Source organism: Oncorhynchus masou, chromosome 22, assembly GCF_036934945.1.
Source record: "Oncorhynchus masou masou isolate Uvic2021 chromosome 22, UVic_Omas_1.1, whole genome shotgun sequence".
NCBI classification, from domain to species: domain Eukaryota; kingdom Metazoa; phylum Chordata; class Actinopteri; order Salmoniformes; family Salmonidae; genus Oncorhynchus; species Oncorhynchus masou.
The window spans coordinates 6,320,822-6,446,869 of record NC_088233.1 but is presented as its reverse complement, the minus strand read 5'-3'; the positions used below and the strand labels follow the sequence as shown (position 1 = coordinate 6,446,869).

Genomic DNA, 126,048 nt, shown 5'->3' with positions numbered 1-126,048 from the left:
CAACGACCTGGGGATTAGTTACAAGGGAGAGTGGGAGGGGGGGGAGTGGGAGCCACTGGAAGCTGGGCATGATGATTGGGTGGCCATGATGGAAGGAGGGTCTTATTGGGAATTTAGCCAGGACACCAGGGTTAACACCTATTCTTATGATAAATGCCATGGGATCTTTAGTGACCACAGTGAGTCTACTAGTAATTGCCAGCAGATGGAGACAGAGCTAACATACAATCATTATGCATCAGCCTCACACACTAATATAGGATTTTCACGGTCCATACATATACTCACATTAAAGAAAGAAAGAGATACACTTTACAGTACATTGTAACGGAATACTGTTAGGAGCGATACCCAAACAATTCTGCACATCACCGCCTACTTTCCACGGTTTCCGGTAGCCAGGGTTGTTTCTCTGTGGGGCCTCAGGTGGAGATGAGCTGTGTGTGTTGTGGTCGGTGAGGTTGGCTGCTGTGGCCTTTTGCTGCTCCTGTGTCTCTGTGGCAGGAGGATCTGTAGTATATGTGCCCCGACAGATAAAGACCTGCAGGCTGTGAAACCAATCCCACATTGTTGAACAACACACAGAACTGATACAGATCATCACATGCTATTTTGGTGTGGTCAACCCTTGTGTTTTTGAGAGAGAGAGAGAGAGAGAGAGAGAGAGAGAGAGAGAGAGAGAGAGAGAGAGAGAGAGAGAGAGAGAGAGAGAGAGAGAGAGAGAGAGAGAGAGAAAGACAGAGAGAGAGAGAGAGAGAGAGAGATAGAGAGATAGATAGATAGATAGATAGATAGATAGATAGATAGATAGATAGATAGATAGATGGGCGTGTGTGTGTGTGTACCCATGTAACTTCTTGGATTTCCCTTTATATTCTTAAATAAATTATAGAACTCTGAAACATATTTCTTTTTTCTAACAGACCTCATCCTGTATTTTTCCATAACTTTAGGTTTGTATATCTGAGACAGACGATTTGTCTCAAATGGCACCATTCCCTATGTAATGCAGTACTTTAACCAGAGCCCTATGGGCCCTCCTGAGCCCTGGTCTAAGTAGTGCACTCTAAAAGGGAATAGTGTGCTTTTGGGGGGGGGACGACTAAGAATGACAGTTAATGTGAAGACGCTCTCTGAGCAGTTGCGCAAGAGAGAGACGATGTTTCTTCAGATCCAACAGACGTCCTGTGGTGAAGCCCACTCCAACGTGTCAGGAAAACACAAGAAACTTCACGCATTGACAGTAATAAGATATATGTTAGTGATGATACTAGCCTCTTGTTATAAAGCAGATTTATACAAAATTGAGTGTTTTTTAATAGAGATTATAATTTGGAGTCCACAAACAACCTGTATACCCGAAGGCCTGAGGCCAGCAATGTGATGCAACTGTCCACAACAACAACAAAAACACTGTCTCCACCAATCATGAGAATAATTATGTCTTTCTGTACCATCACATACGCAAAACTATACAATTCAATCCATGCATCTTGATTCCTAGGCATGTTTGTGCTGGGGTGGCTTGCAGTTGTTTTTCTCATTGTCATTGTATCTAATAAGGAATTGAATGTGATAGTTCAATCTTAGTTCCTCATTTAGGAGCGCGTGTGTGTGTGTGTGTGTGTGTGTGTGTGGCCGTCGTTGTAAAATAAGAATTTGCTCTAAACTGACTTGTCTAGTAAAATAAAGGTGAAATAAAAATAACACAAAACCATACATGTAATTTACACTCTTAGAAAAAAAGGTTCTATCTAGAACCTTAAAAGGTTCTTCGGCTCTCCCTATAGGAGAACCCTTGAACAACTCTTTTTTGGTTCTATATAGAACCCTTTTGGTTCCAGGTAGAACCCTATTGAGATCCACGTAGAACCCTTTACACAGAGGTTCTACCAGGAACCAAAAAGGGTTCTCCTATGGGGACAGCCGAAGAACCCGTGTGGAAACCCCCCTTTCCCCCTAAGGGTATAATAACCGAATCATAACAAAGAGACCTACCTCGGATGGCTAGGCTATTACTCTGTCACTGTGTATCTCTGTATATCACTGTGAATCGCTGTATCACTGCATATAACTGTGTATCACTGTGAATCGCTGTATCACTGCATATCACTGTGTATCACTGTGAATCGCTGTATCACTGCATATCACTGCGTATCACTGCATCTCTTCCTCCAATGTATTATATATTACTGAAGCTTGAATAAAAAGGGAAAATGATTTTTTCCCAACTTTGGTTGAGATATCTTTCAATCCTCTTCAACAATAACCTATAATCTGGTTGAGATGTCTCTCAATCCTCTTAAACTATAACCTATAATCTGGTTGAGATATCTCTCAATCCTCTTCAACAATAACCTATAATCTGGTTGAGATATCTCTCAATCCTCTTCAACAATAACCTATAATCTGGTTGAGATATCTCTCAATCCTCTTCAACAATAACCTATAATCTGGCTTGAGATGTCTCTCAATCCTCTTCAACAATAACCTATAATCTGGTTGAGATGTCTCTCAATCCTCTTCAACAATAACCTATAATCTGGTTGAGATATCTCTCAATCCTCTTCAACAATAACCTATAATCTGGTTGAGATATCTCTCAATCCTCTTCAACAATAACCTATAATCTGGTTGAGATATCTCTCAATCCTCTTCAACAATAACCTATAATCTGGTTGAGATATCTCTCAATCCTCTTCAACAATAACCTCAAATATGGACAATACAGTTACAAGAAAATCACTGTGTTGTAACTATATACAGTAGGTCTGTTATAACTACGTACAGTAGGTCTGTTATAACTACGTACAGTAGGTCTGTTATAACTATGTACAGTAGGTCTGTTATAACTATATACAGTAGGTCTGTTATAACTATATAGAGTAGGTCTGTTATAACTATGTACAGTAGGTCTGTTATAACTATATACAGTAGGTCTGTTATAACTACGTACAGTAGGTCTGTTATAACTATGTACAGTAGGTCTGTTATAACTATGTACAGTAGGTCTGTTATAACTATGTACAGTAGGTCTGTTATAACTATGTACAGTAGGTCTGTTATAACTATGTACAGTAGGTCTGTTATAACTATATACAGTAGGTCTGTTATAACTATGTACAGTAGGTCTGTTATAACTATATACAGTAGGTCTGTTATAACTATGTACAGTAGGTCTGTTATAACTACGTACAGTAGGTCTGTTATAACTATGTACAGTAGATCTGTTATAACTATATACAGTAGGTCTGTTATAACTATGTACAGTAGGTCTGTTATAACTATATACAGTAGGTCTGTTGTAACTACGTACAGTAGGTCTGTTATAACTACGTACAGTAGGTCTGTTATAACTATGTACAGTAGGTCTGTTATAACTATGTACAGTAGGTCTGTTATAACTATATACAGTAGGTCTGTTATAACTACGTACAGTAGGTCTGTTATAACTACGTACAGTAGGTCTGTTATAACTATGTACAGTAGGTCTGTTATAACTACGTACAGTAGGTCTGTTATAACTACGTACAGTAGGTCTGTTATAACTATGTACAGTAGGTCTGTTATAACTATGTACAGTAGGTCTGTTATAACTACGTACAGTAGGTCTGTTATAACTACGTACAGTAGGTCTGTTGTAACTACGTACAGTAGGTCTGTTATAACTACGTACAGTAGGTCTGTTATAACTACGTACAGTAGGTCTGTTATAACTACGTACAGTAGGTCTGTTATAACTACGTACAGTAGGTCTGTTATAACTATGTACAGTAGGTCTGTTATAACTATGTACAGTAGGTCTGTTATAACTATGTACAGTAGGTCTGTTATAACTATGTACAGTAGGTCTGTTATAACTATGTACAGTAGGTCTGTTATAACTATGTACAGTAGGTCTGTTATAACTATGTACAGTAGGTCTGTTATAACTATGTACAGTAGGTCTGTTATAACTATGTACAGTAGGTCTGTTATAACTATATACAGTAGGTCTGTTATAACTATATACAGTAGGTCTGTTATAACTATATACAGTAGGTCTGTTATAACTATGTACAGTAGGTCTGTTATAACTACGTACAGTAGGTCTGTTATAACTACGTACAGTAGGTCTGTTATAACTACGTACAGTAGGTCTGTTATAACTATGTACAGTAGGTCTGTTATAACTACGTACAGTAGGTCTGTTATAACTATATACAGTAGGTCTGTTATAACTATGTACAGTAGGTCTGTTATAACTACGTACAGTAGGTCTGTTATAACTACGTACAGTAGGTCTGTTATAACTATATACAGTAGGTCTGTTATAACTCTCCCACAAGTAAAAACATGTACAAAAAAATATTCCTTTCACCCTGGACTACATATCAATAATATTTTATAGAACGCTTTAAATAGTTTTTAGGGTTAGCAATGAAAGAGACCATGGAACATTTGGTGACAAATATGAGCGTAATATCAGTCAATACAAATAAATACAGTGAAATAAAACCCAGTGACATATCTTGGTGAAATAAAACCCAGTGACATATCTTGGTGAAATAAAACCCAGTGACATATCTTGGTGAAATAAAACCCAGTGACATATCTTGGTGAAATAAAACCCAGTGACATATCTTGGGAATTGCTTATTCATCTTTCACAGGCTTGAAAGACAATTATTTTAGTGCTTTTAAAACAAATATGATAGTTAAAATCCGGAAAGATAGGTTGACCCATTGTTAAAACCAGAGGCAGAAAACAGTGAGACCAAACTCACGAATGTGAATATGATTGGTTCACATCCTCTGACAAATCAACAACTTTCAGGAACTCAGGAACTGAGTGACAATCAGACCGAAGATGAAAAAAAGTGAAAGTATATTATGATCTTGGTTTAATACTCTGCGTAGTTTTGTTCTGATAGTGGTCAACTGTAATATTCGACTCAACGACTTCCATCGGAAATTCAATCAAAATTAATGGGAATTAAGTCAAAAGGATATTTCTCCATTTTTTAGGATTATAACTGTGTGTTCTTGAAAGTCATCATGTCCTTTGTGAGTATTGTATGATCTCTTGTTTTTTACTAATGTGGCTGGGAGATTAGTACATATGAAAGTTAAATGTGCTACATTGTATATAAATCGGAGGGAAAAGTAGCAAATTGTCATACTTGAGTAAAAGTAAAGATACCTTAACAGAACATGACTAAAGTAAAAGTCACCCAGTAAAATACTACTTGAGAAAAAGTCTAAAATTATTTGATTTTCAATATACTGAAGTATCAAAAGTAACAAGTATAAATAATTTCAAATTCCTTACATCAGGCAAACCAGACGGTAAGATGTTCATGTTTTTAGTGTACGGATAGCCAGGGTCACACTCCAACACTCAGACATAATTTACAAATGAAGCATTTGTGTTTAGGGAGTCCAGATCCGAGTACTGCTGGGTGTCAGGGGAAAATGTATGGAGTTGAAAGTACATTATTTTCTTTTGGAATGTAGTGAAGTAAAAGTCAAAGTTGTCAAAAATATAAATAGTAACGTACAGATACCCGATTAAAAAGTACTTAATTAGTAGTTTCAAGTATTTTTACTTAAGTACTTTACACCACTGATCAAATGTGAGTACATTTTCCAGATTTACAAAATGTTCATTATGAATTTGTAAAATATATGATGAACTCTGTATTTATATCTAATGAGATGTGTATTACAGTATATCTCACGAGTAAGATATGTACTTGGCCTAGTATATGCGGATACCTATTCTTTGAAACACATTAGGCAAACTTTGTATATCTACCTTCATTTTTTTTGGCGTGTATAAAACGTTCTGCTCTTTCTTTTACAAAAGGCATCTGAAGAAATAATCCCATATGATCCTGAGATTTATCGATCACCAGCGGAGTTATACTCATATCTCACCAATGTCGGAGAACTTCACGATGGTGAGTGGCAAATACACCCGATGAGTAATAGTGGTAACGTTTCACGTGTTAAAGATTGAAAAGCTGTCCAACGGGGTTGGGGTCAATTCAATTTCAATTCAGTCAATTCAAGAAGTATGCAATAAAAAAAATTAAGGTTACATGCAAGCGGTCATGACTGAATTCAAACGTGAGTTGGTTTCGGGGTGTGGTTTGATGTGGGTGTCTCGTTTGTGTGTTCGCAGGTGGGAAGAGTAAGCCAAATAATTTTTTGCCAATTAGCTTCAGCCCGGCTGGTGTGCGACCATGGCAAAATTGGTTTCACTTTGGAAAACCTATCTCTGGGGATCGTTAGGGACCATCAATAAATTACACAATATAAATGGGACAATGTTATGGGTAGCATAGAAATACACCCTTCATTTCATGATATATCATTTACCGAACATCTCGCAAATCTCCGTTTTAGACTGATTTTATAGGGGAAATGATCCTATTTACACTTTGTAGTTATTTTGACACTGGAATGAATGTTTCTGCCACATAGATGTTTTTCAAAATGAGAAGTTGTTTTTATGAGCAGTCTCTCTATAAAGTCTGCAGGTATAATTCTTTATAACTCATTATTAGCATGTAGCATGTATGAGCCTTTATAATGTTTATAACAAGGCTTATTGATGTCTCTTATGGTTCAGAGCATGGCTGGGAGTACCACTCTGACAGGGGCATGCATCAGAGTGACATGTTGGAAATCTCCTCACAAGGGAATCACCTGACAGAGCTCCAGAGTGTCCATTCCCAACACCTCCTCCACACCTATCGCTACCCTGATACCGACACCCTCCACCTGCCACTAGCAGACCCAGGACTGGGACCCCTAACCCTAACCTCACAGGTTAGTTCAACTCTAGTTGACCCAGGACTGGAACCCCTAACCCTAACCTCACAGGTCAGTCCAACTCTAGTAGACCCAGGACTGGGACCCCTAACCCCACAGGTTAGTCCAACTAGTTGACCCAGGACTGGGAACCCTAACCCCACAGGTTAGTCCAACTCTAGTAGACCCAGGACTGGGACCCCTAACCCCACAGGTTAGTCCAACTCTAGTAGACCCAGGACTGGAACCCCTAACCCCACAGGCTAGTCCAACTCTAGTAGACCCAGGACTGGAACCCCTAACCCTAACCTCACAGGTTAGTTCAACTCTAGTTGACCCAGGACTGGAACCCATAACCCTAACCTCACAGGTTAGTCCAACTCTAGTAGACCCAGGACTGGAACCCTAACCCCACAGGTTAGTCCAACTCTAGTAGACCCAGGACTGGGACCCCTCCCCACAGGTTAGTCCAACTCTAGTAGACCCACTGGAACCCCTAACCCTAATCTCACAGGTTAGTTCAACTCCCCAGGACTGAAACCCCTAACCCTAACCTCACAGGTTAGTCCAACTCTAGTAGACGCAGGACTGGGACCCCTAACCCCACAGGTTAGTCCAACTCTAGTTGACCCAGGACTGGAACCCCTAACCCTAACCTCACAGGTTAGTTCAACTCTAGTTGACCCAGGATTGAGACCCCTAACCCTAACCTCACAGGTTAGTTCAACTCTAGTAGACCCAGGACTGGAACCCCTAACCCTAACCTCACAGGTTAGTTCAACTCTAGTTGACCCAGGACTGGAACCCCTAACCCTAACCTCACAGGTTAGTCCAACTCTAGTAGACCCAGGACTGGGACCCCTAACCCCACAGGCTAGTCCAACTCTAGTAGACCCAGGACTGGGACCCCTAACCCCACAGGCTAGTCCAACTCTAGTAGACCCAGGACTGGGACCCCTAACCCCACAGGTTAGTCCAACTCTAGTAGACACAGGACTGGGACCCCTAACCCCACAGGCTAGTCCAACTCTAGTAGACCCGGGACTGGGACCCCTAACCTCACAGGCTAGTCCAACTCTAGTAGACCCAGGACTGGGACCCCTAACCCCACAGGCTAGTCCAACTATAGTAGACCCAGGACTGGGACCCCTAACCCCACAGGTTAGTCCAACTCTAGTAGACACAGGACTGGGACTCCTAACCCCACAGGCTAGTCCAACTCTAGTAGACCCGGGACTGGGACCCCTAACCCCACAGGCTAGTCCAACTCTAGTAGACCCAGGACTGGGACCCCTAACCCCACAGGCTAGTCCAACTATAGTAGACACAGGACTGGGACCCCTAACCCCACAGGCTAGTCCAACTCTAGTAGACCCAGGACTGGGACCCCTAACCCCACAGGCTAGTCCAACTATAGTAGACCCAGGACTGGGACCCCTAACCCCACAGGTTAGTCCAACTCTAGTAGACACAGGACTGGGACTCCTAACCCCACAGGCTAGTCCAACTCTAGTAGACCCGGGACTGGGACCCCTAACCCCACAGGCTAGTCCAACTCTAGTAGACCGAGGACTGGGACCCCTAACCCCACAGGCTAGTCCAACTCTAGTAGACCCAGGACTGGGACCCTAACCCTAACCTCACAGGTTAGTTCAACTCTAGTAGACCCAGGACTGGGACCCCTAACCCCACAGGCTAGTCCAACTCTAGTAGACCCAGGACTGGGACCCCTAACCCCACAGGTTAGTCCAACTCTGTCTCTGATCATTTTGACAAGTAAAATGTATAATGAAATCAGTATTTCTGATGAGAACAGTGTGGTAGCTGTGAAAAATATTAAATAAATAAAAGAAACGTAATGGGCATAATGCAAATGTTTAACAGCGGTCCTAACACATGGCACACACAGTGCAACAATTCACAGGGCATTTATACTATAGTGGTATACAATACCAATATCAACAATATACATCATCTAGAGATAATACTCTTTTGTCTTTGAGAGGGAGGACACAGAGGTGACTGGATGTTATGTAATAGCCTACACTGTTGTCTACAGAAAGCAGCTACAGGATTGCTCAACAATGTGCTTTTCCTGAGTGAGGAACCATTTTAGCCACAACCAATCGCCTTGAGAGTAGAGCGCAGTACAATAGAGTACACTCACCACCAACCGCTGGGCTGTGGATAGCCTAGGCTACACCTCATTTACTCAACCTTGCTATTGACACATAATCTGAGGCACAGCAGTGTGTGTGGGGTGGGGGTGGGGGGGGGTGATGGGGGTGATTCTCACAGCAGGAAAAAAATAGCTGCAACCAGCAATGAACGGGGTTCACAGGATGACAGAAAGGACACGAGATCAGTTGGATGAACAAAGCAAAGCACTCTATCATGTCGGGAACGATCTTCCTTTATGTTCAATCAGTGAAAGCATTGCCATGTTTATCTCTCGGTACCTCAAGGAAGACGCAAGGTACGTTTGGTCTGGTGCTTTCAGTTGGTTATCTTTGAATGCAGCAGGTAATCATTCCTATAGTTATTACTTAAAGGAAAAAAATCCAACCTCAAAAAACAAATCAAGTTTTCAAGTTATTAGACTTTTCAAGAGGCAAAGTGTCACCCATTTTTGCATCATCGTGATGATGTGACAAGTGACACTTCTGCTTCTTAAAAGTCCAATATCTTGAAAACGACTGCTGACATGCAAAGCATTTTGGGACTCTATCAACAGTGGACTACTGGGGGGGGGGTACCAAAATATCCTATTTGATTGAAGTTTTCCTTTAAATTATTGAGTTTATAAACCAATTCGGGGGTCAATTTGACAAATGGTTTATGTTAAGATTTGTGGAATATTTTCAACATTTGTGTACTGATATATTGTGGTCATCTTTGAATTCTGTAAATTATTTAAATATCAGTAGGTACACTCCAAATTAGCATTCCAAAATATTTCAATAGACTCTTTTAACAAGGCACACCTGTTGATTGAAATGCATTCCAGGTGACTACTATGAAGCTGGTTGAGAGAAAAGCTGTGCAAAGCTGTCAACAAGGCAAAGGGTGACTACTTTGAAAAAACACTTTTTTAGGGGTTACTACATGATTCCATATGTGTTATTTCATTGTTTTGATGTCTTCACTATTATTCTACAATGTAGAAAATAGTAAAAATAAAGAAAACCCTTTGAATGAGTAGATGTGTACAAACTTTTGACTGGTACTGTATACAAAAGGTTTACATACCAAATTTCATGGGCTCATGTTCATCGGTTCAGTTATTTTAGCTCTGGTGTGACATTACATTTACATTTACATTTAAGTCATTTAGCAGACGCTCTTATCCAGAGCGACTTACAAATTGGTGAATTCACCTTCTGACATCCAGTGGAACAGCCACTTTACAATAGTGCATCTAAATCATTTAAGGGGGGGGGGGGGTGAGAAGGATTACTTTATCCTATCCTAGGTATTCCTTGAAGAGGTGGGGTTTCAGGTGTCTCCGGAAGGTGGTGATTGACTCCGCTGTCCTGGCGTCGTGAGGGAGTTTGTTCCACCATTGGGGGCCAGAGCAGCGAACAGTTTTGACTGGGCTGAGCGGGAACTGTACGTCCTCAGTGGTAGGGAGGCGAGCAGGCCAGAGGTGGATGAACATGGTGTAGCGTGGCCGACTTTGCATACAGCAACTCATCATTTTCAAATTCATTAGAGGCTAATTCATTGAGTCTATTTAGCATTTTATTAGGATCCCCCAAAGCAGTTCGACACATACAACAACACAGAGTTACACATGGAGTAAAACATACAGTAGAAAAATAAGTCTATATATGATGTGAGCAAATGAAAGGCCATGGTGGCGAAGTAAATACAATATAGCAAGTAAAACACTGGAATGGTAGATACTGTACCAAGGGCCCTACATACTGTACCAAGGGCCTACATACTGTACCAAGGGCCCTACATACTGTACCAAGGGCCCTACATACTGTACCAAGGGCCCTACATACTGTACCAAGGGCCCTACATACTGTACCAAGGGCCTACATACTGTACCAAGGGCCCTACATACTGTACCAAGGGCCCTACATACTGTACCAAGGGCCTACATACTGTACCAAGGGCCTACATACTGTACCAAGGGCCCTACATACTGTACCAAGGGCCCTACATACTGTACCAAGGGCCCTACATACTGTACCAAGGGCCCTACATACTGTACCAAGGGCCTACATACTGTACCAAGGGCCTACATACTGTACCAATGGCCCTACATACTGTACCAAGGGCCCTACATACTGTACCAAGGGCCTACATACTGTACCAAGGGCCTACATACTGTACCAATGGCCTACATACTGTACCAAGGGCCCTACATACTGTACCAAGGGCCCTACATACTGTACCAAGGGCCCTACATACTGTACCAAGGGCCCTACATACTGTACCAAGGGCCCTACATACTGTACCAAGGGCCTACATACTGTACCAAGGGCCCTACATACTGTACCAAGGGCCCTACATACTGTACCAAGGGCCCTACATACTGTACCAAGGGCCCTACATACTGTACCAAGGGCCCTACATACTGTACCAAGGGCCCTACATACTGTACCAAGGGCCTACATACTGTACCAAGGGCCCTACATACTGTACCAAGGGCCCTACATACTGTACCAAGGGCCTACATACTGTACCAAGGGCCCTACATACTGTACCAAGGGCCTACATACTGTACCAAGGGCCCTACATACTGTACCAAGGGCCCTACATACTGTACCAAGGGCCTACATACTGTACCAAGGGCCCTACATACTGTACCAAGGGCCCTACATACTGTACCAAGGGCCCTACATACTGTACCAAGGGCCCTACATACTGTACCAAGGGCCCTACATACTGTACCAAAGGCCCTACATACTGTACCAAGGGCCTACATACTGTACCAAGGGCCCTACATACTGTACCAAGGGCCTACATACTGTACCAAGGGCCCTACATACTGTACCAAGGGCCTACATACTGTACCAAGGGCCCTACATACTGTACCAAGGGCCTACATACTGTACCAAGGGCCTACATACTGTACCAAGGGCCCTACATACTGTACCAAGGGCCCCACATACTGTACCAAGGGCCTACATACTGTACCAAGGGCCCTACATACTGTACCAAGGGCCTACATACTGTACCAAGGGCCCTACATACTGTACCAAGGGCCCTACATACTGTACCAAGGGCCTACATACTGTACCAAGGGCCTACATACTGTACCAAGGGCCCTACATACTGTACCAAGGGCCTACATACTGTACCAAGGGCCCTACATACTGTACCAAGGGCCTACATACTGTACCAAAGGCCCTACATACTGTACCAAGGGCCCTACATACTGTACCAAGGGCCTACATACTGTACCAATGGCCTACATACTGTACCAAGGGCCCTACATACTGTACCAAGGGCCTACATACTGTACCAAAGGCCCTACATACTGTACCAAGGGCCCTACATACTGTACCAAGGGCCTACATACTGTACCAAGGGCCCTACATACTGTACCAAGGGCCTACATACTGTACCAAGGGCCTTACATACTGAACCAAGAGCCTTACATACTGAACCAAGAGCCTACATAGTGAACCAAGAGCCTTACATACTGAACCAAGAGCCTACATAGTGAACCAAGAGCCTTACATACTGAACCAAGAGCCTACATACTGAACCAAGAGCCTACATACTGAACCAAGAGCCTACATGGTGTTATTTGGATTTATGGTTCATGAGAATGTTTTTTTTAAATGTCCAAGATGGAAGAAAATATATCCTGACAGACCCTATGGGTCCTTGAGGAAAATGTGTCCAGTATGCGGAAAGACACCTAGAATACAAAGTTTAATGTCTCTAGATGAATCATGGTGGTAGATATGAGAGATGACTTATTTAACTAGGCAAGTCAGTTAAGAACAAATTCTTTTTTGATGACGCCTGGGAACAGTGGGTTAACTGCCTGTTCAGGGGCAGAACGACAGATTTGTACCTTGTCAGCTCGGGGATTTGAACTTGCAACCTTTCGGTTACTAGTCCAACGCTCTAACCACTAGGCTACCCTGCCGCAGTGACACCTATAAACCAATCATTCTTTTTGACCAAGTTACTCATGGGCTCGAGTTTCTGTGTGCCAAATTAGAAAATAAGTTGGCAATCTATGCACGAGTTATTTGACCATGTCAAGGGAAAAAAACAGATCTAAGATAGGTTTAACAGCTTTGCTGTGAACCCTTCACTACTGTATGGATTATAATTAATGGAAATGTTTTTGTAGTTGTTGAAACTTGCTGCAAAAAAAACAGGTGATCAAATTAAGATCCTACATCTGTAAATGTAAAAATCAACAACTGAATCAAAGATGTATCAAAGAATGCATTGAGAGCTATAGGACAATGACTTTGTACAAAGTCAGAGAGACAACTGATCAAGCATAATTCTCTTATGGCCAGACAGGGCTCCTTTAGTGAAATAAGTGATTTGTTCTCAATGGGACTACCTGGATGAAGAGGCTATGTGTAGGTTTCGCATACTTTCTGCAGGAAGTTGTGCAACAAATGGGTCGTGAAATGTGTGTACTATGTCATATAAATGCTAAACAAAACATACAGTACAACAATACATCATGACAACAAATTACATTGATTTTCCTCTCTACAGATGCCGTACTACAACCACACAGTGTATTACCAGCAACAGGCCCCTGTGTCCCCTAGTTACTACTGCTCCGAGGAGGAGGAACCTGTGGGCCACAGTCCCCCACTGGAGGTATCTGAGGGTGAAGAAGAAGACCATGGAGACCATGTCCCTTTTGGGGGAGACTCCAGTGAGTGCTGACTGACTTAATTTAATTAAGAGATTTAGTTACTGATTGACTTAATCCTTTTCATTCGTTTGTGAAACATAAGTCTTCCATGTGAGACTGAGTACAGTAGCATTACAGGGGAGAAATGTGTTGGGTGGCTATTACATACAGGGATCACACACTTGCTAATAGCCTTTAACATGATCCAACAATAGCCATAGAAATGAATTCATTCTGCCATTATGAAATTCATGTAAAACATCTTTCATATCTCTATCCAGGTAACAAGAGGAAGATCCGGCTGTACCAGTTCCTCCTGGACATGCTGAAGAACGGAGACATGAAGGACAGTATGTGGTGGGTGGACAGAGAGAAAGGAATCTTCCAGTTCTCCTCTAAAAACAAGGAGACTCTGGCCAATCGCTGGGGCACGCAGAAAGGGAACAGGAAGAGGATGACATATCAGAAGATGGCCAGGGCCCTGCGGAACTACGGCAAGACGGGAGAAATCAGAAAGGTCAAGAAGAAACTGACCTACCAGTTCAGTCCGGAGGTACTGAGGAAAGTCTTAACTACAGAGAGGAGGCACTACCCTCACTAGGAGTACCAGAGATTGTTAATGTAATGCCACTGTATACCTGCTTTGGGAGTAGGCCTAACCTCACTGCTATGTCTTGAAAATAGGACAATAATGACTGTCTACTGTAATTGTATTTCATTACATTTAAAATGATTCCCCAGAATCAATCAGGTAACATTAAACATGTTGATGTTTAGATTTTTGTTATTGGTGTTTGCATATTCCATGTTTATTTATTTACTTAACAAGTCGTTGTGTGTTACGTGTTACATAATCTTACTCTTGACTCCATCTTTGTGTCTGTGATGGAAAACAATAAATAAAGTATATTTTTTACATATGCTCTTAGTTGCCAGAAAATGTGTTCGTGGGAATGGAAGAAAGATCAAAACCTCAAACAATTGCAACATCAGTCGATCATGACTGAGTAAAGAAGAGGCACATCGTTACAGCAATCATTCTGTTTCTCTGTTGTGTTGTTATCTGACTCATCATCTATCTGATCACGTCAGTTGTTGATGAAAAGGAAAGCCATCACAGGTCAGTTTTGAAGTGTAGTTCTGAAACACGTCTCAATACCTTTTAGTTTCAGTAAATTACAGTAGTTAGTGCCTCAACAGTAACGTTGTAATTAAGTTGATTAATTCCTGTATAAAATGGGCATTATGCCATCTCCTGGTAGGTCAGTGTGTTTACATTGTCTATGGTACTCCCGATCACGGCCAATTGTGAGACAACCTTACTCAAAAATACATCTTCTTTAGGAGTGCTATTTATATCCCTTTGACTACTGCACATTCGTTCATACTGTGTGTGTGTCCCATCGTTGCAGGTAATTTATGACAAATGTATATGTTTTATAAACTCCAGGAAAGCGTATTAGCCTGGTTTAGTTAGTTTAGGAAAATATGTAGGTACATTCTAGGTGTATTAAATTTCTTCGCCACAAGAGTGTGACATTAAGTAATTTTTCAGGCGAATTCGCTGGCTGGTGCTCATGAGTTTATAAAACATATACTTTATAGATTTGTCATAAATCATCTGCAATGATGGGACACACAGTATGGATGAATATGATAAATATATTATATTTTTAAACCTTGAATGAGTAGGTGTGTCAACTTTTGACTGGTATTGTATATATATGATTTAATCATGGTAAATATTAATCTATTCTGATCCACTTAATCCCCTGTACAAAAAGTGACCTCTTGATTCATTAAGGACTTCCGCCCATAGAAACCTGTTTTTGTGACGTTTTCTCTGTGTCGGCCAATGGGGAAGAAGAGCAGAGTTTCGGTGAAGAATTTGAACCGAGTCGCGGAAGCAGCGGACAGACAGAGTACGCTTCGATATAGCTAGAAACTACCATATTTATGTGGTTTCAGTGTATTTTAATTAAAGAAACCTATTTTAGCCAACACATTTTTTATTTTATTTAACCTGTGTTGTCTTTTTTCGGTGGACCGTGACCATGAGGAGGAGGTTGGTCAAAAAATATTTCTGTGTTTGGGATGATATCTTCGTATGTTGTTGCTATGTTACGTCGGTAGCTAGCTACAGTTAGCTGGGTCGCTAATTACAGTAAAGTAGCTCACTCGTCAATTTAACCAACAAGGGTAATATCTTTAGTTAGTTAGCAAAGACTAACCAAGGTCACATATTGGCTCAATATGCTGCTGTAAAGTTAACTGTCGTAACTTATCGGTAATAGCTAAGTTTACTTGCCATGCTACCTAGTAGTTTTGTTGTTTTCCACCATTTGTTTGGTTTGATATCAAAATAATACAGTAACGAGTTCCATCACCAACGTTACTGTATATTATCACAAGTAGCTATGTAAATATGAACTGGCGAGACATGTATTTTAAATGCAGTCGCTAGTTTAGCTAACTAACGTTAGTTGGGCTGTTTTGGCAAACCAATACCTAGTCAAATCAACCGGTTTAACGTTATGTAGATAAGTTTGCCAACTTCCCACATAGTTAGCTACTTGCCATTTTGAAACCTTCGACAAAAACCTACTCAGCTCATTAGTTATTTTGCACACAAAATGAGCCGTAATAATCCACGGACAGCGTGAACCTAATCTGTACTCTTTCCCGTAGTTACAGGCTGCAACATTCATATTTAAGTGACATGCTGTCACCTGCTTTTAACGTTCTCTCCCTGTACAGTGAAATCCATGCTGCGGAGTCGGTAGAATGTCTGAATCGAGCCCTTAACCGGTTGAAGGACATCTGGGAGGAAATAGGAATTCCAGAGGATCAGAGACTACAAAGGACTGATGTGGTTAGGAAACATATCAAAGTGAGTTCTGCTTCTTTTGCAAAGCATATTTGTTGGCATCCTTTGTCATTTATGAACGCATACAAAGTAGCATGATTCATTCACCGAGCTAACTAGCTTCCGAATAGGCATCAACTCACCACGTGTCTCATTCTTAATGTTTGCCCATAGGCTACCCAAGTGAGGACAGACATTTTTCTGAATAAATGTCCCTATGCAACTTTTATTTACAACGTTTTTGGAAACAGATTCCTGTTGGAACGTACCACGAATTATACCCACCCGGGCGCTTGACTAGAGAAACGGGGCTTTCGTAATCTCATTTCAGACCAAGGTGCATGAGCAGACTGAAGATGGATGTATTTATTCAACGACTCTTTTTAGGTTTAAATAAATGGGGGTTGCTTTTTTAAAAAAAAATTTAAAAAATCCATTGTCCTGCCAAGAGTTGCTGAATGTCTTTTTTTTACTGGTGGGTCTGTCTTTCTAACCTGTGTTTTTCTTTTGTACCCAGGGCTTGCTGGACATGATGATTGCAGAGGAGGACAGTCTAAGGAAGAGATTGATGAGCAGCATAGAATCCTGTCGTAAAGAGCTGGATGTTCTGTGTACTGAGCTTCAACTATCCCCGTTTGAGGTATATTTCTGATTTATTTATTTAAGCAGGTAGGCCAGTCGAGAAGAAGTTGTCATTTACAACTGCGATCTGGCCGAGACAAAGCAAAGCAGTACGATGACAAATAGACACTGGGGGGGAAAAAAATGTTTTACCTTTAGAAATGAAATGGGGGGGGGCACAATAAGATGCTCACCGTTACCCTAATGTTGCATTTCTTTTTCAGGGCTCACTTCAAAAATATGTACATCTTAATGTTACTTTCCTGGTTAAATAAAGGAATTACAAATATTGCTAGCGTTCCTCTCAACCCATCTTGATGTGTTTTATAGGAGGACCATGCTGCAGCTTGCTAACGTTCCTCTCAACCCATCTTGATGTGTTTTATAGGAGGACCATGCTGCAGCTTGCTAACGTTCCTCTCAACCCATCTTGATGTGTTTTATAGGAGGACCATGCTGCAGCTTGCTAACGTTCTTCTCAACCCATCTTGATGTGTTTTATAGGAGGACCATGCTGCAGCTTGCTAACGTTCCTCTCAACCCATCTTGATGTGTTTTATAGGAGGACCATGCTGCAGCTTGCTAGCGTTCCTCTCAACCCATCTTGATGTGTTTTATAGGAGGACCATGCTGCAGCTTGCTAGCATTCTTCTCAACCCATCTTGAAGTGTTTTTATAGAAAGACCATGCTGCAGCTTGCTAGCATTCTTCTCAACCCATCTTGATGTGTTTTATAGGAGGACCATGCTGCAGCTTGCTAACGTTCCTCTCAACCCATCTTGATGTGTTTTATAGGAGGACGAGGGGAGGACGATGCTACAGCTGGAGAAGGACATCAGGTCACGCCTGGAGGTGATGATGAAACAGAAGAGTCAGAGGGTTAAGGAGCTGAAGAGACTGTCCAAGCAGGACCGGGAGCTGTGTGACCTCATGTGTTCAGTCCCCTTCTGTATCGACATGGACACGGTCCCTTCCCTGGAGCAACTGGACAGCTATCGCTCTTACCTCAACGATCTCACTAAAGAGAAGGCATGTAAATGCTTCATTGTTCTTCATTTTCCTAGAATGTAGCCAGTATTTTTACCACCAGGGGTTTTCCTTGGTCTGTTTGTGGCTCTGAAATGGGGAAATTCGGGGCCATAAAATTGTACTCGCAGACTCCTGAAATGAAATACGGATCACAAGTTGCCTAATAGAAAATCAGAAATTCTCAGTGAATAATGGCTGTAACTTAACCCTATCAGTCCTGAGACCACAGACAACAATGGTCCTTTCATTTTGTCCAGCCTTTATATTGAGTCTCACAATGAGGTGTTTTACCATGTTCTTTAAAGGACAACCAGGGCTACAAGTAGAACACAAAACTATTGGACATAAACTGTTTCATTCATGAGTTTAATTGGAAAATGTCTACAAAAAACCAAAAGGTCAACCAAAGGTCAACCAAAGGTCAACCAAAGCAAAAACCGGATAAAAATCATTTCTATGACTCCTGTAAATACAGAAATGGTTTGTTCAGAGGGAAATGAATATCCAACTGGTATGTGACAACTGTTTGGAGTTTGTCATGGCAACTGTGAGCTAATTACAGTATTATAGACACTATGACCTGGGATTTACTATGATCTATGGAGAAGAACCCCTTACAGTATTATAGACACTATGACCTGGGATTTACTATGATCTACTATGTAGAAGAACCCCTTACAGTATTATAGACACTATGACCTGGGATTTACTATGATCTATGGAGAAGAACCCCTTACAGTATTATAGACACTATGACCTGGGATTTACTATGATCTTCTATGTAGTAGAACCCCTTACACTATTATAGACATATGACCTGGGATTTCCGATGATCCATGTAGAAGAACCCCTTACAGTATAGACACTGTCATAGAGAAAAGCATGTTAGGTGTTTTGTGAGTCTCAGCTTGTCATTCTCTATCCACCCATCTGAATAGATTGTAGCTCAAACCGTTTGGACTCTACATACTGTTTTGTATAAATTACCCGGGGCCCCTTTGGGATCTGCCCTTGTCTCACAAACACCGCTCTAACTCAGCCCCCCCCGTTCATCACACGTCTGTTGATTATCTACGGAACTAGTTGAATCCCAATGGTGCAACCCAGAAGTCTTTAACTCAGACACGTTTTTTTAAAAAGGGGGTTAAAGTTCAAAACGCTCCGGTTTTACGGTGGGACTCGTTGGGTTTAAAGCACAAGACTCTTAACTAAGTTGAGGCTTATTTTTTCTCTTTCTTTCTTTCTTTCTCTCTCTCTTTCTTTCTCTCTCTTTCTCTCTCCTCTCCTTTTTCTCTCTCTCTCTTTCTCTCCTTTTTCTCTCTTCTTTCTCTCTCCTCTCTTTCTCCTTTCTTTCTCTCTCCTCTCTCTTTCTTTCTCTCTCTTTCTCTCTCCTCTCCTTTTTCTCTCTTTCTCTCCTTTTTCTCTCTTCTTTCTCTCTCCTCTCTCTTTCTTTCTCTCTCTTTCTCTCTCCTCTCCTTTTTCTCTCCTTTTTCTCTCTTTCTTTCTCTCTCCTCTCTCTTTCTTTCTCTCTCTTTCTTTCTCTCTCTTTCTCTCTCCTCTCCTTTTTCTCTCCTTTTTCTCTCTTTCTTTCTTTCTCTCTCTTTCTTTCTCTCTCTTTCTTTCTCTCTTCTCTCCTCTCCTTTTTCTCTCTCTCTCCTTTTTCTCTCTTTCTCTCTCCTCTTTCTTTTTCTCTCTCCTCTCTTTTTCTTTCTTTTTCTCTCTCCCTCTCCATTGTATGTTCCAGGATCGTCGCCACGGTGAGTTTGTGGGTATCAAGCGTCGGATCATTGTGTGTATGGAGGAGCTGGACCAGCTGCCAGACACCAGCTTTGAGAGGGACGTGGTGTGTGAGGACGAGGAGGCCTTCTGTCTGTCCGGCGACAACATCACAGCTCTCCGACTGCTGCTGGGACAGGTCAGAAACCAAGTCTGTTCCGTTACGTCGTGAATAGAGTCCGTCGTGATTCTTTATTCTACGTTGGAGAGGAATGTTTGTTCTACGTAACGTCTTTCTACGTCGGAGAGGAATGTTTGTTCTACGTAACGTCTTTCTACGTCGGAGAGGAATGTTTGTTCTCCGTAACATTTTTCTTTCTGAACGTTATATACATTTGATACTCCTAGTGTCCTAATGATGTAACTACGGTATGCGTACATTTTATATGAATGGTATTTCCTCGACTGTCTTGTTGTGTAATTCTCAGCTGGAGGATCGTAAGACCGAGAATGAGTTGGTGTGTAACTCCTACCGCAGTAAGATCCAGGAGCTGTGGGAGAGACTGCAGGTCCTCCCGGAGCAACGAGAGAGCATGTCTGATCACATGGTCCAGTCCAGGAAGAGAAACATGGATGCTGTGAGCATTTTTTTTTTTTTTTTTTTTTTTTTTTTACATTTATTTTGTATTTCTCACAGCTATGGCACTCTTCTCGTAATTATGTACCTAACCTGTCAAGCTGATCAGATATGGACATACTTGCAGTGAAATTTAGAGGCCTAAAAGTCTTTAGTATAGTGGAAGATGCAGGGGCTCGATACAGTTATATTCAGGAAAATGTTGACTTACATTAATTTACCTTGTTACCATACATGTTTTACTGTGGCAGGGGGATGCTTTCAGAAAGCCTATAACCAATCATAGTGACAACATACTATTCAGGCTAAGGTTTGAATGGAATGTCAGAACCCTAATTGATTGGTTTTTACTGACTGACGTTTGCGAGTTCCTTCCTGCAGTTGGAAGCAGAGTGCCGGCGCCTGGATGAGCTGAAAATGAAGAACATGAAGAATGTGATAGAAGCCATCAGGGCCGAGGTGGCTTTGTTCTGGGAGAGGTGTTTCTACAGCCTGGCGCAGAGACGGGCCTTCACACCCTACTATGATGGTCAGTTGTTGTTTGGCCTCTTCTATTGCCGTGTCTATTTATTAGTGGATCATTTTTAAAGTACTGTCTTATAGTTTGACCTTTTGGCCGTAATGTACTGGGTTGTGTCGTTCGTTAGGGTACACGGTAGCAACACATTTTGCGACGGACTGCTAAAATTCACGTTTCTAATTGGACGGTAGTACAGATTGATCCACCTTGTTTCAGCCAGATTTCTTCCATTTGGTGACTAATGAACGTGTGAACACAACCCTGGTTGTCCTAGTGAGATTTGGTACAATGAATGTCTCCCCTCAGTTGACTTCACCGTGGAGCTGCTCAACCTACATGAGGCGGAGCTGCTGAGTCTGAAGAAGCATTACGAAGACCACAGGGAGCTGTTTGAAGGAGTAACCAGGTGGCAAGACAGCTGGACTCTGTTCCTACAACTGGAGGTTGTTGCATTTTACTGATGAATATGAGACGTGTTCTTGTTTACAGATATTAGGCAACAACAACAAAAATTGCAGTGCAAACGAAATAACACATATTGTCGAAAAGTTTCATAGTAAATCACACTGCATGATTACATTGTTTCCTGTATCTTTTGTGCCATTTGAGCCAACTGTTTGGTCCTGGCCTTCATGTGTTGTCAAGTGGCGGTATTATAAACACAAGGTTCAACTCTCCGCAGAGAAAGGTGACGGATCCTACTAGATTCAACAACCGAGGAGGGAACCTACTCAAAGAGGAGAAGCAGAGGGCCGACCTGCAGAAAAGCCTGCCAAAGGTGAGGATAAGTTGTGATTTGAATCTTCATTGGTTAGTTCCTCTACCCCAACAGTCTGTCCGAATACTGGCTTGTTTTAGTTCTATATTTCTTGCTGTTTTATTTATTTGCGGGCATATTAACTTGAAGCATGTTCTCTCGTGCGTTCCAGTTGGAGAAGAGCCTGAAGACCCAGGTAGCTCTATGGGAAGAGGAGCAGTACAGAGAGTTCCTGGTTAACGGACAGCGGTTTCTCCAGTACGTTGAGGCGCAGTGGGAACTACTGCGTCTGGAGAAGGAGAGAGGGAAGAATGAGAGGGTACGATTTTTTCCAAGGCCTTGTTTCAATGCTCTTAATGTGCTTCCTTCCTTGAGCTAATCATTGATCAGACGCGATTAAATAAACGTTGACTTAGATTGCAATCACTGTCTTTACACGGCTTTCCTCAATCATGTCGTAATCGGATCAGTGGGGGGGGGGTCAAAAATATTCAAACAGAGACCTCTGAACGACCTCCCCAGTAGTGAATCTGGTTCAGACGATAATATTGACTGTGATCTGTGAAACAAACAGAATCTGGTTCGGATGAGAATAATGACTGTGATCTGTGAAACAAACAGAATCTGGTTCGGATGAGAATAATGACTGTGATCTGTGAAACAAACAGAATCTGGTTCGGATGAGAATAATGACTGTGATCTGTGAAACAGCAACTGAAGAAGAACCAGCAGATTGAACATGACCTGCTGTATGGTACTGCTCAACGAACCCCCTCCAAAAGACGCCTTGCAGGGACCCCTACTCCTGGCAAAGCAAGAAAGGTCAAATCTCCTGTTTTTTTTGTTTGTTTTCATTTTATTTTATTAGTCACTATTGTGGTTGTTTTTTGGGATCAAATTCAAGCTGTTTTTAAATTTTAGAAATATATTACCATTGTCAGTTTTTAGTTTATTCATAATTCAGCATTTATTTATTTTTTTAAATTAAAAACGGGAGCACTGAAGTACTTTACTGTTTTCTACAATAAATTCATTGTGACTTTTTAATGTGTTCGTTTTTATTTTCGTTCTCTTAGCTCAATGCCACTAGCGGTATCTACGTCTCTACTCCTAACGGCACCTTACACTCTGCCTTCGGAGGAATCTTGTGTCAGTCTCCGGTCCTCAGACTACCCATGTCTGTCAGCAAGGTGAGTAGTGCACTTAAGCGTCTGTGTTCAAGCACAGAGAATTATGTTGTTTTTTTTAAATTAGTTTTTAATGGCTTTAAGAAATGAACTCTCTCTCCTCTATCACCACCCTGATAGCTTCCTCTGAGGACCCCGGGTTGTGTTGGAAGAACCCTCCGTACGGTGGAGAGGAACAAAGAGAACATCTCCCACCTGAACGGCACGGCTCTGAGCGGTGTGTTAAGAAACCCGGCCCAAAGCCCCGCCTCACACCGTAACATCAGCGTTAACTCTGTCGCCAGCACCTATACTGAATTTTCGGTAATTTCCAACCCCATTTCCTAGGTTATCACCTACCCAACCTGTCATCGACCCAGCAACACACAAGCCAATCAAAGATGAGTGGCGACGTCTTTCTGTGTGTCCAGTGAGAGAATAGCACCAGGTTTTCTATTCAACAGTCTGTGACAGAGTGGTAATATGTTTAAGTGAAAGCATGCTATCGTGGACACCTGGACTAGACTGTTCCTTTTCTCTGCGACCATTTTAAGTCCGTTTTAAGAACAAATTCTTATTTACAATGGTGGCCTCTGGGACTCCCAATCACAGCCGGTTGTGATACAGCCTGGAATCAAACCAGGGTCTGTAGTGACGCCTCTAGCACTGCGATGCAGTGCCTTAGACCGCTGCGCCACTCAGGGGACCCCCATCTAACTCTACATTCTATTTTAGAAGGATTTTTGTTAACATTGAATCCACCTCTATTGCCAGTTCTTAATGAAGAAACGTCTGATTTAAACCCCATAACAGTGAGGCTCAACATGCTAACTGGCTAACCAAGAGTGCAACTGAGAGCCTGGTCTGGTTCGGTTGGCCTAACCATCTTGTGAGGGGCAATTTTTACAATTTATTGAAGACCAAACAAACACTTTTGTTGAACTGGACTGTGTGTTGCTGTGTTGCTCACATTTATTTATTAAATTCCCCCCCCCCCCCCCCACACTTCACCAAATGTGATCCGTTGATAGACCAATAAGAGTGTTCCAAACCTCTCAGCCAATAACAGCTAGTTTTCAGATTCCCCTCCCCACTCAGACCACTCTCAGACAGGCCTAGCAAAGTTCTTTCTTGTGAAATTGCTCTTTGTGAAAAAGCCATTTTTGTTTTCTTTTTGACAATTTTTAGTTGAAAAACAATCACAGTAAGGGACTTAATTGTTAACTAGAAATTATTTGATATCGAGGTGAAACGGCTGCAATAGACATGTTTAAACCATTGTCACCCATCCATGTTTGTTCAATGTCTTCTATCCTCTGACATTAATCTGCTGGCTTTTGTTCTACACTCTTTATGGGAAGTTTCATTTAAAAAAAACTTTTTTTTATCACTTTGGTGTAATTTTCACAACTCAAAAGCACATTAAAACGGCTCGTGTTTAACGCTACGCACATTTTTCAAACAAATAATCGCTTTGTTCACTGCACCAAATCACTTTCAGGTTGGCTACATAGTCAAAGATTGAATATCTGCTTTTCAAAATGCAATATTCACTCTACATTTTGTTCTTATCGTTGTCATAATCAAACTGCTCAACTGATTATGAAGTGCCTAATTTTTAAGTTTAACATTTATATAGTTTGATAACTGCTTGAACACTAAAAGTCAATATTTTTACCTTTTTTATGTATCAATTTGACAAATTTGTTGGAGGGTAAAAAGTCATATGATATGGATGTGGCTGTAAATTCTACATCCTCCTCAACCAACCAGTGTGCTTCGTTAGGACTCAGTGGGCAGTCAACACTATGCTACCATTTTAGAATTGGTTTACACTGTACTGGTGAAACACACCTGGGTTGTACGTAATAATATATTACAACTCGCCTGAATGTCACTGAAAGCGGATGCGTTTTCAAGCAGAGGTTATGTGATTACCGTATCGGTTGACAAAGTCATGTTGGAAAGGTGATCTTGTACAGTGTTGCATGGGGCAGAAATGGCGTGACGCCAGGCTGTTTATTATTATTTTTACAGTAGCCCAACTGCTTTACAATACCCCTTATGATGATTTGTCCTACATACAGCATGTACTATAAAACGGCAATGAAACGAAGACTGAAATATTCCTTAACGTGCTCACAACCTGCCATTTGGATACATATTTATTAAGAAAAAAATTTGAGTGTCAAGTTCTAGTCAAATACTGTATGGGGTAAAAAATATATATATACCATCTATTCTTCAGCATGTCAAAATAACATTTCTGAAATGTGTATCTTGTATTTTGTTTGCTATTGGATTAAATGGTAGTTTTAAAATGACTGAAAATGGTGAGCCTGTCATTATCTGTTGTGTTGGGGACTAAACTAAACGTTCTCATGGTGTTTCACAGAACTTCGATTATTTTTTTATTTTTTTTGTGAATGACTGGTGAAATGCAAATGGTTGTGCAAATACTCTGAACCTAAGACGGGGGGGGGGGGGGCATTACAAGTGTTATCAGTTTAGAATGTATACACAAGAGTTTTGAAAATGTGCCAATTGCATCTGAAAAAATGTGCACGTGATGGGGGGGGGGGAAACTAAAAGGGATGTTCTACTTAATTCTACATTATTCCCCCCCACTTATCTCCAAGACAGACTTGACTTTATTGAATTCTCGTATTTTGATCTTCTATTTGTGCGGTTCCAGTTTTTAATCTCTCTATTCTCCTCCACAGCGATTTCTCTCAAAAGCTTCCAAATCTGTCAAGACAGGACATCTAATCTCTACTGTCACTAATCTCTGAGCTGAGGGATCAGACCGAACCTGTCCCTGATTCATCCAGCTGAGACTCCTTTCTGGCTTGAGTTTGACGGTTTCTGTAACCTGGCCATTTTTGTACGTGTCTAGATGAAGGAAATGTTTTTAACACCTGAATATAATGTAACAGAACCCAGCGTCTCTCGGTGCAACTGTGTTCTAGCTCCTGAGGTTTTCCAGAACTACATTTACATTACATTTACATTATTTAGCAGACGCTCTTATCCAGAGCGACTTACAAATTGGTGAATTCACCTTCTGACATCCAGTGGAACAGCCACTTTACATTTTACAACTACTGCATCGATCCTGAATCACTCTAGCCCGCGAGGTCTTTGTTTGTTTTTCTTCTGTCGTCTGTGTCTAGATTGTGTCAACACCTACAGAACTTTTTAAATACTGTCAGATTTGTAATGTTTTTCTTAGATCAAAGCTTTAACAAAAATCTGAGATTAATGAAATGTCGGGAGGACTTGATCGGTCAAGTTTCAAACTGTTTTACGTAGGTCTATGTTCATAACACTCCAATACTTTTATTTGTTTTATTATCCATGTTGTTGCTAGAGTAAATTGTTGTACTTCATATAATTATGGGATGGGGGGGGGGTTGCAAATGATGACCATTTCTGTAAAATAAACATTGGCTTTACACTACATTTACACAAGGGGATCTTCAGTCATCTTTTTTCACAGTCGTGTTCACATTAGGGATTTCGTGAACAGCCCAAAGCGGGAGGTTTAGAAAACACTTTAGTCACCAAAGTTCCCGCAGCATGTCTTGGATGCTACAGTATGATTGTGGAAAATTTCAAGAAGGCGCAATCTGTTGAACATACGTTCACTCTCAAATTAATCCAGCACAAATCAAGCTTTTCTCTTTTGAATACATCGGAAACCTATATTCTAATGTGTTAAAACCATGGCTGTGTGTTCATAAATGGACTGAAACATGGAACTGCCTGCACTTTAAAAATGTTCTGCTACGTTGTGCCCTACTGAACATGACCCTTGAAAAGTGTTACTATGCTGCTACACATGTATCTCATGTAACTACAGTACTAAGCAGAAAAACAAACCCTACAAGTTCATATTTAGCTGTGGCGTGTCATGAGTTCCCTCAGGGCCCTCTCCCTGTGGCGTGTCATGAGTTCCTCCAGGGCCCTCTCCCTGTGGCGTGTCATGAGTTCCCTCAGGGCCCTCTCCCTGTGGCGTGTCATGAGTTCCTCCAGGGCCCTCTCCCTGTGGCGTGTCATGAGTTCCCTCAGGGCCCTCTCCCTGTGGCGTGTCATGAGTTCCCTCGGCCCTCTCCCTGTGAAGTGTCATGAGTTCCTCCAGGGCCCTCTCCCTGTGGTGTGTCATGAGTTCCCTCAGGGCCCTTTCCCTGTGGCGTGTCATGAGTTCCCTCAGGGCCCTCTCCCTGTGGCGTGTCATGAGTTCCCTCAGGGCCCTCTCCCTGTGGCGTGTCATGAGTTCCTCCAGGGCCCTCTCCCTGTGGCGTGTCATGAGTTCCCTCAGGGCCCTCTCCCTGTGGCGTGTCATGAGTTCCCTCAGGGCCCTCTCCCTGTGGCGTGTCATGAGTTCCCTCAGGGCCCTCTCCCTGTGGCGTGTCATGAGTTCCTCCAGGGCCCTCTCCCTGTGGCGTGTCATGAGTTCCCTCAGGGCCCTCTCCCTGTGGCGTGTCATGAGTTCCCTCAGGGCCCTCTCCCTGTGGTGTGTCATGAGTTCCTCCAGGGCCCTCTCCCTGTGGCGTGTCATGAGTTCCCTCAGGGCCCTCTCCCTGTGGCGTGTCATGAGTTCCCTCAGGGCCCTCTCCCTGTGGCGTGTCATGAGTTCCCTCAGGGCCCTCTCCCTGTGAAGTGTCATGAGTTCCTCCAGGGCCCTCTCCCTGTGGCGTGTCATGAGTTCCCTCAGGGCCTTCTCCCTGTGGCGTGTCATGAGTTCCCTCAGGGCCCTCTCCCTGTGGCGTGTCATGAGTTCCTCCAGGGCCCTCTCCCTGTGGCGTGTCATGAGTTCCCTCAGGGCCCTCTCCCTGTGGCGTGTCATGAGTTCCCTCAGGGCCCTCTCCCTGTGAAGTGTCATGAGTTCCTCCAGGGCCCTCTCCCTGTGAAGTGTCATGAGTTCCTCCAGGGCCCTCTCCCTGTGGCGTGTCATGAGTTCCCTCAGGGCCCTCTCCCTGTGGCGTGTCATGAGTTCCCTCGGCCCTCTCCCTGTGGCGTGTCATGAGTTCCTCCAGGGCCCTCTCCCTGTGAAGTGTCATGAGTTCCTCCAGGGCCCTCTCCCTGTGGCGTGTCATGAGTTCCCTCAGGGCCCTTTCCCTGTGGCGTGTCATGAGTTTCCTCAGGGCCCTCTCCCTGTGGCGTGTCATGAGTTCCTCCAGGGCCCTCTCCCTGTGAAGTGTCATGAGTTCCCTCAGGGCCCTCTCCCTGTGAAGTGTCATGAGTTCCCTCAGGGCCCTCTCCCTGTGGCGTGTCATGAGTTCCTCCAGGGCCCTCTCCCTGTGGCGTGTCATGAGTTCCTCCAGGGCCCTCTCCCTGTGGCGTGTCATGAGTTCCCTCGGCCCTCTCCCTGTGAAGTGTCATGAGTTCCTCCAGGGCCCTCTCCCTGTGGTGTGTCATGAGTTCCCTCAGGGCCCTTTCCCTGTGGCGTGTCATGAGTTCCTCAGGGCCCTCTCCCTGTGGCGTGTCATGAGTTCCCTCAGGGCCCTCTCCCTGTGGCGTGTCATGAGTTCCTCCAGGGCCCTCTCCCTGTGGCGTGTCATGAGTTCCCTCAGGGCCCTCTCCCTGTGGCGTGTCATGAGTTCCCTCAGGGCCCTCTCCCTGTGGCGTGTCATGAGTTCCCTCAGGGCCCTCTCCCTGTGGCGTGTCATGAGATCCTCCAGGGCCCTCTCCCTGTGGCGTGTCATGAGTTCCCTCAGGGCCCTCTCCCTGTGGCGTATCATGAGTTCCCTCAGGGCCCTCTCCCTGTGGCGTGTCATGAGATCCTCCAGGGCCCTCTCCCTGTGAAGTGTCATGAGTTCCTCCAGGGCCCTCTCCCTGTGGCGTGTCATGAGTTCCTCCAGGGCCCTCTCCCTGTGGCGTGTCATGAGTTTCCTCAGGGCCCTCTCCCTGTGGCGTGTCATGAGTTCCTCCAGGGCCCTCTCCCTGTGGTGTGTCATGAGTTCCCTCAGGGCCCTCTCCCTGTGGCGTGTCATGAGTTCCCTCAGGGCCCTCTCCCTGTGGCGTGTCATGAGTTCCTCCAGGGCCCTCTCCCTGTGGCGTGTCATGAGTTCCCTCAGGGCCCTCTCCCTGTGGCGTGTCATGAGTTCCCTCAGGGCCCTCTCCCTGTGAAGTGTCATGAGTTCCTCCAGGGCCCTCTACCTGTGGCGTGTCATGAGTTCCCTCAGGGCCCTCTCCCTGTGGCGTGTCATGAGTTCCTCCAGGGCCCTCTCCCTGTGGCGTGTCATGAGTTCCCTCAGGGCCCTCTCCCTGTGAAGTGTCATGAGTTCCTCCAGGGCCCTCTCCCTGTGAAGTGTCATGAGTTCCTCCAGGGCCCTCTCTCTGTGGCGTGTCATGAGTTCCCTCAGGGCCCTCTCCCTGTGGCGTGTCATGAGTTCCCTCGGCCCTCTCCCTGTGGCGTGTCATGAGTTCCTCCAGGGCCCTCTCCCTGTGGTGTGTCATGAGTTCCCTCAGGGCCCTTTCCCTGTGGCGTGTCATGAGTTTCCTCAGGGCCCTCTCCCTGTGGCGTGTCATGAGTTCCCTCAGGGCCCTCTCCCTGTGGCGTGTCATGAGTTCCCTCAGGGCCCTCTCCCTGTGGTGTGTCATGAGTTCCCTCAGGGCCCTCTCCCTGTGGCGTGTCATGAGTTCCCCAGGGCCCTCTCCCTGTGGCGTGTCATGAGTTCCCTCAGGGCCCTCTCCCTGTGGCGTGTCATGAGTTCCCTCAGGGCCCTCTCCCTGTGGCGTGTCATGAGATCCTCCAGGGCCCTCTCCCTGTGAAGTGTCATGAGTTCCCTCAGGGCCCTCTCCCTGTGGCGTATCATGAGTTCCCTCAGGGCCCTCTCCCTGTGGCGTGTCATGAGATCCTCCAGGGCCCTCTCCCTGTGAAGTGTCATGAGTTCCTCCAGGGCCCTCTCCCTGTGGCGTGTCATGAGTTCCTCCAGGGCCCTCTCCCTGTGGCGTGTCATGAGTTTCTTCAGGGCCCTCTCCCTGTGGCGTGTCATGAGTTCCTCCAGGGCCCTCTCCCTGTGGTGTGTCATGAGTTCCCTCAGGGCCCTCTCCCTGTGGCGTGTCATGAGTTCCCTCAGGGCCCTCTCCCTGTGAAGTGTCATGAGTTCCTCCAGGGCCCTCTCCCTGTGGCGTGTCATGAGTTCCCTCAGGGCCCTCTCCCTGTGGCGTGTCATGAGTTCCCTCAGGGCCCTCTCCCTGTGGCGTGTCATGAGTTCCTCCAGGGCCCTCTCCCTGTGGCGTGTCATGAGTTCCCTCAGGGCCCTCTCCCTGTGGCGTGTCATGAGTTCCCTCAGGGCCCTCTCCCTGTGGCGTGTCATGAGTTCCTCCAGGGCCCTCTCCCTGTGGCGTGTCATGAGTTCCCTCAGGGCCCTCTCCCTGTGGCGTGTCATGAGTTCCTCCAGGGCCCTCTCCCTGTGGCGTGTCATGAGTTCCCTCAGGGCCCTCTCCCTGTGAAGTGTCATGAGTTCCTCCAGGGCCCTCTCCCTGTGAAGTGTCATGAGTTCCTCCAGGGCCCTCTCTCTGTGGCGTGTCATGAGTTCCCTCAGGGCCCTCTCCCTGTGGCGTGTCATGAGTTCCCTCGGCCCTCTCCCTGTGGCGTGTCATGAGTTCCTCCAGGGCCCTCTCCCTGTGGTGTGTCATGAGTTCCCTCAGGGCCCTATCCCTGTGGCGTGTCATGAGTTTCCTCAGGGCCCTCTCCTGTGGCGTGTCATGAGTTCCCTCAGGGCCCTCTCCCTGTGGCGTGTCATGAGTTCCTCGGCCCTCTCCCTGTGAAGTGTCATGAGTTCCTCCAGGGCCCTCTCCCTGTGGCGTGTCATGAGTTCCCTCAGGGCCCTCTCCCTGTGGTGTGTCATGAGTTCCCTCAGGGCCCTCTCCCTGTGGTGTGTCATGAGTTCCCTCAGGGCCCTCTCCCTGTGAAGTGTCATGAGTTCCTCCAGGGCCCTCTCCCTGTGGCGTGTCATGAGTTCCCTCAGGGCCCTCTCCCTGTGGCGTGTCATGAGTTCCTCCAGGGCCCTCTCCCTGTGGCGTGTCATGAGTTCCCTCAGGGCCCTCTCCCTGTGAAGTGTCATGAGTTCCTCCAGGGCCCTCTCCCTGTGGCGTGTCATGAGTTCCCTCAGGGCCCTCTCCCTGTGGCGTGTCATGAGTTCCCTCGGCCCTCTCCCTGTGGCGTGTCATGAGTTCCTCCAGGGCCCTCTCCCTGTGGTGTGTCATGAGTTCCCTCAGGGCCCTTTCCCTGTGGCGTGTCATGAGTTTCCTCAGGGCCCTCTCCCTGTGGCGTGTCATGAGTTCCCTCAGGGCCCTCTCCCTGTGGCGTGTCATGAGTTCCCTCGGCCCTCTCCCTGTGGCGTGTCATGAGTTCCTCCAGGGCCCTCTCCCTGTGGTGTGTCATGAGTTCCTCAGGGCCCTTTCCCTGTGGCGTGTCATGAGTTTCCTCAGGGCCCTCTCCCTGTGGCGTGTCATGAGTTCCTCCAGGGCCCTCTCCCTGTGAAGTGTCATGAGTTCCCTCAGGGCCCTCTCCCTGTGGCGTGTCATGAGTTCCTCCAGGGCCCTCTCCCTGTGGCGTGTCATGAGTTCCTCCAGGGCCCTCTCCCTGTGAAGTGTTATGAGTTCCTCCAGGGCCCTCTCCCTGTGAAGTGTCATGAGTTCCCTCAGGGCCCTCTCCCTGTGAAGTGTCATGAGTTCCCTCAGGGCCCTCTCCCTGTGGCGTGTCATGAGTTCCTCCAGGGCCCTCTCCCTGTGGCGTGTCATGAGTTCCCTCAGGGCCCTCTCCCTGTGGCGTGTCATGAGTTCCCTCGGCCCTCTCCCTGTGAAGTGTCATGAGTTCCTCCAGGGCCCTCTCCCTGTGGTGTGTCATGAGTTCCCTCAGGGCCCTTTCCCTGTGGCGTGTCATGAGTTCCCTCAGGGCCCTCTCCCTGTGGCGTGTCATGAGTTCCCTCAGGGCCCTCTCCCTGTGGCGTGTCATGAGTTCCTCCAGGGCCCTCTCCCTGTGGCGTGTCATGAGTTCCCTCAGGGCCCTCTCCCTGTGGCGTGTCATGAGTTCCCTCAGGGCCCTCTCCCTGTGGCGTGTCATGAGTTCCCTCAGGGCCCTCTCCCTGTGGCGTGTCATGAGATCCTCCAGGGCCCTCTCCCTGTGGCGTGTCATGAGTTCCCTCAGGGCCCTCTCCCTGTGGCGTATCATGAGTTCCCTCAGGGCCCTCTCCCTGTGGCGTGTCATGAGATCCTCCAGGGCCCTCTCCCTGTGAAGTGTCATGAGTTCCTCCAGGGCCCTCTCCCTGTGGCGTGTCATGAGTTCCTCCAGGGCCCTCTCCCTGTGGCGTGTCATGAGTTTCCTCAGGGCCCTCTCCCTGTGGCGTGTCATGAGTTCCTCCAGGGCCCCCTCCCTGTGGTGTGTCATGAGTTCCCTCAGGGCCCTCTCCCTGTGGCGTGTCATGAGTTCCCCCAGGGCCCTCTCCCTGTGAAGTGTCATGAGTTCCTCCAGGGCCCTCTCCCTGTGGCGTGTCATGAGTTCCCTCAGGGCCCTCTCCCTGTGGCGTGTCATGAGTTCCCTCAGGGCCCTCTCCCTGTGGCGTGTCATGAGTTCCTCCAGGGCCCTCTCCCTGTGGCGTGTCATGAGTTCCCTCAGGGCCCTCTCCCTGTGGCGTGTCATGAGTTCCCTCAGGGCCCTCTCCCTGTGGCGTGTCATGAGTTCCTCCAGGGCCCTCTCCCTGTGGCGTGTCATGAGTTCCCTCAGGGCCCTCTCCCTGTGGCGTGTCATGAGTTCCTCCAGGGCCCTCTCCCTGTGGCGTGTCATGAGTTCCCTCAGGGCCCTCTCCCTGTGAAGTGTCATGAGTTCCTCCAGGGCCCTCTCCCTGTGAAGTGTCATGAGTTCCTCCAGGGCCCTCTCTCTGTGGCGTGTCATGAGTTCCCTCAGGGCCCTCTCCCTGTGGCGTGTCATGAGTTCCCTCGGCCCACTCCCTGTGGCGTGTCATGAGTTCCTCCAGGGCCCTCTCCCTGTGGTGTGTCATGAGTTCCCTCAGGGCCCTTTCCCTGTGGCGTGTCATGAGTTTCCTCAGGGCCCTCTCCCTGTGGCGTGTCATGAGTTCCTCCAGGGCCCTCTCCCTGTGGCGTGTCATGAGTTCCTCCAGGGCCCTCTCCCTGTGGCGTGTCATGAGTTCCCTCAGGGCCCTCTCCCTGTGGCGTGTCATGAGTTCCCTCAGGGCCCTCTCCCTGTGGCGTGTCATGAGATCCTCCAGGGCCCTCTCCCTGTGAAGTGTCATGAGTTCCTCCAGGGCCCTCTCCCTGTGGCGTGTCATGAGTTCCTCCAGGGCCCTCTCCCTGTGGCGTGTCATGAGTTTCCTCAGGGCCCTCTCCCTGTGGCGTGTCATGAGTTCCTCCAGGGCCCTCTCCCTGTGGTGTGTCATGAGTTCCCTCAGGGCCCTCTCCCTGTGACGTGTCATGAGTTCCCTCAGGGCCCTCTCCCTGTGAAGTGTCATGAGTTCCTCCAGGGCCCTCTCCCTGTGGCGTGTCATGAGTTCCCTCAGGGCCCTCTCCCTGTGGCGTGTCATGAGTTCCTCCAGGGCCCTCTCCCTGTGGCGTGTCATGAGTTCCCTCAGGGCCCTCTCCCTGTGGTGTGTCATGAGTTCCCTCAGGGCCCTCTCCCTGTGGTGTGTCATGAGTTCCCTCAGGGCCCTCTCCCTGTGAAGTGTCATGAGTTCCTCCAGGGCCCTCTCCCTGTGGCGTGTCATGAGTTCCCTCAGGGCCCTCTCCCTGTGGCGTGTCATGAGTTCCTCCAGGGCCCTCTCCCTGTGGCGTGTCATGAGTTCCCTCAGGGCCCTCTCCCTGTGAAGTGTCATGAGTTCCTCCAGGGCCCTCTCCCTGTGGCGTGTCATGAGTTCCCTCAGGGCCCTCTCCCTGTGGCGTGTCATGAGTTCCCTCGGCCCTCTCCCTGTGGCGTGTCATGAGTTCCTCCAGGGCCCTCTCCCTGTGGTGTGTCATGAGTTCCCTCAGGGCCCTTTCCCTGTGGCGTGTCATGAGTTTCCTCAGGGCCCTCTCCCTGTGGCGTGTCATGAGTTCCTCCAGGGCCCTCTCCCTGTGAAGTGTCATGAGTTCCCTCAGGGCCCTCTCCCTGTGAAGTGTCATGAGTTCCCTCAGGGCCCTCTCCCTGTGGCGTGTCATGAGTTCCTCCAGGGCCCTCTCCCTGTGGCGTGTCATGAGTTCCTCCAGGGCCCTCTCCCTGTGGCGTGTCATGAGTTCCCTCAGGGCCCTCTCCCTGTGGCGTGTCATGAGTTCCCTCGGCCCTCTCCCTGTGAAGTGTCATGAGTTCCTCCAGGGCCCTCTCCCTGTGGTGTGTCATGAGTTCCCTCAGGGCCCTTTCCCTGTGGCGTGTCATGAGTTTCCTCAGGGCCCTCTCCCTGTGGCGTGTCATGAGTTCCTCCAGGGCCCTCTCCCTGTGAAGTGTCATGAGTTCCCTCAGGGCCCTCTCCCTGTGAAGTGTCATGAGTTCCCTCAGGGCCCTCTCCCTGTGGCGTGTCATGAGTTCCTCCAGGGCCCTCTCCCTGTGGCGTGTCATGAGTTCCTCCAGGGCCCTCTCCCTGTGAAGTGTCATGAGTTCCTCCAGGGCCCTCTCCCTGTGGCGTGTCATGAGTTCCCTCAGGGCCCTCTCCCTGTGGCGTGTCATGAGTTCCTCCAGGGCCCTCTCCCTGTGGCGTGTCATGAGTTCCCTCAGGGCCCTCTCCCTGTGGCGTGTCATGAGTTCCCTCAGGGCCCTCTCCCTGTGGCGTGTCATGAGTTCCCTCAGGGCCCTCTCCCTGTGGCGTGTCATGAGTTCCTCCAGGGCCCTTTCCCTGTGGCGTGTCATGAGTTCCCTCAGGGCCCTCTCCCTGTGGCGTGTCATGAGTTCCCTCAGGGCCCTCTCCCTGTGGCGTATCATGAGTTCCCTCAGGGCCCTCTCCCTGTGGCGTGTCATGAGATCCTCCAGGGCCCTCTCCCTGTGAAGTGTCATGAGTTCCTCCAGGGCCCTCTCCCTGTGGCGTGTCATGAGTTTCCTCAGGGCCCTCTCCCTGTGGCGTGTCATGAGTTCCTCCAGGGCCCTCTCCCTGTGGCGTGTCATGAGTTCCCTCAGGGCCCTCTCCCTGTGGCGTGTCATGAGTTCCTCCAGGGCCCTCTCCCTGTGGCGTGTCATGAGTTCCCTCAGGGCCCTCTCCCTGTGAAGTGTCATGAGTTCCTCCAGGGCCCTCTCCCTGTGAAGTGTCATGAGTTCCTCCAGGGCCCTCTCCCTGTGGCGTGTCATGAGTTCCCTCAGGGCCCTCTCCCTGTGGCGTGTCATGAGTTCCCTCAGGGCCCTCTCCCTGTGGCGTGTCATGAGTTCCCTCAGGGCCCTCTCCCTGTGGCGTGTCATGAGTTCCCTCAGGGCCCTCTCCCTGTGGCGTGTCATGAGTTCCTCCAGGGCCCTCTCCCTGTGGCGTGTCATGAGTTCCTCCAGGGCCCTCTCCCTGTGGCGTGTCATGAGTTCCCTCAGGGCCCTCTCCCTGTGGCGTGTCATGAGTTCCCTCGGCCCTCTCACTGTGGCGTGTCATGAGTTCCTCCAGGGCCCTCTCCCTGTGGTGTGTCATGAGTTCCCTCAGGGCCCTCTCCCTGTGGCGTGTCATGAGTTCCCTCAGGGCCCTCTCCCTGTGGCGTGTCATGAGTTCCTCCAGGGCCCTCTCCCTGTGGCGTGTCATGAGTTCCCTCAGGGCCCTCTCCCTGTGGCGTGTCATGAGTTCCCTCAGGGCCCTCTCCCTGTGGCGTGTCATGAGATCCTCCAGGGCCCTCTCCCTGTGGCGTGTCATGAGTTCCTCCAGGGCCCTCTCCCTGTGGCGTGTCATGAGTTTCCTCAGGGCCCTCTCCCTGTGAAGTGTCATGAGTTCCTCCAGGGCCCTCTCCCTGTGGCGTGTCATGAGTTCCCTCAGGGCCCTCTCCCTGTGGCGTGTCATGAGTTCCCTCAGGGCCCTCTCCCTGTGGCGTGTCATGAGTTCCTCCAGGGCCCTCTCCCTGTGGCGTGTCATGAGTTCCCTCAGGGCCCTCTCCCTGTGGCGTGTCATGAGTTCCCTCAGGGCCCTCTCCCTGTGGTGTGTCATGAGTTCCCTCAGGGCCCTCTCCCTGTGAAGTGTCATGAGTTCCTCCAGGGCCCTCTCCCTGTGGCGTGTCATGAGTTCCTCCAGGGCCCTCTCCCTGTGGCGTGTCATGAGTTCCCTCAGGGCCCTCTCCCTGTGAAGTGTCATGAGTTCCTCCAGGGCCCTCTCCCTGTGGCGTGTCATGAGCTCCCAATTTCACTTATAATTGACTGTATCACAATTCCAGTGGGTCAGAAGTTTACATAAACTAAGTTGACTGTGCCTTTAAACAGCTTGGAAAATTCCACAAAATGATGTCATGGCTTTAGAAGCTTCTGATAGGCTAATAGACATCATTTGAGTCAATTGGAGGTGTACCTGTGGATGTATTTCAAGGCCTACCTTCAAATCAAAACGGCATCAGCCAAGACCTCCACTATTCTGGTTCATCCTTGGGAGCAATTTCCAAATGCCTGAAGGTACCACGTTCATCTGTACAAACAATAGTACGCAAGTATAAACACCATGGGACCATGCAGCCGTCATACCGCTCAGGAAAGAGACAAGTTCTGTCTCCGAGAGATGAACGTACTTTGGTGAGAAAAGTGCAAATCAATCCCAGAACAACAGCAAATGACATTGTAAAGATGCTGGAGGAAACGGGTACAAAAGTATCTATATCCACAGTAAAACGAGACCTATATCGACATAACCTGAAAAGCCGCTCAGCAAGGAAGAAGCCACTGCTCCAAAACTGCCATACAAAAGCCAGACTACGTTTTGCAACTGCACATGGGGACAAAGATCGTACTTTTTGCAGAAATGTCCTCTGGTCTGATGAAACAAAAATCGAACTGTTGGCCATAATGACCATCGTTATGTTTGAAGGAAAAAGGGGGAGGCTTGCAAGCCGAAGAACACCATCCCAACTGTGAAGCACGGGGGTGGCAGCATCATGTTGTGGCTGTGCTTTGCTGCAGGAGGGACTGATGCACTTCTCAAAATAGATGGCATCATGAGGGAGGAAAATTATGTGGATATATTGAAGGAACAATGGCTTAAGGACAACAAAGTCCAGGTATTGGAGTGGCCATCACAAAGCCCTGACCTCAATCCTATAGAACATTTGTGGGCAGAACTGGAAAAAGCGTGTGCGAGCAAGGAGGCCTACAAACCTGACTCAGTTACACCAGCTCTGTCAGGAGAAATGGGCCAAAATTCACCCAACTTATTGTGGGAAGCTTGTGGAAGGCTCCCCAAAACGTTTGACCCAAGTTAAACCATTTAAAGGCAATGCTACAAAATACTAATTGAGTGTATGTAGACTTCTGACCCACTGGGAATGTGATGAAATAAATCACTCTACTATTATTCTGACATTTCACATTCTTAAAATAAAGTGGTGATCCTAACTGACCTAAGACGGATTTTTTTACTATGATTAAATGTCAGAAATTGTGAAAAACTGAGTTTAAATGCATTTGGCTGAGGTGTATGTAAACGCAAGTTGTCCTTTAAAGTTCATGTGGATAATAATTGAAATTGGGTTTTTATTTTCGTTATAAGGCTTCCCGCTTATGGCTAGAAAGAAGCTTGTTCAGGCCACTTTTCTTTGTGTTATTGATTATGGTGACTTGTTGTATATGACTGGACTCTGTTTGTCATGCAGCCTCCTCTGTCTAACAGAGACTCTGTTTATCATGCAGCCTCCTCTGTCTGACAGAGACTGGACTCTGTTTATCATGCAGCCTCCTCTGTCTGACAGAGACTGGACTCTGTTTATCATACAGCCTCCTCTGTCTGACAGAGACTGGACTCTGTTTATCATGCAGCCTCCTCTGTCTGACAGAGACTGGACTCTGTTTATCATACAGCCTCCTCTGTCTAACAGAGACTCTGTTTATCATGCAGCCTCCTCTGTCTGACAGAGACTGGACTCTGTTTATCATACAGCCTCCTCTGTCTAACAGAGACTGGACTCTGTTTATCATGCAGCCTCCTCTGTCTAACAGAGACTCTGTTTATCATGCAGCCTCCTCTGTCTTACAGAGACTGGACTCTGTTTATCATGCAGCCTCCTCTGTCTCACAGAGACTGGACTCTGTTTATCATGCAGCCTCCTCTGTCTAACAGAGACTCTGTTTATCATGCAGCCTCCTCTGTCTAACAGAGACTGGACTCTGTTTATCATGCAGCCTCCTCTGTCTAACAGAGACTGGACTCTGTTTATCATGCAGCCTCCTCTGTCTAACAGAGACTGGACTCTGTTTATCATACAGCCTCCTCTGTCTTACAGAGACTGGACTCTGTTTATCATGCAGCCTCCTCTGTCTTACAGAGACTGGACTCTGTTTATCATACAGCCTCCTCTGTCTGACAGAGACTGGACTCTGTTTATCATGCAGCCTCCTCTGTCTAACAGAGACTGGACTCTGTTTATCATGCAGCCTCCTCTGTCTTACAGAGACTGGACTCTGTTTATCATGCAGCCTCCTCTGTCTGACAGAGACTGGACTCTGTTTATCATGCAGCCTCCTCTGTCTAACAGAGACTGGACTCTGTTTATCATGCAGCCTCCTCTGTCTTACAGAGACTCTGTTTATCATGCAGCCTCCTCTGTCTGACAGAGACTGGACTCTGTTTATCATGCAGCCTCCTCTGTCTGACAGAGACTGGACTCTGTTTATCATGCAGCCTCCTCTGTCTAACAGAGACTGGACTCTGTTTATCATGCAGCCTCCTCTGTCTCACAGAGACTGGACTCTGTTTATCATGCAGCCTCCTCTGTTTATCATGCAACCTCCTCTGTCTTACAGAGACTGGACTCTGTTTATCATACAGAGACTGGACTCTGTTTATCATGCAGCCTCCTCTGTCTGACAGAGACTGGACTCTGTTTATCATGCAGCCTCCTCTGTCTTACAGAGACTGGACTCTGTTTATCATGCAGCCTCCTCTGTCTGACAGAGACTGGACTCTGTTTATCATACAGCCTCCTCTGTCTAACAGAGACTCTGTTTATCATGCAGCCTCCTCTGTCTGACAGAGACTGGACTCTGTTTATCATGCAGCCTCCTCTGTCTTACAGAGACTGGACTCTGTTTATCATGCAGCCTCCTCTGTCTGACAGAGACTCTGTTTATCATGCAGCCTCCTCTGTCTGACAGAGACTGGACTCTGTTTATCATGCAGCCTCCTCTGTCTTACAGAGACTGGACTCTGTTTATCATGCAGCCTCCTCTGCCTGACAGAGACTGGACTCTGTTTATCATGCAGCCTCCTCTGTCTAACAGAGACTGGACTCTGTTTATCATGCAGCCTCCTCTGTCTAACAGAGACTGGACTCTGTTTATCATACAGCCTCCTCTGTCTGACAGAGACTGGACTCTGTTTATCATGCAGCCTCAGCCTCCTCTGTCTAACAGAGACTCTGTTTATCATGCAGCCTCCTCTGTCTAACAGAGACTGGACTCTGTTTATCATGCAGCCTCCTCTGTCTGACAGAGACTGGACTCTGTTTATCATGCAGCCTCAGCCTCCTCTGTCTAACAGAGACTGGACTCTGTTTATCATACAGCCTCCTCTGTCTAACAGAGACTCTGTTTATCATACAGCCTCCTCTGTCTAACAGAGACTGGACTCTGTTTATCATACAGCCTCCTCTGTCTGACAGAGACTGGACTCTGTTTATCATGCAGCCTCAGCCTCCTCTGTCTAACAGAGACTCTGTTTATCATGCAGCCTCCTCTGTCTAACAGAGACTGGACTCTGTTTATCATGCAGCCTCCTCTGTCTGACAGAGACTGGACTCTGTTTATCATGCAGCCTCAGCCTCCTCTGCCTGACAGAGACTGGACTCTGTTTATCATGCAGCCTCCTCTGTCTAACAGAGACTGGACTCTGTTTATCATGCAGCCTCCTCTGTCTAACAGAGACTGGACTCTGTTTATCATACAGCCTCCTCTGTCTTACAGAGACTCTGTTTATCATGCAGCCTCCTCTGTCTAACAGAGACTGGACTCTGTTTATCATGCAGCCTCCTCTGTCTAACAGAGACTGGACTCTGTTTATCATGCAGCCTCCTCTGTCAGACAGAGACTGGACTCTGTTTATCATGCAGCCTCCTCTGTCTAACAGAGACTGGACTCTGTTTATCATGCAGCCTCCTCTGTCTAACAGAGACTCTGTTTATCATGTATCCTCCTCTGTCTAACAGAGACTGGACTCTGTTTATCATGCAGCCTCCTCTGTCTAACAGAGACTGGACTCTGTTTATCATGCAGCCTCCTCTGTCCAACAGAGACTGGACTCTGTTTATCATGCAGCCTCCTCTGTCTGACAGAGACTGGACTCTGTTTGTCATACAGCCTCCTCTGTCTAACAGAGACTGGACTCTGTTTATCATGCAGCCTCCTCTGTCTAACAGAGACTGGACTCTGTTTATCATGCAGCCTCCTCTGTCTGACAGAGACTGGACTCTGTTTATCATGCAGCCTCGTCTGTCTAACAGAGACTGGACTCTGTTTATCATGCAGCCTCCTCTGTCAGACAGAGACTGGACTCTGTTTATCATGCAGCCTCCTCTGTCTAACAGAGACTGGACTCTGTTTATCATGCAGCCTCCTCTGTCTAACAGAGACGGGACTCTGTTTATCATGCAGCCTCCTCTGTCTAACAGAGACTCTGTTTATCATGCAGCCTCCTCTGTCTGACAGAGACTGGACTCTGTTTATCATGCAGCCTCCTCTGTCTGACAGAGACTGGACTCTGTTTATCATGCAGCCTCCTCTGTCTAACAGAGACTGGACTCTGTTTATCATGCAGCCTCCTCTGCCTGACAGAGACTGGACTCTGTTTATCATACAGCCTCCTCTGTCCAACAGAGACTGGACTCTGTTTATCATGCAGCCTCCTCTGTCCAACAGAGACTGGACTCTGTTTATCATACAGCCTCCTCTGTCCAACAGAGACTGGACTCTGTTTATCATGCAGCCTCCTCTGTCCAACAGAGACTGGACTCTGTTTATCATGCAGCCTCCTCTGTCTTACAGAGACTGGACTCTGTTTATCATACAGCCTCCTCTGTCTGACAGAGACTCTGTTTATCATACAGCCTCCTCTGTCTGACAGAGACTGGACTCTGTTTATCATGCAGCCTCCTCTGTCTGACAGAGACTGGACTCTGTTTATCATGCAACCTCCTCTGTCTGACAGAGACTCTGTTTATCATGCAGCCTCCTCTGTCTAACAGAGACTGGACTCTGTTTATCATACAGCCTCCTCTGTCTAACAGAGACTGGACTCTGTTTATCATACAGCCTCCTCTGTCTGACAGAGACTCTGTTTATCATGCAGCCTCCTCTGTCTGACAGAGACTCTGTTTATCATGCAGCCTCCTCTGTCTAACAGAGACTGGACTCTGTTTATCATGCAGCCTCCTCTGTCTAACAGAGACTGGACTCTGTTTATCATGCAGCCTCCTCTGTCTAACAGAGACGGGACTCTGTTTATCATGCAGCCTCCTCTGTCTAACAGAGACTCTGTTTATCATGCAGCCTCCTCTGTCTGACAGAGACTGGACTCTGTTTGTCATACAGCCTCCTCTGTCTAACAGAGACTGGACTCTGTTTATCATGCAGCCTCCTCTGTCTAACAGAGACTGGACTCTGTTTATCATGCAGCCTCCTCTGTCTGACAGAGACTGGACTCTGTTTATCATGCAGCCTCCTCTGTCTAACAGAGACTGGACTCTGTTTATCATGCAGCCTCCTCTGTCTAACAGAGACTGGACTCTGTTTATCATGCAGCCTCCTCTGCCTGACAGAGACTGGACTCTGTTTATCATACAGCCTCCTCTGTCCAACAGAGACTGGACTCTGTTTATCATGCAGCCTCCTCTGTCCAACAGAGACTGGACTCTGTTTATCATGCAGCCTCCTCTGTCCAACAGAGACTGGACTCTGTTTATCATACAGCTTCCTCTGTTTATCATACAGCCTCCTCTGTTTATCATGCAGCCTCCTCTGTCTAACAGAGACTGGACTCTGTTTATCATACAGCCTCCTCTGTCCAACAGAGACTGGACTCTGTTTATCATGCAGCCTCCTCTGTCCAACAGAGACTGGACTCTGTTTATCATGCAGCCTCCTCTGTCTTACAGAGACTGGACTCTGTTTATCATACAGCCTCCTCTGTCTGACAGAGACTCTGTTTATCATACAGCCTCCTCTGTCTGACAGAGACTGGACTCTGTTTATCATGCAGCCTCCTCTGTCTTACAGAGACTGGACTCTGTTTATCATACAGCCTCCTCTGTCTGACAGAGACTCTGTTTATCATGCAGCCTCCTCTGTCTGACAGAGACTCTGTTTATCATGCAGCCTCCTCTGTCTAACAGAGACTGGACTCTGTTTATCATGCAGCCTCCTCTGTCTAACAGAGACTGGACTCTGTTTATCATGCAGCCTCCTCTGTCTAACAGAGACTGGACTCTGTTTATCATGCAGCCTCCTCTGTCTAACAGAGACTGGACTCTGTTTATCATGCAGCCTCCTCTGTCTAACAGAGACTGGACTCTGTTTATCATGCAGCCTCCTCTGTCTAACAGAGACTGGACTCTGTTTATCATGCAGCCTCCTCTGTCTAACAGAGACTGGACTCTGTTTATCATGCAGCCTCCTCTGTCTAACAGAGACTGGACTCTGTTTATCATACAGCCTCCTCTGTCTAACAGAGACTCTGTTTATCATGCAGCCTCCTCTGTCTAACAGAGACTGGACTCTGTTTATCATGCAGCCTCCTCTGTCTGACAGAGACTGGACTCTGTTTATCATGCAGCCTCCTCTGTCTAACAGAGACTGGACTCTGTTTATCACACAGCCTCCTCTGTCTAACAGAGACTGGACTCTGTTTATCATACAGCCTCCTCTGTCTGACAGAGACTGGACTCTGTTTATCATGCAGCCTCCTCTGTCTAACAGAGACTGGACTCTGTTTATCATGCAGCCTCCTCTGTCTAACAGAGACTGGACTCTGTTTATCATGCAGCCTCCTCTGTCTAACAGAGACTGGACTCTGTTTATCATGCAGCCTCCTCTGTCTTACAGACTGGACTCTGTTTATCATGCAGCCTCCTCTAACAGAGACTGGACTCTGTTTATCATGCAGCCTCCTCTGTCTAACAGAGACTGGACTCTGTTTATCATGCAGCCTCCTCTGTCTGACAGAGACTGGACTCTGTTTATCATGCAGCCTCCTCTGTCTAACAGAGACTGGACTCTGTTTATCATGCAGCCTCCTCTGTCTGACAGAGACTCTGTTTATCATGCAGCCTCCTCTGTCTAACAGAGACTGGACTCTGTTTATCATGCAGCCTCCTCTGTCTGACAGAGACTGGACTCTGTTTATCATGCAGCCTCCTCTGTCTAACAGAGACTGGACTCTGTTTATCATACAGCCTCCTCTGTTTATCATGCAGCCTCCTCTGTCTAACAGAGACTCTGTTTATCATGCAGCCTCCTCTGTCTAACAGAGACTGGACTCTGTTTATCATGCAGCCTCCTCTGTCTAACAGAGACTGGACTCTGTTTATCATGCAGCCTCCTCTGTCTGACAGAGACTGGACTCTGTTTATCATGCAGCCTCCTCTGTCTAACAGAGACTGGACTCTGTTTATCATGCAGCCTCCTCTGTCTAACAGAGACTGGACTCTGTTTATCATGCAGCCTCCTCTGCCTGACAGAGACTGGACTCTGTTTATCATACAGCCTCCTCTGTCCAACAGAGACTGGACTCTGTTTATCATGCAGCCTCCTCTGTCCAACAGAGACTGGACTCTGTTTATCATACAGCCTCCTCTGTCCAACAGAGACTGGACTCTGTTTATCATGCAGCCTCCTCTGTCCAACAGAGACTGGACTCTGTTTATCATGCAGCCTCCTCTGTCTTACAGAGACTGGACTCTGTTTATCATACAGCCTCCTCTGTCTGACAGAGACTCTGTTTATCATACAGCCTCCTCTGTCTGACAGAGACTGGACTCTGTTTATCATACAGCCTCCTCTGTCTGACAGAGACTCTGTTTATCATGCAGCCTCCTCTGTCTGACAGAGACTCTGTTTATCATGCAGCCTCCTCTGTCTGACAGAGACTCTGTTTATCATGCAGCCTCCTCTGTCTAACAGAGACTGGACTCTGTTTATCATGCAGCCTCCTCTGTCTAACAGAGACTGGACTCTGTTTATCATGCAGCCTCCTCTGTCTAACAGAGACTGGACTCTGTTTATCATGCAGCCTCCTCTGTCTAACAGAGACTGGACTCTGTTTATCATGCAGCCTCCTCTGTCTAACAGAGACTGGACTCTGTTTATCATACAGCCTCCTCTATTTATCATGCAGCCTCCTCTGTCTAACAGAGACTCTGTTTATCATGCAGCCTCCTCTGTCTAACAGAGACTGGACTCTGTTTATCATGCAGCCTCCTCTGTCTGACAGAGACTGGACTCTGTTTATCATGCAGCCTCCTCTGTCTAACAGAGACTGGACTCTGTTTATCACACAGCCTCCTCTGTCTAACAGAGACTGGACTCTGTTTATCATGCAGCCTCCTCTGTCTAACAGAGACTGGACTCTGTTTATCATGCAGCCTCCTCTGTCTAACAGAGACTGGACTCTGTTTATCATGCAGCCTCCTCTGTCTTACAGACTGGACTCTGTTTATCATGCAGCCTCCTCTAACAGAGACTGGACTCTGTTTATCATGCAGCCTCCTCTGTCTAACAGAGACTGGACTCTGTTTATCATGCAGCCTCCTCTGTCTGACAGAGACTGGACTCTGTTTATCATGCAGCCTCCTCTGTCTAACAGAGACTGGACTCTGTTTATCATGCAGCCCCCTCTGTCTGACAGAGACTCTGTTTATCATGCAGCCTCCTCTGTCTAACAGAGACTGGACTCTGTTTATCATGCAGCCTCCTCTGTCTGACAGAGACTGGACTCTGTTTATCATGCAGCCTCCTCTGTCTTACAGAGACTCTGTTTATCATGCTGCCTCCTCTGTCTGACAGAGACTGGACTCTGTTTATCATACAGCTTCCTCTGTTTATCATACAGCCTCCTCTGTTTATCATGCAGCCTCCTCTGTCTAACAGAGACTGGACTCTGTTTATCATGCAGCCTCCTCTGTCTAACAGAGACTGGACTCTGTTTATCATGCAGCCTCCTCTGTCTAACAGAGACTGGACTCTGTTTATCATGCAGCCTCCTCTGTCTTACAGAGACTGGACTCTGTTTATCATGCAGCCTCCTCTGTCTAACAGAGACTGGACTCTGTTTATCATACAGCCTCCTCTGTCTGACAGAGACTGGACTCTGTTTATCATGCAGCCTCCTCTGTCTAACAGAGACTGGACTCTGTTTATCATGCAGCCTCCTCTGTCTAACAGAGACTGGACTCTGTTTATCATGCAGCCTCCTCTGTCTGACAGAGACTGGACTCTGTTTATCATGTATCCTCCTCTGTCTAACAGAGACTGGACTCTGTTTATCATGCTGCCTCCTCTGTCTGACAGAGACTGGACTCTGTTTATCATGCAACCTCCTCTGTCTTACAGAGACTGGACTCTGTTTATCATGCAGCCTCCTCTGTCTTACAGAGACTGGACTCTGTTTATCATACAGCTTCCTCTGTTTATCATACAGCCTCCTCTGTTTATCATGCAGCCTCCTCTGTCTAACAGAGACTGGACTCTGTTTATCATGCAGCCTCCTCTGTCTTACAGAGACTGGACTCTGTTTATCATGCAGCCTCCTCTGTCTAACAGAGACTGGACTCTGTTTATCATACAGCCTCCTCTGTCTGACAGAGACTGGACTCTGTTTATCATGCAGCCTCCTCTGTCTAACAGAGACTGGACTCTGTTTATCATGCAGCCTCCTCTGTCTAACAGAGACTGGACTCTGTTTATCATGCAGCCTCCTCTGTCTGACAGAGACTGGACTCTGTTTATCATGTATCCTCCTCTGTCTAACAGAGACTGGACTCTGTTTATCATGCTGCCTCCTCTGTCTGACAGAGACTGGACTCTGTTTATCATGCAACCTCCTCTGTCTTACAGAGACTGGACTCTGTTTATCATGCAGCCTCCTCTGTCTTACAGAGACTGGACTCTGTTTATCATACAGCTTCCTCTGTTTATCATACAGCCTCCTCTGTTTATCATGCAGCCTCCTCTGTCTAACAGAGACTGGACTCTGTTTATCATGCAGCCTCCTCTGTCTGACAGAGACTGGACTCTGTTTATCATGCAGCCTCCTCTGTCTGACAGAGACTGGACTCTGTTTATCATGCAGCCTCCTCTGTCTTACAGAGACTGGACTCTGTTTATCATACAGCTTCCTCTGTTTATCATACAGCCTCCTCTGTTTATCATGTATCCTCCTCTGTCTTACAGAGACTGGACTCTGTTTATCATGCAGCCTCCTCTGTCTTACAGAGACTGGACTCTGTTTATCATACAGCTTCCTCTGTTTATCATACAGCCTCCTCTGTTTATCATGCAGCCTCCTCTGTCTAACAGAGACTGGACTCTGTTTATCATGCAGCCTCCTCTGTCTGACAGAGACTGGACTCTGTTTATCATGCAGCCTCCTCTGTTTATCATGCAGCCTCCTCTGTTTATCATACAGCCTCCTCTGTTTATCATACAGCCTCCTCTGTTTATCATACAGCCTCCTCTGTTTATCATGCAGCCTCCTCTGTTTATCATACAGCCTCCTCTGTTTATCATGCAGGCTCCTCTCTTGTGCTTCATAACAGATGCCAAGTCACTCACCCACCATTGCACCTTGTACCAAATGGGCATTTGGGCCTCACTTTATCTGCGTAGAAAGATACATTTGTAAGTGTTCATCTACAAAGGCCTTTTGGGTAAACTCCCTCTTTACCTCTGTAGTCTGGTCTCCTTCACCACCAGCAGGTAAACTCCCTCTTTACCTCTGTAGTCTGGTCTCCTTCACCACCAGCAGGTAAACTCCCTCTTTACCTCTGTAGTCTGGTCTCCTTCACCACCAGCAGTTAAACTCCCTCTTTACCTCTGTAGTCTGGTCTCCTTCACCACCAGCAGGTAAACTCCCTCTTTACCTCTGTAGTCTGGTCTCCTTCACCACCAGCAGGTAAACTCCCTCTTTACCTCTGTAGTCTGGTCTCCTTCACCACCAGCAGTTAAACTCCCTCTTTACCTCTGTAGTCTGGTCTCCTTCACCACCAGCAGGTAAACTCCCTCTGTAGTCTGGTCTCCTTCAGCACCAGCAGGTAAACTCCCTCTGTAGTCTGGTCTCCTTCACCACCAGCAGGTAAATTCCCTCTGTAGTCTGGTCTCCTTCACCACCAGCAGGTAAACTCCCTCTTTACCTCTGTAGTCTTGTCTCCTTCCCCACAAGCAGGTAAACTCCCTCTTTACCTCTGTAGTCTGGTCTCCTTCACCACCAGCAGGTAAACTCCCTCTTTACCTCTGTAGTCTGGTCTCCTTCACCACCAGCAGGTAAACTCCCTCTTTACCTCTGTAGTCTTGTCTCCTTCCCCACAAGCAGGTAAACTCCCTCTGTAGTATGTTCTCCTTCATCACCAGCAGGTAAACTCCCTCTTTACCTCTGTAGTCTTGTCTCCTTCCCCACAAGCAGGTAAACTCCCTCTGTAGTATGTTCTCCTTCATCACCAGCAGGTAAACTCCCTCTTTACCTCTGTAGTCTGGTCTCCTTCACCACCAGCAGGTAAACTCCCTCTGTAGTCTGGTCTCCTTCACCACCAGCAGGTAAACTCCCTCTTTACCTCTGTAGTCTGGTCTCCTTCCCCACCAGCAGGTAAACTCCCTCTGTAGTCTGGTCTCCTTCACCACCAGCAGGTAAACTCCCTCTTTACCTCTGTAGTCTGGTCTCCTTCACCACCAGCAGGTAAACTCCCTCTTTACCTCTGTAGTCTTGTCTCCTTCACCACCAGCAGGTAAACTCCCTCTTTACCTCTGTAGTCTGGTCTCCTTCACCACCAGCAGGTAAACTCCCTCTGTAGTCTGGTCTCCTTCACCACCAGCAGGTAAACTCCCTCTGTAGTCTGGTCTCCTTCCCCACCAGCAGGTAAACTCCCTCTGTAGTCTGGTCTCCTTCACCACCAGCAGGTAAACTCCCTCTATAGTCTGGTCTCCTTCACCACCAGCAGGTAAACTCCCTCTGTAGTCTGGTCTCCTTCACCACCAGCAGGTAAACTCCCTCTGTAGTCTGGTCTCCTTCACCACCAGCAGGTAAACTCCCTCTGTAGTCTGGTCTCCTTCACCACCAGCAGGTCAACTCCCTCTTTTCCCTCTGTAGTCTGGTTGCTATGTTACCATACCCAGTCTGCTTGGTGGTTGATATGTTACCATACCCGGTCTGCTAGGTGGTTGCTATGTTACCATACCCGGTCTGCTCGTTGGTTGCTATGTTACCATACCCGGTCTGCTAGGTGGTTGCTATGTTACCATACCCGGTCTGCTAGTTGGTTGCTATGTTACCATACCCGGTCTGCTAGGTGGTTGCTATGTTACCATACCCGGTCTGCTAGGTGGTTGCTATGTTACCATACCCGGTCTGCTAGGTGGTTGCTATGTTACCATACCCGGTCTGCTAGGTGGTTGCTATGTTACCATACCCGGTCTGCTCGCTGGTTGCTATGTTACCATACCCGGTCTGTTAGGTGGTTGCTATGTTACCATACCCGGTCTGCTTGGTGGTTGCTATGTTACCATACCCGGTCTGCTTCGTGGTTGCTATGTTACCATACCCGGTCTGCTAGGTGGTTGCTATGTTACCATACCCGGTCTGCTAGGTGGTTGCTATGTTACCATACCCGGTCTGCTTGGTGGTTGCTATGTTACCATACCCGGTCTGCTTGGTGGTTGCTATGTTACCATACCCGGTCTGCTAGGTGGTTGCTATGTTACCATACCCGGTCTGCTAGGTGGTTGCTATGTTACCATACCCGGTCTGCTCGCTGGTTGCTATGTTACCATACCCGGTCTGCTAGGTGGTTGCTATGTTACCATACCCGGTCTGCTAGGTGGTTGCTATGTTACCATACCCGGTCTGCTCGCTGGTTGCTATGTTACCATACCCGGTCTGCTAGGTGGTTGCTATGTTACCATACCCAGTCTGCTAGGTGGTTGCTATGTTACCATACCTGGTCTGTTAGGTGGTTGCTATGTTACCATACCCAGTCTGCTAGGTGGTTGATCTGTTACCATACCCAGTCTGCTAGGTGGTTGCTATGTTACCATACTCAGTCTGCTTGGTGGTTGCTATGGTACCATACCCAGTCTGCTAGGTGGTTGCTATGTTACCATACCCAGTCTGCTAGGTGGTTGCTATGTTACCATACCCAGTCTGCTAGGTGGTTGCTATGTTACCATACCCAGTCTGTTAGGTGGTTGCTATGTTACCATACCCAGTCTGCTAGGTGGTTGCTATGTTACCATACCCAGTCTGCTAGGTGGTTGCTATGTTACCATACCCAGTCTGCTAGGTGGTTGATCTGTTACCATACCCAGTCTGCTAGGTGGTTGCTATGTTACCATACTCAGTCTGCTTGGTGGTTGCTATGTTACCATACCCAGTCTGCTAGGTGGTTGCTATGTTACCATACCCAGTCTGCTAGGTGGTTGCTATGTTACCATACCCAGTCTGCTAGGTGGTTGCTATGTTACCATACCCAGTCTGCTAGGTGGTTGCTATGTTACCATACCCGGTCTGCTAGGTGGTTGCTATGTTACCATACCCAGTCTGCTAGGTGGTTGCTATGTTACCATACCCAGTCTGCTAGGTGGTTGCTATGTTACCATACCCGGTCTGCTAGGTGGTTGCTATGTTACCATACCCAGTCTGCTAGGTGGTTGCTATGTTACCATACCCAGTCTGCTAGGTGGTTGCTATGTTACCATACTCAGTCTGCTTGGTGGTTGCTATGTTACCATACCCAGTCTGCTAGGTGGTTGCTATGTTACCATACCCAGTCTGCTAGGTGGTTGCTATGTTACCATACCCAGTCTGCTAGGTGGTTGCTATGTTACCATACCCAGTCTGTTAGGTGGTTGCTATGTTACCATACCCAGTCTGCTAGGTGGTTGCTATGTTACCATACCCAGTCTGCTAGGTGGTTGCTATGTTACCATACCCAGTCTGCTAGGTGGTTGATCTGTTACCATACCCAGTCTGCTAGGTGGTTGCTATGTTACCATACTCAGTCTGCTTGGTGGTTGCTATGTTACCATACCCAGTCTGCTAGGTGGTTGCTATGTTACCATACCCAGTCTGCTAGGTGGTTGCTATGTTACCATACCCAGTCTGCTAGGTGGTTGCTATGTTACCATACCCAGTCTGCTAGGTGGTTGCTATGTTACCATACCCAGTCTGCTAGGTGGTTGCTATGTTACCATACCCAGTCTGCTAGGTGGTTGCTATGGTACCATACCCAGTCTGCTAGGTGGTTGCTATGTTACCATACCCAGTCTGCTAGGTGGTTGCTATGTTACCATACCCAGTCTGCTAGGTGGTTGCTATGGTACCATACCCAGTCTGCTAGGTGGTTGCTATGTTACCATACCCAGTCTGCTAGGTGGTTGCTATGTTACCATACCCAGTCTGCTAGGTGGTTGCTATGTTACCATACCCAGTCTGCTAGGTGGTTGCTATGTTACCATACCCAGTCTGCTTGGTGGTTGCTACTTAAAGTCCCCAGGACATTCACAGTATTAGGCAACACTGCCTTCTCTTCTTGTGCACCAGACTCATGGAATAGTCTAGAATCCCTGCTTCATCTAGATATGTTAGTGCCTCTGAATGGAATAGTCTAGAATCCCTGCTTCATCTAGTTATGTTAGTGCTACTGAATGGAATAGTCTAGAATCCCTGCTTCATCTAGATATGTTAGTGCCTCTGAATGGAATAGTTTACAATCCCTGCTTCATCTAGATATGTTAGTGCCTCTGAATGGAATAGTCTACAATCCCTGCTTAATCTAGATATGTTAGTCCCACTGAATGGAATAGTCTACAATCCCTGCTTCATCTAGATATGTTAGTGCCTCTGAATGGAATAGTCTACAATCCCTGCTTCATCTAGATATGTTAGTCCCACTGAATGGAATAGTCTACAATCCCTGCTTCATCTAGATATGTTAGTGCTACTGAATGAAGTAGTCTACAATCCCTGCTTCATCTAGATATGTTAGTGACCCTGAATGGAATAGTCTACAATCCCTGCTTCATCTAGATATGTTAGTGACCCTGAATGGAATAGTCTACAATCCCTGCTTCATCTAGATATGTTAGTGACCCTGAATGGATTAGTCTACAATCCCTGCTTCATCTAGATATGTTAGTGATGCTTCATCTAGATATGTTAGTGATGCTTCATCTAGATATGTTAGTGATGCTTCATCTAGATGTGTTAGTGACCCTGAATGGAATAGTCTAGAATCCCTGCTTCATCTAGATATGTTAGTGATGCTTCATCTAGATATGTTAGTGATGCTTCATCTAGATATGTTAGTGATGCTTCATCTAGATATGTTAGTGATGCTTCATCTAGATATGTTAGTGATGCTTCATCTAGATGTGTTAGTGCTACTGAATGGAATAGTCTAGAATCCCTGCTTCATCTAGATATGTTAGTGATGCTTCATCTAGATATGTTAGTGATGCTTCATCTAGATATGTTAGTGACCCTGAATGGAATAGTCTACAATCCCTGCTTCATCTAGATATGTTAGTCCCACTGACTGGAATAGTCTACAATCCCTGCTTCATCTAGATATGTTAGTGACCCTGAATGGAATAGTCTACAATCCCTGCTTCATCTAGATATGTTAGTCCCACTGAATGGATTAGTCTACAATCCCTGCTTCATCTAGATATGTTAGTGACCCTGAATGGATTAGTCTACAATCCCTGCTTCATCTAGATATGTTAGTGATGCTTCATCTAGATATGTTAGTGATGCTTCATCTAGATATGTTAGTGATGCTTCATCTAGATGTGTTAGTGACCCTGAATGGAATAGTCTAGAATCCCTGCTTCATCTAGATATGTTAGTGATGCTTCATCTAGATATGTTAGTGATGCTTCATCTAGATATGTTAGTGATGCTTCATCTAGATATGTTAGTGATGCTTCATCTAGATGTGTTAGTGACCCTGAATGGAATAGTCTACAATCCCTGCTTCATCTAGATATGTTAGTGATGCTTCATCTAGATATGTTAGTGATGCTTCATCTAGATATGTTAGTGATGCTTCATCTAGATGTGTTAGTGCTACTGAATGGAATAGTCTAGAATCCCTGCTTCATCTAGATATGTTAGTGATGCTTCATCTAGATATGTTAGTGATGCTTCATCTAGATATGTTAGTGATGCTTCATCTAGATATGTTAGTGATGCTTCATCTAGATATGTTAGTGATGCTTCATCTAGATGTGTTAGTGACCCTGAATGGAATAGTCTACAATCCCTGCTTCATCTAGATATGTTAGTGATGCTTCATCTAGATATGTTAGTGATGCTTCATCTAGATATGTTAGTTCTACTGAATGGAATAGTCTAGAATCCCTGCGTCATCTAGATATGTTAGTGATTCTTCATCTAGATATGTTAGTTCTACTGAATGGAATAGTCTACAATCCCTGCTTCATCTAGATATGTTAGTGATGCTTCATCTAGATATGTTAGTGATGCTTCATCTAGATATGTTAGTGCTACTGAATGGAATAGTCTACAATCCCTGCTTCATCTAGATATGTTAGTGCCACTGAATGGAATAGTCTACAATCCCTGCTTCATCTAGATATGTTAGTCCCACTGAATGGATTAGTCTACAATCCCTGCTTCATCTAGATATGTTAGTGCCTCTGAATGGAATAATCTACAATCCCTGCTTCATCTAGATATGTTAGTGCCTCTGAATGGAATAGTCTACAATCCCTGCTTCATCTAGATATGTTAGTGACCCTGAATGGAATAGTCTAGAATCCCTGCTTCATCTAGATATGTTAGTGACCCTGAATGGAATAGTCTAGGATCCCTGCTTCATCTAGATATGTTAGTGCCTCTGAATGGAATAGTCTACAATCCCTGCTTCATCTAGATATGTTAGTGCCTCTGAATGGAATAGTCTACAATCCCTGCTTCATCTAGATATGTTAGTGCTACTGAATGGAATAGTCTAGAATCCCTGCTTCATCTAGATATGTTAGTGATGCTTCATCTAGATATGTTAGTGATGCTTCATCATTCCCTATATAGTGCACTACTTTAGACCAGAGCCCTATGGAACCCTATTCCCTATATAGTACACTACTTTAGACCAGAGCCCTATAGAACCCTATTCCCTATATAGTGCACTACTTTAGACCAGAGCCCTATAGAACCCTATTCCCTATATAGTGCACTACTTTAGACCAGAGCCCGAGAGAACCCTATTCCCTATATAGTGCACTACTTTAGACCAGAGCCCTGTAGAACCCTATTCCCTATATAGTGCACTACTTTAGACCAGAGCCCTATAGAACCCTATTCCCTATATAGTGCACTACTTTAGACCAGAGCCCTATAGAACCCTATTCCCTATATAGTGCACTACTTTAGACCAGAACACCATAGAACCCTATTCCCTATATAGTGCACTACTTTTGACCAGAGGCCTATAGAACCCTATTCCCTATATAGTGTACTACTTTTGACCAAAAGCCTATAGATCCCTATTCAGTGCAATACTTTAGACCAGAGCCCTAGAGAACCCTATTCCCTATATAGTGCACTACTTTAGACCAGAGCCCTATAGAACCCTATTCCCTATATAGTGCACTACTTTAGACCAGAGCCCGAGAGAACCCTATTCCCTATATAGTGCACTACTTTAGACCAGGACCCTATAGAACCCTATTCCCTATATATAGTGCACTACTTTAGACCAGAGCCCTATAGAACCCTATTCCCTATATAGTGCACTACTTTAGACCAGAGGCCCTAGTTGAATAGGGTACCATTTTGGACCCGTACTGTTCAGTGTGCTGGTGTAGTGTGTAGTAGAGTGTGCTAGCGTGTAGTAGAGTGTTGTAGCGTGTAGTAGAGTGTGGTAGCGTGTAGTAGAGTGTTGTAGTAGTGTTGTAGCGTGTAGTAGTGTGGTAGCGTGTAGTAGCGTGTAGTAGAGTGTTGTTTTACATTTACATTTAAGTCATTTAGCAGACGCTCTTATCCAGAGCGACTTACTTAGCGTGTAGTAGAGTGTGGTAGCGTGTAGTAGAGTGTTGTAGCGTGTAGTAGAGTGTGGTAGCGTGTAGTAGAGTGTTGTAGCGTGTAGTAGTGTGGTAGCAGAGTGTGGTAGCGTGTAGTAGAGTGTGGTAGCGTGTAGTAGAGTGTGGTAGCGTGTAGTAGTGTGTAGTAAAGTGTAGTAGAGTGTGGTAGCGTGTTGTAGCGTGTAGTAGCGTGTAGTACGCTGATATGTGTTTTCCTAATCACTTTACAGGCGTGTTCCTGTAATACACTATCATTAACATTAACTCAGCAGCCCTGATGTTTAAACATCTCCAGCTCAGTTATGTTCATTATGACACCGTTAGTACCCATGGTGGATACGAGGAGATGTGGAGTTAAATTAGTGCCAGAATGTGTTTTTTTTTGTTGTTGCAGTAATTTAACGCCATAGAAAAACAATCATGATGTGCTCATTTCAGTTGAAGACAGTCAGTAACTGACTCGGTATCCCCCTTTCTCTCACATGGCACTTCAAGCAGGGTAAAGAAAGTGGCAAAGTATTTCAAATAGTATTTGAACTCTGGTCTGTTGGTGACAGTCAGGGATTTCTTTTTTTTTTACCTTTATTTAACTAGGCAAGTCAATTCAGAACATGTGTGTTTCCCTGGCTGATCCCATTCATGTTATGTGTGTTTCCCTGGCTGATCCCATTCATGTTATGTGTGTTTCCCTGGCCGATCCCATTCATGTTATATGTGTTTCCCTGGCCGATCCCATTCATGTTATATGTGTTTCCCTGGCCGATCCCATTCATGTTATATGTGTTTCCCTGGCTGATCCCATTCATGTTATGTGTTTCCCTGGCCGATCCCATTCATGTTATATGTGTTTCCCTGGCCGATCCCATTCATGTTATATGTGTTTCCCTGGCCGATCCCATTCATGTTATGTGTGTTTCCCTGGCTGATCCCATTCATGTTATGTGTGTTTCCCTGGCTGATCCCATTCATGTTATGTGTGTTTCCCTGGCTGATCCCATTCATGTTATGTGTGTTTCCCTGGCTGATCCCATTCATGTTATGTGTGTTTCCCTGGCTGATCCCATTCATGTTATGTGTGTTTCCCTGGCTGATCCCATTCATGTTATGTGTGTTTCCCTGGCTGATCCCATTCATGTTATGTGTGTTTCCCTGGCTGATCCCATTCATGTTATATGTGTTTCCTTTGCCACGTCAACCTGCCATCATCACAACACAATAGGAAAGAACACAATCACCTATTTAAAATCATTTAGAATAAAAATTGCATTCTCTTAAGATGGAAAATATATATAATACTATATATAAAAAAAATTAAAAAAAGGTCCACGTTGTTAGTGGCCCTTCATTCATAACTAAACAACTACCATTTGATTCACACGATCAACAGGTATTTACAGATCTCACATCCTAGTTGTTCCTTATGAAAACACAGACAGAGAAAAAGGTCAAGAAACACTTTCATCAAGCTGTAGTTTCAGTAGTGGGCTCCACGGGGTCTCAGGGTCTGGAATTCAAGGAACCCACAACTGGCTTCCAAAAAGATTCTAGAAGGTGTTCTAATGATTCTAGATTCCACTGTGTGTAGATAATGTAGCGGTTCTTGAAGATGAGTGTCAGTAAAAGGTCAAGGTGGATCAGATCAGTTGTTAGTTGCTGCGTCCATCTGTCTGGGCCAGTTCTCCTCTTCAATACCAGAGTCATACTCCTCCTCTGCCGCCTCATTCGCTGGAGTCCTGGAAATATATTTACATTTTTAGGCATTTAGCAAAACACTCTTTGGCAGAGAGAGGAGGGTCAGTAATTAGTGGTAAGGTTAGTTATGCAGAGAGAGACAGGGCGAGCGAGAGAGAGAGCGAGAGAGAGAGAGGAGGGTCAGTATTAGTGGTTCTAGGGCCATGGTACGGTCTGTGGAGATGTTGGGAACATTACATGGAAACTTCAGGTCAGGTTTCAGTGTTCTGTTCTTAACAGAGTAGCAGTCAACAGTTTGGACACACCTACTCATTCAAGGGTATTTCTTTATTTTTATAATTAACTATGTTATACACTAGAATAATAACGAAGACATCAAAACTATGAAATAACACATGGAATCATGTAGTAACCAAATAAATAAAAAGTGTTAAACAAATCAAAATATATTTTATATTTGAGATTGTTCAAAGTAGCCACCCTTTGCCTTGACAGCTTGGCATTCTCTCAACCAGCTTCTTTAGGTAGTCACCTGGAATGCATTTCAATTAACAGGTGTTAATTAATTTGTGGAATGTAACAGGTGTGCCTTGTAAAAAAGTACATTTGTGGAAATTCTTTCCTCCTTAATGCATTTGAGCCAATCAGTTGTGTCGTGACAAGTTAGGGGTGGTATACAGAAGATGGTCTTTTACCAAATAGGGTTAAGTCCATATTATGGCAAGAACAGCTCAAATAAGCAAAGACAAACGACAGCCCATTATTACTTGAAGGTCAGCCAATACGGAAAATTTCAAGAACTTTGAACGTTTCTTCAAGTGCAGTCGCAAAAACCATCAAGCACTATGATGAAACTAGCGCTCATGAGGTCAACGACAAGAAGGGAAGACCCAGAGTTACGAGACTCAGAAATTAATAAACGCTTCAGAGTTCAAGTAACAGACACATCGCAACATCAACTGTTCAGAGGAGACTGTGTGAATCAGGCCTTCATGATCGAATTGCTGCAAAGAAACCACTACTAAAAGGACCCCAATAATAAGAAGAGATTTGCTTGTGCCAAAAACACGAGCAATGGACATTAGACTGGTAGAAATCTGTCCTTTTGGTCTGATGAGTCCAAATGTGATATTCTTTGCTCCAACCGCCGTGTCTTTGTGAGACACAGAGTAGGTGAACCGATGATCTCTGCATGTGTGGTTCCCACCGTGAAGCATGGAGGAGGAGGTGTGATGGTGCTTTGCTGGTGACACTGTCAGTGATTTATTAGGAATTCATTTGTTTTTCAACAGGACAATGACCCAACACACCTCCAGGCTGTGTAAGGGCTATTTGAACAATAAGGAGAGTGATGTAGTGCTGCATCAGATGACCTGGCCTCCACAATCACCTGACCACAACCCAATATATTTTCATTTGTTTCACACTTGTTTTTTGGTTACAACATGATTCCATATGTGTTATTTCATAGTTTTGATGTCTTCACTATTATTCTACAATGGTGAAAAATAGTAAAAATAAAGAAAAAAAAAGACTTGAATTTGTAAATGTTCTAAAACATTTGCCTGGCACTATACCTCTGGCATGACGAAACCAACAAACTGATATGGTTGTTATTCATCTATTAAAATAACTTTTACTTAACTAGGCAAGTCATTTAAATCCTGGCAAGAGATAAGTACAGCAATAAACAAAAAGACACTACGAAGCCAATAAGAACCAAACAGGTGCTGACGAACCTGACGTAGTGTGGTTCTGATTTGCCCAGGACGACGTCCTCGGTTAACTCCACAGACACGATGTCTGAACATGGCACTCGAACATGGGCTCCAGAAGAAGCTTCTCCTGTATGTAAAAACAAAAAAGGAGATTTCACACAGTAGTGTCAGAAAACTGAAACAAGACATGGTGTAGGAATTAATTTCACAAGCAGTCACTCACCACATTAGAAATATCACTTAGATTTACCATCAGCAACTGAATCCTCTGTTTGTATATTGTTACTGCTGATAAGACTCAAATACATACCCTACTTCTAGGAATTGAGCACATTGTATTGACTGACCATGATGGACCTCAGGCCTCGGGCTCCTGTCTTCCTCTCCAGAGCCAGCTTGGCGATGGCCCTCAGAGCATCTGTGGTTACATTCAGTTCACACTGGAACAATCAGAGAGAGAGAGCGAGAGAGAGACACAGGAGAATAAACAGGAACCGAGACACTGAGGCAGAGCGAATGCGATCTGCACAGACAAAGACTTGGGCTAGACTAAACCTTGATAATGACAATATTATGTCTACTTTGTGTCTGCTAAGTAGCCAGCAGTCCTGTGAGCAGCTGGGGGGAGAAAGAGAAGAGAGAGGAGAGAGAAAGAGAGAGAGAGAGAAAGAGAAAGAGCTTGTGGATTCTCAGCAGTAGAAATGTTCTTCCAGTCCTGAGAAAGGACTTTCCTTCCTCACCTTGTCCTGAACAGGGCCTGGTACCGAGTCTACTACTACTACTACTACTAACCTTGTCCATGCTGAACAGGGCCTGGTACCGAGTCTACTACTACTACTACTACTACTACTAACCTTGTCCATGCTGAACAGGGCCTGGTACCGAGTCTACTACTACTACTACTACTACTACTACTAACCTTGTCCATGCTGAACAGGGCCTGGTACCGAGTCTACTACTACTAACCTTGTCCATGCTGAACAGGGCCTGGTACCGAGTCTACTACTACTACTACTACTACTACTAACCTTGTCCATGCTGAACAGGGCCTGGTACCGAGTCTACTACTACTAACCTTGTCCATGCTGAACAGGGCCTGGTACCGAGTCTACTACTACTACTACCCTTGTCCATGCTGAACAGGGCCTGGTACCGAGTCTACTACAACTACCCTTGTCCATGCTGAACAGGGCCTGGTACCGAGTCTACTACAACTACCCTTGTCCATGCTGAACAGGGCCTGGTACCGAGTCTACTACAACTACTACTAACCTTGTCCATGCTGAACAGGGCCTGGTACCGAGTCTACTACTACTACTAACCTTGTCCATGCTGAACAGGGCCTGGTACTGGGGTATGACGGCGTTGCGTGGTTCAGTCAGGATGCGGACCAGCGTCTCTTCATCCAGACTGTGTAGAGGCACCACCACAGGCAGACGCCCGACAAACTCCGGGATCATCCCAAACTCAATGAGGTCCCGGGCCTCCACGAGCTTCAGCAGCCGGTCCTTCTCCTCCATCTCTGTCACCATGTCCGTCTGTTCACTGCTGTTAGCCAGGTCGGCTGCTGCCGCCGCACGGCGACCCTTACCCATGTTGGAGGGCGTGCCAAAGCCCAGGTACTAGAGGAAGAAGAAGAAGAGAGGTAACAACAGGTACTACATAGGCGGAGGGGGACCAGGGAGGAGAGGGTTAAGGAAAACGCAAGTGGTCTAAAACACTGAAGAAATGAGACGTCATCTGGAGAGGCCTCAACGTTCATGTTCCATTGATGAAAATACTACGTTATCAAAGCGGTAGATCGGAAATTGAAACAATAACAAATTTGTTTTACATCCCTGTTAGTCAGCATTTCTCCTTGGCCAAGATAATTCATCCATCTGACAAATTTGTGGCATATCAACAAGCTGATTAAACGTCATGATCATTGCACAAGTGCACCTTGTGCTGGGGACAATAAAAGGCCACTTTAAAAAAAATGTGACGTTTTGTCACACAACACAATGCAACAGATGTCTCAAGTTGAGTGCAGGAATATCCACCAGAGCTGTTGCCAGAGAATTTAATGTTAATTTCTTTACCATAAGCCACCTCCAACATAATTTTATAGAAATGTAACCATTTTTAAATTATTTTTTTTAACCTTTATTTAACCAGGCAAGTCAGTTAAGAACAAATTCTTATTTTCAATGACGGCCTAGGAACAGTGGGTTAACTGCCTGTTCAGGGGCAGAATGACAGATTTGGACCTTGTCAGCTCGGGGATTTGAACTTGCAACCTTCCGGTTACTAGTCCAACGTTCTGACCACTAGGCTACCCTGCCGCCCCATGCCAGCCCAGGACCTCCACATCCGGCTTCTTCACCTGGGGGATGGTCTGAGACCAGCCACCTGGGTTGGCTAATGAAACTGTGGGTTTGCACAATCAAAGAATTTCTGCACAAACTGTCAGAAACCGTCTCAGGGAAGCTCATCTTTGTGCTCGTCGTCCTCACTAGGGGTCTTGAACTGACTGCAGTTCGTTGTAGTAACTGACTTCAGTGGGCAAATGCTCACCTTCGACGGCCACCGGCACGCTGGAGAAGTGTGCTCTTCATGGATGAATCCCAGTTTCAACTATACCAGGCAGATGGCAAACAACGTGTATGGCGTTGTGTGGGCGAGCGGTTTGCTGATGTCAATGTTGTGAACACAGTGCCCCATGGTGGCGGTGGGGTTATGGTATGGTGAGGCATAAGCTACGGACAACGAACACCATTGCATTTTATCAAAGGCAATTTGAATACACAGAGACACCGTGACGAGATCCGTGACGAGATCCTGAAGCCTATTGTGGTGCCATTCATCCACCGCCATCACCTCATGTTTCAGCATGATAATGTTTGGCCCCATGTCACAAGGATCTGGACACAATTCCCGGAAGCTGAAAATGTCCCAGTTCTTCCATGGCCTGCGTACTCCCCAGACATGTCACCCACTGAGCATGTTCGGGATGCTCTGGATCGATGTATATGACAACGTGTTCCAGTTCCCACCAATATCCAGCAACTTCACACAGCCATTGAAGAGGAGTGGGGACAACATTCCACATGCCACAATCAACAGCCTGATCAATTCTATGCGGAGGAGATTTTCTATTTCATTTTGTCCTTTATTTAACTTGGCAAGTCAGTTAAGAACAAATTCTTATTTACAATGATGGCCGACCAGGGAAGAGTGGGTTAACTGCCTTGTTCAGGGGCAAAACAACAGATTTTTACCTTGTCAGCTCGGGGGATTCGATCCAGCAACCTTCCAGTTACTGGCCCAACGCTCTAACCACTAGGCTACATGCCGCCCCAGATGTGTCTCATGAGATCACACCAGATACTGACTGGGTTTCTGATCCACGTCACTACTTTTCTTTTTTTTCTGTGACTAACAGATGCACATCTGTATTCCCAGTTAAGTTAAATCCATAGATGAGGGTCAAATTCATTTATTTCAATGGACTGATTTCCTTATATGAACTGTAACTCAGTAAAAACGTTGAAATTGTTGCATGTTGGGTTTATATTTTTGTTCAGAGTAGGTTCTGATGGGATATGACTGTTGAACTCATGAGGTATTTATTTAGTTATATTTTTCAAGAATCAACGGGTACATGATGACTGGAACGAACTACAGTTTCAGAGATTTTTGGAAACACTTATCTCCCAAACAACTACCTCTTTCCCTACTGTATTTATTTATTTAGCTCCTTTGCACCCCATTATTTCTATCTCTACTTTGCACATTCTTCCACTGCAAATCTACCATTCCAGTGTTTTACTTGCTATATTGTATTTACTTTGCCACCATGGCCTTTTTTTTGCCTTTACCTCCCTTATCTCACCTCATTTGCTCACATCGTATATAGACTTGTTTCTACTGTATTATTGACTGTATGTTTGTTTTACTCCATGTGTAACTGTGTCGTTGTTTAACTCTGTTGTCTGTTCACACTGCTTTGCTTTATTTGGGCCAGGTCGCAGTTGTAAATGAGAACTTGTTCTAGCCTACCTGGTTCAACTAGCCTACCTGGTTAAATAAAAAGGTTAAAAAACAAAAAACAACATATTATTAAAATGGATTTAAAAACTGCAGATTGACCCTTTAAAAATGGACGAATACATAAACGAAGAACTAAACTCAGACTAGAGATACTCAACTGACCAAGTCTCTCTATAAAACCAGTGAACGGAAATAAAATAGTCTGCAGCTGTTTTACAGGTGTGGGTCGATACAAAAAGGGGAAAATTAAAAAAAAAAAATTCTTACTAACCTTTTCATTCTTTCGTCTGCTGACGATTCTGTCGAGTCCGTTGAAGGCCCCCGACGCTACGAACAGGATGTTAGTGGTGTTCACCTGCACCGTCTCTCCCCTCAACTTCCTGGAGTTCTTCTCTGGAACGTTCACGATCGTACCCTCCAGGAGTTTCAGCAGGCCCTACATTCAGAAACACACGACGGCAATCACTAATACAAACCATTAGGTAAACGCTCTACAACATGGTTGCCCAACTACCCCCCCCCCTCCCCAAAGTTTACAGAGAATAAAATAATTATATTTAAAAATTTCATTGTTGGATATAAAAGACTTAAAATCCAAGAAATCAGCTACAAGTGTCATCTGTTGAAGTATTCCCATATATAATAGAAAAACATGATTGTTTATAAATGTAATCAAGGTTTGAAATTATTACGTTTTTAGTCAAACATCTCTCTTTGGGCTTCTTTCAGTCAATTTACATTCTACAAATTATTTGTAATTATGTTCTGGCCCCCCCGACCATCTGCTCAACAAAATCCATCCCGAGGCTGAATCTAGTCGGCGATCCTCTACAAGCAAACAACATCAAGGATCCTGGCTGTGAGGTTCCAAACGAACACCACCCAGCTATAATATTGAATTGCAATAGTCATTATTACTCTTGCGTGTAAAAATAGCTACTGTAGCCACGATCCCCACATGGGCTGTGGGCTACTGTAGCCACGATCCCCACAAGGGCTGTGGGCTACTGTAGCCACGATCCCCACAAGGGCTGTGGGCTACTGTAGCCACGATCCCCACAAGGGCGATGGGCTACTGTAGCCACGATCCCCACAAGGGCGATGGGCTACTGTAGCCACGATCCCCACAAGGGCTGTGGGCTACTGTAGCCACGATCCCCACAAGGGCGGTGGGCTACTGTAGCCACGATCCCCACAAGGGCGGTGGGCTACTGTAGCCACGATCCACACAAGGGCGGTGGGCTACTGTAGCCACAATCCCCACAAGGGCGATGGGCCTAAGTAAGTCAGGTATGTAATGTTTGCAATGTGCTGTACATCAGATATGTGAATTGCCATGCTGCATGACACAAAGACTTTTCTAATGGATACAAATGAAGTCATCATTAGAGGCATCTAGTGCACAGCTGTTGACAAAACATTAGGAACACCTTACTAATATGGAGTTGCCCCCCCCCCTCTCTTTTCCCCTCAGAACAGCCTCAATTCGTCAGGGTGTTGGACTCTACAAGGTGTTGAAGGCGTTCCACAGGGATACTGGCCCGTGTTGACAAGAATGCTTCCCACAGTTGTGTCAAGTTGGCTGGTGGACCAGTCTTTATACACACAGGAAACTGTTGAGCGTGAAAACCCAGCAGCATTGCCGTTCTTGACACAAACTGGTGCACCTGGCGTCTACTAGCAAACCCCATTCAAAAGTAACTTCAATCTTTTATCTTGCCCATTCCCCCTCTGAATTGCACACACGCACAATCTACGAAGGCGGCAGGTAGCCTAGTGGTTAGAGTGGAAGGGCGGCAGGGTAGCCTAGTGGTTAGAGTGGAGGGGCGGCAGGTAGCCTAGTGGTTAGAGTGGAGGGGCGGCAGGTAGCCTAGTGGTTAGAGTGGAGGGGCGGCAGGTAGCCTAGTGGTTAGAGTGGAGGGGCGGCAGGTAGCCTAGTGGTTAGAGTGGAGGGGCGGCAGGTAGCCTAGTGGTTAGAGTGGAGGGGCGGCAGGTAGCCTAGTGGTTAGAGTGGAGGGGCGGCAGGTAGCCTAGTGGTTAGAGTGGAGGGGCGGCAGGTAGCCTAGTGGTTAGAGTGGAGGGGCGGCAGGTAGCCTAGTGGTTAGAGTGGAGGGGCGGCAGGTAGCCTAGTGGTTAGAGTGGAGGGGCGGCAGGTAGCCTAGTGGTTAGAGTGGAGGGGCGGCAGGTAGCCTAGTGGTTAGAGTGGAGGGGCGGCAGGTAGCCTAGTGGTTAGAGTGGAGGGGCGGCAGGTAGCCTAGTGGTTAGAGTGGAGGGGCGGCAGGTAGGCTAGTGGTTAGAGTGGAGGGGCGGCAGGTAGCCTAGTGGTTAGAGTGGAGGGGCGGCAGGTAGCCTAGTGGTTAGAGTGGAGGGGCGGCAGGTAGCCTAGTGGTTAGAGTGGAGGGGCGGCAGGTAGCCTAGTGGTTAGAGTGGAGGGGCGGCAGGTAGCCTAGTGGTTAGAGTGGAGGGGCGGCAGGTAGCCTAGTGGTTAGAGGGAGGGGCGGCAGGTAGCCTAGTGGTTAGAGTGGAGGGGCGGCAGGTAGCCTAGTGGTTAGAGTGGAGGGGCGGCAGGTAGCCTAGTGGTTAGAGTGGAGGGGCGGCAGGTAGCCTAGTGGTTAGAGCGTTGGGGCGGCAGGTAGCCTAGTGGTTAGAGCGTTGGGCCAGTAACTGAAAGGTTGCTTGATTGAATCCCTGAGATGACAAGGTAAAAATCTGTCCTTTTGCCCCTGAACAAGGCAGTTAACCCACTGTTCCCCGGTAGGCCGTCATTGTAAATAAGAATTTGTTCTTAACTGACTTGCCTAGTTAAAATAAAAGGTTAAATTAAACAATTGTCTCAAAACTTAAACATATTTTTAAAAAGTATTTAATCTGTCTCCTCCCCTTCATCTACACTGATTGAAGTGGACATCAACATAACAAGTGACATCAAGAAGGGATCATAGCTTTCACCTGGATTCACCTGGTCAGTCTGTCATAGAAAGAGCAAGTGTTCTTAATGTTTTGTTGTATGTCTGGACACTCCTGTAAAAGTTGACCAAATGACTTTCCTAAGCTTGGGATAATAAAGTAGAGTTATGTTGAGTACTGGCCTGCTGTACACCTTCTCCTCCTACGTCTCTGAGCTGGTGGATCCCAGGAACACTGCCAATCTTATCCACCTCATCCAGAAACACAATGCCTGGACAGGGAGAGGTTTACAGTCAACTAAAAAGGGTAGGTCAAATTACTTTCAGTGCCTTCATGAAATTATTCATACCCCTCGACTTATTCAACATTTTGTTGTGTTACAGCCCGAATTCAAAATGGTTTAAATATATTTTTTTTCTCTCCTCACCCATCTACCCCATAATGACAAAGTGAAAACATGTTTTTAGAAATCTTTGAATATATAATAAATAAGTATTCACACCCCTGATTCAATACATGTTAGAATCACATTTGGCAGTGATTACAGCTGTGAGGCTTTTCTGGGTAAATCTCTCAGAGCTTTGCACACATGGATTGTACAATATGTACACATTATTAGTTCAATTCTTTAAACTCTGAAGTTGGTTGTTGATCATTGATAGACAACCCTGTTCAAGTCTTGCCATAGATTTTACAACTGATTGAAGGCTAAACTAACTAGGCCACTCAATGTCGTCTTGGGAAGCAACTCCACTGAGATATTTCTGTAAGTATTCCCTGAGTCAATACCTTGAAGAACCACCTTTGGCAGTGATTACAGCTGTGAGTGTTTCTGGGTAAGTCTGTAAGAGCTTTCCACATCTGGATTGTGCAACATTTGCTCATTATTCTTTTCAAAATTCTTCAAGCTCTTTCAAATTGGTTGTTGATCATTGCAAGACAACCATTTTCAGGTCTTGCCATAGAATTACAAGTAGATTTAAGACAAGTAACTTGGCCACTCAGGAACAGTAACTGGTTTCTTGTATATTTGGCTTTGTGTTTTAGATTATTGTCCTGCTGAAAGGTGGATTCATCTCCCAGAGTCTGGTGGAAAGCAGACTGAACCAGGTTTTCCTCTAGGATTTTGCCTGTGATTAGCTCCATTGTTTCTTTTAATCCTGAAAACCCCCCTAGTCCTTAATTATTACAAGCATACCCATAACATGATGCAGCCACAACTGTTTGAAAATATGGAGAGTGGTTCTCAGTAATGTATTGGATTTGCCCCAAACATAACGCTTTGTATTCAGGACAAAAAGTTAATTTCTTTGTCACATTTTTTGCAGTATTACTTTAGTGCCTTGTTGCAAACAGGATGCATGTTTTGGAATATTTTTGTTCTGTATAGTCCTTTCTTCTTTTCACTCTGTCAATTAGGTTACGGAGTAACTACAATGTTGATCCATTCTCAGTTTTCTCCTGTCACAGCCATTCAACTCTGACTGTTTTAAAGTCTCCATTGGTTTCATGGGGAAATCCCCAGGGGTTTCCTTCCTCTCCGGCAACTGAACCAGGTTTTCTGGATTCTGCCTGTGCTTAGCTCTATTCCATTTCTTTTTATCCTAAAAAAATAAAATAATAATAATAATAAAAAAAACTCCCCAGTCCTTGCTGATGACACCCTCAGTTCTGCCATTAAACTCGAACTGTTTTAAAAAGTCTCCATTGGCCTCATGGTGAAATCCCTGAGAGGTTTCCTTCCCCTCTTGAGACTAGGAAGGACGCCTGTATCTTGGTAGTGACTGGGTGTATTGATGCACCATCCACAGTGTCATTAAAAAATGTCACCCTGCTCTAAGGGATATTCAATGTCTGCTTTTTATTTTAACCCATCTACCAATAGGTGCCCTTCTTTGCGAGGCATTTGAAAACCTTGCAGAGTCTTTGTGGTTGAATCTGTGTTTGAAATTCATTGCTCGACTGAGGGACCGCAAAGATAATTGTGTGTGTGTGCGTGTGGGGGGAGGGGTACAAAGATGAGGTAGTCCATTTTGACATTATGGGGGGGGTATTGTGTGTGTGTGTGTGTGTGTGTGTGTGTGTGTGTGTGGGGTACAAAGATGAGGTAGTCCATTTTGACATTATGGGGGTATTGTGGGTAGGCCAGTGACACACAATCTAAATTGAATCCATTTTAAATTCAGGTTGTAACAACAAAAGGTCAAGGAGTGTGAACACCTTTTGAAGGCTCTGTAAATATCCCAGAAACACAATGTCTGTACATGGAAACCACATCTTCAGTGAGATGGTGGTCATTATATTGTATTATATTGGTGGTCATTATTATACATGTTGTACATATGTGATTAAGATTAACTTTCATAATAAGGTTTATTTGAACCACAAGAGAAGTGAATTCTCATCCGCCAAAAAATTAAATAAATTTATATATATATAATCCCTGCATCAGACTACTCACAACTTAACAAAGTACTGTACATGAAAGCATTATGGAACTATTGAGGTCCTGAAGATGCAGAAACCAGTGTTTATGAACCACCCACCTTGCTGTGCTTTATCCACAGAGTAGTTGGCATCCTGCAGCAGCTTGGCGATAACAGACTCAATGTCCTCCCCCACGTAGCCAGCCTGGGTCAGGGTGGTACAATCACAGATGGCAAAAGGTACATCTAGACACTTGGCCAGAGTCTGGGCCAACAATGTCTTGCCTGGGAAATATAGTGAGGAATATTTTTTTATGGACATGAGAAAATGATATATTTCACAACAGTAAGTTGTTTTTGGACAACAACAACAACAACAAAATAGTTGAGTAACCTGATCCAGTTGGGCCTAACAGCACGATGTTGCTCTTCTCCAGTTTGATGTCAGTGTGGGTGGAGTCTAACACGTCCCCGCCCCTCTTCTCCCGAGGAGCCTGCTGCTGCATGGAGGCTCCCAGAGCGTTGCCATGGGGACTGATCCCTGCTATCTGAAGTAGTTCTACAATGTAAACAAATGTAAACAAAAACAGTCATATTGTATATTTTTGGGTTCAGAGGATTTGGCAGCAGGACAGTGGTGAATTCTAGCCTGGTCCCAGGATCTGTTTGTGCTCTTGCCAAATATCAACTCCATTGTGGTCCTTGTCAAGCTTGTTTGGCATAACTGATTCCATAAGGAGTTGGCGAGAGGGCAGAAACACATTTGGCCCCCAGGCTAGGGAAAAAAAAACACATTTTGGGTTTCCCCATCTCTCATGGTAATGACCTGGCACAAAAACATCACTTTTCCAAACAGGATATGCAATGTCGGCCTACTGTGACCTGGCAACTTGTGTTGTACTACACATCTCTACTGTATAACTTGCATTACTGCATATAAAATATTAAGAACACCTGCTCTTTCCATAACAGACTGGCCAGGTGAACCCAGGTGAAAGCTATGATCCCTTATTGATGTCACTTGTTAAATCCACTTCAATCAGTGTAGATGAAGGGGAGGAGACGGGTTAAGGGATTTGTAAGCCTTGAGACATGGATTGTGTGTGTGTGTCATTCAGAGGGTGAACAGGCAAGACAAATGATTGAAGCGTGTGGTAGTAGGTGCCAGGCACACCGGTTTGTGTCAAGAACTGCAACGCTGCTGGGTTTTTCCACGCTCAACAGTTTCCCCGTGTGTATCAAGAATGGTCCACCACCCAAAGGACATCCAGACAACTTGACACAACTGTGGGGAAGCATTGGAGTCAACACGGGCCAGCGTCCCTGTGGAACGCTTTCAACACCCTGTAGAGTCAACATGGGCCAGCGTCCCTGTGGAACGCTTTCAACACCCTGTAGAGTCAACATGGGCCAGCATCCCTGTGGAACGCTTTCGACACCTTGTAGAGTCAACATGGGCCAGCATCCCTGTGGAACGCTTTCGACACCTTGTAGAGTCAACATGGGCCAGCATCCCTGTGGAACGCTTTCGACACCTTGTAGAGTCAACATGGGCCAGCATCCCTGTGGAACGCTTTCAACACCTTGTAGAGTCAACATGGGCCAGCATCCCTGTGGAACGCTTTCGACACCTTGTAGAGTCCCATGCCCTGACGTGTTGAGGCTGTTCTGAGGGCAAAAGTGGGAGGTGGCAACTCAATATTAGGAAGGTGTTCTTAATGTTTTGTCAACTTATTCTACAAGTACACAACAACAGAAAGGAACAGGAAGTGTTGTGTTTGTGAATCAAATCAACGCTACTTTTCTAATAACCAATCAGATGGGTTCATGCAGGTGACTGACTGATCGTGTATGGAGGAATCCTCAACTTGGCACTACGCCCAGAATGTTGCTATGGGAACAACCAAGGTATCTCAGTTTCAAGGTCTCAACATGGAGAGAGAGAAAGCCTCGTGAGGTATTGGTCAGTCACGAGTCACCGGTAATGAATGAATTATGCTAAATCATGCAAATATAACTCCGCCCCAGCGGAGCTGCTGATAAACCTATACGGTGTTGTTGTAACCTTTTAATTTAACCTTTATTTAACTAGGCAAGTCAGTTAAGAACAAACTCTTATTTACAATGACGGCCTACCGGGGAACAGTGGGTTAACTGCCTTGTTCGTGGGGGGGGCAGAACGACAGACAGTTAACCCACTGTTCCACCTTGTCAGCTCGGGGATTTGATTGGTTACTGGCCCAACGCTCTATCCACCAGGCTACCTGCCGCCCAGCTTGCTGATAATAAAGACTGATTGACGTCAGAGGTCCCAGGTATTGGTTTTCCACCTCTTATTGTTTTGTACGCGCCGTGTACAATGCGTTTTCAGTTCTCCAGGCATGTTATTACATCATCTAGGCTCTCTAGTTATAATGTGAAGTATCAGTATCTGTGGTGCGGCGTCGCTGCAATAGGTCAAAGTTCAATCTAAAAATACATGTGCTCCGCTCTACTGGGAGCCACTGTGTATTCAACATCCTTTCAAATACTTAATATGGGCTTCCTGTTTGGCTCAGTTGGTGGAGCATGCCCCCCACCCAGAAGTGTCACATTTTTGTTTAAACCCCGAAACTGCCACAACTGATTAAATTAGTCAAAGGATTAGTGATGATTCGTTGACTAATTGAAATCAGGTGTGAAAGTTCAGGATACATTTATTTTTTACTTGCACAATTGGTGGCTGACTAAATACTTTTTTGCCCCACTGTATGTGTATATACAAAACAGAACACTCCAATCAAAAAATGTGACATTTAAAAAAAAAAATTGTCAATGCTACGAAACTATGTAAGGAGGACCAATCAAATCACTTACTGGTGAACCTGTACTCATCCTCCCGTCTTCTCATCTCGAGCTCTACAGAGGATGACAAAGTACTCCAAATCAACCTGATCACAGCCAGATTGACACATCATCACTACAGTTCTGCAAGGGGGAATCAGATCCCACTGTTGTTATATCATCACCTTGTTAAATCCATTAAAAATCATCCATTTAAAAAAAAAAACAACTGTGAAATGTGGATGTAAAAAGTAAAATTATTGAACAAATGCCAAATTATACTAACGAGAGCACCTTGAGGTGATTGATATGAACAGGTGTTTCAGCACATTCTAGAAAACAGTGGTTGGGTCTTTGTTGCCTACTGAAATTCTACTATTCTGGAAGGAAGCCAACTTTATTTTTGTCCAGTCTACGTTTCCTTGGAAACTGAGGCCGACTATCACTAATATTTTAAACAAACAAACGCCTGTAGCTGACTGAACTCTGCTGACCTCGTGGTGTCAGAACTACTACAGCTAACAGACTACACTGACCTCGTGGTGCCAGAACTACTACAGCTAACAGACTACACTGACCTCGTGGTGCCAGAACTACTACAGCTAACAGACTACACTGACCTCACGGAGTGAGCGAGGCCTGTTTCTAACTAACAGTAGACTGTACTACTGACCTCGTGGTGCCAGAACTACTATAGCTAACAGTAGATGGGTTTTATAATGGTAACTACCAGTAGTCTATACAGACCTCGTAGTGTGAGTGAGGTCTTTAGCTACCTTAACTACTGACCTCGTGGGGTGAGCGAGGCCTGTTTCTCCACCTCCACCTGTCTGCGCCCAGCAGGGATGTTGTTGTAGACTCTCTTGTAGTGATTATACACAGCTACCGCCAGCACCTTCTTAGCATAGGACTGACCCACTACGTACCTGTCCAGGTAGGCATAGATCTGAAAGACAGTGTCGTTGACATTTACGATAAAGACCTTTTCTAACGTGTTCAAACAAGTCCACCAATAACAGGAACTGTTTCATAATGCATTATACTGCATTTCCAGGCTTTAAGTCAAGTTTAAGCTCATGACAAGTCTTACGGTGCATTATCAATCCCTCCCCCCAAAAATTCGACATGTTTCATAAACAACAGGTGTAGACTAACAGTGAAATGTTTACTTATGGGTCCTTTTCCAACAACGCAGAATAAGATTTTTTTTAACTAAAAAAATTAATAGAAGCCTGTGTATTACAGAAATAAGGAAGTGGATGGCGGCACGTTTTACTTTTAAACTCTGGACAAAACAGAGACGCTTGTCCCAGGTCCCAAGAAAACAGAGACGCTTGTTCCAGGTCCCAAGAAAACAGAGACGCTTGTTCCAGGTCCCAAGAAAACAGAGACGCTTGTTCCAGGTCCCAAGAAAACAGAGACGCTTGTTCCAGGTCCCAAGGAACAGAGAGATGTGCTGTCAGATGGGAGTACGGTCGTCTCAAATAAAACCGTGAAGGACCTCGGCGTTACTCTGGACCCTGATCTCTCTTTTGACGAACATATCAAGACTGTTTCAAATGGTAGTTTTTTTTTCTTCAATTTTTGTTAAATTGCTAAAACAGGAAACTTTGTCCAAAAATGATGCAGAAAAGCTAATCCATGTTTTTGTTACTTCTAGATTAGACTACTGCAATGCTCAACTTTCCGGCTACCCGGATAAAGCACTAAATAAACTTCAGTTAGTGCAAAATTACGGCTGCTAGAATCTTGACTAGAACCAAAAAATGTGATCATATTACTCCAGTGCCTCTCTACACTGACTTCCTGTTAAGGCAAGGGCTGATTTCAAGGTTTTACTGCTAACCTACAAAGCGTTACGTGGACTTGCTCCTACCCATCTCTCCGATTTGGTCCTACCGTACATACCTCCACGTACACTACGGTCACAATAAGCAGGCCGAAAGACCAAAGACTCATCTCTTCAGTAGGTCCTATGATTGAGTGTGGTCTGGGAGAGAGGTGCGAAGGTGAACGGAAAGGCACTGAAGTGACGAACCGCCCTTGCTGTCTCTGCCTGGCCGGCTCCCCTCTGTCCACTGGGATTCTCTGCCTCAAACCCTATAACAGGGGCTGAGTCACTGTCTTACTGGTGCTCTACCAGGGCTAAGTCACGTCGTGCCAGGCTTGAGTCACTGACTTGACTAATGTAAAATGTTATGGGATGCATTTTCTCCATTGTTCTTGATGGTAGGCCTACATTATGATCAAATAGCCAATGAGACATGGCCACTGTTAAAACTAACTTAATGCAGGTACAGCCTCAGTGTTCACAGTAAAACTAACTTAATGCTGGTACAGCCTCAGTGTTCACAGTAAAACTAACTTAATGCAGGTACAGCCTCAGTGTTCACAGTAAAACTAACTTAATACAGGTACAGCCTCAGTGTTCACAGTAAAACTAACTTAATGCAGGTACAGCCTCAGTGTTCACAGTAACACTAACTTAATGCTGGTACAGCCTCAGTGTTCACAGTAACACTAACTTAATGCTGGTACAGCCTCAGTGTTCACAGTAAAACTAACTTAATGCAGGTACAGCCTCAGTGTTCACAGTAACACTAACTTAATGCAGGTACAGCCTCAGTGTTCACAGTAAAACTGTAACTTAATGCTGGTACAGCCACAGTGTTCACAGTAACACTAACTTAATGCTGGTACAGCCTCAGTGTTCACAGTAAAACTAACTTAATGCTGGTACAGCCTCAGTGTTCACAGTAAACTCGCTCTGGAAGTTGTACAGAATTTTCACAACAATTCCCCCCCCCCCCCCCAAAAATGTAGGGAATGCATTATAGCTCCAGGTATACCTGCAGCATCATCATAGCCATTCCTGTTTGAAGATAACCATCACATCAACAACAACAAAAAACAGGAGAAACAAGAACCAGTTCCTCTTTATGGCCATTGGTGCATGTACCTTTTGGGTGGCGGGGGAGGTTTCTGTGTGAAGGCCATTTTGACAGCCTCAGCGGGCGACTCAGCTTCTGTTTTCAGACCCTTCTTAGAGTCCGTCTCAGAGAGCACCACGAAGAAGTGATGGCATTTCTCACACTTTACAAAACGTGTTGACGCTGAACAACAACAAAAAACACAACATTGAAATGTTTTCGTTTTCCATCGCTGATTTCATACAATAGTAGTGACTGTGTGACAAGTCAATCGTTATTACCACTGCTTTTTCTACAACTAGGAAATACAACCTGTGTGAACATCGTATCCTTTTATTTATTTTTTTAAAAGGTACTCACATACAAAGGTCTCCACATGTGTACATGGGTCTCCACATTTGGGACAGTGCAGCTGGTTACCCCCTTCCCTGATCCACCAGAAGAGCCCGGAAGTCTCTTTCCCTCACTGAGGTTCTTCTGCATATGACGAACACAATAGAGAGAGAGAGAGAGACACACTATCATGAATGCAATGTAGCCACAGATAGGAAGCTATGTCGTTGTCACTGCTTGAAAAAAAAAAAAAAAAAAAAAAATCACTGTGTATTTATTACAAAGTCTATTATTGTGTCTTGTCACCACCAGAGATGGGGCCCCAATTCCATTTCAACTCAATCGTTCTATTAAAGATGTCACCACTTAGCCTGTTCCCAGATCTGTTCATGCTATCTTGCCACGTTGTTATGTAAAGTTTAGCAATGACGATAGGAGTTGGCGAGACAGCACAAACAGATCTGGGTCTAGTCACCACGGGGTGATTCATTCTATAAAGAGGGCAAACAGATCTGTTTACCTTTCCACCTTCGCTGGATCCATCCTTGGTTGTTCCATCTTTAGCAATGAAACACACTGCCGTTTCATGGAAGGATCTGACTCGGACTCCGGGAGGTAGGTGAGCTTCACAAGAACCAGGTCTGCTCAAAGCATACAGTTGAATACGAGAACAAGACAGTCCTGTACAACAGAAACACCATGCAACCAAATGTTTAGGCCTATGTATCATAATCCATAAACGTGTACTTTTTATTTCTGAATGGCCAGGATTCATATATATTAGGTCAGGCCAACTTTCCCGTTCCATAGATATAGAATGATTAATTCAAATTCTATGCCTCGTTTCCCCTCCTCCATCAGCCAATCATTAGATCAGCCTTTCCCGGAAATCATTAATTATCACGTAGCCTAAGGTGTTGTTTACAATGTCAATATCAACATCTGGCATTACGGAAATACAGCTAGCTGGGCGCTACATTTGTGACATTGCACACAATTCTCACACCCAAAATGTATCAAAGTAATGCAACAGGACGTCTTGTTAAAAATAAAAAAAAGTTTAGCAAGAGACGCGTTTAGATTACTATTATTATCTATGACAATTTTTTTAAGATTACAAAGTGTCGTTACCTCTGTGTGCTGAATTCAAGAATATCCTCACGGCCGATGTGCATGTACAGGACATACTTTAGTCAATCAATATCTGGCAAATAAACACAGATAAAAACAGGATTAACTACTAACCAGCATGAATCAACCCGGACAATTGTTAGGTACTGTAGTTACCTAGAGCAAAATTTAGCAAAGTCACGTAAAAATCTGACGGAGCTAAACGGAACAATATAACGAACTAGTTATTCAGGTTCACCCGTCAACAAGTTGTGGTCCTCAGCTACGTGACTAACAAGTTATTATACAAACTTGAAAATACAAAAACAACACCCTTATAGCTGGAAGGCCGAGGCCGGACTTGGAAGCCAGTGGGGCAACTAGTTCATTTATTTCATGTAGGAAACACGGCTAGCGACAGAAAAACAAGTGAGCATTCCGGATTAGAGGTCATTTAGCTAACTTAGTTATCCGGTGAAACATAACTAAAACATGTCAACTGGTTAGCTATGTGACATGTTTAAGAGACGCACAATGTGGCTCAACAATATATAGTTTACTAGAAAACCAAACCTTACCTTTTTTGAATTGTACACGAAGCACGATGGAACCAAAACAAGGCTTGACAGGTTTCTTCCCGGAGCACAATTTGGTCGAGTCACTGGGACTGTGTTGGTTTATTAGCAGGTCAACTATGTCATTCATACCAATGTGTCACCGTCCAGATATAATGGGGTAAACCGCTTCAACTCATACCGCGTTTACACCGCAATTCGGAACTGGGAAATCCCAGACTTGCTGATTCGTTAGGCTCCACACGTGTATAACTACGGGCCAGATAAGGTTTCCCAACCTCATTTCATCCCCCCAACCTCATAACTAGCTAGTAATCAATTTCAGGCTTTCAATCAAGTTAAGAGTAGCAAGCGTGTATAACTATCTTAGCTGACATGGATGGTAGACTTTAGAAAAGCAACCAACAACGAAAATGTACTGAATAAGACTCACAGTCCTTTCAATATGTTATCAGAGAAGCTTATTTTGTTAATTTAAAAAAACATAGCTACCAGTCAGGAGAATACAGACAGCTCAAGCAAGAGGTATGGAGAAAAATATACACCATTTTTTTATACATAGAATTAAGAATAATAATGCAAAATTCTCCCATTTAAGGATGGCCTAGACCCCCACCCCCATAGGCCCCGGCACCACGAGTGGGCAAAGGGGGGCTGAGCCCCCTCCGTGTTAGTTTTATGTCCCTGTAAAAAACTAGCGAAAAAGTTAAAATACATTTTATTTTACCCTTATTTAACTAGGCAAGTCAGTTAAGAACAAAGTCTTATTTTCAATGACAGCCTAGGAACAGTGGGTTAACTGCCTTGTTCAGGGGCAGAACGACAGATTTGTACCTTGTCAGCTCGGGGGTTTGAACTTGCAACCTTCCGCTTACTAGTCCAACACTCTAACCACTAGGTTACCCTGTCGCAAAATCTGTATCTCAGTGTGAAAGGTGTCCCTGGTTCAAATCCAGGCTGTATCACATCCGGCTGGGATTGGTAGTCCCATATTTTCATGTTTTTTTTATTTTCTTCCTAAATTGGCTTCCGCTGTGATTTTGAATGATATTTTTAAAAATGTATTTATTATTATTTATTTTTTAGGCCTATTTGTTTGGCAAGACAGCTACATCTCATTGTAGTCGGCTGTAGGCTATGTTTTGGTTTTTTGGGTCTACATTCACCTTTTGTTTACTGATGTGTTTTTAACTAGCCTAAATATAGATTGTGTCATATCTTTATTGATCTGATATTCTGCTTAATGTTAATATCACTGGCCTACATATAGATTGTGTCATGTCTTTATTGATCTGATATTCTGTTTACTAAGCCTACTGTTTTGTTCTGTTCGCTTTGTTACAGAATTTCGTTTTTTTCTATTTGTTTGTTTTGAGGTCAGACTTTAGTGTGTGTAGTGTATTGCATTATCAAACTTTGAAAGGGAATGAGGGCTGGATTTACAGTTGATTGAATTGAGGATCAGATAGAGAATTACTGTAAAATATGAAAAGAAAACATGTTTTTTATTGGTAATTGTACAAAATGAATGAGAAGAAGAAAAAAAATATCGATGCCAAATATTATACAAAAATTATATTTTGACACTCAAATTCTTAAAAAAATTAGAACACTCTGCCAGGACATGTTGGCTTGATGGGTGTTGGCTCGATGGGTGTTGGCTCGATGGGTGTTGGCTCGATGGGTGTTGGCTCGATAGGTGTTGGCTCGATAGGTGTTGGCTCGATGGGTGTTGGCTCGATGGGTGTTGGCTCGATGGGTGTTGGCTCGATGGGTGTTGGCTTAATGGGTGTTGGCTTAATGGGTGTTGGCTCTGATTGTTAATAGAACCTTCTCTGCATTGGTTACATGCAAGGTGTCACTGCTTGTGACTGACTGTATTCTCCTAGGCAGAATGTCTCCCACGATCGTAAGATTTATTTACGACCATAACAATTGACTAAACTTTTTTGATCCAAAGTAAAATAAGTCTTGCATATTTTCACATAGCTGTTGTCCCACATGTACAAAAGTTGATTTTTGGGATAATATGACAACATGGCCATAATACCATTGGCTGATCTGAGATCCAAACTTACATTTAAAGGTTTCTCTTTCATTAAGTCAAAGGCATGCGTGACTTTTGTGTCTTTGCTGTCCGTCATATACAGAACTCCACATGCAACAAAGGCATTCCCAGCGTTCGGTACAGGATAAGACGTGGTAACCACAGACAACACAGAGAACCTCTTATGGTTTAACTTGGCCACCATCACGGTTCCACTGATAGCTGAAGCATATATGAGCCACAGTCCGTTCTCGTCCACAGCAAACTTAAAGTACGTCTTGGAGTTGTGGAAGAGATAGGTTCGATTGTGGTAAAGAGCATTCTCAATGGCCAGTGTCTGTAATCTCCTGGTCTTCAGGTTATCCCTGTAAAAGCAAAATATTGAGAATGGATAAAACACTTAGAGTCATGTACAAGATTTTGAAAAAATATCTGATAATATATGTGTTGCTTTAAACTGCAGTAAATAAACACTTACTTGACAACTTTCGAGGTTCCTGCATTGTGATAGTAAACAGACCCATTGTAGATGATGTGGCCACAACCCTGGTAGAACTTCCTCATGTCAATAGACCTGCTGTTAGGAAATGATGCAATGCTCTTGTACTCCTGCAAGACTCGACCTGAAAGCCAAATGTAAAATCGCACACACAGTATCTTTCTGCTGGAAATTGATTCATTTTTTGCAACTTATATACACTTGATGTATTGTACCAGCTGATTTATTTCTTTGGCCTTGAGTTTTCCCTGTTATAAAACACAGTTTCTTAATATTACTGGTATTTCCTTTACGGCTTGCCAAGCACTGTACCTGAAAAGTGTTCAGCCATCCAAATGTGGTTATCGTTCACCCGGGCTGCATCTTGCATCCAAACTCCAAATGTAGTTTCCATTTTAGTGACGTTTGGAAAGCACGTTATGGTTTTGATAATGTATTCTATGGATACGAAAGAGAAACATGGAAATTAAATAATGACAATGTTTGAAATCATTTCACTCAGCAACAGTTTCCACTAGGGGGCGCTCATGAGTAAAGGTTGAAGGTATAGTACAGAAGTACAAACTAAGCTTCCAGACTGTACCTTTCACATCCTCTAGGTCGGTTACATTCAAGGTGTCATTGGGGGGAATAGGGAAGATGCAATCAATTATGAAGACAATTTTAATACCTTCACCATCCTAATTCAACCCCTTTATAGATTTAAATAGTTTCATACCAGTTTTCCTAAATGCTGCTTCTTCCACAATCTCGGTGTGAGTTGCGTTCAAAGGTCCTTCTTCCACAATCTCGGTCTCGGTTGCGTTCAACGGTCCTTCTTCCACAATCTCGGTTGCGTTCAAAGGTCCTTCTTCCACAATCTCGGTCTGGGTTATGTTCAAAGGTCCTTCTTCCACAATCTCGGTGTGAGTTGCGTTCATAGGTCCTTCTTCCACAATCTCGGTGTGAGTTGCGTTCATAGGTCCGTCTTCCACAATCTCGGGGTGAGTTGCGTTCATAGGTCCGTCTTCCACAATCTCGGGGTGAGTTGCGTTCAAAGGTCCTTCTTCCACAATCTCGGTGTGAGTTACGTTCAAAGGTCCTTCTTCCACAATCTCGGTTGCGTTCAAAGGTCCTTCTTCCACAATCTCAGTTGCGTTCAAAGGTCCTTCTTCCACAATCTCGGTGTGAGTTACGTTCAACGGTCCTTCTTCCACAATCTTGGTGTGAGTTGCGTTTAAAGGTCCTTCTTCCACAATCTCAGTGTGAGTTACGTTCAAAGGTCCTTCTTCCACAATCTCGTTTGCGTTCAACGGTCCTTCTTCCACAATCTTGGTGTGAGTTACGTTCAAAGGTCCTTCTTCCACAATCTCGGTTGCGTTCAACAGTCCTTCTTCCACAATCTTGGTGTGAGTTACGTTCAAAGGTCCTTCTTCCACAATCTCGGTTGCGTTCAACGGTCCTTCTTCCACAATCTTGGTGTGAGTTACGTTCAAAGGTCCTTCTTCCACAAACTCGGTGTGAGTTACGTTCAAAGGTCCTTCTTCCACAATCTCAGTGTGAGTTACGTTCAAAGGTCCTTCTTTCACAATCTCGGTGTGAGTTACGTTCAAAGGTCCTTCTTCCACAATCTCGGTGTGAGTTACGTTCAAAGGTCCTTCTTCCACAATCTCGGTTGCGTTCAACGGTCCTTCTTCCACAATCTTGGTGTGAGTTGCGTTCAACGGTCCTTCTTCCACAATCTTGGTGTGAGTTACGTTCAAAGGTCCTTCTTCCACAAACTCGGTGTGAGTTACGTTCAAAGGTCCTTCTTCCACAATCTCAGTGTGAGTTACGTTCAAAGGTCCTTCTTTCACAATCTCGGTGTGAGTTACGTTCAAAGGTCCTTCTTCCACAATCTCGGTGTGAGTTACGTTCAAAGGTCCTTCTTCCACAATCTCGGTTGCGTTCAACGGTCCTTCTTCCACAATCTTGGTGTGAGTTGCGTTCAACGGTCCTTCTTCCACAATCTTGGTGTGAGTTACGTTCAACGGTCCTTCTTCCACAATCTCGGTTGCATTCAACGGTCCTTCTTCCACAATCTCGGTTGCGTTCATAGGTCCTTCTTCCACAATCTCGGTGTGAGTTGCGTTCAAAGGTCCTTCTTCCACGATCTCGGTGTGAGTTGCATTCAAAGGTCCTTCTTCCACAATCTTTGTGTGTGCCATTTGTCGGTTATTTAATTCCTCGTTCCCGGTGTCAGTTACATTCAACGTGTCATTACTTGCAGCTAGATTCGCTGACTCTAAGGGGAGAGAGATGCAACAGTGTTGTATTTTTTACACTGAGGAATAAACTTATGTTCATACATGGTGATTCTGAGTTGTTGTTGTTGGTGGAATCTCTGCCAGGACAACAGGGACATTGAGGATGAATGCATGTCATTGTTCGTGGAATCTCTGACAGGACAACAGGGACATTGAGGATGAATGCATGTCATTGTTGGTGGAATCTCTGAACCGCATACTCACCCAGAGAGTCAGACATGTTGTCTTGATGGAAACAGGTGTTCTCTAACAACTGTGCTCTCATGGTCCTATTTCCAGAGGGTTCTGGGTCCTTTAAAGTCGCTGGGGGGCCAGGTAGACCAGGGGGACCGGCAGGGCCAGGAAGGCCCCTTGGACCCGGAGGCCCTTCAAACACAACCAGAGGAACAGAATCTGAACAAGCTTCTCGGAAAAACATTTACAGTATGTAATACAATTATGATCTTTGCAAGTAAAACATCAATTGTAACTATCTTCAAAATCAATTTAGTAGCTCAAATGTAGTTGAGGATGATCTAGTAAAATGAACTAGTAGGGTGAGCTAGTAAGATGAATTAGCAGGGTGAGCTAGTAAGATGAACTAGCAGGGTGAGCTAGTAAGATGAACTAGCAGGGTGAGCTAGTAAGATGAACTAGCAGGGTGAGCTAGTAAGATGAACTAGCAGGGTGAGCTAGTAAGATGAACTAGCAGGGTGAGCTAGTAAGATGAACTAGCAGGGTGAGCTAGTAAAATGAACTAGCAGGGTGAGCTAGTAAGTTTAACTAGTAGGGTGAGCTAGTAGGGTGAGCTAGTAAGATGAACTAGCAGGGTGAGCTAGTAAGATGAACTAGTAGGGTGAGCTAGTAAGATGAACTAGCAGGGTGAGCTAGTAAGATGAACTAGTAGGGTGATCTAGTAAGATGAACTAGTAGGGTGATCTAGCGGGGTGAGCTAGTAAGATGAACTAGCAGGGTGAGCTAGTAAGATGAACTAGTCATGTGAGCTAGTAAGATGAACTAGTAGGGTGATCTAGTAAGATGAACTAGTAGGGTGATCTAGTGGGGTGAGCTAGTAAGATGAACTAGCAGGGTGAGCTAGTAAGATGAACTAGCAGGGTGAGCTAGTAAGATGAACTAGCAGGGTGATCTAGTAAGATGAACTAGCAGGGTGATCTAGTAAGATGAACTAGTAGGGTGAGCTAGTAAGATGAGCTAGCAAGGTGAGCTAGTAAGGCGAGCTAGTAAGATGAACTAGTAGGGTGAGCTAGTAAGATGAACCTAGTAGGGTGAGCTAGTAAGATGATGTAGTAAGATGAACTAGTAGGGTGAGCTAGTAAGATGAACTAGTAAGATAAACTAGTAGGGTGAGCTAGTAAGATGAGCTAGTAGGGTGATCTAGTAAGATGAACTAGTAGGGTGAGCTAGTAAGATGAGCTAGTAGGGTGATCTAGTAAGATGAACTAGTAGGGTGAGCTAGTAAGATTAATTAGTAGGGTGAGCTAGTAGGGTGAGCTAGTAAGATGAACTAGCAGGGTGAGCTAGTAAGATGAACTAGCAGGGTGAGCTAGTAGGGTGAACTAGTAGGGTGAGCTAGTAAGATGAACTAGCAGGGTGAGCTAGTAAGATGAACTAGCAGGGTGAGCTAGTAAGATGAACTAGTAGGGTGAGCTAGTAAGATGAACTAGTAGGGTGATCTAGTAAGATGAACTAGTAGGGTGATCTAGTAAGATGAACTAGTAGGGTGAACTAGTGGGGTGAGCTAGTAAGATGAACTAGCAGCATGAGCTAGTAAGATGAACTAGCAGGGTGATCTAGTAAGATGAACTAGCAGGGTTATCTAGTAAGATGAACTAGTAGGGTGAGCTAGTAAGATGAACTAGTAGGGTGAGCTAGTAAAATGAACTAGCAGGTTGATCTAGTAAGATGAACTAGTAGGGTGAGCTAGTAAGATGAGCTAGCAAGGTGAGCTAGTAAGATGAGCTAGCAGGGTGAGCTAGTAAGATGAACTAGTAGGGTGAGCTAGTAAGATGAACTAGTAAGATAAACTAGTAGGGTGAGCTAGAAAGATGAACTAGCAGGGTGAGCTAGTAAGATGAACTAGCAGGGTGAGCTAGTAAGATGAACTAGCAGGGTGAGCTAGTAAGATGAACTAGCAGGGTGAGCTAGTAAGATGAACTAGCAGGGTGAGCTAGTAAGATGAACTAGCAGGGTGAGCTAGTAAGATGAACTAGTAGGGTGAGCTAGTAGGGTGAACTAGTAGGGTGAGCTAGTAAGATGAACTAGCAGGGTGAGCTAGTAAGATGAACTAGTAGGGTGAGCTAGTAAGATGAGCTAGTAGGGTGATCTAGTAAGATGAACTAGTAGGGTGAGCTAGTAAGATGAATTAGTATGGTGAGCTAGTAGGGTGAGCTAGTAAGATGAACTAGTAGGGTGAGCTAGTAAGATGAGCTAGTAGGGTGAGCTAGTAAGATGAGCTAGTAAGATGAACTAGTAGGGTGAGCTAGTAAGATGAATTAGTAGGGTGAGCTAGTAAGATGAACTAGCAGGGTGAGCTAGTAAGATGAACTAGCAGGGTGAGCTAGTAAGATGAACTAACAGGGTGAGCTAGTAAGATGAACTAGTAGGGTGAGCTAGTAGGGTGAACTAGTAGGGTGAGCTAGTAAGATGAGCTAGTAGGGTGATCTAGTAAGATGAACTAGTAGGGTGAGCTAGTAAGATGAATTAGTATGGTGAGCTAGTAGGGTGAGCTAGTAAGATGAGCTAGTAGGGTGAGCTAGTAAGATGAGCTAGTAGGGTGAGCTAGTAAGATGAGCTAGTAGGGTGATCTAGTAAGATGAACTAGTAGGGTGAGCTAGTAAGATGAATTAGTATGGTGAGCTAGTAGGGTGAGCTAGTAAGATGAACTAGTAGGGTGAGCTAGTAAGATGAGCTAGTAGGGTGAGCTAGTAAGATGAGCTAGTAGGGTGATCTAGTAAGATGAACTAGTAGGGTGAGCTAGTAAGATGAATTAGTAGGGTGAGCTAGTAAGATGAACTAGTAGGGTGAGCTAGTAGGGTGATCTAGTAAGATGAGCTAGTAGGGTGAACTAGTAGGGTGAGCTAGTAAGATGAACTAGTAGGGTGAGCTAGTAAGATGAACTAGCAGGGTGAGCTAGTAGGGTGAACTAGTAGGGTGAGCTAGTAAGATGAACTAGCAGGGTGAGCTAGTAAGATGAGCTAGTAGGATGATCTAGTAAGATGAACTAGTAGGGTGAGCTAGTAAGATGAATTAGTATGGTGAGCTAGTAGGGTGAGCTAGTAAGATGAACTAGTAGGGTGAGCTAGTAAGATGAGCTAGTAGGGTGAGCTAGTAAGATGAGCTAGTAAGATGAACTAGTAGGGTGAGCTAGTAAGATGAATTAGTAGGGTGAGCTAGTAAGATGAACTAGCAGGGTGAGCTAGTAAGATGAACTAACAGGGTGAGCTAGTAAGATGAACTAGTAGGGTGAGCTAGTAGGGTGAACTAGTAGGGTGAGCTAGTAAGATGAGCTAGTAGGGTGATCTAGTAAGATGAACTAGTAGGGTGAGCTAGTAAGATGAATTAGTATGGTGAGCTAGTAGGGTGAGCTAGTAAGATGAGCTAGTAGGGTGAGCTAGTAAGATGAGCTAGTAGGGTGATCTAGTAAGATGAACTAGTAGGGTGAGCTAGTAAGATGAATTAGTAGGGTGAGCTAGTAAGATGAATTAGTAGGGTGAGCTAGTAAGATGAACTAGCAGGGTGAGCTAGTAAGATGAACTAACAGGGTGAGCTAGTAAGATGAACTAGTAGGGTGAGCTAGTAGGGTGAACTAGTAGGGTGAGCTAGTAAGATGAACTAGCAGGGTGAGCTAGTAAGATGAGCTAGTAGGGTGATCTAGTAAGATGAACTAGTAGGGTGAGCTAGTAAGATGAACTAGCAGGGTGAGCTAGTAAGATGAACTAACAGGGTGAGCTAGTAAGATGAACTAGTAGGGTGAGCTAGTAGGGTGAACTAGTAGGGTGAGCTAGTAAGATGAACTAGCAGGGTGAGCTAGTAAGATGAACTAGCAGGGTGAGCTAGTAAGATGAGCTAGTAGGGTGATCTAGTAAGATGAACTAGTAGGGTGAGCTAGTAAGATGAATTAGTAGGGTGATCTAGTAAGATTAACTAGTAGGGTGATCTAGTAAGATGAACTAGTAGGGTGAGCTTGTAAGATGAACTAGTAGGGTGAGCTAGTAAGATGAACTAGTCGGGGGATTAAGTTAGTAAGATGGATTTTTAAGAGAATGAGAATTCTACCCTCTATGAAGATGTCATTGGAGGTCTCGTCCTTCAGTCCTGGAGGTCCAGGGTCTCCCACGTCTCCTTTCACCCCAGGCTCCCCTCTCTCTCCAGGGGGACCTGGACAGGCAAGGGGTCATCATGATAGTTATGGATGGATTATTTTTTTTTTACTGATTTCTTTAAATTATTTAGTTTCGTTAGGTCTGTACCAGTCGAGGCTGGTGTCACTTTGAATTGGAAGATGGAATCATTGTAATGGCTGGAATAGAATAAATTACAAGTCCTCCAATTTAAGGTGACACCAGCCTCCACTGGTCTGCACATGTATAATAGAGCACTTGTGCATGGACAAAAACAAAAATCACATACCACCAACAGTGTCTGACCTTTTTTCCCTCGTCTCCCTGCAGGTCCAGGTGGACCTGCTATGCCTTCTGTAGCATTGACTCCTGGCTTCCCATCCACACCTGGAGTGCCTTGAACAGATACCATCCTGTATGATCATCGATAACTACATGTATGACTAGATGCATTTTTTTTTAGAACATTGGGCCAATAACCGAAAGCTTGCTGGATCAAATCCCCGAGCTGATATGGTACAAAATCTATCGATCTGCCCCCTGAACAAGGCAGTTAACCCACTGTTCCCCGGGCCCTGAACAAGGCAGTTAACCCACTGTTCCCCGGGCCCTGAACAAGGCAGTTAACCCACTGTTCCCCGGGCCCTGAACAAGGCAGTTAACCCACTGTTCCCCGGGCCCTGAACAAGGCAGTTAACCCACTGTTCCCCGTGCCCTGAACAAGGCAGTTAACCCACTGTTCCCCGGGCCCTGAACAAGGCAGTTAACCCACTGTTCCCCGGGCCCTGAACAAGGCAGTTAACCCACTGTTCCCTGGGCCCTGAACAAGGCAGTTAACCCACTGTTCCCCGGGCCCTGAACAAGGCAGTTAACCCACTGTTCCCCGGGCCCTGAACAAGGCAGTTAACCCACTGTTCCCCGGGCCCTGAACAAGGCAGTTAACCCACTGTTCCCCGGGCCCTGAGCAAGGCAGTTAACCCACTGTTCCCCGGGCCCTGAACAAGGCAGTTAACCCACTGTTCCCCGGGCCCTGAACAAGGCAGTTAACCCACTGTTCCCCGGGCCCTGAACAAGGCAGTTAACCCACTGTTCCCCGGGCCCTGAACAAGGCAGTTAACCCATAGTTCCCCGGGCCCTGAGCAAGGCAGTTAACCCACTGTTCCCCGGGCCCTGAACAAGGCAGTTAACCCACTATTCCCCGGGGCGCTGAAGACGTAGATGTTGTTTAAGGCAGCCCCCCCCCCCCCCACCTCTCTGATTCAGAGGGGGTTTAGGTTAAATGTAGAAGACACATTTCAGTTGAAGGCTTTCAGTTGGACAACTGACTAGGTATCCCCCTTTTCACTTTTGTCATGCTTTGATTGATGCAAAGTGTTCTTGATTGTTTTACCTGGAGGTCCTGGTGAGCCTGTAATGTAGGATGGAATGAATGGTTAGGAATGTACCTTTTTGTATTCATGTCCATTTCATTGTTTAATAGGCAACATACAGCGTTTCAATGAGGGACTGTCTGTATTAAGGCTGTTGCTAATGTTTTTTATTTTAATAATTGTAGTTTTAAAAAAACATGTTTTTTTCTTACCTGTGTACCCTAGATATTAGAAGAGCTATTTCAACAACAACAACAACACACCTGTTAAACACATGTCTTTTGTGCTGTTACATAGTTCCAACAGGACCTTGATCTGAAAGACACAAGTGAAGGGAAACGGTGACAATAACAGTAACTTAAAGGACACTACAGCTTGGATCTTTCATTATTTAAAGACCCTTGCTCCCTTCGGTCTCAACGTAGTCTTTGATCTTTATTTCACCTTTATTTAACCAGGTAGGCTAGTTGAGAACAAGTTCTCATTTGCAACTGCGACCTGGCCAAGATAAAGCATAGCAGTGTGAACAGACAGCAACACAGAGTTACACATGGAGTAAACAATTAACAAGTCCATAACACAGTATAATTTTTTTATTTTTTTTATTTAAAATAAGAGTCTATATACATTGTGTGCAAAAGGCATGAGGAGGTAGGCGAATAATTACAATTTAGCAGATTAACACTGGAGTGATACATGATCAGATGGTCATGTGCAGGTAGAGATATTGGTGTGCAAAAGAGAAGAAAAGTAAATAAATAAAAACAGTATGGGGATGAGGTAGGTAAAATTGGGAGGGCTATTTACCGATAGACTATGTGCAGTTGCAGCGATTGGTTAGCTGCTCAGATAGCAGATGTTTAAAGTTGGTGAGGGAGATAAAAGTCTACAACTTCAACGATTTTTGCAATTCGCTCGAGATCTAAAGACATTCTTGTGATTATTGTGATTTTGATTTTGTAATGTTTGTAGGCTTACGTAGAGAAATTGTATCTATGATCGTACGCTATCCATTTATGTTTTTTTGTATGCTATTTTAATATATGAGAATGAACCAATGATATCAGGCCACCCCCGGCCATGATTACAGACACCTGTGTGTGTCTTTTGACACGATATGAATGAGTCACCCTGCAGTGTTTGTCATGATACCCTGATGAAGACAGCTTGTCTGTCCAAACGTTGGACATAAATATTTTTTGCATCTGAGCTCCTAGAGCGTGCGGCTCTCCTTTATATTTCTAAGTGTTCCACCCCGTCAGCCAGCACCTCACCTAAATAGGTCCACTCCGCCAGCCAGCACCTCGCCTAAATAGGTCCACCCCGTCAGCCAACACCTCGCCTAAACAGGTCCACTCCGCCAGCCAGCACCTCGCCTAAATAGGTCCACCCCGTCAGCCAGCACCTCTCCTAAATAGGTCCACCCCGTCAGCCAGCACCTCGCCTAAATAGGTCCACTCCGCCAGCCAGCACCTCTCCTAAATAGGTCCACCTCGTCAGCCAGCACCTCTCCTAAATAGGTCCACCCCGTCAGCCAGCACCTCTCCTAAATAGGTCCACCCCGTCAGCCAGCACCTCTCCTAAATAGGTCCACCCCGTCAGCCAGCACCTCTCCTAAATAGGTCCACCCCGTCAGCCAGCACCTCTCCTAAATAGGTTCACCCCGTCAGCCAGCACCTCTCCTAAATAGGTCCACCCCGTCAGCCAGCACCTCTCCTAAATAGGTCCACTCCGCCAGCCAGCACCTCTCCTTAATAGGTCCACCCCGTCAGCCAGCACCTCTCCTAAATAGGTCCACTCCGCCAGCCAGCACCTCTCCTTAATAGGTCCACCCCGTCAGCCAGAACCTCTACTAAATACGTTCACTCCGCCAGCCAGCACCTCGCCTAAATAGGTCCACCCCGTCAGCCAGCACCTCTCCTAAATAGGTCCACTCCGCCAGCCAGCACCTCTCCTAAACAGGTGTACGTTTCTTTCGCCTCTAGATCAATAACAGCAACTTAACCATTCGCTCCAGTTTAGAGAAACTAGATGAATCATGTATCTAAAAACGCAGCCGGTTGCTTCTTCTTTCTTTCCACTGTTCAGTGGTTTGATGTTCATTTCCTGTGTCACTCAGAAAGTCATTTCTCCAGCCAAGTGGGTCCCTTTGTGGGTTTAGCCCAGAGGATAGGATGAGTTTGGCAAAGTACCAAATGGAACCCTATTCCCTATATAGTGCACTACTTTAGACCAGAGCCCTATAGAACCCTATTCCCTATATAGTGCACTACTTTAGAACAGGGCTCTATAGAACCCTATTCCCTATACAGTACACTACTTTAGACCAGAGCCCTATAGAGCCCTATTCCCTATATAGTGCACTACTTTAGACCAGAGCCCTATAGAACCCTATTCCTATATAGTGCACTACTTTAGACCAGAGCCCTATAGAACCCTATTCCCTATATAGTGCACTACTTTAGACCAGGGCCATATAGAACCCTATTCCTTATATAGTGCACTACTTTAGACCAGAGTCCTATAGAACCCTATTCCCTATATATAGTGCACTACTTTAGACCAGAGCCCTATAGAACCCAATTCCCTATATAGTGCACTACTTTAGACCAGAGCCCTATAGAACCCTATTCCCTATATAGTGAACTGCTTTAGACCAGAGCCCTATTCCCTATATAGTGCACTACTTTAGACCAGGGCCATATAGAACCCTATTCCCTATATAGTGCACTACTTTAGACCAGAGTCCTATAGAACCCTATTCCCTATATATAGTGCACTACTTTAGACCAGGGCCCTATAGAACCCTATTCCCTATATAGTACACTACTTTAGACCAGAGCCCTATAGAACCCTATTCCCTATATAGTGCAAACTTTAGACCAGGACCATATAGAACCCTATTCCCTATATAGTACACTACTTTAGACCAGAGCCCTATAGAACCCTATTCCCTATATAGTACACTACTTTAGACCAGAGCCCTATAGAACCCTATTCCCTATATAGTGCAAACTTTAGACCAGGACCATATAGAACCCTATTCCCTATATAGTACACTACTTTAGACCAGAGCCCTATAGAACCCTATTCCCTATATAGTACACTACTTTAGACCAGAGCCCTATAGAACCCTATTCCCTATATAGTGCAAACTTTAGACCAGGACCATATAGAACCCTATTCCCTATATAGTACACTACTTTAGACCAGAGCCCTATAGAACCCTATTCCCTATATAGTGCACTACTTTAGACCAGAGCCCTATAGAACCCTATTCCCTATATAGTGCACTACTTTAGACCAGGGCCATATAGAACCCTATTCCCTATATAGTGCACTACTTTAGACCAGGGTCCTATATAACCTTTTCTAAAAGTAGTGCACTATACAGGGAATAGGATATATTTCAGACGCATGCTCAGTTTTCCTCCTCTTAAATCATATATCCACAGACTTCCAATGAGATGATTCTTGGCATAGGAAGGACATTTCTGCTAATCCCAGAAGACTGAAAAGAGGAAATGACTCTGAACATATGGAGAGTGAGAATACTAAACTATTCCAGATTGAATCTTCCTTCCTCAAAACAAACTGTACAATAACTTAACGTTGTGTAATCATAAATGATGATCTACATAAGAAAAAAAAAAACGTGTGAAAGTCACAGCTGGTCTTGTCTTAAACTGTAACAGAGTCTTGTTCCAGTTTATACTCTCCATACCACATAACTTATGGTATGATCCAATGTGGCTCAGCACTTGCAACACCAGGGTTCTTGTTGGGTTCAATTCCCTCCAGTACGAGAAAGAAGTATAAAAATATATCCAGTCACTTTATTACAAAAATAACCTACAATAACCTGGGGCGGCAGGTAGCCTAGTGGTTAGAGTGGAGGGGCGGCAGGTAGCCTAGTGGTTAGAGTGGAGGGGCGGCAGGTAGCCTAGTGGTTAGAGTGGAGGGGCGGCAGGTAGCCTAGTGGTTAGAGTGGAGGGGCGGCAGGTAGCCTAGTGGTTAGAGTGGAGGGGCGGCAGGTAGACTAGTGGTTAGAGTGGAGGGGCGGCAGGTAGCCTAGTGGTTAGAGTGGAGGGGGTGGCAGGTAGACTAGTGGTTAGAGTGGAGGGGCGGCAGGTAGACTAGTGGTTAGAGTGGAGGGGCGGCAGGTAGCCTAGTGGTTAGAGGGAGGGGCGGCAGGTAGCCTAGTGGTTAGAGGGAGGGGCGGCAGGTAGCCTAGTGGTTAGAGTGGAGGGGCGGCAGGTAGCCTAGTGGTTAGAGGGAGGGGCGGCAGGTAGCCTAGTGGTTAGAGGGAGGGGCGGCAGGTAGCCTAGTGGTTAGAGTGGAGGGGCGGCAGGTAGCCTAGTGGTTAGAGTGGGGGCGGCAGGTAGCCTATTGGTTAGAGTGGAGGGGCGGCAGGTAGCCTAGTGGTTAGAGTGGAGGGGCGGCAGGTAGCCTAGTGGTTAGAGTGGAGGGGCGGCAGGTAGCCTAGTGGTTAGAGCGTTGGACTAGTAACCGAAAAGTTGCCAGATTGAATCCCCCGAGCTGACAAGGTAAAAATCTGTCGTTCTGCCCCCTGAACAAGGCAGTTAACCCACTGTTCCCCGGTAGGCCGTCATTGTAAATAAGAATTTGTTCTTAACTGACTTGCCTGGTTAAATAAAGGTTAAAAAAACATCAAAAATAACCTACTATAACTCACTTAGTAGACACATAACATACTGCCTCTAATTCATGTCGTAAATATTTCTGAGGACTCTTACCGGGACCATAGAGTATGTCATCATTATCATCATGTCCCTGTCGTCACGTTTCTGCTGTCCCTTCGTCTGGTGTTTCCCAGCCTGGCTCCTCTTATTGCGGGGTCGGCCATGCTGGCTCCTCTTATTGCGGGGTCGGCCATGCTGGCTCCTCTTACTGAGGGGTCGGCCATGCTGCAGCTCCCTTTCTGCCTCCTCTCTGCCTGGGTCTTCCCTGCTCGTCCTGTGGGGTGATGTCTGCAACCCAGATTCCTCTGAGAGCACCTGCAACCTATCAGTCTCCTCTCCAGGGTCCCTGCTGGTCCTGTGGGATACTGCTGCAGAATGATGCAGCACGGCGCCAGAAGTCTCGGAGAGCACCTGGAGCTGTAGATCCAACCGGGCAAGGTGGGCTGACAGGTGCATGTGTTGCACCAGAAGGAACACCAAGCCTGCAGAGCTCAGGACCGTAAGAGCACAAGTCCCCAACAATAAAACTCGTAACATCCCTGGGAGTCCCAGACAACCACCTCCACCTCCCTCCCTCATCATCCTACTTCCTATCCTGAGTCCTGACAATTTCCCCCCCACAATGTTTTATTTTTAAATGTGAAATATGCTACCAGCAAGCTTTTTAGTTCACTGTTTCCTCTCCAGATGTGTTCCACTCGTCCCTACTGACACACACAACACGGTGATCTAGGCGCATACATCCGATACGCACACACAGAACTCGGTGATCTAGACGCTGGATCTTACATCCACCGAGGCACAAACATCCTACGTTACAGACAGTTGTATGCTATTGCGTTCCACTAGGTAACAAACGAGAGACAGTTCTTCTGTAATTCTATTGGAAGAAATCCGAAGAAAAGTTGTAGTAAAGATTTCCGAAGGCACAGAACAACTTGTCTTTTCTTTTCTGAGTGTCAAGCGAGATTTCATTGCGCAACTCTGGAAACTTCTGGAGAACAGCTTCGCGTCCAATGTCTTTTGACTCGATTTATCATCAGCAGCAGTGACCATATATGGGACATGACATGGATTCAACTGCATAGGGACTTTTCCTTTCATCATTCTAATTTCACATTCTTATTGTGGTGTTTTTTTGGGAGGGGGGTTGATTTATTGCCAAGTGCATGCTGCTTGAAAATATAAAAAAATGCTAAAAGTTTTTTCAAGATAATTCTGAACAAGGAAAGCATTCTTTAAGTGAACAAGTGAGACTTGAACTGAGCCCATTGAATGATGAGCACATAGACCAGTACGCTCTGTTATAAGACTTTCTTTGTTTCTGAAAGGCTGAAAGCCCCATGTTAACATCCTTACATACAGTAATATCCATAATTGTACTGGCACGTCATTTCCACATAATTATTTTCCTGTAGCACCAATCCACAATGGCACAGAGTAGGAGTGTTGATATCAGTTCTCTCTCTGTCGGTCACTCAGTATAACATACAGTGATATCAGTTCCCTTTCTGTCGGTCACTCAGTATAACATACAGTGATATCAGTTTCCTTTCTGTCGGGCACTCAGTATAACATACAGTGATATCAGTTCCCCTTCTGTCGGTCACTCAGTATAACATACAGTGATATCAGTTCTCTGTCTGTCGGTCACTCAGTATAACATACAGTGATATCAGTCCCCTTTCTGTCGGGCACTCAGTATAACATACAGTGATATCAGTTCCCCTTCTGTCGGTCACTCAGTATAACATACAGTGATATCAGTTCTCTGTCTGTCGGTCACTCAGTATAACATACAGTGATATCAGTTCCCCTTCTGTCGGTCACTCAGTATAACATACAGTGATATCAGTTCTCTGTCTGTCGGTCACTCAGTATAACATACAGTGATATCAGTTCTCTCTCTGTCGGTCACTCAGTATAACAAAAGAGGGCCTTCAGAAAGTATTCACGACTCTGGGCTTTTTCCACATTTAATGTTACAGCCTGAATTTACATTTGATTAAATGTATATATTTTTTGTCACTGGCTTACACACAATAATGTCAAATTGGAATTATGTTTTTAATTTTGCTTTACAAATGAATTACAAATGAAAAGTATTCAACCTTTTGTTATAGCAAGATTTTCAAATAATAATAATTTATTCCACCTTTATTTAACCAGGTAGGCCAGCTGAGAACAAGTTCTCATTTACAACTGGCCAAGATAAAGCATAGCAATGCGATACAAACAACAACACAGAGATACACATGGAATAAACAAGCGTACAGTCAATAACACAATAGAAAAAAATAAGGTCTATATACAGTGTGTGCAAATGGTGTGAGGAGGTAAGGCAATAAATAGGCCATAGTAGCAAAGTAATTACAATTTAGCAGATTAACACTGGAGTGATAGATGAGCAGATGGTGATGTGCAAGTAGAAATAATGGTGTGCAAAAGAGCAGAAAAGTAAATAAAAACAATATGGGGATGAGGTAGGTAGATTGGGTGGGCTATTTACAGATGGACTATGTACAGCAAGTTCAGGAATGAAAATATACTTAACAAGTCTCATAATAGGTTGTGGCAAAGAAATTATCTTCATGTCCAGAATACAAAGCATTATGTTTGGGGAAAATCCAATGCAACACATCACTGAGTACCACTCTTCATATTTTCAAGCATGGTGGTGGCTGAATCATGTTATGAGTATGCTTGTCATCGGCAAAGACTAAAGGAGTTTTTCAGGATAAAAAGAAATGGAATGGAGCTAAGCACAAAATCTTAAGAGGAAAATCTGGTTCAGTCTGCTTTCCAACAGACACCGGGATACAAATTCACCTTTCAGCAGGACAATAACCTAAAACACAAGGCCAAATCTACAGTGTAGTTGCTTACCAAGATGTCATTGAATGTTCCTGAGTGGCTTAGTTACAGTTTTGACTCAAATCCGCTTGAAAATGGCTGTCTAGTGTAACAGTATAGCTTTACAGAAAGCTATACTGTTATACTGTTATGGGTAATGATGCTTCGTGGGTGTCAGTTGTTGACGTGTGCAGAGGATCCCTGGTTCGAGCCCAGGTAGGGGCGAGGAGAGGGACAGAAGCAATACTGTTACACTAGCAATGATCAACTGAACTTGAAGAATTTTTTAAAAGAATAATGTGCAAATATTGTACAATCCAAAGCTCTTAGAGACTTACCCAGAAAGACTCACAGCTGTAATCGCTGCCAAAGGTTATTATAACATTGACCCAGAGGGTTGAATACTTTCTAATCAATATACCATTTTGCATGTTGAGTTAATTTATTTTCAGTATGCATGTACAGTACCAGTCAAACATTTGGACACCTACTCATTCAAGGGTTTTTGTTGATTTTCACAATTGTCTACATTGTAGAATAATAGTGAAGACATCAAAACTATGAAATAACACATATGGAATCATGTAGTAACCAAAGAAGTGTTAAACAAATCAAAATAGATTTTAGATTCGTTCAAAGTAGCCACTCGTCGCCTTGACGACAGCTTTGCACACTCTTGGCATTCTCTCAACCAGCTTCATGAGGAATGCTTTTCCAACAGTCTTGAAGGAGTTCCAACATATGCTGAGCACTTGTTAGTTGCTTTTCCTTCTCTCTGTGGTCCAACTCATCCCAAACCATCTCAATTGGGTTGAGGTCGGGTGAATGTGGAGGCCAGGTCATCTGATGCAGCACTCCATCACTCTCCTTATTGGTCAAATAGCCCTTACACAGTCTGGAGGTGTGTTTTAGGTCATTGTCCTGTTGAAAAACAAATGATAGTCCCACTAAGCACAAACCAGATGGGATGGTGTATCGCTGCAGAATGCTGTGGAAGCCATGCTGGTTGTGTGCCTTGAATTCTAAATAAATCACTGGCAGTGTCACCAGCAAAGCACAACATCAAACCTTCTCCTCCATGCTTCATGGTGGGAACCACACATCTGTTCACCTACTCTGCATCTCAGAGACACGGCAGTTGAAACCAAAAATCTCAAATTTGGACTCATCAGACCAAAGGACAATTTTCCACCAGTCTAATGTCCATTGCTCGTGTTTCTTGGTCCGAGCAAGTCTCTTCTTATTATTATTGGTGTCCTTCAGTTGTGGTTTCTTTGCAGCAATTCGACCACGAAGGCCTGATTCACGAGGTCTCCTCTGAACAGTTGACATTGAGATGTGTCTGTTACTTGAAATCTGTGACGCATTTATTTGGGCTGAAGTGCAGTTAACTCTAATGAACTTATTCTCTGCAGCAGAGGTAACTCTGGGTCTTCCTTTCCTGTGGCGGTCCTCATGAGAGTCAGTTTCATCATAGTGCTTGAGGGTTTTTGTAACTGCACTTGAAAATGTTAAAAGTTCTTGAAATTTTCCAGATTGACTGAACTTCTTGTCTTAAAGTAATGATGGACTGTCATTTTCCTCCATGCTTCACGGTTCTCACCATGAAGCATGGAGGAGGTATGATGGTGTGGGGGTGCTTTGCTGGTGACACTGTCTTGTGATTTATTTAGAATTAAAGGCACACTTATTAACCAGCATGGCTACCACAGCATTCTGCAGCGATACGCCATCCCATCTGGTTTATGCTTAGTGGGACTATAGTTTGTTTTTCAACAGGACAATGACCCAACACACCTCCAGGCTGTGTAAGGCTATATGACCAAGAAGGAGAGTGATGGAGTGCTGCATCGATGACCTGGCCTGCACAATTACCTCAGCATATGTGGGAACTCCTTCACGACTGTTGGAAAAGCCTTCCAGGTGAAGCTGGTTGAGAGAATGCCAAGAGTATGCAAAGTTGTCATCAAGGCAAAGGGTGGCAACTTTGAATAATCTAAAATCTATTTCACTTTAACACTTTTTGGGTTACTACATGATTCCATATGTGTTATTTCATAGTGTTCACATCTTCACTAGTATTCTACAATGTAGAAAATAGTAAAAATCAAGAAAAACCCTTGAATGAGTAGGTGTGTCCAAACGTTTGACTGGTACTGTATATAGCTTGTAGTCTAGAAATTAGCATGTGTCGTGTGAGTTTAAAGTTTTTGGGGAAGCTATTTTTCTCCACAAAAAATGCACCTTTATAACAAAGGACTTTATGCCTCTCATCTACTATTCCTAATGTTATGAGTAGTGACTAGTGATCATTTAGTCTGTGGCTGATAAGTGTGTAGTGGCATAGGTTTATAGGCTACATCAGAGACGTTTCCTTTGCACTGGAAAATGTTGCCTTTGATAAACATTTCATACCATTCTACAGTTTATATGACTGGAGAAATGAGCTGAATCTTTTATAATACGATGGTAGGAAGCCTAGGCTCTACTGACTGACAACAGATCAATAAAAATAAAAAACCTTGTCTTGAATGTAACCATGTAATCTCGGCTTATGAAAAAGAGGTCCTGGCTAAAAGGGATCCAGCTACTGTCAGAAGTATTATTGGGGGGGGGGGGGGGTTAGCTAATCCATAGCCTCTTCGTAAGCTTAACCTAATTCTCATAACCTGCCGCCTAAATCTGCTACAAAATGTCAAATATGACTTTAGTTCGACCAAAGCTGGATCCATGACCAGCGTAGCCTATTGGTTAGAGCGTTGGACTAGTAGCCGGAAGGTTGCAAGTTCAAATCCCCGAGCTGACAAGGTACAAATCTGTCGTTCTGCCCCTGAACAGGCAGTTAACCCACTGTTCCTAATAAGAATTTGTTCTTAACTGACTTGCCTAGTTAAATAAAAAAATAAAAAGGGGAGACACAAATTGTACAATATGACTTCCATATAGTATAGTCCACAATAACTCCAGTGGTTTTCATATAGAACCCAGTGATAGGTATTGCCTTTACCTCCTTACTCTATTTGCACACGCTGTAAGTAGATTTTTCTATTGTGTTGTTGACTGTATATTTTGTTTATTCCATGTGTAACTCTGTGTTGTTGTTTTTGTTGCACTGCTTTGCTTTTATCTTGGCCAGGTCGCATTTGTAAATGAGAACTTGTTCTCAACTAGCCAACCTGGTTAAATAAAGGTGAAATAAATGAAATTAAAATAAATATCAAATTGGTAAAGCTTGTTTTTCTGACTTTGTGGCTGTGTTATCTAGTGGAAATCGCACCGTACTAATCGCACTGGTTACTAAAATTCTACACCGTTTGCACAATTTCAGTGTGAGAAAACAAGCACTGAATAGTGTAGGGAATCATTGTATCTAAATCGCCACCAAAATATCTCTATAGCTGTTTGAAGCTAGTGGAACAAAACAGCTTTCCCAGTTTGACAACAGATGTCACGCAGGCGGCAGAAATCAGTAGGCGAATATCACAGCGGTCCCATTGCCAATCTCGCCACTTGCTGTTAAGTAACACTGAAAACACTTATCATTCCGCTATTAGCGCCAGCTATGTTATCAACAAAATATGGGTTTTCATCCAAATAAGGTGACAGATTTTCATGCGAATATTCTTCAAACCTGCATAAAAACAAGATGCGTATTTTCTCACCAGAGATGTTTCCATCAAATGGACTTGTTGTAGACAGAGTAACGTTAGCCGAGCAGAGTGGGGAGTGGCGCGTGCCCAAAGGCTGGTGCGTCGGCCTTCTCGCCTGCTCCAGTAGCGCTCACTTCACGAGCTCAGGGCATGCCCGGCCCAGCATGCATCTGTAGTCTACTTGTGTACTGCTATAGCCACCTTACTTTATCTACTGTCTTGGAGTTCGCTTTACATGTTTACTGATAAAAACACAATGGTGCAAAATCAAGGTGCCGTACAAAGATGGAGGAGAGGGAGTGTGGTGATGTAATGTCCACTACTAAAGAGAGGGAGTGTGGTGATGTAATGTCCACAACTAAAGAGAGGGAGTGTGGTGATGTAATGTCCACAACTAAAGAGAGGGAGTGTGGTGATGTAGTGTCCACTACTAAAGAGAGGGAATGTGGTGATGTAGTGTCCACTACTAAAGAGAGGGAGTGTGGTGATGTAATGTCCACTACTAAAGAGAGGGAGTGTGGTGATGTAATGTCCACAACTAAAGAGAGGGAGTGTGGTGATGTAATGTCCACTACTAAAGAGAGGGAGTGTGGTGATGTAATGTCCACTACTAAAGAGAGGGAGTGTGGTGATGTAATGTCCACAACTAAAGAGAGGGAGTGTGGTGATGTAATGTCCACTACTAAAGAGAGGGAGTGTGGTGATGTAATGTCCACTACTAAAGAGAGGAGTGTGGTGATGTAATGTCCACAACTAAAGAGAGGGAGTGTGGTGATGTAATGTCCACAACTAAAGAGAGGGAGTGTGGTGATGTAATGTCCACAACTAAAGAGAGGGAGTGTGGTGATGTAGTGTCCACAACTAAAGAGAGGGAGTGTGATGATGTAATGTCCACTACTAAAGAGAGGGAGTGTGGTGATGTAGTGTCCACAACTAAAGAGAGGGAGTGTAGTGATGTAATGTCCACTACTAAAGAGAGGGAGTGTGGTGATGTAATGTCCACAACTAAAGAGAGGGAGTGTGGTGATGTAATGTCCACAACTAAAGAGAGGGAGTGTGGTGATGTAATGTCCACAACTAAAGAGAGGGAGTGTGGTGATGTAGTGTCCACAACTAAAGAGAGGGAGTGTGATGATGTAATGTCCACTACTAAAGAGAGGGAGTGTGGTGATGTAGTGTCCACAACTAAAGAGAGGGAGTGTAGTGATGTAATGTCCACTACTAAAGAGAGGGAGTGTGGTGATGTAATGTCCACAACTAAAGAGAGGGAGTGTGGTGATGTAATGTCCACTACTATAGAGAGGGGGTGTGGTGATGTAGTGTCCACTACTAAAGAGAGGGAGTGTGGTGATGTAATGTCCACTACTATAGAGAGGGAGTGTGGTGATGTAGTGTCCACTACTAAAGAGAGGGAGTGTGGTGATGTAATGTCCACTACTAAAGAGAGGGAGTGTGGTGATGTAATGTCCACTACTAAAGAGAGGGAGTGTGGTGATGTAATGTCCACTACTATAGAGAGGGAGTGTGGTGATGTAATGTCCACTACTAAAGAGAGGGAGTGTGGTGATGTAATGTCCACTACTATAGAGAGGGAGTGTGGTGATGTAATGTCCACTACTATAGAGAGGGAGTGTGGTGATGTAATGTCCACTACTAAAGAGAGGGAGTGTGGTGATGTAATGTCCACTACTATAGAGAGGGAGTGTGGTGATGTAGTGTCCACTACTAAAGAGAGGGAGTGTGGTGATGTAGTGTCCACTACTAAAGAGAGGGAGTGTGGTGATGTAATGTCCACTACTATAGAGAGGGAGTGTGGTGATGTAGTGTCCACTACTAAAGAGAGGGAGTGTGGTGATGTAATGTCCACTACTATAGAGAGGGAGTGTGGTGATGTAGTGTCCACTACTAAAGAGAGGGAGTGTGGTGATGTAGTGTCCACTACTATAGAGAGGGAGTGTGGTGATGTAGTGTCCACTACTAAAGAGAGGGAGTGTGGTGATGTAATGTCCACTACTATAGAGAGGGAGTGTGGTGATGTAGTGTCCACAACTAAAGAATCATTGTGGAATCTGAAAAGACACGTATCCTGAAAGCATGATGGTGTACTTACTATGTGCAGATGCTGAAAGAAAGGAACGAGGTGGGTAGATAACTAAGTGTGTCATTGTAGCATTTAAAAGTATTTAAAAGCATTTAAAAGTTTTTTTATTTTTTATTAATCTGCTTTCAAAAGTTTTGTTCATTTTTGTTCTATTATCCATACAATAGGCCTGGCATATTCCCACATTCAAGGAGCTTTCCATTTTGATTGGGTAATTTTGCCAAAAAACCTTAAGAGAGAGAAAAAAAAGTTCTGCATCTCTGCCCAGCCTGGCAAGAGAGGCCTAAAGGGTGTTGAGCATCCCCAGTGGCTCTGCAAGTCTGGAGAGGATATTCTCCTCTGCTGGTCTGGAGAGGATATTCTCCTCTGCTAGTCTAGAGAGGATATTCTCCACTGCTGGTCTGGAGAGGATATTCTCCACTGCTGGTCTGGAGAGGATATTCTCCACTGCTGGTCTGGAGAGGATATTCTCCACTGCTAGTCTGGAGAGGATATTCTCCACTGCTGGTCTGGAGAGGATATTCTCCACTGCTAGTCTAGAGAGGATATTCTCCACTGCTAGTCTGGAGAGGATATTCTCCTCTGCTAGTCTAGAGAGGATATTCTCCACTGCTGGTCTGGAGAGGATATTCTCCACTGCTAGTCTGGAGAGGATATTCTCCTCTGCTAGTCTAGAGAGGATATTCTCCACTGCTAGTCTAGAGAGGATATTCTCCACTGCTAGTCTGGAGATGATATTCTCCACTGCTAGTCTGGAGAGGATATTCTCCACTGCTAGTCTAGAGAGGATATTCTCCACTGCTAGTCTGGAGATGATATTCTCCACTGCTAGTCTGGAGAGGATATTCTCCACTGCTAGTCTAGAGAGGATATTCTCCGCTGCTAGTCTGGAGAGGATATTCTCCACTGCTAGTCTAGAGAGGATATTCTCCACTGCTAGTCTGGAGAGGATATTCTCCACTGCTAGTCTAGAGAGGATATTCTCCACTGCTGGTCTGGAGAGGATATTCTCCACTGCTAGTCTAGAGAGGATATTCTCCACTGCTAGTCTGGAGAGGATATTCTCCACTGCTAGTCTGGAGAGGATATTCTCCACTGCTAGTCTGGAGAGGATATTCTCCACTGCTAGTCTGGAGAGGATATTCTCCACTGCTGGTCTGGAGAGGATATTCTCCACTGCTAGTCTGGAGAGGATATTCTCCACTGCTAGTCTGGAGAGGATATTCTCCACTGCTAGTCTGGAGAGGATATTCTCCACTGCTGGTCGGCTCTCCAGGATCCATCGTATGAGCTTGAAGCCCCAGACTGGCCAAACTGCTGTTTCTAAAAATGAACTCAAAGGCACTGTAGACTGAGCCTAATAAGGCATTTTTAATTTAATTTGTATTTAATTCTAAGTAAGTCACAGCCTATATGCGAAAGTTATAGACTATAATGATTTAATACAGCGAAGGGTTGTTTAAATGCTGAGCGCTTTATGTCCCTACAGGCCTATTGTGTCGCACTCGCAAATTATTCACAATGTATTTCTTTGTAGGCTATAGCTTTGAAATAATATAGCCTAAATAATTCATTTCCGTTCCTTTGTAGTCTCCCTGTCTGGCGCCTGTTATTTAGTGTGTATATGCTGTTTAATATGACATGTAGCCTATTTGAAATTAGCGCTTCTTACAGTCACCATTTCATGTTTATAAAAAATAATTTTCAAATCATATGGTTCGGTTTCAATACTTCAAAACCAAACGGTAGGTCCAGGTAGTCACAACAATAAAAGGTGTTGGTTAAATTGTGATTTTAATGAATGGAGCGAATTTGGAGAGGCTGTTGTTTTCCTGATGTTGTGTTCCTGCTGTTGTTTCCTGCTGTTGTTTTCCTGTGAGCACAGAGCGGTTTTTAGCAGAGTCTTGAGAAAGGGTGTGGAGTGCCCTGAGCAGCAGTGCTCCGTGAGTGATGAGCGGGATTTCCGGCCCTGAGCAGAAGTGCTCCGTGAGTGATGAGCGGGATTTCCGGCCCTAAGCAGCAGTGCTCCGTGAGTGATGAGCGGGATTTCCGGCCCTGAACAGCAGTGCTCCGTGAGTGATGAGCGGGATTTCCGACCGCTCAACTCCGCTCATATACTCTGGCTGCTGATAAAAGCCTGTGCGTGACGACGTGGTACACATACAAAATACCTTTTGCGGTTAAATTCCCATGTATTTAACTTTAAAAAATGCAAGTTAAATGGGTTTCCATCACATTTAACTATACGGATGGTTTTCTCACAAAGAATGTTGCGTGATGTAGCTAGTGTGCCCTCTCTGGTAATTGGCACTTTCGCTCTCGCCATCCGCTTGAGGATACAGTGTGGGCAGATAGCCTGTTGGCTGGAGCACACGTATAGCCTACATGAGATTATTGACAAAAGAGCGAGATTGTTTTTATTTATCAAGTGGCAGCCTGATCATGTCACCAGAATGACCCTAGATTTAATGGAAAGGAGCATCAAACTCACCACCCTGTGAAGTTAATAACTTAATCTTCACGTTGTAATGTCACATGTACTGCACAAGTCTGGCAAATTCTAAACCCAGCAATGCAGAAATCATTTACTTCATCTGTAGTCATAGTTGGGAGTACCACACTTCATCGCGTTACTCAAACCATAAAACCTTTTCCACCCGATATTTCTCTCATAATTCATTTCACCCGCACAAAAGAAATCCCACCTTGTCTAAAGTATTTTACTTTGAAGACATTGAGAAAGTTCACCGGAAAAATGTCAGTTTCCATCAGGCCTGTCATTAAAAAAATGTTACGTCACCATGTACGTTTCTCGCATTAAAGGTTTGAATGTAAACCTGGTTCTTTTCTGAAATTACAACGCAAAAAAATATATGTATATATATAATTCCTGTGTTGCACATTTAAATTACTGTCTCCACAAAGTATTTTCGCCGTAGGCCTATATGGCTATACGTGTAACTCAAAGTCTTTCACATTCAAATTAGGCAAAATGTATGTCATTAAACGAGATTTTAGTCACAAACCTGCTAATCTATGCACTTTTCCTTCCGCTTTGAAAACCAAATCCAGAGTTGTTCGTGAACGCGCATTCGTCCGTTTCAAACGGGAGATTTCTTCCTGGTACTCTGCTATAGTTTTTTTCAGAAACCACGGATAATTCCAAATGAACTGCGGTTTAATTTTTCGTCGAGAAACACATTAAGCAGTTGCAGTTAAATACATTTTGTAGAGCAAATGGATAGAAGGTGGGATAAATGATTGTTATTATCTACCTATGCTTGCTTGATCATATAGTCAACTAGATTGAATACACATACGGACAATATTTACCATTGAAATACCGCGAGAGTTTGGATTTATTCCGCGTTCAAAATAACTGGGAATGTTAGCTAAAAAATACGGTATCCAGACACTATTAGGGCTGCAGAGTCTCTATCCTTAAGGCACAGCCCAATACCATGCTGTTCATAAAAGCTGTGAAAGACCGCTGCTAAATCTGTTCTCCTGTCGAACGGATCGGACGACACCTGTTCTGTGTTTTGGATTTATTTATTTATTTGTTTCACCTTTATTTAACCAGGTAGGAAAGTTGAGAACAAGTTCTCATTTACAATTGCGACCTGGCTAAGATAAAGCAAAGCAGTTCGACACAAACAACGACACAGTTACATATGGAGTAAAACAAACATACAGTCAATATAAACAAGTCTATATACGATGTGAGCAAATGAGGTGAGATAAGGGAGGTAAAGGCAAAAAAAAAGGCCATGGTGGCAAAGTAAATACAAAATAGCAAGTAAAACACTGGAATGGTAGATTTGCAGTGGAAGAATGTGCAAAGTAGAAATAAAAATAATGGGGTGCAAAGGAGCAAAATAAATAATTATGGAGCCAGTGGGTTTGGTGACGAGTATAAAGTGAGGGCCAGCCAACGAGAGCGTACAGGTTGCAATGGTGGGTAGCATATGGGGCTTCTTTGGTGACAAAACGGATTGCACTGTGATAGACTGCATCTAATTTGTTGAGTAGGGTATTGGAGGCTATTTTGTAAATGACATCGCCAAAGTCGAGGATTGGTAGGATTGGTAGGATGGTCAGTTTTACAAGGGTATGTTTGGCAGCATGAGTGAAGGATGCTTTGTTGCGAAAAAGGAAGCCAATTCTAGATTTAACTTTGGATTGGAGATGTTTGATATGGGTCTGGAAGGAGAGTTTACAGTCTAACCAGACACCTAAGTATTTGTAGTTTGTAGTCCACGTATTCTAAGTCAGAGCCGTCCAGAGTAGTGATGTTGGACAGGCGGGCAGGTGCAGGTAGCGATCGGTTGAAGAGCATGCATTTAGTTTTACTTGTATTTAAGAGCAATTGGAGGCCACGGAAGGAGAGTTATATGGCATTGAAGCTTGCCTGGAGGGTTGTTAACACAGTGTCCAAAGAAGGTCCAGAAGTATACAGAATGGTGTCGTCTGCGTAGAGGTGGATCAGGGAATCACCTGCAGCAAGAGCGACATCATTGATGTATGCAGAGAAGAGAGTCGGTCCAAGAATTGAACCCTGTGGCACCCCCATAGAGACTGCCAGAGGTCCGGACAGCAGACCCTCCAATTTGACACACTGAATTCTATCAGAGTAGTTGGTGAACCAGGCGAGGCAATCATTTGAGAAACCAAGGCTGTCGATTCTGCCGATGAGGATGTGGTGATTGACAGAGTTGAAAGCGTTGGCCAGATCAATGAATACGGCTGCACAATAATGTTTCTTATCGATGTCGGTTAAGATATCGTTTAGGACTTTGAGCGTGGCTGAGGTACACCCATGACCAGCTCTGAAACCAGATTGCATAGCAGAGAAGGTATGGTGAGATTCGAAATGGTCGGTAATCTGTTTGTTGACTTGGCTTTCGAAGACCTTAGAAAGGCATGGTAGGATAGATATAGGTCTGTAACAGTTTGGGTCAAGAGTGTCCCCCCTTTGAAGAGGGGGATGACCGCAGCTGCTTTCCAATCTTTGGGAATCTCAGACGACACGAAAGAGAGGTTGAACAGGCTAGTAATAGGGGTGGTAACAATTTCGGCAGATAATTTTAGAAAGAAAGGGTCCAGATTGTCTAGCCCGGCTGATTTGTAGGGGTTCAGATTTTGCAGCTCTTTCAGAACATCAGCTGAACGGATTTGGGAGAAGGAGAAATGGGGAAGGCTTGGGCGAGTTGCTGTGGGGGGTGCAGTGCTGTTGACCGGGGTAGGAGTAGCCAGGTGGAAAGCTCATTTGTATTCATTTATATTTTTTGGACCTTGGGTGTTGAGAAAAATGTTTTATAAATTAAATGTATTATTATTATATTCCCTCGGCGATGACAGAAAATAAGACGTTTAACCATAGACTTGGTTTTCTCCTTCATCTGTGACGACAGCTAGCTCGTATGCTGCGTTCAAAACAACTGTGAACTCGAAAGCCCCGACTTCTGTGTATTCAAGACACGTGGGAGCTCGGAAAAAAAACAAGCGCCGACTGGGAAAAATCGTTTATACATATTTTTTTGCCCCATACATATTTCAATAGGCTACATCAGTGGAGGCTGCTGAGGGGAGAATGGCTCATAATAATGGCTGGAATGGAGTATAATGGATGGAATGGAGTATAATGGATGGAATGGAGTATAATGCCTGGAATGGAGTATAATGGATGGAATGGAGTATAATGGATGGAATGGAGTATAATGGATGGAATGGAGTATAATGCCTGGAATGGAGTATAATGGATGGAATGGAGTATAATGGATGGAATGGAGTATAATGGATGGAATGGAGTATAATGCCTGGAATGGAGTATAATGGATGGAATGGAGTATAATGCCTGGAATGGAGTATAATGCCTGGAATGGAGTATAATGGATGGAATGGAGTATAATGGATGGAATGGAGTATAATGCCTGGAATGGAGTATAATGCCTGGAATGGAGTATAATGCCTGGAATGGAGTATAATGCCTGGAATGGAGTATAATGGATGGAATGGAGTATAATGGATGGAATGGAGTATAATGGATGGAATGGAGTATAATGGATGGAATGGAGTATAATGGATGGAATGGAGTATAATGGTTGGAATGGAGTATAATGGATGGAATGGAGTATAATGCCTGGAATGGAGTATAATGCCTGGAATGGAGTATAATGCCTGGAATGGAGTATAATGCCTGGAATGGATTATAATGGATGGAATGGAGTATAATGGATGGAATGGAGTATAATGGATGGAATGGAGTATAATGGATGGAATGTTATCAAACCCATGAAAACCCTGTTTTTGATGCCACTCCATTGACTCCATTCCAGCCATTATTATGAGCTTTCCTCGCTTGCGAACCAATTGCTGATTTGCTCTACAGCCTTAAACTCGGGTGCAGCGCAAATGTCAAAGTGTAGGGAGAGAGGATTGATATAAAATCATATGCAGCTCCCAACAAGATGTGGTGATCAAAAATATTAACTGTTTAGTTTGCAAACTCACCAGCAATGGGGCATCAAGCAACAATTTCTAGCATCGGCCGACTGGTCTCTTGGTATGTTGAAATGGATGATTTACCTATTATGAAGCTTTCATTTGGAATTTATTGTTACTTAATTTATTAATTTTTTAAATTTATTGTAATTAATACATACACAAAATATGTCTGTCTGGTACCCACAATAAATAGACAAATATTTCATGACAGTGTGACTATAAGGTTAAATCAGCACAAAGAATGGTTCTGAGATATTGAGCATCAAAGTTTTCACATCCCAGATCTCAGAACTATTTTGTAGTGAAAACACAAACGTAGCTAAAGGGTAGCTAAAACACAAAACGTCAATCCGGGTTCAGCCATAATGTTCTGACACTTCTGAATTAAACATGGTCAGTTTTTAATAGGGCTGAAGAGGGAGAATAATCTGCTTCTGGTTGGGTAGAAACGGTGTTATATAAGGACTTTTAGTTGTCGTTGCATCTACCAGGGGCCAGACTGTCATGCATCAGCCTGGAGAGAGGAACTCGAGACAGAGGTTATTTCAGAATGACCAGTAGCTGATCTGTTATTTTTCTTTTTAAATATAATCTTTATTTAACTAGGCAAGTCAGTTAAGAACAAATTCTTATTTACAATGACAGCCTACCCCGGCCAAACCCGTAAGACGCTGGGCCAATCGTGCGCCGCCCTACAGGACTTCCAATACAGCCGGATGTGATACACTGGAGTGATGCCTCTTGCACTGAGATGCATTGCCTTAGACCGCTGCGCCACTCAGGGGTTATGATTAGGTACAAATCATTTGAATACCTTTTTGAATACGTATACATGCTAGAATAACACTATTTTACCAATAGATAGTCAGAACACGTCATCAAATACATTAAGAAATGTATTACGATCCATCAGACAAATTACTGTCATCGCTGAACAACGATGTGACAACATTATTTAGGCTTCTTAAACATTTCTGACGGTGTTTTTCTTTGTTTTGTGGCTTGCTTTACATTATTGCTGGCTAGACTAGCCTAGACCAGGATTTCTCAAACTCCTTGGTCCTTGGGCCCCACCTGGGTGCACTTTTTTTTTTTTTTGCCCTAAATCAAAACTTGCACCCAGTGGGGGGCCCCAGGACCGAGTTTGAGAAACCCTGACCTAGACCATACTTAGAGGGAGATAGCAAAGACATGTGTTCTGATTGGTCCGTCTGTATTTGTTCAGGCTTGTGATTGGATTGCAGATATAACCTTATAGCACCAAGTTCTAATGGGTCAATGGTGATAGAACGTTCTAGTTTTTCTTTCTTTTTTCTTACCCCACTTAAAATGAACTTTTTCAAAATTCTTACTTCACAGACATATAAAGAACCATTTAAAGATCTATTATATGTGACTAAATCCTTTTTGACAAAAGAAATGTCAGAACCTTATAGTTCCAAGGTCTCAATTTGTAGTTGACAAGTCATTGCATGTATAGATTTTAATTTAAGACTTGTGAATCGACTCGACTTGCTCTTAAGAATGAACAATGTGGACTTAGACCTTGTGACTTGAGACTTGCTTGTGTCTCCTGTAGTCGTGACTTGGTCCCACCTCTGGTCAAATATGTTACAAAATAAATTGAATCATCATCGACGTCATTGTCATATTGAGATGTATGTAAAAAACATATTTTTGCTTTGAATTTTTTTATTTTTTTTACTTCAAATCACAGAAATTCCAAATATGGCAACAACAACAACAGCAGAAATAAACACAAAATCCATAGTTCAAATACATTTTTATTACTTTTGTGTGGTATAGGTTAATAGTTTATGGTATCATGTAACTTTGTATATACACTAAACTACAATATAATAATTACAATAAATTATCAAATTACAATCATCATAATAATTACATGAACAGGAGTACATAAGTCTAAGAATTTAAATAAGTAGGTATTCACAAAAGGTTGTATATTCATGTCAGCTAGATATTATCTAGTGTTTGTCATGTGAACATCTCAAGCAGTAGGTGAAATCCACAGGTGGAAAGGAACTCGAAGGGTCAAGTATTAGAATGGAAAATGTGGCATCAACCAAGAGGATTTGTCCTGGCATCAACCAAGAGGATTTGTCCTGGCATCAACCAAGAGGATTTGTCCTGGCATCAACCAAGAGGATTTGTCCTGGCATCAACCAAGAGGATTTGTTCTGGCATCAACCAAGAGGATTTGTCCTGGCATCAACCAAGAGGATTTGTCCTGGCATCAACCAAGATTATTTGTCCTGGCATCAACCAAGAGGATTTGTCCTGGCATCAACCAAGAGGATTTGTTCTGGCATCAACCAAGAGGATTTGTCCTGGCATCAACTAAGATGATTTGTCCTGGCATCAACCGAGATGATTTGTCCTGGCATCAACCAAGATGATTTGTCCTGGCATCAACCAAGATGACTCTTGAGGGTTTGGTTCCAAATTTATGAACTGTTTTTTTCCCCCAACATATCTCAAATCTAAACATCGCATCATACTACATCTTATACATTAGGTTATTGAAGACATTCTTCCTCTAAATATTGTAATCTCTGTATATTCACCACTAGATTCATTTCAAACTTTGTTATTCATCACCATCTAATTCATAGTAGTTCTCTTTGGACCTTCTGCTTAAGACTAGAGTAGCTATATCATCACTCTGTGTGTGATTATGAATTTCATTAAGATATATTGACCTCGCGCGATCTAAAATACTTAATGTGATACACTTTTATTACGAGCTTTAATAACGTATCTTTTGCAGGGTTTTTTTTTGTTTGATAATGACTGTTAACTTGTCCAAGATCACGGTTCAAATGTACCCTGACACACCACTACAGTAACACAATGCCTGCCCTTCACCACTGTATATACAGTGCCTTGCGAAAGTCTACACTTTAGAAAAGTTTGAAATATCCAATAAATGTCGTTCCACTTCATGATTGTGTCCCACTTGTTGTTGATTATTCACAAAAAAATACAGTTGTATATCTTTATGTTTGAAGCCTGAAATGTGGCAAAAGGTCGCAAAGTTCAAGGGGGCCGAATACTTTCGCAAGACACTGTATGTTCAACTGAATCTGAACCTAGGATTGTATTCAAGCAGAGTGGAACACTTAGTTTACAACTGGATCCATCTATCTACCGTTGAGGTTCGTTGTTCCTCTTCTGTGTCATTTACCTTAAGCCCAGATCTGAAAAAAAAAAATAGAAACATAAACTTACTTCACCATAAAAAGAGACCATGATGCTGTTCTCTAGAAAAACAAATGGAGAGGTTGGACACCAGGGAAAACCCGGATGGATAGAAGAATAGAATGATAAGATAGACTGGATGGATGGATGGATAGGTTAGGATCGATAGGAGTAGGCGATACTAATAATTTGTCTTTTGGGAATATAATCCAGGTGATAACTCCTATCCCTCACCCTGAGAGTGTGGTCCCATGAGCCCGAGCAGAAGGCCGTTCCGTCAGGAGACAGGCGCAGAGTGCTGACACGGTTCTCGTGTCCAAACAGGATGGACACCCTCGTCCCCTTCAAGACATCCCACACGTTGATGGTGTAGTCGTTGTAGCCACCAAACAGTAGCCGGCCTGGAGAAAGAAAACACATGTCCTCTTTCAACAATGTAGATGCAATACATCGTTTCTGAAGAGAAGGTTAATGTGACAGTACGTTGTTCATATTCAGCTTAGTGACATGGATCACTAAAGTGTAGACTGGTTAGTGACATGGAATCACTAAAGTGTAGACTGGTTAGTGACTTTGAATCATTAAACTGTAGACTGGTTAGTGACATGGAATCACTTAAAGTGTAGACTGGTTAGTGACTTTGAATCATTAAAGTGTAGACTGGTTAGTGACATGGAATCACTAAAGTGTAGACTGGTTAGTGACATGGAATCACTAAAGTGTAGACTGGTAAGTGACATTGAATCATTAAAGTGTAGACTGGTTAGTGACATGGAATCACTATAGTGTAGACTGGTTAGTGACATGGAATCACTAAAGTGTAGACTGGTTAGTGACATGGAATCACTAAAGTGTAGACTGGTTAGTGACATGGAATTTTTATTTTTTTATTTTACCTTTATTTAACCAGGCAAGTCAGTTAAGAACAAATTCTTATTTTCAATGACGGCCTAGGAACAGTGGGTTAACTGCCTGTTCAGGGGCAGAACGACAGATTTGTACCTTGTCAGCTCGGGGGTTTGAACTTGCAACCTTCCGGTCACTAGTCCAACGCTCTAACCACTAGGCTACCCTGTGTAGACTAGTTAAACAGAAGAGGTAAAAGCACGTGTACTAGATATGACGTTCATGAATACAGTATCTTACCACTGAGAGAGAAGTCAACACTGGAGGCACCAAATATGATGCTCTCTTTGGAATAAATGGCCACTTCTCTGTCTGCTCTCAGGTCATAGAGACGACACTGAAACAAAAAAAACATGCATTAATAACTAGATTGTTTTGCGTTTTTTGTTTGCAAACGGGTTAAAAACATTCAACGTCAAAGTACTTCATGAAAGGCAGCATCAACATGTGATCAAGCAGTAAACAATATTGATGATAACTTACTGTCGCATCATCAGAGCCTGAGGCAAATGCGTCTCCACTGGGGTAGTACCTGATGCCAAGGCAGGAGACAAACGCCAGGTAATATATAACGAACCATACAAAATGGAGATTAGCTTGGTTTTACAGGGACAGTGCCAGCTAGTTTTCAACTGCAGTCGCCTGGGGCTCACTGAAACTGGAAACACTTATCTCCCTCACTAGCTTTAAGCACCAACTGTCAGAGCAGCTCACAGATTACTGCACCTGTACACAGCCCACCTATAATTAGCCCAAACAACTACCTCTTTCCCTACTGTATTTAATTATTTATTTTGCTCCTTTGCACCCCATTATTTCTCTCTCTACTTTGCACATTCTTCCACCTCAAATCTACCATTCCAGTGTTTTACTTGCTATATTGTATTTACTTTGCCACCATGGCCTTTTTTTGCCTTTACCTCCCTTATCTCACCTCATTTGCTCACATCGTATATAGACCTGTTTATACTGTATTATTGACTGTATGTTTGTTTTACTCCATGTGTAACTCTGTGTCGTTGTATGTGTCGAACTGCTTTGCTTTATCTTGGCCAGGTCGCAATTGTAAATGAGAACTTGTTCTCAACTTGGTTAAATAAAGGTGAAATAAATCAAATAAAAAAACGTATGATTAATACAGGGGTATTAACACAATGTGTCTCTTAAGTCCCTTGGAATTCATTCAAATCTCCTTACCTGACACTGTTGATGTCTGATTCGTGGGTTTCAAAGGACTGAATGCACTGGCCTGAGCGCATGTCCCATACATTAGCCTTCTTGTCACAGCCCTGTGTTCAGACACACAGAAGAAGATTAAAGGAATCCATTAATTCATGAATTATTGCTAAACTCTTTTGAAAGGTTTAAACACAAAATAGGGGTTAACTTCCAAGTGGCTTTTCCAGGTTAAATAAAAAGGTTAAAGGAAAAATATCCACATTATGTCAAATGTAACACAGTATCTTTGCATTGTGGACCACACAAACAGGAGTTTGAATCTCAAGCCTGCCACGATTTCTTCACTGTCATTTCAAATCTCTCTCTCTCTCTGAATAAAAATGTTTGTTTGAAAGTCAAAAAGGTAAAAGACATAGAGGAGGTCAGGCTGTTTATTGTGGGACAATAAAGTGAAATGCTCCTAGTCTTCTCCTCACCCCAGAGACGAAGGTGTTGCCGGTCTCAGAAGGAGCCAGGTCCAGACATAGAACATCAGCGGCGTGTCCATGGAAACTCTGCAACAGTTGACCGCTCTCCACATCCCATAATGCACAGGTTCCGTCTCCGCTCGACGTCAGGATCTGGAACACAAAGGGGGTTCATCACAAACTGCATCTTGGGATCACAACATAATACACGTTCTCATATAGAGGTGACAACTAACAGCCACTTGGTCATTCATTAAATGTCAATTCAAAGTGAAAGTGAAAATGTGATTTAAGTGAAGGTTAGGATTCACCCCATAATGTACACATGGGACTGTGTACACAGGACCTATATAAGGCTCATTTCAGGACAAAAAAATACTCTATATTGAATATGTCAGAGAAACCAGCCCCTAGAGAGCAAAGTACAACTACAAGTAGTAAGGTCAGAGGGAAGCCATTGTAATAACTTTGGCTGTTCAGAATTCAGATTCAGAATTCGATGACACTGACCCATAAATAGAAGAGTATTGGCCCGAGGCTAAAGCATGTGACTAAACACAGCCAATGGGGAACATTAGAATGTTGTGAATTATTCAACAAGAATGGCAGTTCTTTCCAGGTCGGGTATAGAGTGCAGTGATTTCCCATTACTCATCTGCCATAGGAAAGTAGTAGAAATTCAGATGCCTCATCCTAATTTGATCATCCTGTTGTTGCAGAAATGTTCCTGCAACATCAGGAAATGCAAACTTGTAGTGATTTTGAGGTTGAAAAAGACTTCTAAAAGTTTGTAATTTCCACTTTAAAAATGTCAGACTTGATTTGCCCAAATGAAAAATGTAGGAATCCCTACCAAAAAGAATCCATTAATTATAATCCATATATCATATTTTCTGTTGCTGCAGGATTATTTTTCTGATGTGTGAAACTGGCTCAAATTATGACACGGCACATCAGTGGGTTTCTCTTTTAAACTGATTTTTGCAGCAATCGAGTAATTCAACAATTTATAGAAAGGAGCGAATACAAACCTTGTTAAAGACTATAACAAAATGTACAAATGGACCACAAAAAAAGAATGACATCAGAATAAGAAAAATGTATTCTCTAACCTGCATGTCTGAGTTGGTGAAGCTACAGGCAGATAAGTAGTTGGTGTGCATGGCGACAGACTTCTTCTTCGCTGCCAGGTTCTCATTCTTGTCCAACGACAGAGGGTACACTGAGCACTTGTTGTCCAGACCACTGAAACACAATCAATCCGTCACATTTTATTTATAAACTCTCTTATAACGTCAACAGTTGTGACTTCACAGTAACCGACCCAAGACCCAAAAGTGCACAGTGGGAAAATGGAGCGTGTGGGTGGAGCAGGGGGGGACTTACCCACAGGCCACTGCACATCCAGAGGGAGCGTAGGCACAAGCCATCACCCAGGTGCACGGCATGGTCACTGCATGCTCCTAGAGGACACCACATTATAAAAGGTACAATCAGCATCATCGTGGTCACTGCGTGCTCCTAGAGGACACCGCATTATAAAAGGTACAATCAGCATCATCGTGGTCACTGCATGCTCCTAGAGGACACCGCATTATAAAAGGTACAATCAGCATCATCGTGGTCACTGCGTGCTCCTAGAGGACACCACATTATAAAAGGTACAATCAGCATCATCGTGGTCACTGCATGCTCCTAGAGGACACCACATTATAAAAGGTACAATCAGCATCATCGTGGTCACTGCATGCTCCTAGAGGACACCGCATTATAAAAGGTACAATCAGCATCATCGTGGTCACTGCGTGCTCCTAGAGGACACCGCATTATAAAAGGTACAATCAGCATCATCGTGGTCACTGCATGCTCCTAGAGGACACCACATTATAAAAGGTACAATCAGCATCATCGTGGTCACTGCGTGCTCCTAGAGGACACCACATTATAAAAGGTACAATCAGCATCATCGTGGTCACTGCATGCTCCTAGAGGACACCACATTATAAAAGGTACAATAAGCATCATCGTGGTCACTGCATGCTCCTAGGGGACAAATCAAATTTGATTTGATTTGACTGTGTAATTGTTGTGATGCAGGGATCCCTTGCAAAAGAGACCATGGTTTCAATGGGACTCGAAGGTAAAAATATATATTGAAAAATTGCGCACTACTTTTGGCTAATATTTGGAATGGGGTGTTCACGGTCGGGCACAGACCCAGTTTAGGGTTCCTATAACAAAATGTTTTTACCTTAATCGATGCACGGTGGACTTTTTTCAATATACTGTAATTCTGATGGTTCAGGTTTGGTACATTTTCCCTGTTCAAATCAATCATCAATCTGTTCCAAAAGGTGTTACAGTGTTTGCATTCAAGATCATGATTTATCAAAGGGCGTTAGCATACAGCAGGGACATCCAGGTGTCTATAATACGGTGACATTCAGGGGTGTCTATAAAACCGTGACATTCAGGGGTGTCTATAAAACCGTGACATTCAGGGGTGTCTATAATACCATGACATCCAGGGGTGTCTATAATACCGTGACATCCAGGGGTGTCTATAATACCAGGACATTCAGGGGTGTCTATAATACCGTGACATTCAGGTGTCTATAATACCGTGACATTCAGGGGTGTCTATAATACCAGGACATTCAGGGGTGTCTATAATACCAGGACATTCAGGGGTGTCTATTTGAAATGGGACCTCCTCCACTTCATTTATTTAAGGACTGTATAGTAACGATGTAATTTAACTGTAAAACGTCTTATCTTTTTAATGTGTCATGAACACAACCAGTCATGATGTATTCATCGGATTGTTAAACAAATCACTTCAAAAAGTTGGTTAAGTAGGATTACTTGCTCATGTCTCCCCTAAAACAATCCCAGCATGTGAACAGTGCACTGTGCTTCCGCCATTCGAATGCAAAGGGGCATCTATTACAAACGCCATATGGGTAATGACATTCAGCCTACTGTGTAATCATGGATATCAAGGGAAGCCAGGTTTTCCCAAAAGATGTTAACATATAAACTTATACAATTATTTCTCATTCGGGCGACCTGTCATTCAGGACAGTGGCGACCTGTCATTCAGGACAGTGGCGACCTGTCATTCAGGACAGTGGCGACCTGTCATTCAGGACAGTGGCGACCTGTCATTCAGGACAGTGGCGACCTGTCATTCAGGGCAGTGGCGACCTGTCATTCAGGGCAGTGGCGACCTGTCATTCAGGGCAGTGGCGACCTGTCATTCAGGACAGTGGCGACCTGTCATTCAGGACAGTGGCGACCTGTCATTGAGGACAGTGGCGACCTGTCATTCAGGACAGTGGCGACCTGTCATTCAGGGCAGTGGCGACCTGTCATTCAGGGCAGTGGCGACCTGTCATTCAGGACAGTGGCGACCTGTCATTCAGGGCAGTGGCGACCTGTCATTCAGGACAGTGGCGACCTGTCATTCATGACAGTTGTGACCTGTCATTCAGGGCAGTGGCGACCTGTCATTCAGGGCAGTGGCGACCTGTCATTCAGGGCAGTGGCGACCTGTCATTCAGGACAGTGGCGACCTGTCATTCAGGACAGTGGCGACCTGTCATTCAGGACAGTGGCGACCTGTCATTCAGGACAGTGGCGACCTGTCATTCAGGACAGTGGCGACCTGTCATTCAGGACAGTGGCGACCTGTCATTCAGGACAGTGGCGACCTGTCATTCAGGGCAGTGGCGACCTGTCATTCAGGGCAGTGGCGACCTGTCATTCAGGACAGTGGCGACCTGTCATTCAGGACAGTGGCGACCTGTCATTCAGGGCAGTGGCGACCTGTCATTCAGGACAGTGGCGACCTGTCATTCAGGACAGTGGCGACCTGTCATTCAGGGCAGTGATGACCTGTCATTCAGGACAGTGGCGACCTGTCATTCAGGGCAGTGGCGACCTGTCATTCAGGGCAGTGGCGACCTGTCATTCAGGGCAGTGGCGACCTGTCATTCAGGGCAGTGATGACCTGTCATTCAGGGCAGTGGCGACCTGTCATTCAGGGCAGTGGCGACCTGTCATTCAGGACAGTGGCGACCTGTCATTCAGGACAGTGGCGACCTGTCATTCAGGACAGTGGCGACCTGTCATTCAGGGCAGTGGCGACCTGTCATTCAGGACAGTGGCGACCTGTCATTCAGGGCAGTGGCGACCTGTCATTCAGGGCAGTGGCGACCTGTCATTCAGGACAGTGGCGACCTGCCATTCAGGACAGTGGCGACCTGTCATTCAGGACAGTGGCGACCTGTCATTCAGGGCAGTGGCGACCTGTCATTCAGGACAGTGGCGACCTGTCATTCAGGACAGTGGCGACCTGTCATTCAGGACAGTGGCGACCTGTCATTCAGGGCGGAGCCCCACCTTTTTTTGCCCCACATTTTTAGCAAAATAAATAAATAATTGTATTTCTTTAGAGTTTGTCTATGTTGCATGTTATTTTGGAATTAACACGTGTCACATATCAGTTTGCAAACAATAAAAAAAAATGTTAAAAAAAAGCTGCATACAAACATTTTTCTAGAGTAAGGCAGCTCCAGAATGCAGGTGTTTCAGCCGAGCTCAGTGCTTTCTGTGATGGTGGGTCAGCCAGTGGAAAATACTGAGCATTTTGCCGTGATTGGCTCAGTGTTCTGTCACTCATGGTGGACACTACTAAGGTTCGACCTCGAAAAATCAAGCCCCTTGGGTGAGTTACAGTAGAAGTGCTCATACATATATAGGCCATGTATCTAACGCTGTTAGAATGACACGTCAAATCCAGATAGCTGATGTTCTGAAAGAGCTGCAAAATCTGGACCGGGCTAGACAATCTAGACCCTCTCTTTCTTAAATTATCTGCCGAAATTGATGCAACCCCTATTGCTAGCCTGTTCAACCTCTCCTTCGTATCATCTGAGATTCGCAAAGATTGGTGAGCTGCTGCGGTCATCCCCCTCTTCAAAGGGGAAGACACTCTGGACTCAAACTGCTACAGACCTATATCTATCCTACCCTGTCTTTCTAAGGTCTTCGAAAGCCAAGTTAACAAACAGATTACTGACCATTTTGAATCACATCATACCTTCTCCGCTATGCAATCTGGTTTCCGAGCTGGTCATGGGTGCACCTCAGCCAAGCTCAAGGTCCTTAACGATATCATAACCGCCATCGATAAGAGACATTATTGTGCAGCTGTATTCATCGACTTGGCCAAGGCTTTCGACTCTGTCAATCACCACATTCTTATTGGCAGACTCGACAGCCTTGGTTTCTCAAATGATTGCCTCGCCTGATTCACCAACTACTTCTCAGACAGAGTTCAGTGTGTCAAATCGGAGGGCCTGTTGTACAAATTCTCGGGCCGACTCTCTTCTCTGCATACATCAATGATGTCGCTCTTGCTGCTGGTGAGTCTCTGATCCACCTCTTCGCAGATGACACCATTCTGTATACCTCTGGCCCTTCTTTGGACACTGTGTTAACTAACCTCCAGACGAGCATCAATGACATACAACTCTCCTTCCGTGGCCTCCAACTGCTCTTAAACGCAAATAAAATCATTGCCCGCACCTGCCCGCCCATCCAGCATCACCACTCTGGACGGCTCGGACTTAGAATACGTGGATAACTACAAATACCTAGGTGTCTGGCTAGATTGTAAACTCTCCTTCCAGACTCACATTAAGCATCTCCAATCAAAAATTTAATTTAGAATCAGCTTCCTATTTCGCAACAAAGCATCCTTCACTCATGCTGCCAAACATACCCTCGTAAAACTGACCATCCTACCGATCCTTGACTTCGGCGATGTCATCTATAAAATAGCCTCCAACACTCTACTCAGCAAACTGGATGTAGTCTATCACAGTGCCATCCGTTTTGCCACCAAAGCCCCATACACTACTCACCACTGCGACCTGTACGCTCTCGTTGGTTGGCCCTCGCTTCATACTCGTCGCCAAACCCACTGGCTACAGGTTATCTACAAGTCTCTGCTAGGTAAAGCCCTGCCCTATCTCAGCTCGCTGGTCACCATAGCAGAACCCACTCGTAGCATGAGCTCCAGCAGGTATATCTCACTGGTCACCCCCAAAGCCAATTCCTCCTTTGGTCGCCTTTCTTTCCAGTTCTCTGCTGCCACTGATTGGAACGAACTGCAAAAATCACTGAAGCTGGAGATTCCCATCTCCCTCACTAACTTTAAGAACCAGCTGTCAGAGCAGCTCACAGATCTCTGCACCTGTTCCTAGCCCATCTGTAAATAGCCCATCCAACTACCTCATCCTCATACTGTATTTATTTATTTTGCTCCCTTTGCACCACAGTATCTCTACTTGCACATTCATCTTCTGCCGATCTACCATTCCAGTGTTTAATTGCTATATTGTAATTACTTCGCCACCATGGCCTATTTATTTCCTTAACTTACCTCATTTGCAATCTGTATATAGACTTTGTTTTCTTTTTTCTACTGTATTATTGACTGTATGTTTTGTTTATTCCATGTGTAACTCTGTGTTGTTGTATGTGTCGAACTGCTATGCTTTATCTTGGCCAGGTCGCAATTGCAAATGAGAACTTGTTCTCAACTAGCTTACCGGGTTAAATAAAGGTGAAATATATATATATTTTTAAAGATACATGGGCAACACATACGGAGACAGAAAGGCGCTGTTTCATTCGCTCTGATGTTTTCTCCTGTGAGATTGATGAGTCGGGGGAAAAAGATCAATATATTCAGAGATGACGTTTCAGATCTCAGATTTTTTTGTTGGGGGAGGGGGCACTGTGGTGGCCAATCAGATTTCAAAATGTGGCCGTGGCCACACAGGGCACAGGCCACCCTGGGCACCGCTACAGGTCCATAGGGCACTGGTCAGTAGTGCAACATGTAGGGACTGGGGTTCCATTTGGGATGCACAAAATGTTCTCATTCATCCAAAATCAGATGAAATAACTGCAGAAGTCTCGCTATCTCTCCAAGCATTTGTCAACTCTAAAGCCTTTCTGGACAGAGAAGAAAAAGAAGGTTCCCTACCTTGTTAGTGGTGAAGGCATCCCATACAATCACTTTTCCATCCTGAAAAGAAGTTAGATTAGGAAAAAACATTAGAAGTGGCACACAGGCCTAAGGTTCTTTACATTTCCAACAAAATGTTACAAATGTGATCACTACTGAAAGCAGTGCATATTATTTTAAACAAAAAACTCAGCACCATGGACAGCGACCGTCAGTATCTCAGATGTGACTACCGAAATATACACACATCTGTTTTAGGAGCTTTCCCGAACCTCAAATTCAGCGAAGATGAGCTTTACAATAAGAGAGGAAGAGGTCCAAACGAGAGAGGTTTATTCCGACGAAAATCTGTCCACGAAAAATAAGACCACAAAGTGAGGAATTTTTGGATGGAGTGTAGAAATTTGGTCAGCATTTTTTTTTTGAATTGTTCATTTGCTATGTGAGGCTAATTTGATTGAATATAAGTTTCATAATGGTTAGGTTATTACGAATGCACTGATATAAAGTGGACGCATGTGGCATTTCACATGCACATCTGCCCTCACATTGGCTAGAATGGTCCCACCTTATCTCGACTCCTCCCGCCTGCCTTCCATCTTTGAAGACATGTATTTCCATTGTTAGAGCGGTCACTCGACTATCTTGTCAATATGATAGAAAATCTTTTTTTTTACCATTCACTCCAGGACCATGGACAGCGACCGTCCATATATCAAGAGCTGTGACTGCATGAATGCATCTTTTAGGTCTTCAGAAACCTACCCAATAATCTAATACTCACCTGTGAAGAGCTGACGATCCTCCTCTTGTCCTTACACCAGTCCATGCAGAGAACTTTGTTTCCATGTCCCTTCAGAGTACGCCGGGTCTTCATGATAAACTGGCCCAGTCCATCCACCTTCTCTGCCACCTGGTGGACTGTAGTAGGGACCAAGATCCTATGTTACTGTACTGTAGTGTAGTAGGGACCAAGATCCTATGTTACTGTACTGTAGTGTAGTAGGGACCAAGATCCTATGTTACTGTACTGTACTGTAGTAGGGACCAAGATCCTATGTTACTCTACTGTAGTAGGGACCAAGATCCTATGTTACTGTACTGTAGTCGGGACCAAGATCCTATGTTACTGTACTATAGTAGGGGCCAAGATCCTATGTTACTGTACTGTAGTAGGGACCAAGATCCTATGTTACTGTACTGTAGTAAGGACCAAGATCATAGGTTAGTGTACTGTAGTAGGGAACCAGATCCTATGTTACTCTACTGTAGTAGGGACCAAGATCCTATGTTACTCTACTGTAGTAGGGACCAAGATCCTATGTTACTGTACTGTACTGTAGTAGGGACCAAGATCCTATGTTACTCTACTGTAGTAGGGACCAAGATCCTATGTTACTGTACTGTAGTCGGGACCAAGATCCTATGTTACTGTACTATAGTAGGGGCCAAGATCCTATGTTACTGTACTGTAGTAGGGACCAAGATCCTATGTTACTGTACTGTAGTAAGGACCAAGATCATAGGTTAGTGTACTGTAGTAGGGAACCAGATCCTATGTTACTCTACTGTAGTAGGGACCAAGATCCTATGTTACTCTACTGTAGTAGGGACCAAGATCCTATGTTACTGTACTGTAGTAGGGACCAAGATCCTATGTTACTCTACTGTAGTAGGGACCAAGATCCTATGTTACTCTACTGTAGTAGGGACCAAGATCCTAGGTTAGTGTACTGTAGTAGGAACCAAGATCCTATGTTACTGTACTGTAGTAGGGACCAAGATCCAATGTTACTCTACTGTAGTCGGGACCAAGATCAAACATTACTGTACTGTAGTAGGGACCAAGATCAAACATTACTGTACTGTAGTAGGGACCAAGATCAAACATTACTGTACTGTAGTAGGGACCAAGATCCAATGTTACTCTACTGTAGTAGGGACCAAGATCAAACATTACTGTACTGTAGTAGGGACCAAGATCCTATGTTACTGTACTGTTGTAGGGACCATGATCCTATGTTACTGTACTGTAGCAGGGACCAATATCCGACGTTTGTGTACTGTTGTTATAGGGAGGAATATCCGACGTCAGTCTACTGTTGTTATAGGGACGAATATCCGACGTTAGTCTACTGTTGTTATAGGGACGAATATCCGATGTTTGCTTATGGTGTTATCATACCATGAGCTGAGCAGGGTCTTAATGTGTTCTAGCATTAAAACATCCCACCGGGTTGGTGATTCATATTAAACCGCAGTAAACGGTTAGAGATGTTAAAATTAATCTCTCTGATATCAACGAGGTCGACAAACTAACGCATAAATCAAGGATGAATAATGTTTTAAGCACCATCTCGGCTATAATAAAACTGTGCTTTTGAGTGTGAAAAGAAATAGCAAATAGTGGAGTAAATTCCACCAAAGCCTAGGCTATATGTCTAATTGCAGCCGGAAATGCATCTTGTCATTTGAACAAATCCGAGTGATATTAATACATAGGCGAGCAAGTGGCTTCAAATTTAATAACCGTTTACAAATTAATGAAGAATTATCTCTTTTCTTCGTATGACCGAGTCAGTGCTCTGATAATAGCAATATTACAAATTCACAATATAGGCCTATTATTCCTATATATATTCTGATATGATCGTGTTTACATTTTGCATGCAGTACTATTTGGAAGGCAGTGTTTTGATTCGCGGGGCCTTCCCTCTCGTCTCATTTTCAGCACCACTCACGTTCAACATCATGCAGCTTCGCTCTTTCGTCCTCGAGCTTCGTTTTCAACGTGTCCGATTCCGCTTTTAGGTTGGTGAGAGTCTCATTCGGTTGTACCTCCAGTGTCGCCATTTCAGGGTTTGTGGAAAATATCATATATATTCCCGTTGTCAGAGCAGATGCGGGCAGCAAAAAAGAAGAAGAGAGAGTATATTTTGCAAGCTAAGGACGCGGGGCTCACAGCTGATGCAGCTCTCATGACGTCAGAGAAAAGATGCTTTCTCAGTTTTCGGGTGGGAGGCTGCCATCGACGCTATGTAGACTAGATCCATCACGTGCGCAATAGCTACTTATATGATCAAACAAAATTTGACGCAAAAAAAAGAGAGAATTGTTTTTCCCTCAACCATAGTATAAAACATTCTAGACATGGTCAACACGGATGCGATCATGTTGGTCTAAAGTGTATACGTTTGCATACGTGTAAGAAATCCTTACAAAACCGCCCCCCCAGAAATCAACTAATACATCATTTTATTCGCATGTAATTCATTTTAGGCACATTACAGATCCTTCAGGAAGTGTTCACACCCCTAGACTTTTTCCCTTTACATTGTTGTTACAGCCCGAATTTAAAATTGATTACATTTAGATTTGTCGTCACTGGCCGAAACACAATACCCCACAATGTCAAAGTTGAATTATGTTTAAAATATATGTATATATTTTTTAAACATGACTCAGGGGTGTAAATACTTACTGTATGTAAATTCAATATTTCTGTATTACATTTATCAATTTGCAAAAATGTCTAAAAATATGTTTTCACTGCATTATGGGGTATTGTGTATAGATGGGTGAGAAAAACACTCAATTTCATCCACTTTGAATTCAGGCTGTAACACAGCAACATGTGGAATAAGTCAAGGGGTGTGAATACTTCCTGAACTAATATATAAACACAACAAAGTGTTGTTTCATGAACTGAAATTTTAAAAAATCCCAGAAATGTTCCCGACGCAGTTATTTCTCTCAAAAAAGCATATTTCTTTAAAATTGTGTAAACCAATTTGTTTACATCCCTGTTAGTGAACATTTCTCCTTTTCCAAGATAATCCATCCACCTGACAGGTGTGGCATATCAAGAAGCTGACTATACATGATCATTACACAGGTGCAACTTGTGTTGGGGACAATATAAGGCCACTAAAAATGTGCAGTTTTGTCACACAACACAATTCCAGATGTCTCAAGTTGAGGGAGCGTGCAATTGGCATGCTGACTGCAGGAATGTCCACTAGAGCTGTTGCCAGATAATTTAATGTTAATTTCTCTACCATAAGCCACCTCCAAATGTCATTTTAGAGAATTTGGCAGTAAGTCCAGGACCTCCACCTGTGGGATCTTCTGAAACCAGCCACCCAGACAGCTGATGAAACTGTGGGTTTGTCTGAGACCAGCCACCAGGACAGCAACATTGTGAACAGAGTGCCCTATGGTGGTGGTGGGGTTATGGTACGTACGGGCAAGGCAATAGCTACGGATAATGATTTTAAATGGCAATTTGAATGCAGACATACCGTGACGAAATCCTGAGGCCCATTGTCATGCCATTCATCCACCGTCATCACCGTTTCAGCATGATAATTTGATCATATTACTCCAGCGCTAGCCTCCCTACACTGGCTTCCTGTCAAGGCAGGGGCTGATTTCAAGGTTTTACTGCTAACCTACAAAGCATTACATGGGCTTGCTCCTACACATCTCTCTGATTTGGTCCTGCCGTACATTTTTATTTATTTATTTATATACCTACACGTACGCTACGGTCACAAGATGCAGGCCTCCTAATTGTCCCTAGAATTTCTAAGCAAACAGCTGGAGGCAGGGCTTTCTCCTATAGAGCTCCATTTTTATGGAATGGTCTGCCTACCCATGTGAGAGACGCAGACTCGGTCTCAACCTTTAAGTCTTTATTGAAGACTCATCTCTTCAGTAGGTCATATGATTGAGTGTAGTCTGGCCCATGAGTGGGAAGGTGAACGGAAAGGCTCTGGAGCAACGAACCGCCCTTGCTGCCTCTGCCTGGCCGGTTCCCCTCTTTCCACTGGGATTCTCTGCCTCTAACCCTATTACAGGGGCTGAGTCACTGGCTTACTGGGACATTTCATACCGTCCCCAGGAGGGGTGCGTCACTTGAGTGGGTTGAGTCACTGATGTGATCTTCCTGTCTGGGTTGGCGCCCCCCCCTTGGGTTGTGCCGTGGCGGAGATCTTTGTGGGCTATACTCGGCCTTGTCTCAGGATGGTAAGTTGGTGGTTGAAGATATCCCCCTAGTGGTGTGGGGGCTGTGCTTTGGCAAAGTGGGTGGGGTTATATCCTTCCTGTTTGGCCCTGTCTGGGGGTGTCCTCGGATGGGGCCACAGTGTCTCCTGACCCTTCCTGTCTCAGCCTCCAGTATTTATGCTGCAGTAGTTTGTGTTGGGGGGCTAGGGTCAGTTTGTTATATCTGGAGTACTTCTCCTGACCTATTCGGAGTCCTGTGTGAATTTAAGTGTGCTCTCTCTAATTCTCTCGGAGGAGGACCTGAGCCCTAGGACCATGCCTCAGGACTACCTGACATGATGACTCCTTGCTGTCCCCAGTCCACCTGGTCGTGCTGCTGCTCCAGTTTCAACTGTTCTGTCTTATTATTATTTGATCATGCTGGTCATTTATGAACATTTGAACATCTTGGCCATGTTCTGTTATAACTCCACCCGGCACAGCCAGAAGAGGACTGGCCACCCCACATTGCCTGGTTCCTCTAGGTTTCTTCCTAGGTTTTGGCCTTTCTAGGGAGTTTTTCCTAGCCACCGTGCTTCTATACCTGCATTGCTTGCTGTTTGGGGTTTTAGGCTGCGTTTCTGTACAGCACTTTGATATATCAGCTGATGTAACAAGGGTTATATAATTAAATTGGATTTGAAATACATTTAAATTAACAGGTGTGCCTTGTTAAAAGTTCATTTGTGGAATTTCTTTCAACTGTTCAGAGGAGACTGCGTGAATCAGGCCTTCATGGTCAAATTGCTGCAAAGAAACCACAACTAAAGGACACCAATAAGAAGAAGAGACTTGCTTGGACCAAGAAACACGAGCAATGGACATTAGACTGGTGGAAATCTCCAAATTAGAGATTTTTGGTTCCAATCGCCGTGTCTTTGTGAGACGCAGAGTAGGTGAAAGGACAGCCAGAAGAGGACTGGCCACCCCACATAGGAAGAAACCTAGAGGAATCAGGCTAAGTTTTGGCCTTTCTAGGGAGTTTTTCCTAGCCACCGTCCTTCTACACCTGCATTGCTTGCTGTTTGGGGTTTTCGGCTGGGTTTCTGTACAGCACTTTGAGATATCAGCTGATGTAAGAAGGGCTTTATAAATACATTTGATTTGATAATGCACAGCCCCATGTCGCTAGGCTGTGTACACAATTCCTGGAAGCTGAAAATGTCCCAGTTCGTCCATGGCCTGCATACTCACCAGACATGTCACCCATTGAGCATGAATAGGATCAAAGTGTACGACAGCGTGTTCCAGTTCCCGCCAATATCCAGCAACTCCACACAGCCGTTGAAGAGGAGTGGGACAACATTCCACAGGCCACAATCAACAACCTGATCAACTCTATGTGAAGGAGATGTGTCGCGCTGCATGAGGCAAATGGTGGTCACACCAGATACTGACTGGTTTTCTGATCCACACCCCTACCTTTAAGGTATCTGTGACCAACAGATGTATATCTGTATTCCCAGTCATGTGGAATCCATAGATTAATGAATTTACTGAAATTGACTGATTTCCTTGTATAAACTGTAACTCTAAAATCTCTGAAATTGTTGCATGTTTCCGTTTATATTTTTGTTCAGTATATTATTTAAGATACAAAAATACTTCTACAGTATGATTTACAAAATATATATATTTGAAAACAAAACAAAAAAAGACATTTGATGTACTGTGCATGTTACTCCAAAACATTGAGTAGACATTTGAATTTACTACAAAAAAAACAGCAGTTTGATATTGAACTTAAAACCGTTTTCTGCAGAACTGCATTTCTCATCTCATCCAGCTGAGAAGTAGTTTCTCACTGTACTCCCAAGCATTTAGCTCTGCAACAGCATTTAGGTCAAAATTCAGATGTCAGAGTAATATTTATTTCAAACTGTATTACCAGTGTACATGAAAAGCACTAATCATTTAAAAAAAAAGGCTATTTGGCTACAATGGTAGTTGGTGACACCCGAGATGCTGGTAGACACCTCACATCTGCCAGCTTTTCCCCCGTCATCCCTGGGATTCAAACCAGCAACCTTTAGGTTAATGGACCGCTTCTCTAAAGTCAAGGCTACCGCCTCCCCCAGAGGTCAGGGGTTAGATCCTGGTGATGAAGCCCAGTCTGAGGCTGGATGGCAGTTGTAGTAGCTCCAGGGCCTGAGAGGACGGGGTGAAGGGGAAGGTGACCTGGAAACGATACTGGGTGTCTAACATCAACTGGGAGGATCCCCCCTCACGGTCCTGGAGCAAGCCCTGAGGACAAGGGAAAAACATTCATTTCTTAAATTTAGTTCATGGTTTTGGACTGTCTGCTGTGATTAAAATAATTTCACAATAATTCAGGTGCACATGAACCACATTTACACCTTACCTGAACTTTGCGGACAAACGACGGTGCCACCCTTTTCTCAAAATCATCAATGGGAGTGTAAGAATTCAGAATCTTGACAATCTAGAACAAAATCATCAATGGGAGTGTAAGAACTCAGAATCTTGACAATCTAGAACAAAATCATCAATGGGAGTGTAAGAACTCAGAATCTTGACAATCTAGAACAAAATCATCAATGGGAGTATAAGAATTCAGAATCTTGACAATCTAGAACAAAATCATCAATGGGAGTGTAAGAATTCAGAATCTTGACAATCTAGAACAAAATCATCAATGGGAGTATAAGAATTCAGAATCTTGACAATCTAGAACAGGACAATAAACAAGGTTCTGTCATTGACTGAGTAATATTCACACAAAAACAGTAAATCTAAAGTACTGCCTGTGTTAAGTATCTGTAAGGATAGGGTACAACATTTTGTTAGCTTCTTGTCAAAGCATTATGGGTAATGTAGTACAGCAAGAAACATCAACTAGATTCAGTCGTGGGACGATCCTTTCTTGAGCAGATCGTCGGAGGACCGGAACATAATTACTAATAAATTTACAGACT

General features: G+C 44.6%; 6 protein-coding genes and 1 pseudogene across 10 annotated transcripts in view; 2 read left to right on the top strand and 5 right to left on the bottom strand.

Annotated features, from left to right (window-relative positions):
• LOC135509781 (reelin) overlaps window positions 1–568 on the bottom strand; it is a 73,319-nt gene extending 72,751 nt beyond the window's left edge. The window contains 1 exon segment of the mRNA XM_064930680.1: window positions 387–568. Within this exon segment, the coding sequence (XP_064786752.1) occupies window positions 387–568 (182 nt within the window).
• Window positions 569–4,829: 4,261 nt separating this feature from the next.
• Window positions 4,830–14,571, top strand: LOC135508933 (transcription factor PU.1-like). The gene is made up of 5 exons (XM_064929159.1): window positions 4,830–5,045; window positions 5,848–5,941; window positions 6,616–6,815; window positions 13,506–13,671; window positions 13,932–14,571. Exons 1-5 carry the CDS (start codon window positions 5,037–5,039, stop codon window positions 14,249–14,251), a joined length of 789 nt encoding a protein of 262 aa, XP_064785231.1. The 5' UTR covers window positions 4,830–5,036; the 3' UTR covers window positions 14,252–14,571.
• Window positions 14,572–15,525: 954 nt separating this feature from the next.
• Window positions 15,526–26,365, top strand: LOC135508932 (protein regulator of cytokinesis 1-like). Of its 2 annotated transcripts, none has more exons than XM_064929157.1 (14): window positions 15,526–15,715; window positions 16,408–16,540; window positions 17,034–17,156; window positions 17,933–18,166; window positions 19,911–20,081; window positions 20,371–20,520; window positions 20,901–21,048; window positions 21,346–21,482; window positions 21,722–21,817; window positions 21,969–22,115; window positions 22,508–22,618; window positions 22,873–22,986; window positions 23,104–23,286; window positions 25,686–26,365. In XM_064929157.1, exons 1-14 carry the CDS (start codon window positions 15,705–15,707, stop codon window positions 25,752–25,754), a joined length of 1,827 nt encoding a protein of 608 aa, XP_064785229.1. In that variant the 5' UTR covers window positions 15,526–15,704; the 3' UTR covers window positions 25,755–26,365. The 2 variants fall into 2 exon arrangements, with proteins under 2 accessions (XP_064785229.1, XP_064785230.1); XM_064929158.1 differs by lacking the exon at window positions 25,686–26,365 and adding an exon at window positions 23,311–25,123 and having other exon boundaries at window positions 23,104–23,200.
• A 29,221-nt stretch (window positions 26,366–55,586) lies between these two features.
• Window positions 55,587–75,136, bottom strand: LOC135509780 (ATP-dependent Clp protease ATP-binding subunit clpX-like, mitochondrial; annotated as a pseudogene).
• Window positions 75,137–76,382: 1,246 nt separating this feature from the next.
• LOC135508931 (uncharacterized) lies at window positions 76,383–91,150 on the bottom strand. Of its 2 annotated transcripts, none has more exons than XM_064929155.1 (10): window positions 90,197–91,150; window positions 85,703–85,754; window positions 85,460–85,477; window positions 84,376–84,465; window positions 84,005–84,106; window positions 79,934–80,095; window positions 78,163–79,707; window positions 77,757–77,882; window positions 77,424–77,568; window positions 76,383–77,310 (listed from the first exon to the last, which is right to left on the bottom strand). In XM_064929155.1, the coding sequence occupies exons 1-10, from the start codon at window positions 90,722–90,724 to the stop codon at window positions 76,815–76,817; spliced, it is 3,264 nt and encodes a 1,087-aa protein (XP_064785227.1). In that variant the 5' UTR covers window positions 90,725–91,150; the 3' UTR covers window positions 76,383–76,814. The 2 variants fall into 2 exon arrangements, with proteins under 2 accessions (XP_064785227.1, XP_064785228.1); XM_064929156.1 differs by having other exon boundaries at window positions 84,376–84,456.
• A 15,784-nt stretch (window positions 91,151–106,934) lies between these two features.
• Window positions 106,935–121,102, bottom strand: LOC135508930 (guanine nucleotide-binding protein subunit beta-5a-like). Of its 2 annotated transcripts, XM_064929153.1 has the most exons (11): window positions 120,808–121,102; window positions 118,851–118,987; window positions 118,085–118,126; window positions 112,411–112,487; window positions 112,137–112,269; window positions 111,034–111,177; window positions 110,576–110,667; window positions 109,862–109,910; window positions 109,619–109,715; window positions 108,707–108,873; window positions 106,935–108,471 (listed from the first exon to the last, which is right to left on the bottom strand). In XM_064929153.1, the coding sequence occupies exons 1-11, from the start codon at window positions 120,941–120,943 to the stop codon at window positions 108,460–108,462; spliced, it is 1,086 nt and encodes a 361-aa protein (XP_064785225.1). In that variant the 5' UTR covers window positions 120,944–121,102; the 3' UTR covers window positions 106,935–108,459. The 2 variants fall into 2 exon arrangements, with proteins under 2 accessions (XP_064785225.1, XP_064785226.1); XM_064929154.1 differs by lacking the exons at window positions 109,619–109,715; window positions 109,862–109,910.
• A 3,555-nt stretch (window positions 121,103–124,657) lies between these two features.
• The window catches only part of myo5c (myosin VC), a 69,961-nt gene continuing 68,570 nt past the window's right edge, over window positions 124,658–126,048 (bottom strand). The window contains exons 39-40 of one of the 2 annotated variants that reach the window (XM_064929149.1): window positions 125,475–125,555; window positions 124,658–125,356 (exon numbers count right to left, since the gene is read on the bottom strand). In XM_064929149.1, coding sequence (XP_064785221.1) covers window positions 125,201–125,356; window positions 125,475–125,555 — 237 coding nt within the window. In that variant the 3' untranslated portion in view covers window positions 124,658–125,200. Of the gene's footprint in view, window positions 125,357–125,474; window positions 125,556–125,612; window positions 125,752–126,048 lie in introns of those variants that run through there. The other variant, XM_064929150.1, reaches the window with a different exon arrangement.

Coding starts and splice junctions, on each gene's coding strand:
- LOC135508933 (XM_064929159.1), top strand. Junction 5,942..6,615: donor TGTCGGAGAACTTCACGATG/GTGAGTGGCAAA, acceptor CTTATGGTTCAG/AGCATGGCTGGGAGTACCAC. Junction 13,672..13,931: donor CCCTTTTGGGGGAGACTCCA/GTGAGTGCTGAC, acceptor ATCTCTATCCAG/GTAACAAGAGGAAGATCCGG.
- LOC135508932 (XM_064929157.1), top strand. Junction 16,541..17,033: donor TGGTTAGGAAACATATCAAA/GTGAGTTCTGCT, acceptor TTTTGTACCCAG/GGCTTGCTGGACATGATGAT. Junction 22,116..22,507: donor AGAGAGGGAAGAATGAGAGG/GTACGATTTTTT, acceptor TCTGTGAAACAG/CAACTGAAGAAGAACCAGCA.
- LOC135508931 (XM_064929155.1), bottom strand. CDS start 90,724: ATGATGAGGGAGGGAGGTGGAGGTGGTTGTCTGGGACTCCCAGGGATG. Junction 85,755..90,196: donor TGACATACTCTATGGTCCCG/GTAAGAGTCCTC, acceptor TGTGTCTTTCAG/ATCAAGGTCCTGTTGGAACT. Junction 77,569..77,756: donor GATGGCTGAACACTTTTCAG/GTACAGTGCTTG, acceptor TTTGGCTTTCAG/GTCGAGTCTTGCAGGAGTAC.
- LOC135508930 (XM_064929153.1), bottom strand. CDS start 120,943: ATGATATTTTCCACAAACCCTGAAATGGCGACACTGGAGGTACAACCG. Junction 112,488..118,084: donor ATGCCTTCACCACTAACAAG/GTAGGGAACCTT, acceptor GGTGTCCTCTAG/GAGCATGCAGTGACCATGCC. Junction 109,716..109,861: donor CAGGCTCTGATGATGCGACA/GTAAGTTATCAT, acceptor TTTTTGTTTCAG/TGTCGTCTCTATGACCTGAG.